We start from the raw sequence: 144,179 nt of genomic DNA, 5'->3' as shown, positions 1-144,179 counted from the left end.
TGGTGGTCAAAGTCTTGACTTTGGCAATGGTTGTTAACTTGATATCATCTTTCTCTACTTATTCCAACTTATAAAATAAAATAAAAATCTTATCTCAAATTCTTCATGTTTATTTCATAGGTGGACAAGCTTATCGTTGTGCTTGTGCTGCTGATAGAACTGGTCATGCTTTGTTGCATACATTATATGGTCAAGCAATGAAACATAACACACAGTTCTTCGTGGAATATTTTGCTTTGGATCTAATCATGGGTAGTGATGGTATGTTGCCTTTTTCTTTTTCCCTTGAATTAATTATATTTATAATTATATGTCAAAAAAGTGATTTCATTCATATTGTTTATAACTTCATATGATAAATTTCTTCCAGGAAGCTGCCAAGGTGTCATTGCACTGAACATGGAGGATGGGACACTACATAGATTCCGTTCTTCTTCAACAATCTTGGCAACTGGGGTGATTATTTGTTAATGGAGATTAATTTTGTGTCTATGTGGATTGTGGAAAATGAAAATCTACTAATTATTTAATCCCATTTTATTTTGTTTTTCAGGGTTATGGTAGAGCATATTTCTCAGCAACCTCTGCTCATACATGCACAGGAGATGGAAATGCTATGGTTGCACGTGCAGGCCTTCCTCTTGAGGTATTAATATTATAACAAAACTTTATTTCATCATTTTCATATTGATTTATCCATGGATGTGAATTGTCATTTTGTTGTGATTAATTGTTTCAGGATCTTGAGTTTGTGCAATTTCATCCCACTGGTATATATGGTGCTGGGTGTCTTATTACTGAAGGTTAGTGTATATTTCTTTTTGTTCAACTGAAAAGACTGTTATAACCTCGTTCATCTCAATGCAGGGTCTCGTGGTGAAGGGGGTATTTTAAGGAATAGTGAAGGTGAGAGATTTATGGAGCGTTATGCTCCAACTGCAAAGGATCTTGCATCAAGGGATGTTGTTTCAAGATCCATGACAATGGAAATCAGAGAAGGTCGTGGTGTAGGTATGTTTTATGTTTCTTCACCAATTTAAATCTCAAATCAAGGAATGTTTTTTCAAGATCTAAACCCTAATTAATTATATGTTATAGGACCAATGAAGGATCACATTTATCTTCACTTGAATCACCTACCACCAGAGGTTCTCAAGGAGAGACTCCCTGGTATCTCTGAAACTGCTGCCATTTTTGCTGGTGTTGATGTTACAAAGGAGCCTATTCCAGTTTTGCCAACTGTCCATTACAACATGGGTGGAATCCCAACTAATTACCATGGCGAGGTATATATATATATATAATTAATTATATACTATCATTTCAAATTTTCAACCATTTTTTTTTTATTATTCATTATTTTCTATTTTACAGGTTGTAAACAAAAAAGGTGATAATCCTGATGCCATTGTTCCTGGACTTATGGCTGCTGGAGAAGCAGCATGTGCTTCTGTTCATGGTGCTAATCGTCTTGGAGCAAATTCTCTTCTTGACATTGTTGTTTTTGGTAGAGCTTGTGCTAATAGAGTTGCAGAGATCCATAAGCCAGGTGAAGGTTTTTTTTTTTTCCTAAGTTTTACATGTATAAGTAATAGAAAATATGCATGTCATATTGACTCAAGTTGCTTTGATATATACAGGTGAAAAACAAGCACCATTGTCAACGGATGCTGGAGAGAAGACAATTGCATGGTTAGACAAAATCAGGAATTCAAATGGTTCACTTCATACCTCTCAGATCCGATTGAACATGCAGCGAATCATGCAGAATAATGCTGCTGTCTTTCGCACACAGGAGACATTAGAAGAAGGTTTGTTTGTTTGTGTGTGTGTGTGTGTATATACATAATATGTATATTTATATTATTTACATATATATATTTTTCCTTGTTACCATATTGACCGACTATGTGAGTGTTGTAATACAGGTTGTGATCTGATTGACAAAGCATGGCAGAGTTATCATGATGTCAAATTGAAAGATAGAAGCTTGATTTGGTAAATTCAATTGGACTTTTAAGATTAAGTATTTTTTTTTTTAATTATGGTCAGATGTATTTATGTGAAGACATATTTCAGGAACTCTGACTTGCTAGAGACGATAGAGTTGGAGAACCTTTTGATTAATGCATGCATCACCATGCATTCAGCTGAAGCCAGGAAAGAGAGTAGAGGAGCTCATGCTCGTGAAGATTTCACGGTTTGCTCACTTTCATATCTTCTTTTTCAATTTCATTCTTCTCTTCGATTCATCTTTTCTCATAAATATTCGATTTGATGCTTTTTCAGAAAAGAGATGATGAGAAATGGATGAAACACACACTCGGGTAAATATCTCTATTTCTCTCTTAAATTCAAGAGATAACATCTTACTTTTTTTGATCATGACATTATATGATGATCTTAAAATATGTGCAGATACTGGGAGAATGAGAAGGTGCGACTAGACTACAGGCCGGTTCACATGAACACTCTTGATGATGATGTGCAGACTTTCCCACCAAAGGCTCGCGTGTATTAATAAAATCCTCTCACATGGATTGAATATGCTGGTTATCATTATCAAGAATTATTTTATTATATGCAAAATTTTGATAATAAATTGTTGTTGCATTCGTCGTTTGATGCAAAACCCTGAAAACCTGCACATAAGTTGTCTCTGGTAGATTGTGTTTGTAACTTTGTTTTTTTTAGACTTAGAGCGTAATGATTTATGCTTACTGCTTTGACTTGTCATGGATAAAGCCAAAGTGTGTCTCAGTTCACAATAAGATTGTAGTTTATAAAGTTAAAGATATCTCATATGCGTGTATGAAAATGGTTATATATTACATCTTATAATTGTGTTGAAACAAAGTATTTGCACCATTAGTATGTGTGAATGTCATGAAAAACTCAAGTTTATAACAAGAGAAAAGAAGTATTTGTACCATTAGTATTATTGATGCGAAAAAGGATCTTTGGTTTGGGATCTTGATTGATCGAAGGAGAAAGCAAAAGAATTGACTACAAAGAGGAGTAATTGATTCGTCTCTTGCTAGTTTAATTTATGGTTGTAAGAAATCACTAAATATGTGATCAAGATGGATTTGATGTTATACAAAAATACACCATAATCCAACAGTAACAGTAGCGTCCAAAGATTTGTGGATATGACATGGATTTAAATTCCTAAACTATAATCCTTCAAATCCAAATATGCCTTCAAAACCACAACAGATGTGGTCGCATCCCACACCACACTATCTCTTCATATAGACATGAAAACTTCAAGGGATTTCCAACAACTTCAATTATGTAAGTACCCTGAAAAATGCATTAAACCAAACATCTCCTTATCAATACTAATTACTCACTTCCAACGTACCCGAAAACCATAGCGTTCCAAGAACATAGTCTCTTTGAGGCGTTCTATCGAACACTTTAGGGGCATGCTCCATGTTTGAACACTTTATGTGCATCTAGATTAAACAATTCGTAATGAAAACAGTCGGTTCGATTCTTTTCCATGATAAGAGTCTTTTGATGTGAGCACTGTTGGTATATGTTGGAGAATGTTCATTTCACTGAAATGGTCAAGGATTTGGCAATCGTATGTATCTGGGTAGAGTATTGTTTGCGAAAAAACAGGATAACGACACTTGGAAAGCAGAAGTGAGAGATGTCTGACATGAACATCTGCACTCAGATTGTCCATGATGAAAATGGACCACCGAAAAGATCGTGGATTTCCACATTTGCAGAGCATCTGTGCACTTATCAAACTCCTCTGACGTTTTCTCTAAAACATGGATGATTTTAATAGAATTTTGAAGTTGTGCAAGATGATCGGTAGCAGCCGGTGGAAGAAGTGGAGGTCGCCCGAGTGGCAGAGTTTGCTAGTGGAAGTGGGAGAACCGGTGGGGTGGAAGAAATAAGAACGGGTGGGGTGGTATGGTGGGCCATATTTTATTTAATATACTTTTTTTTGAACGACATGTAATGTTTTTATTTATGGACATTTTTTTTAAGCAAAACCTAAAAGCATCTTAGCAAAATCCAAAAAACACTATTCCTAAATCCAAAACCCAAAAATTGGTACATTTTTAGCAAAATCCAAAAACATCCTATGCATTTTAGCACAGGGTATGCATTCAAATCTAAGTTAGTTGTGTAACACTCTAAAATTTTAAGCCAATTTAAACTTTTCAAAAACAACCCGGTTTCGTAAAGTTATTACAAAAAGGTTTTCAATACAATTATTATCAGAGTCTTCCCATGAACATATCATAAAACATAATCATGAGGAGCGGTATGATCACGCCTTTGCCTTGCCACGATCTCCTGAAGAACCTGAAAAACATTAAACCACAACTGTAAGCCCGAAAGCTTAGTGAGATACCCCCAAAATACCAACCACATATACCACGCATAACATAACATAACCAAACAGAACAACCATGCACTTCGGGTCTACTGTGTGACTGGTCTGCCGCACCGGGCCTTTAGTCCACGTGGTCCACCCTCCGAGTCTAGCCATATCCATCGAGTCTGCAGTGTGGTTGGTCCGCCCGCACCGGGCCTTCAACCCACCTGGTCCACTCTACAGTATGACTGGTCTGCCGCACCGGGCCTTCAGTCGGCCTGGTCCACTCTCCAAGCCTCGGCACGTCTGGTCCGCCCTCGTGGGGCCTACAGCCTATCCCAACCGCTCTCTGGGCCTTCGGATTATCCGGTCTGCCCTGGGTATGTTGGCCTACATCACAAAGCAGGACCCGCCTCAACCTAACCCCAGTCATAAAACCATGTGCACATAAACATACAATCACATACAATTCATATCCAATCAAACCGATCTAACAGATCACATAGCATGACATACTCTAAACAGGATACCGACCTAACCGGTCACTAGCATAGCATCATCCCATATACCAGGATACCGACCTTAACCAGGTCTCTAACATATCATCATCCTATATACCAGGATACCGACCTTAACCAGGTCTCTAACAAATACCCTCCTAACTACCAGGATGCAAACATAGCAAAACAATAACAACGATACCCGGATTACAATCCGATAAAGGGCCGGCCTTGGTGCCGTAGACCCTGTCGATATAGTGAGGATAACTCACCTCGTAACTGCCGACTGAAAAGATAAGACCGAGCTGCTCCGACCACTGAAACGATCTCCACCACTAGCCAACACCAACACTGAACTCAAAACAAATGCCAACAATTACCAAAATGCCCCTGGAAGTCAACTGGTCAACCCTTGGTCAAATTCAAAGTCAACCTCCTGACTAACTCGACTCGCCGAGTCAGCGTCCCTAACTCAGAAAACTCCCATAACGCGACCCAACTCTCCGAGTCGCCCCAAGACTTGCCGAGTTCCACCACTCTGAGTCCCCTCGCACTTAACTCACCGAGTCCTCCCTTGACCCACCGATTCATGGTTCAACCAGAAGAAGGTTAGGACCTCACGACCAGACTCGCCGAGTCCAAGAATAGACTCCCTGAGTCCAAGGCTATCTTTAACCAACTCGCCGAGTTCCTGCCCATCTTCAAGCAACTCGCCGAGTACCTCTAGATCTGAATCCATACAGAGGCTTCCCAAGTCATGCAGATGATCCAAACAATAGATCTTCCCTTCTACAAGCCATCCATCACGTAAAGTGGCAAACTTTACGAGAATCCAAGGAGATCTAAGCCTTTTACACTCTAGGGTTTGGGTTTGGGACAAAAAGGCATCACCAATCACTCAAGAATCGGGACTTTATGACATATAGGACCATCACAAGCTTAGATCTGAAGTAGCATCCTCAGATCCAAGCTTCTATCTCAATTTAGATGTCATATCAACCACCACACATGAACCCATGAAGAATTAGCTTAAGGAAATGGTTCCTTACCCCTGGAATGAGCCCAACCAACTGTAGATTCCTGATCTCCCCAAGCTTCCTGATACAAGCCTCCAATCTTCAAGCTTAAAGCACCAAAGATCCTTCTCCAAGCTCTAATTCACTCAACAATGGGGGTCTCCTCACGAATTTAGGGCTTATGGAACTCAAGGAATGGTAAAGAGGCTGGGGAGAGGACATTATGTTCTTTATATAGGGCTTAATCCTCGGGACTAGGGTTTTCTCCATACAGCACCAACTCGCCGAGTCCAACCATGCGACTCGCCGATTTGGTCACTTAACACGCGACCAGAGTCGCGACCCTACTCGCCGAGTCCACCCGTGGACTCGCCGAGTTGCCCTTTCACATTTTACACTTTGAACCCTGAACTTGCACTTCTGAACTCGGGATGTTACAAGTTATATTTGATTATAACACAAGGTATGCATTCCAATCTATGAGATTTTCGATTATATCTAGTTTATATTATTGTTTCATAAGTATGTTGCATGTAACTATAAAATATTTTGTATGATTTTTTTTGATGCGCAATTAATTGTTTTGTAACCTAGAAAACTCATGAACCCTGCACCCCAAAAAAGACATGCCGCGTCTAGGCTTAATTAAAATATTTTTTCGACTTACTCCAATAAGTCATTACTCAATTCTACATTTGAATCTCATTAGTATATTAATGGATAAAGTTTCCAACTTTATCTATCAAGGCACTCGAATCAAGAAAGATCTAAACTTTAAAACTCCAAAATGATCAAATGGACCATATTACTTGCATGACTTAATAGGAAAGCACAAGGTCTCAACTTTCCTAATCCAAAAGGTCCAATGAGCATTCCAAAGTGCTCACAAGGTGTTAGAGTTCTCTCAACTCGAAGAACACAAGCAAAATGGACCAAAAAGTGAAAAATGAAACAACTAACAAGATCTAATGAATCATAGAGCAAGTTATGAACTTTATACTCACAAAGGTTCATAATAGAGTGAATTTGTTCGATCTAAACATTGAACCGCCTTTTATGCAACAAGGGAGCCTTCTTTATCTTCAAGCTTCACTCAAAAAGGAAGAAATAAGCTCTTAAACCATCCAAATACTCAATAATAAGAGAGAGGAGGCTAGAGTTTCTCAAGAAACATTGTAAGGGTGTTGGAGGTTGAGAATATTCAAACCTTAAGGGTTAATGACCCTTAAAGAGCCACAAAACCCTAAATAAAACGTTCAACCCATGAGCCTTGACGCCTAGTGCCCATAAAGATGCGCCCCACATCCCTTCCGATAAATTCCAGTTTTTAGTTTTTCTGATTTTTGTGATTAATTTCTTCAAGTTTCGGTCTTTGCTTCTACCATTCCTTGGACTTTAAAACTGTAACATCCTAAAAATCAAGGAAAAATTTTCATTTTTCAAAAACAACCAAAAAGTCCATAATTGTTTACAAGCATAATTTCCAAAATGTCAAAGTCACAAATCAGAGTATTCCAAAATCAAATCTCATAAAAACTGAAGGATGTGTGCGATCAAACCTTCGCCTTACCCCGATCATCTGAAGTATCTGAAACATATAACTTAAATTGTAAGCCAAAGTTTAGTGAGTTCCCCAATGTAATACACACAACCAAAAAAATATACATAATGCATGTTGGGTCCACAACCTATCGATGATTACCCTGGCCTACAACCTCCTGGTTGGATTGCCATACATATTTGCATATCGGGTCCATAATTTCCCAATTAGATTACCCTGGACCATAACCCCTGGTTGGATTGCCACTCTGGCTCACAATCTCCCGATTGGATTGCTCCGGGTTTGCTGGCTTACAACACAAAGCATTACAACCTCAACCCAACCACACTATTTCGACATATGTAACAGATAAACATATAACTAGAAAGTACTAGTAATCATGCCGATCTACCAATCTAACATATAATCAACATAGCATCATCCTATATCCTATGATACATAACCTAATGAGCCGACATTGGTGCCTTCGACCCACGAGCGCAGTGAGGAAAAACTCACCTCACAGTCTGAAATGATAACAGAAAAGAATGTTGCTCCAAATGCCAACTCTAACAAACAATGACCTAGTCTCGAACCACTGCTCAAAATACCCAGAATACCCTTAGGTCAAACTTGTTTAAAAGTCAAAAGTTCAACTCCAGACTGAGTATGTGCTGCGTACCCAGAATCTACGCATGGCGTACTTATTCATCTAAAAATGAGACCTCTATGGAGTACGCATTGCGTACTCAGAAGTACGCCTAATGTACTCGGCCAGATTTCAATCCTTCATGTTAATTGCTTAATCCCTAAAGTCCTTTCGTCGAAAACTCAGTTCTAGTCCCAAATAACATTCTAAGTCATAAAGTTTCCAAATTTATGATTTTGCATGGCTATAAATTGTCCAAATCTTAAACCCTAACATCTAACAATGTTAAAGCCACATAATACATGCATAGAGGAAAATGAAGGGTCAAGATCCCATTTTTATAACTCCAAACATCCCAATACATTCAAAAGGACAACTCATTTGGTCTAGAGTATTCCATACTCACCTAGACCAAGAATATGGGACTAAAAGCACATAACTTCTAAAACTAGAATGATCTGAAGAGATAATCATAAAGTTAAGGACTTTATACCTTCTGGGGGTTGCTTAAGAAGTGTAAAACTCATATCTATAAATTTTGGATCTCTTTCCTTTCTTCCCAATGACTTCCTTCTTTTAAAAGTGCACACCAAACACCAAAATGAGCTCAAGACACCAAAATGGAGATTAGGGTTTGTTGGGGATGAAAAGAAGGATGGAGGCTGATGAATGAAGGGATATTAATGAGATAATGATGCTTAAATAGGGTCCAGACCCTAAAAATTAGGGTTTGGGCATCAGCCTTGTACGCCCAGCATACCCATAAAAGGTGTGTTTTCCACTTAAGTGACCAAGGGACCGATTTGCAACAAATTTCATATATAAGGGGCAAAAATGGAAAAATACCTTGATCAAAGGTGTTACAATTCTCCCCCACTTGAATCAGAATTCATCTTCGAAGTCAGGTGTTGCGAATATCTCAGGGTAGTGGTCTCGTATCTCTGCCTCGGGTTCCCAAGTCCATTAGGAACCCTTCTGATTCTGCCACTGGACCTTGACCAAAGATACCACCTTGTTGCGCAAGGCCTTCATCTTCCTATCTGATATGGGCATATTTAGTCATATAATTCATGCATTATCTTAATACTTTATGTTGATTTTATCTTATTTAATGAAAAAAAGGTGCTTGATTAGTTTATAAGTTCATTTTTCAGCAACAATGACATGGTCGGATGGAAAAGGAAGCAGAACTAGCGATTGGAGGCTTGGATCTTGGATTTTGAAGAAAGATGGATGTTGCTGGACAGCTTGACTCCTCGTCAGTTTTTTGGCCACATCTCATGAACCGTAACTCCGATTGACGAGATTCAAAATGTTCTGAAAACTAGACACAATTTCGGACGACTTTCGTGTTTTGAGAAAATGCTGATTCCAAACGTACTCGATGAGTTGGGCCTCAACTCGACGAGTCACTTCGAACTTTCGTGATTTTGAAGTCGCTGACTTGCTGTACACGGGTTTTAAGTGATTAGAAGAAACCCTTGGGGGTCACCTCTGTTTTGTGAAAATCTATATAAAGGGACTTTCAGATCGATGCCCTGGCATGTAGAGAAACCCTTGGGGGTAAAGTTGCGATTAGAAGACCTGCTAAGGTGCTGGAAGCCAGAGAATCAACCCTCGATCCAATTTTGAGAAGAATCAAGGCAAATTCAAGTCCATTCTTATTTATTCTTTAAGTTGAACTATGTTTTTACTAATTGATTTCATTTTTGAGCTTGTTTCTGCTGTAATCATGAGCTAAAACTATTATCTTCTGTTTAGGATGGATGACTTTATGATTATGGTATGATTTTATGGTTAGGATTAATTTTATTTGGTAATATTGTTTTGTTAAGCTTGTTAAAGAACCTTATATGTTAATAATACTTATTTTCTGTTAATAAATTAGTAATTAAGTTGTATGAACATCTCTTAATTGCTAATCTCATATGATTTATGTGAACAAATAGTTATATGCCTAGGAATAACGAACGTGAAACTAGGGTTAACTAGAAAATGGGTAAGTTAATGTGTGAGCTTATGTGACGAACTATCAACAAGGAGTTAATTGAATTAGCATATTTGATTAGCTTATTACAAGTCTTACTTAATCCGAATTAATAAACTAGGAAATCTATTAGTTTAATCACTTGATCACTGCTTGAATTGATATGTTTTCTAAGGATTAGTAATAGCGAACGTGAACCTAATCACACTTATCGGTAGCCAATGCCAATTAATCCATTGCACTCATCATAAAATCAACCATAGGAATAAATGATTCAAACCTAAACATAAGTCTCTTCTATTATTGGATTTAGTTGATTTTTGTTTGCTTAGCTGTTAGTTGCTTAGTTCGAGTATTATTTAATTGTTTAAGTTTCTAGTCTTGCAAAACTAGAGAAAACCCCCTTTCTATTACTTGTTTCATTTAGATAATACTAACATTTATTTTAATTGTTTACCGTTCCCTGTGTTCGATACCCTACTTACCTGAACTAAACTGCTAATCGATAGGTACACTGCCTTTCGTGTGTTTGTCTTTGTGATTAAGTTAGTAGGATTAAAACTAGTGCGTTTTACACACATTAAGTTTTTGGCGCCGTTGCCGGATAATGGTTCAAACAGTTAATTTTATTTGCTAATTGTTATCATTTTTATTTTATTGATTATTTTTTTATTTTAATTCTAATTTTTATTTATTATGTATTTTCCAAATCTCGATGCTTTTGATGCTTTTCTTGAGGAAGTAGTGCAGGAAATTGAGCAAGAAGATGAGGAGTATGACTCAGATGATGATTTGAAGAAATCTGGAAGATGGTTAGATAACTTATTGTCTAACGAAAAAGATCAATCTGAGTCACAAGAGCTAAATTTACAAGATGAAGATTTTAATCTAGAAAGAGATTTGGAGGAGCTGGAAAGGTTGCTAGTAGAGAGGTCAGATGAAGAACAAGAACAAACTGAATTGCAGGAACCAAGCTGTGGTTTGACCATTACCACGACATACCCCTCTGTAGTTCCGGTTTGTGTTTCGAAGCATGGGGTGACGATTCCAACTTTGGAGTAAGTTCTGAAGCGCGATCCATTTCTGATTAGTACCCGACCGGTCCTAACCCTTATCAAGATTCTTGGGTTTTACAAATTCAAGTTTGTTTGGCCAATTTTTGAAGAAAAGAGCCAAACTTTACAAATTGGTGCACAAAATAAAGTACTTAATGTAATGGATGGAATGGCATTGATTTTATTAGAAGTTTATTAATTTGGGAGTCCAGCTCAAGACTCGCACAAAAAGTAGCGCTTGCGGGAGGCAATCCGTCATTAGAGTTTGCTTTTCGTTTTCTTTCTAAACTTCTAGTATTTAGGGATAATTTAGGATTTTTATTTAGATTTATTTTTATTATTACTTGGTATTTGTTTTTGATCTTTTCAGAATATAGGGTGAGGGATAGAATGAACGAATAAAGCGTGAGGAAATAAAGTGAGGGGTCGAGTCGTAGACGAGAAGATTAGAAGATTTGAGTGATTTTATAAGTCTGATGGTTTTAACGGTTAAAAAGGAGTTTTGTCATTGAAGAATATAAGGATGTGTATTACCTTAATACCCTCTTTGACCTCAAAAACAGACCTAAGGCAGAAAGAAGAATTTGCACGATCAGAGCCGAAAATTCGTCGAGTGCACCCTTATAACTCGACGAGTTCCGATGAAAATTCATGATTTCTTCCCATATGACGATTCAACTCGGCGAGTCTCCACATAAAACTCGACGAGTTGCTCATTCGTTTATCTTTGAGTCGACGATTTGATTCAATTCAAGGTGGCAATTGACTATATTTTTGAAGACCATTTCTAGGCGATTCCAAGATGCTTTTTCCCACATATTTAGAGTTGTCAACCACACGAGATTTGACACCCAAGGCATGGATGTGTTGTTCCCATGCTAAAGTCAGCTCAAGATGGAGCTCAAATGAAAAAGATCAACCTTGCAACTACTATCCTAGGGGATTTTGTTCCAATTCCCTATTTATTTTGTTGTTTTTTTATCATGCGTAATATGCAATGGGGACATTGCATAAATTAAGTGTGGAGTAGGGGGTTGGTTGCATTAGTTAAAATTTTAGTTAAATTTTGAAAATTTTGAAATTTTGGCATTAAAATTGCTAGGGCTAAATTAGAAATTTTTGGTAAAAGCAATTAGGAATCATGCTGGTATTATGTTTGATGATTCTTTGAAGATCCAAATGTTTAGTTGAGCCTATATACGTTATAATGCATTTGTGGCCTCCCTTATTCTAGTGAAATCATGAGACAAAAACACAACCTCGCTTAGTTTGAGGGACACAATATGTTTAGCATCGTGTACTTGAAATGTATCCAGGAAGACTAATATCTTTAACTAATAAAGGTTGAAGTTGAGTGCCCTTGCTTAAGCATATAGGTTTTGAGTGAAAAAAGTGAGGTACATGTAAAAAAAAGAGAGAATTACAAGAAAAGTTGTAAGAATTTTGGAGCAGTTAAAGTAAAGCTCAAAAGATCAAATTTCTGAAGATTCAAAAAGTTGAAGATACCAAAAAAATCAAACAAAGAAGGTGGTGAATTCAAAGAAATCAAAGACAAATTATCAAAGAAGTTAAGAATTCCAAAGAGCTCCATAGTAGTATCGAAAAAAGTTGTAATTTTTTCTAGATTATGTATGCTTGGGTTGCTTGACCAAAAATACCTTGAGATTAGGAAGTTTTCTACGGATGGATTCGGAGGGATGCATAAAATGAGCGTTGTTCAAAAGAAGTGGGCGAGTGTTTATGAGGATTGTAAGTCTTTAGAATTGAGGGGGGTCCTTAGGAAAAATTTTAGACACAAATGCATGTGTTGTGGTCTTGGCATAGTGGTTGGGTTTGATTGGAATTATTTTATGTAATGCTAGTATGCTAAATTTCAGTTATGCTTGGGGGCAAGCAAAAGTCTAGTGTGGAATTATTTAGAGTTGAGTGCCCGGACGGATCGGTCGTCCGTGATCTTGACCTCTAATGGAAAATCCAATGTGCTTGAAGACTCAACAAACCTCTTGCTGAGTGCAAGGGATACAAATGATCAGGTAGCTCCCGAATCAAATAACACCAATACTGGAATACCGTTCACATGGAATGATCCTAACAGAATACATGAAACATGAAACATAAATATATATAAATAAAGATAGGGAGAACTGTTGGATTAGGTGTCTAAGCCCATAACTATAATTGGTATGTACTTGAACTGAAAGTAGCATGGTCCATTTGGGTTGTGTGACAACCCAAATTTATTTCCGTTACATAATCCCGTTTTCACTAACGGAATTCGTCGTTATATATAAATTTTCGTAATATTTGGAGTCGTCAATAAATAAATATCTAATCATTTTTATTTCTTGACATTATCATTTTAGTATAAGTAAATATAACTTGTAAGTGTTAACCCCGTTTAACAAAATAAAGTTATATTACTTTTCAACCACTTCACCCGGGTAAAAAGTTTTAACCCCGTTAAACTTGAGCATCGGGTAGTCGGGTACCGGGTGCAATACCCGAGGCATACTTAAGGGAATTGGATGCCACTCTACACCCTTTTACCACCCCAAACATACACTCTCTCACTACTTTCTCTCTCTAGACCCGATTCCGACTCCAAAACCACGAATTCCGGCTTCCAAACGTAAGAGTTTCTTCCCTAGCTTGTTCTAAACATAGTACATTGTATTTAGAACACAAAAATCATATGAATTAGAGGAAAAGAAGGAGTTTACGGCCTAAGAAGCTCCTTAGGCCGTAAACACCCCAAATCATGGCCAAAGTCCCATTTTTCCCTCCTTTAAGCTTGTATGCTAATTAAGGAAACTACCTATATGAGTTTGGACATCAAAACATAAGTTTTTAGAGCCTAAAAGAGGGTTTACGGCCCAAGCTTGTGCTTAGGGCATAAACACCCAATTTCCATGTTAAATTTGCCCCAAAAACTCATCTAAGGCATGCTAGAATTTAGTTATGAGTTTAGGAAGTGCTTAGGGCCATTTAACAGCACATTTTGAGGGAAAAAATGGAGTTTATGGCCCAAGCATAAGCTAGGACCGTAAACTCCCCCAAACATAACCAAATGAAGCTTTTAAACCCCCAAATTGACCCTAGACATTCACTAGAATTATAGAGGATTGATTTAAGGCCTTAACATCCATTTTTGGGAGGAGAACAAGAGTTCACGGCCAAGCCTAGGGGCTTACGGCCATAAAATCCCAAGGAGTGGCCTTTGGGCCGTAAACTCCAAGGGAGTAAACTCTTGGACTCCCCCGTAAACCCTTCTTGGCCTTGTACAATTCCCGAGAACCACTTCTAAGCCCTAAGACCCCGAATCAATACTAGAATGTCTAAATGTTTTCATAAAAGGCATAAAATGATTAATTATTTGTAAAACACATATTCCACATGATAATAGGGTCTTAAAAGGTGTACAAGTCCTTATTTGGCACCAAACGCTCAACCGACACTTTCACCCGATTTACCCGATTTACTCGGTTTCAGGTGAGTTCATACCCCTTTAATGAACCTTTCAAGTGTTTTTATATGTTTTAGGGGGGATACAAGTCAAATATACATGTTTATGAAAATTAATCACATGTGATTCACTATTCGTAGTTCAAATCACATGTGATTTACCACTATGCCTTATAAAGGAATTTTGCGTCTTCAAAACTATTTTGGATAAATAAACAATTTTCTAAATGTTTCCCTTTGGACAAGATTTTTATTAAATAAATTTTCTTATAAAATGTAACCACATTAATATATTTATATAAGTAAGACTTGAAGGACTTAGGACCGATGGCTCGCCTTATTTCCTGTTCTTGTTTAATTGTGGGCTTAGGGTAGTTGTTATCCGTCCGACTGTCGTTGATTTCTTAGTTATATATCATGTATATTAGTGTTGGATACGAGTATTTTCATTCCATTTGATGCCTAAACCACTAAATTGACAAGAACCATACACACTAAGTTAACTATAATAGGTATAGTTAAGGTCGCTACTACTTATCACCGCTACTACTGTACATACTATAGTTCATACTATTACAAAACGATACGCTAATAAGAGAACACACTATGAACTACATAAAAGACTACCACACTATATTACAAGAGAAAACACTAATCCGGAAGATAACACACTAACTCTCTACAAGATACTCTACGCGCTACATAATGTGACCAGAGCTTTCCGGAAGGAGGGCGACGCTACATGTATAGATCTATACGGAGCAGACACTATTAGATCCCGACTGTTAACTTCAGTCCGAGCCAAGAAGACCCAGGGATGGCACTACTTCACTACACTGTGCATGACCGGGAAGGTCATGGGATTCCTCTATTACTCACACTATTGGTCACAGGAAAAGGAATACACTACATCCACACTAAAATACTAAGACTAGAAGTCTCAGTTAATATCCCGAAGTAAAATAAGTATCTATTACTAATGGAAGTTCGCACCACTATTTCTGTCAACAGGCATAACTTTTCTTTTACTTACACTATATAATGGAAGATTTAGTACCTCACTTTTACAGTAAACTGTTTTCAAGGATAAAACTTACATTCAACTTAGAGTTTTCACTTACGATGTATTTTCTGGAAAATATAGGATTTTCTAGAGTTTTCTATTACTATTAAATGTAAATTGCAGTTTTTCACACTATATGTTCTAATACATTTTATACAAAATTTACACTAAATTCTTATGAACTCACCAGCTTTATGCTGATACTCGTTTTCAAAATAACTTGTATCCTCAGGTCAAAGATAGACAGGTAGAGGTGCAAGTATTTTGGAGAAGATGGAGCATACAAGATCCATCTCTTATTTTTGTATTACTTTTGGTGTCTATTGAAACTTTACAGAACACACTTGTAATTAAACTCACTATGTAATGAAATGGTGGTATGTTTCTTGTTTTTACTATTATGCAATTGTGATGATACTGTACATGTCGTCCTCCACCCCGAAACGTATTCCGCCGTTATCAGTTTTGGGGTGTGACAGATTGGTATCAGAGCATTGTTTATAGTGAATCAAGTATATCAACCTATAAAAGATATACGAACTATAAACGCTTCGGGACTAAAACACTCTGACCAGAATATATACTGATAAGTACTAAAATATTTAACTAGGTATATACATACACCTCTATAAAACACAGAAGTCAGTATCGCACTAGAACAGAACAAAAGTATTAAGATTGTTGGACAGCACAATTGGGCTTAGAGACATATAGTCATATCTGGGGGGATGTAGCCTGATCAGCTAAATTTTTTATGGGAGTGACTAGCATGTGCCTAAGTTTGGTTGTGGTGTTGCAACAAGTCTAAAACTTACCAACACTACCACAACAACGTTAGAACAAGAATACTATAGGAGTATTCTGTATACCACTAACTACATATGTGAACACAAAAAGGGTCGTTACTGGTAGGACAATAGTTGCTAAGTGGATACACCACAGTTACATGTGACTAGGGCGCTATAGACTAAGAATCTGTGGCCTTTGCTTCATTTCCTGTTCTTGTTTGATTGGGGATTTGAAGTTAGGGTTGCTTATTCGAAGGACTATCTTGCTTCGATTGCATGTAACTGGTATGCACTACGCAAGTATTGGGTCGACTAATAACGATTCATCTTATAAGTATCTTAGAGTAGTACGTCTATTAACCTTTCCTTTCCCCTTTCTCGCGTAGATAGCATGGCTGGCTTCCACCATCCCGGTGATCCGTACTATCCAAACCAGGGCAATGGAGGATGGCTCGATGAGGAGTCAGACGATGATCACCCAATCCCTTTGGATGATCATCATGCTGAAGGCTTCTCGGATAGCTCGAACTCCGAACCAGAAGTTAACAACCAACCTCCTGAAGCTCCGAACCCCAACCTCCGTCCGACATTTCGTGGTCCCACTCCTATGTGGGCCATATCCTTGCACCGATGGAGCGAGGAGTAGGGCCAACCCTTACCTTATAATGGAGACCGAAGCTTCTACAACCTAAGCGAAGGAGGATCAGCAGATCGGGTTCTGCCCATCATGATCCGAAGGATTGCCAGGAATATCGAGCAGGGTCAAGCGACCATTGGTCGAGTTGTAGAAGTAGATGCCAACTCGAATCTCAACACTGTTTGCATCCGCCAACTTGAAGAAGCCATGGACAGGACAAGGAGGACCAACGAGGCTCTGCAGCATCAGCTAGCTGCATCCCGAGTCGAAGTTGGGGAACTCCGAGCATGCCAAAGGACTCATGAACGACACCTTCAAGAAGTTATGCGTCAGCTAGCGGATCTGAGGGTTCGCCCGACAAGTAACTGTCGCCAGTAGAAGACGTCTAGTTACCTCACTCTTTTGTTTAAAGGACTAGCCTTCCCTCTCTATGTTTCGTAAATCACTTGTCTGTAAACATTCCTAGCTTAAAAGTACCCTAATTAGGCCTCTAGACTGCTAACATTTTCCCTATGGTTTGATGTAAGACCTACTGTTAGGTCATTTTTCATGAACTTGTATTACATCATTAATACCAGTAAATTGGTAGTTAACTACTCTATTACTATGACTCTCATTCTAATCCTTGGATTATGTTGATTTAATCCATGAAACACTCTATTCATATACGCAATAGACTCTTACTATTGCTATCATTTTTATGATCTTCCAGTGAAAGATGCCTCCACGAAAGCGTCCGAACAGAGGAAGACCAGCAACTCAAACCCCTCCTCCACCTCCTCCTCCTCCACAGTTCGATCCTGTGCTGTTCCAAACGGCTGTGACCGTAGCTGTGACAGCAGCCATGGCTCAAATGAACTCAGGTGATGCGAGCGGTGGAAATTCTAGATTTGGTGAAGCCCATCCAAGAGTGCAGGGATACACTTATAAGGACTTCATGAACTGCAAACACTACTAGAAAAAATCCCTTTAATGACGCACAAACAATGACACGCGTTGATAGACGATACGCATTTGTTCGTGCCCTAAAAAACTAATGTCAGTTTTGCAAAATATGAAGGATAGAGGGCACCGCATTTGTGCGTGCCCTAAAATTAGTGTCAGAAAAGAAAAAAAAAGAAAAAGCGGAGGGCACCTTTCATAAAACGTGTGTCATCTAAGAGTGTCGCTTTATAATTTTTTTAATGAAACACGCGTTTTAAGCGGGATTTCACCCGCCTATACTGGATCCCAAAAATTAAACCCCCCGCCTCTTCCGATTAGCAAGAAAAAGCCCTAGGGCGTTGGTCTTCATAGCAGCATCGCACCACCACCCAACCTCCGATCTCGCACCGCCAACTGTCTCCGACCATCTTCTCCAACCATCTGGGAGAAGTTGTTTCCAAACGTTTCAAGATTTCATTACATTTGACCAGCTTCTAAACCAATTTTCCCTTCCATCTTACGAAGACATCCTATTTTTCTTCTTGAGCGATTCCCCCCTTCTCCTCTAATTACTTTCTCAGCTTCTCCCCTGACTTACAACGAGAAAACCCTAGTTCTTTCCTTTAACTCGTCTTTGCAAAATCAAGCGCATACAACCATCATCTATGAGAGTACGTCTGTCTTCTTCCTCTTACAATCACTAAGCCCTAACACCGAAAATTGAAAGTCAATTGACCCTCCGTTCGAAGAAAAAGGTAATAATTTTCCTTTATTTATTCCATTTTGTTACTTTGACCTCATATTCTTCTGTTCTTCATCTTTTTTCTTCCAAATTATCAATTCTAGCCCTATGCTGTGTTTTCTTTAAATGGAGAACTATTCAATTTAGGGCTTGATTGCAATTTTCTCCACGAAGCCCTTCTTCAGTAGTCAGCTTTTTCATCTTTTTTCTGAAGGACAAATGCCCTTCTTTAGTGATTTCAGGATCCATGTAAGTATCAATGTTGAATTCATCTTTTTCCGATTGCTTTTCCATCTCAGAACACAAACTAGTGATTTTGGTTTTCTTGCTGCTTTAGTTCTCTAAATATTCCTTGTGCAAGGGAAGAAACTCTCTCCAGACATTCTATTTTGGGCCCGAATGGACTTCGTGGACAACACCCAGCTCCTACCTTCAATGTTGCGGTAACTTCATTTTCTTTTTGGATTCGTCTAAATGCATAGCATTAGCATCTTACTTTCATTTTTTTCTTCCTATTATTGCATGAAAAATATACTCAATCATAGCAGTAAATATCATGTCTTTGCATGACATTACTATAATTGGGTGCTACGATGTTATAATAGGAAAAGGAAAGTAACAAATAAATTTAAAAGTACGTTGTTATTTGTTCATGTAACCTTTTTTGATTCAGTAACATGGAGTGCTTATACTCTTATATGTATCTGAGGTTCGTTATCCAAGCAATATAGATTTGTCACCATCAGAGAGTTCCATGAATTCTTCTCTCAAACTTGGAAGTGGTTCTACTTCTACCAGACAGAATTATGCAGGTAAGCAAGGTGATTGTTTTCAGTTTACATTAAGGTTATCCTTATTGAATCAATATGTTTTCTTGTAGGAAAACATCCCTATTTACAGAATCACATGCCTACCCAAGGTCCTGGGGGTGGTCTGCTTTCACAAAACCAGAGGACAGCAGTTCCTCAAGTATCTTGGGTTAGTAGTGGTCAAGGTGTAACAGATCTCCCATTCCCAAAAAGGCTGGGAGTTGAGTTTAATGGGAGAGATAGCCCTCAATCTGCTGAGAGACAAATAAGCTTGCAGACAACTAGTGCAGGTATCATGGGTGGCATAAGACTGTTTTTATACAGTTATAGACAACAAGTTAAGTCTTACTTATCATGTCAGATTAATTTTTTATTTTCAGGTCAAAGTCAAACACGTCAGTATCCAGATAATGTTGTTCGACCTTCTATTGGTATGACTACTTGCTCTCTTTTTAATTTCTTGAGATCGTTTTTATGACAATCAAATCGAATTGATGCAGCACCTGTCAGTTATCCGATGAATCCTCAAGGTCCCCTTTTCAGTCATGGTAAATAAAAACCTAAGAAGTGTATGTATACAGTTGGATATATTGCATACATATTTGATATTTTTTTTGTTTGGTCTTATGTAGGCCAACCTCAAATGGTTCAGCTTCCTAACAATACTAGAGGACAAGCTCCTACAACTTTTGTTGATGGTCTCTCTAATAATTCTGATTATTATGCGAGACCATATCACAAGAGAAGTGCAGTGGCCCCACCTTCAGGCGCCCATTGGGTTCAACGCCAGAAGATGTCACATCCAACAACTACTCATCATTCAATGCTAATCTGATTCCCCACAAAACCAGCTGCTTCTGTAACAGCCAATCTTGCTCATCCTTCCATACCAATCTACCAATCACAATCACAGACTCAACAACGTGTTCGTGCTCTTATGAATCCATTTATACCTTACACATCAAATTTTAGACCTCGTGTTCCTGTGACAGCTGCTCCTAGTCCTACAGTCTCTCATATTACATGGAAAGGTACACTATCGTTTCTTACTCTTACTATTTCTTCATATATATATATGACATGGTAACTACTAACTAATGTAATGTGTTTGATTATATGCCAGATCCTGAGACAAGTCCTCCTGAATTGACAAAATATAAATGCTTGCTATGCAAGAGGGATCTTTCATTAACATCAGAAGGTGCAGTATACCAGCCTACAGCACCACCAGCAGTTGCTGTTCTTCCTTGTGGCCATACTTTTCATGATCAATGTTTGCAAAAAATCACTCCTCAAGACCAAGCAAAAGATCCGCCTTGCATTCCTTGCGCCATTGATGAAAATTAGGTCCCATCTCTATTCTCTAACCCTACTTTTTATGGGTCCTTATATAAATATATACATACTAAACGTATAGATAGATGATTATATTTGAGATCAATTGGATGATTTTTGTTCTAATCACATAACTCAAAACTCTGCTAAACTGGTAGAGAACTGAAAAGATTTGATTTAGACCAGGTATTTTGGGTTTGGAACGTGATTCTCATTTCAATTGAGTACATATTTAGAGTTCTTTGGTCTCATTTGAATTATATTGGATGATTTATTTAACAAAATGTACATAAAGTTATGAATCTAACTTGGCAATTTTTGGTAGTCCACTTTTGAATTTTGCATATCGTATCAAGAAAACACGAGTTTTTTCTTATGCGACTACTACAAGTTATTTTATGGAAGATTTAAAGGAAACCATTTAAATATAGGGCTAATGACGTAAAAACCCTTAAGTTTGTAAGTTTTTGTCGGTTTTACCCTCTTGTAGATTTTAGGTTCATTAAATTCGGATATTTGCAACTTTTTTTTTAATTTTAATTTTACCCTTTGGTTTATTAAAGCCTTTAAGTTTGATAGAAATGTTCGATTTTACTCTTTCTTTTTGGTTCATAAAAGCCCTTAAGTTTGGTTTCTAGTTCATTGTTTACCGTGAGACTAACCAACCTAGCAAGCTACAGGTGATTAGGGGTCCTTCGTGTGTGTGTGTATTTCTTTCATTATACAATTTTTATCTATTTATTATAGTGATATTTTCCTTACATATTGTTTATCTAATAGATCCGTGATGAAGGCACAAAATGGTCATTTACTGTTCAAATTGAGAAGGAAGACACCATATTTCTTGTTTTGAAGGAGGAAGATGGCACTCCGGAAATTTGAAGGACTGGAATTCGAGGTTATGAAGAGGCATCATGTTTCATTGTTGTACTCCGTCGTGGACCAAGATATGGCCCCATTAGGTACACACACATCATATAACTTTGTATATTTATCAAAATGAAGGATAATTCAAGAAGCCCACTTTTATTTATTTCCATGCTTCTGCCTTACTTGTGAAAAAATTGTGCTTGACAGGATTGAAAACAGAACAGTTGGAGAAGTTGTTAGAATTTGGCAGTCTGGTTTGAATAATTGTGTGCATAACAGTAATGAGGTTCTACCATTCAGTATTTCCTTATTCTCCTTTGACATTTTTTTTCTTTATATCTTCAAACATATAGCTGTAAAAGAACTAACTTTAATAAGGAAATAAATTAATTGTTGAAGTTTTTGATTGATTAAGTGTCTTGATTGAAACCGGTTGTACATGTTTTGACAAGGAGTTGTTGTATCTATTCAGAGTAGGCTTAGAGCAATGGTTGCAAGAGATGAGTTCAGAAGAAGAAGAAGAAACAAGGCTGCAACTAACATGTTGACTCTTTGTTGACTTATTGTTGTTTTTTGTGCAGAAAGGTGCTTTATGTTCTGATACTAGTACTGGTCAAGGGGGTACTATTACATGGAAGGTGCTTCAATACACACATGCTTACTCCATTGTACACAAGCTAAGGAAATAGGAAAACACACAACGGAAATTGGAAAGCGAATGAAAATGACAAGTGATTTTGTGCTGTGTTTACAGGGTTGATGAAAGCGAATAGCTGTCGAGTTAGAAGTGGAAAAGAAAGCTCAAGCCGAAAGAGATAAGATGCTGAAAATGCAAGTGTTGTATTCTTCATTTCAATTGTTAGTATGAAACATAGAGTAGATTAGATGAATGCAAATTTATATATTGTAAGAATTAGAATTGTATGACATTAAAGTTTATTCAATGGATTGTATTTTTTTGTATATGGTATTTTATTTCTATTATGCAAATTTAATAAATATATAAATATATATTTTTTTAAATATTTAAATTTACGATACGCAAAAATGTGTGTCATCTTCATTTATTACATGGCCTTTCTTGATAGGGGCTTTCTTGATACGCATTGCGTGTCATTAACACGCGCGTCGTAAGGTTACGGAACGCGAATGCGTGTCGTCTTCCTTTATGACAGAGCCTTCCTTGATACACATTGCGTGTCGTAAACGCGCGTCGTAATGGCGCGTCGTAAATGAGCGTCGTAAATGCGCGTCGTCTCTCTTTATGACAGGGCCTTCCTTGACGCGCATTTGCGCGTCGTCTGAGCCTTTTACGACGCGCAATGAGCGTCGTAAAAGGCTGTTTTTTCTAGTAGTGAAACCTACCTTTTTCGATGGCACCGGAGGAATTCTAGCATTGTCTCAGTGGTTCGAAAGGACCGAAGCTGTCTTTGAAATGTGCTCTTGTCCCGATGAGAGCAAAATCAAGTTCGCTACTACCACCCTCACTAACAGGGCCTTGACATGGTGGAACGGCCATGTCAGTGCACTCTCCTTGGTTACAGCCAATGCCATGGGCTAGGACACTCCAAAAGATCTCATGAGAGGGGAGTACTGCCCTAGGGGCGAAGTTCAGAAACTTGAGGAGGAACTCTGGAACCTCAAGATGAAAGGGACTGACATAACAGCTTACACGGCCAGGTTCTGCGACTTGGCGGCTATGTGTCCCAACATGATCCCATCCGAAAGCAAAAAGATCGAACGATACATCTGGGGTCTAATGCCCTCGTATCGAGGAAACGTACTAGCCTCACGCCCTACCACCTTCGACAATGCCAAGGAATTGGCCCATAGCCTGATCAACCATGAAGTCTCTTCCACTCCAGCAACAGTAACCCCAACTACCACTGCACCACCCGATTCATCTGACAAAAAGAGGAAGCGATGGGATAAGAAGAAAGGCAAGAAAACTCAAACCTCCTCCAAGGACCAGCAAATTGTGGCGGTCCATGCAGTCACTACACCAGCCACTCTTGGACCACCAAAAGCTTATAGTGGGAGTCTACCCAAGTGTCCCAAGTGCCCTTTCCACCACAACGGCCCTTACCGTGAATTGCAGTGTTCCAACTGCGGTAGGAAGGGCCATACGGTGCGATTCTGCAAGGCCCCTCCCAAACCTATTTCGCAAGTTCCCGGTTCGGGAGTGACCCCGACGTGTTACGGCTGCGGTGAAGCTGGTCACTTCAAGAAAAACTGTCCGAAGGCTGCGGATGTTGGGGGAACCGGAAGACTACTCGCTATTGGTCACAATGAAGCGGTGGCGGATCCCACAGTAGTCACGGGTACGTTTCTTCTCAACAACTCTTATGCCTGTGTCTTATTCGATAGTGGTGCAGAAAGAAGCTTCATAAACCAAAACTTTAAACACCTACTTAAACAATCCCCACAACCACTAAAAGAAACATTCGTCGTAGAAATGGGTAACGGGAAGACCGAAAGCTCTAACGAAATCTACATAGGTTGTACCCTCACGTTAGACGATCACTTATTTCCAATCGATCTTATACCAGTCTCAATCAAGAATTTCGATGTCATTGTTGGTATGGACTGGTTGAGTCTTCATTGCGCCGATATCCTATGCTTCGACAAAGCCATTCGCCTGAATCTTCCAAATCACGAAACCCTATTGATCTATGGAGATAAACCCGGTACGGGCCTTCGTATCATCTCCAATATTCAGGCCCAGAAATATTTGCGTAAGTAATTTCGTGCCTTTCTGGCTCACGTCGTCGACACAAGTCAGAAAGTGAAAGATCCAAAAGACATTCCCATTGTATGCGAATTCCCTGATGTCTTCCCGGAGGATCTTCCAGGTCTACCTCCCAAACGCCAGGTTGAGTTCAGAATCGACCTAGTCCCAGGAGCTACCCCAGTAGCTAAGTCGCCCTATCGTTTAGCGCCTGCCGAGATGCAAGAACTATCCGGTCAACTCAACGAGCTGCTTAACAAGGGTGATAGGATTAAAAAAAACAACTTTTAATCTATGAAGATCGATTAGATCTTGAACAAGTATATCAATATGAAACAGCAAGAACACAATATTAATAACAAGGCAGAACGCAAGAATAAGAACAAACAGCTTGAATCAAACGTGTCGAATGATTAAATAAAATCCTTAGAAGAGCTCGATTAAGAACATCAACTGTAAAGGATTGGAAGATTACAAGAATGATTACTGGAAAATATTGTTCTCTTGATAAATCGCTATGTCGATAATCTCTAGAATCTTAACCTAATATGCATGCAAGCATTAACTTAAATACTATACATAAAAGACTCTCGGTTGGACAGGCCCAAACCGGAGAATAAAAAGGCTAATCTAACGAGCCCAAAAGACGCAACATCAAAACTCTTTTCAGCCCAACAATCTCCCCCTTTGCGTCAATTTGGAGCGAGACCTTCACTTCCTACTTGGGCCGGCGGCTGAAGCTGGTACCTTTTTCTTCACGGTACTAAACAGACACTTGGTTATGGAAAGGATGGTCTGCCTAAACCGGATGTACCAGTTGATCATATCATCGAAGTATTTGATATCATCAGCCGAATTATCTTTACACCGCTTGACAATTGATAGGACGTGCTCCAAGCAAGTTGTGGTGTAAAGATGTTTGTCAGCTAAAGCGAAGAGACATTTCTGTCATTCGGCTCTAGTGAACATCACAGAGTTTCGCCTCGAATCTATCTTGCCCATTTGCATTTGATTCAGATCACTGGCCGATCCCACAGGTTTGACTTTCGGTTTCTTCTTAAAAACTGTGGCAACCTCCTGATCCATTAGGGCCACCTCCATGATATAGCATGCCAGCATCCTTTTGACATGGTCTAAGAGTGGACCATATTCGGCTTCGTTTGTCAGCAGGATATTGTACAAGACTATCCAATCATGAGGGTTCAGATTGGGCAGATCCGCCAGAGAGATCATGTGAGCAGTTCTTGCAGATCCACGGATAAGCTTGAACTTTACGTTTGTGAATCTACCCACGGCAAAAGGCTTCATCACCCGAACATTGACAATCTTCTGGGCGCTCCATGTAAGGTATTGAGGGCGAGCGGCCTCCAGGTAGAAGTCAATGAGCTCCCTGTCAAGCTCATCGTTCGGATGCGGGACTTCAAAGATGTTGGAGAAGGCGTGGAAGATGAACGCCTTTCGAGTCAGTGGCATATCGAACTGCGAATCGATGGTGTTGTTGCAGTCGAACGATATCACCGGCTCGAGCCATAGTATGCTTGGAGTCTCTATGGCCTCTTTTATCAACCGATCCCTGGTCCAGACAGGGAAGACCAGCTTTCGGCTCTCAAGGAGATCGTTGGCTTCTTTTTGTTTACGTTCGGCTTCTTCAGCTTCACGTGCCACACGACTGACATCGTCATCAGTATTGCGACTGTTCTTTCTCTTTAACATGTCCGCAATAGTCTCCTTGTCTTCATCTTCATCTTCATCTTCATCCTCTGCTATGTGTTTACCCTTGTTCTTCACACCCGAACCCGAGGCATGACCAGTTGGGGTTGGTTCGGTGGTGTGAGTAGCTTTAGAGGACAGAGGTGGTTTCGATCCTTTCTTCTCTTCTCCCCCTTGTTTCGGAATGGACACGAAACTCGGCAGGCCTTCAATCTTGCTTAGAAGGTCCATGGCCGGGGAGAGCTTTTCAGCGAGGGTGCGCCTCACCGAATGATTAAGGATGGGGTCGTGTGCTTCCAGGATGTTGGAGAGAGCGGCGTGGACATCCGAAACACACGTCTTTATGACTTCCCTCTCGGATCGAAGAGCTTCCAATTGTTCTTGAGAGTTGAAAAGCTGTGTGCTCTTGACCCTTAGGGCAGTTGTTTTACTTGCCAGCACGTCCATCAGAGAGTTCTCTGCCGCAAGATCCTCTTGTAGCTTTGCCAAGCGGGCATCGATGGAGGCACGGAGTGCCGAGTTGTCGTCGCTGAGGTTTTGTCGGAGGGTAGCGAACGAAGTCAACTCCGTCGAGACGAACTTGGCCAATTGTTGAACAATCGGTTCCAGAGTTGTCTTTGTGGCATTGGCGCTTTCCTGCAGAGACTTTAGCAGGTCAGAAGCGTCGGAGAATAGTTTTTCGACTTTTTCGGTCGCTGCTTCACAGGCTCGGGTGGAGGCGTCTATCGCAGCAGTTGCGGAGGCCACAGAGTCATGTTGAGCCCTGGAGAAGGCATCAACAATCCTCTGAAGGGCAGCTTCAGATAAGGATGACTGCTGGTTGGAAGAGGAGGCGAGAAGTTGATCAACCTTCTCGTTCAGCTCGCGGAGATGCTTCTTTGTGACCGGAGCATCATCCTCCTCATCACTTTGAACTTGAAACGGACTATAGTAGACCGAATCAAAGTTCAGGTGATCACCACCAAGGTATTGATCATCGCCATCGGAGGCGTCTTCTGGAGATTGAGGTGGTGGTGAAGCTGGGGGTGTTATGGGTTTGGTTGGTTCAGGTTGAGTGGGTGGGGGGTTAGTTTCGGGTGGTGGTTGTGTATGGGTTTCGGTTTGTGGAGGTTCGGTTACGGGAGGGGTTTCGGTTACAGGTGGTGTTTCGGTTGATGTGGTGAATATGGGTGGAGGGATAGGAATAGAGGTTGGGGGAATTGTGGGGTTTATGGTGGGAATGGAAATAGGGATGGTGGGTGGAGGGGAAGGAACTGGGGATTGGTGAAGTTCCATCTCCGGGGTTGGTGAGCGAGGGGGTGTGTAACCTCGCTGAGGAGATTCGTCTCCTTGGGATCCCTCAGAGTCCGAACTCCCACCTACGGATTCGGTAGAGGAGGAGGGAAGGACGAGCTTTCGCTTTGGTTGGGTCTTCCTCCTTTTCGGTTGTGGGGAAGAAGCAGCCTTCGGTTGTTTGCGCTTCTTGGGAGTAGGTTTTGGGGCTTTGGATGGTTTCTTCCCCTTGTCTGCCTTCTTACCCCTGGCCACCGGTTTGTCGGCATCATGAATCGATCGCAACATTTCCGGTGTCAGTTCCCTCGGACCAGATGGCCCTAACTCCTCTATCGTCTTGATCATACTGCTGTCTGAAGGCACACTTCCATACATAGTCTCCGGGATGGAGCCAATGAAGGAGAATTTTGATGCATCCGAGACGATGATCTTCTTGGTATGGAACGTACCAATAGAAGACATCGGTGCACCGTCAGCAGTTGGGACATCGAACCTGTCCATAGCCCATCTTGTGATCAAGATCCAGAACCGGGCTAGTGACACTTCGGAGTGTCGGGAAGAGGAAGAGAGGCTCTGAATCAGTTGTTGCCAAAGGACAAAGCCATAGTCCAGATTGATACCGTTGTACACCGCATACATAATCGACAGGAAAAGACGACTGGCCCCGTCCGATCCTGAGCTCCGTTCTGACAGTCCTTTGAAGAGAACTGTAAATAACCCATTCCACTGGGGCGGTAGGCATGACTTCTTGAACTTGGCGACGGAGGTCAGAACTTCCGTGTAGCCCATGTTGTAGAACATGTTGTAGAGCATACCAACCGGAATCGTCTCCGGGTGAACACGCGATGGGTCAGCAGCAAACCCAAGCATCGTACAGAAGCGGGCACGAGAAATCGACGTTTTGTGTTCCGCCACTTCGAAAAAGACCCTGTCGACGGCCTTGTCGTAATAAGCCGTTGCGTAGACTTGAGATAGGGCCACCATTGGCACTGTTTCAATCCGTGACAGTGCCGGAGCAAGCTGGGAGTATTTGAGACACTCGATGACCGGCGACATGTAGGGATCATAGGCCAGTGGGTTCAGATCAATCACGAGGCATTGCTGAGGACGGATTGGAAGAATCTGAGAAGTAGCATGGACGGAAGAGGATTCAGCCATTGTTGCAGGTTGGAGAAGAAGATAACCGGGAGAGAGTTTGGAAGTATTTTTGCTTTGGAAATTATGGGGCAGTAAAGAGGTAAAAGGTGGTGTTGATGGGTTTTTATAGTAGGTGATAGGAGAGAGAAAGATCGATTCAAATCTCTTGTGGAAATACGGAAGGGTTTTTGAGTGACTGATTGGTGACAGTTGGGACGTGCGATGATCACGTAGGAGAGAGAGTGTCAGATTCCTAGGATCATGCCGCCCAATAAGCGCCGGTTCAGAGAGAGGAACCGTTTCCATTTCCACACGCGCCATTAATGCCAGATGGATGACGCTTCAATACTGCACACGCGTCCAAAGGTGTCAGAAAAAGCGCGGCCGCTTCAAATTCACGCGCCCTCCTTTTGTACCGTCGCTTGAATTTCTATCCTTTGAACTTCCGCCGTGTCAGCAACGTTTTGTCTTTTCCCCTTTTTAATCAGCTGTATTCAATTTAGGACCCACGTGGCTAATTTTTGGCCACAACTTCATTAGTAATCCCGCAGTAATAAACCAGCCTGTAAAACAATTAGTAACGGAATTTTTTGAAAATCTAGGATTTTCGTGCAAAGAGTGTAAAAGATAAAGAAATAAAGCAACTCTTTTTAGGATTATCTGTGATGTCAATTATGACACGAAACTGATGATCCCGGGCACGAATCTCTTCCTTCAAGATCAAGAGAGACCTCAAAGTGTTAGTGTGGAATCCCGTTGAATTACGATGAAACATTGATTAATAAATGTTGAAAGGCTTCTTTTAATAAGGCTAATTGAGGGTGGTTTCGTTTTGAGTCAACAATTCAATTCTTGATATAAGAACGAATGTGAACAAAGTACTTGTGAGACCGGTGTAGTCTGTTGAACAAGTAGGTTAGAGTTGATTTTTAAGTGGCTTGGATAAATATAAAATCTCAGATAAAAAAATAGAACTGGATCCCATGGGAAGAAATGTTATGGTGTGTAACAATTTCATTGGGATCACGCAAAAGAAAATTTGAGATTTCATGAAGGTACATTCGTCAATTCATTGGTGAAAACTTGATCAAGTTAATTGGTCACCGTCAATTCGTTGGTGTTGAATGTTGGGTTTCACTTAGCTCGTAGTGGCACGAAACTAAGATCATAAACACAGATGATGTGTAACCGTAAACCTCAGTGGTAGATTCTGAGAGTCTCAGGGGTTACAGGGATGAAACGAATGTAATGGAGAAGTGTAGTGGGGATGGTGAAAGAAAACATAGTACCTCTGCTGCGAAAGAAAGGACCAAGCAGGAGACTCTTAACTCATGTGAGAAGAGTGTGAGGTAGCTCACGATTAGAATAAATAAGTTGGCCTTATTGGGAAGACAAGGTTTGTGTATACCAGGTCGTGAAGGCAATTATTCAAAATCTTATGAGGCTTGGGACACATACAGCAACATGCTTCTAGGGACACTTAAGTAATTTATCAAATATATCCCCATGAACAAACGAACACAAAAAGAAAAATGAAAGAAAATATTTTTGGAGTTTTTGAAATTTATATAAAAATAATAAAAATAAATAATAAAAAAAAATTAAAAATAAGACCTAAAAAAAAATTATAAAAGAGTAAAAAAAAATAAAAAAAAACTTGGAAAAAGATTGAAAAACCGAACCCGAGCGTTCGGTTGGTTTCGGTTCAGGAAAATTTTGAAAAACCGAACCCGAACCTTCGATTGGTTTCGGTTCTACAAAATGTTGAAAAACCGAACCCGAACCTTCGGTTGGTTTCGGTTCCATAAAATTTTGAAAAACCGAACCCGAACCTTCGGTTGGTTTCGGTTCCACAAAATTTTGGAAAACCAAGAAAGTTAGATACAAAAGAAATAAATACTTTAAATATAGAGAAAACCAAAATGGTACAAGAAATATACAACATAGAAAGACTACCTTTGAGGTGATGAGCGAGTCAGATGATTGAACCGAACCCGAACGTTCGGTTGGTTTCGCTTCTTACGGTTGAGTTTGAGAGGTAGTGTGAGGTACTGACTCTGATTCCATCATACCTAGCCCTTGCAAAATTTTATTGAATGATGCTTCAGGAAGGGCTTTGGTGAAGACATCAGCTAGTTGATCAGTGGTTCTTACGAAGTGAACTTCGACATTTCCATCTTCCACATGATCTTTGATGAAGTGATACCTCAGTGCTATGTGTTTGGTTTTAGAGTGTTGCACTGGGTTATGACAGATCCTAATTGCACTTTCAGAGTCACAATATAGTGGGATCTTCTTCATATTGAGTCCATAGTCCCGAAGTTGACTCTGGATCCAAATCACTTGTGATGTGCAGGACGCAGCGGCAATGTATTCCGCTTCAGCAGTAGACAGCGACACACATGTTTGTTTCTTGGATTGCCAGCTGACCAACTTCCCATCAAGAAATTGACAGCCACCAGTTGTGCTTTTGCGGTCGAGTCCACATCCTCCAAGGTCAGCATCAGAATAGGCTTGAACGAAGAAGCCTGAATTGGATGGATACCATAGACCTAAGGAGGCGGTTCGCTTGAGATAGCGTAGGATGTTCTTCACTGCCAGCATGTGAGGTTCGCGTGGGTTAGCCTGAAATCGAGCACAATAACACACAGAAAACATGATATCAGGCCTGCTAGCAGTTAGATACATCAATGAGCCTATCATTTGACGATAGAGCGTGATGTCAACAGCAGGTTTATCTAGTGAAGGGGTCAGCTTGGTGCCGAATGCCATTGGGACTTTGACTTTTGAGTCTCCCATCATTCCAAACTTCGCTAGGAGAGTCTTTGTGTAAGCTTCCTGATTGATAAAGATGCCTTCGGGTCCCTGTCTTATGTTTAAACCAAGGAAAAAGTTAATAGGACCCATTGAGCTCATTTCAAACTTAGTCTCCATCAACTTTCTGAATTCTGCTGTTAAGCTGGGATTCATGGAGCCAAAGATGATGTCATCGACATAAATTTGAACTATCATAAGGTGGTTACCTTCCTTTTTGCGAAAGAAGGTTGGGTCAACCGAACCTTGTTTAAATTTGGACATCTTTAAAAATTTTGTAAGCGTTTCATACCAGGCTCTCGGAGCTTGTTTGAGGCCGTACACAGCTTTATCCAGAATGTAGCAATGATTTGGATGCTTTTCATTTACGAACCCAGGAGGTTGCTCCACATACACAGTTTCTTCAAGTTCTCCATTGAGAAACGCACACTTGACATCCATTTGGAAAACCTCAAAGTTTTTGTGAGCAGCATAGGCCAGAAATATTCTCACCGATTCTAGCCTAGCTACTGGAGCGAACGTCTCTTCGTAATCTATTCCTTCCTCCTGACAGTATCCCTTGACCACCAGACGAGCCTTGTTCCTTATGACATTACCTTCCTTGTCCATTTTATATCTGAAAACCCATTTAAGACCAACAACCGAAGCATCTGGAGGCGTTGGAATGAGGCGCCAGACTTTGTTCCTTTCAAACTCGTTCAGTTCGTCTTGCATTGCTTGAACCCAATCAGAGTGATCGAGGGCAGTATTCACTGTCTTCGGTTCAACTTTTGATACGAATGAGTTAAACATACAAAACTCTACCTTTGAGAATAAAGATGTCTGTTTTGCCTTCAGTTGAGATCGGGTCAGAACCTTTTCAGATACATCACCAACTACTTGAGAGATGGGATGATCTCTGGTCCATTTGGTAAGAGGAGGGTAATTTGGATCGAAGGTTGGATCTAGTTCAGCGTTGATCATCTCTTCTGGATCAGATTGGCTCTCATAATCAAGCATCATATCATCATGCTCCCCCTCAATTGATGAGTCTTGAGAAACATGAGGTTCAGGGGATTCTTGTGGTGCTGGATTTTCAGGCGTTGAAGCACCTTTGCTTGGAGAGGGATCTTCGGTAGGAGAGGTACCTTCGGTTGTTGAAGGACCTTCGGTTGAAGTATTAGAGCTTGGCTCCCCCTGGACTTGTGAGCTTGACTCCCCCTCGACTTGAGTACTTGGCTCCCCCTCGACTGAAGCATTGTTGGTTGGAGATTCATCAGTGGGCGATTCTCCTTCATGCATTCGTCTTGCAGCATCTTCGACTATCTGCTTCATATGATCTATTTTGTTGTCGGCTGCACCTGCTTCTGAGAGAGAAGCTTTTTCCGGTTCGTCAAAGAGATCCAGAAAATTCTCGTACATATTGGCGATTGAGACTGTGACTTGACCAGTTTGAGGAAAGATTTCCCTGGCAGTGTCATCTATGGCCTGTAGCTTCTTGACATAGCTATCGTCGAAGGTCACATAGTATGTCTCTTCAATCCTTCTTGATCGTTTGTTTAGGACCCTGTACGCCTTTGAAGCGAGTGAGTAACCCAGAAAGATTCCCTCGTCAGCTTTGACATCAAACTTGTTGCGATGTTCTTTAGAGTTAAAGATGAAACACCTTGAGCCAAACACATGGAAAAATTTCACGTTGGGTTTTCTGTTATTTATTATCTCATATGGTGTGAGCGTGAATCGCTTATTGAGATAGGACCTGTTCTGTGTATAACAAGCAGCAGAAATAGCATCAGCCCAAAAATAAAGAGGTAAGGAAGCGAAACTTAACATAGTTCGGGCAGCTTCACACAAGGATCGGTTTCGTCTTTCGACTATTCCATTCTGTTGTGGTGTGTAGGGAGCTGAGAAATTATGACTGATTCCCTTTTCTGTAAGAAACTCTTCAAACTCTTTGTTCTTGAATTCGAGACCGTTGTCGCTCCTGATGTTTCGAACGACCTTTTTGAGCTGGACTTCAATTTGCTTGATAAACACCTTCAGCTTTTGAGTCGCTTCAGATTTGAGCTTCAGAAAGAACACCCATGTAAATCGTGAGAAGTCATCAACGATAGCAAGAATATACTTGCTACCACCGATGCTTTCGATAGATGAAGGACCACACAAATCGATATGAAGCAATTCGAGTGATTCAACAACTTTTGTGTTAATTATAGATGGATGACTTTGACGACTCTGCTTTCCCATTTCGCATGCAGCACACAAATGCTCTCTGTCAAAATTTAGCAGTGGAAGGCCCCTAACATGACCTCCAGTGACAAGTCGGTTGATATCCTTGAAATTGAGATGAGAGAGTCTTCGGTGCCACAACCAGCTTTCGTCGGATTGAGCTTTTGATAGCAGACATATGGCTGGGTTTCCTTTGATGGGTTTCATGTTCAGAGGAAACGTTTCACCCTTTCGCTCTGACTTCAGAATCACTTTCTTTGTCTTTTTCTCTATGATTTCAGAACCTTCATCATCGAATGAAACTTTGAGACCTGTACCTCCAACAAGCTGAGATACACTGATGAGGTTGTGTTGAAGTCCTTCCACATAGGCCACCTTCCTTATGGTAAAATCACCATTCGTTATCATCCCATATCCCTTTATGGTGCCGAAAGAGTTATTTCCAAATTTAACATTGCCACCATTTGCAAGAGATCTGTATTCCCTAAGCTCCTCTTTCCTCCCAGTCATGTGAAGCGAGCAGCCACTGTCGATGTACCATTCTTCGTCAAACTGCTCGTCACTTATAACCTGCAAAAATTAAGCAGATTTAGGAACCCAAAGTTTCTTGGGTCCATGTGAGTTTTTCATGGGAACAGGAATAGTAAGAGAGATGTCAACTAGATATGTTCGTTTTATTAGAGTTGTTTCATTTTTCTTTTTAATGGTGAAGACTTTTATTTTGTTAGGATTGGTTTTGTTTGCTTTGGACTCAGGTTTGGATTCATCGACCTTCTGCTTTCCCTTCTGTTCAGCAGATGGACGAGGTTTTTGAGAACCCACGAAATTAGCGTTAGAGCAAGATGGAGATGAACGAGAAGAATTAGGAAGAGAGGATTTGGATCTGGATGGAGATGTCTTCCTTGCTGATGACTTTAGGTGACCCTTTTGCTTTTGATCGTTGGTGGGGTTAACCTTTGAGTCTTGTTCTCGTCTGACTTCAGAGCCGAACCTCTGAGTTCGGTTTGAGTTGTTCTTGGAACCGAACCTTTGGTTTCGGTTGAAATCCTTTTCAGAACCGAACCTTTGCTTTCGGTTGGTATTTTCATGCGAACCGAACCTTAGCTTTCGGTTGTTGTTTTCTTGCGAACCGAACCTTGGCTTTCGGTTGTTGTTTTCTTGCGAACCGAACCTTGGCTTTTGGTTGTTGGAATTATCAGGCTTTCTTACGGGATTATTTTCATACTTCAGATTCTTGTCCTTGTGTGAATAGTATGCATTCTGGGAGTGCCAGAATTGTTTCCTTTCAGAAAGGTTTTTCCTGTATCTTAGGTTCCTTTCTATCTTTTTATCCCTCATCTGTTTAGGTTGATGATGAACGTTCGCTTTCGCTTTTGATGTTACCTTGGCTGGTTCCTTTTGAACTTTAGGAGTTTTTCTTTGAGCCGAGGGAGCAGAGGGAATATCTGAAGAAGATTCAGTTTCCCCTGAGGAAGTGGAAGGAGTATCTGATGAAGTTTCACTTTGAGCTGTTGGCGTTGAAGGAATATCTTCTTTTACTGAACAATCAACCTCTTGAGGAGTATCTTTTGTACCACTTGTGCTTGGTTCACTGAAATTATCAGGCTTGTTCAAGGGTTCAGGTATGTATCTTCCTTTCTTCATCCAGGAGGTTCTTTCAGACAGGCCGACGGTTTCGTTTCCATTGTCAATGGGAGCTTCCCAGAAGTACTCATCACAGCCATCAGCATTGTCTTCGTTAACAATAGCTGTGAGTTCAGCTGTTTGATGTTCGGTTACTCCAGTGACTTTGTATACCTGATTTGGAGTGGTCCTGACCTTTTGATATACGACAGCTTTTTCTATTAATTTCGGGGACTTTTGTTGGGACAATCTAGCGAATTCCACAGAATTTTCAGAAATAAGATTTTTGTGGTTTTCAGTTTCGCTTTTAACAAATTCTGAGCAGTCAACCGTATCCTCTACACAAATTTCACTCATGTTTTCGTCCTCGTTAAGCTCAGATGCATTTTCAACATCGATTTTATTTTCTGAGCTTACTTTGGCGTTAAGAGAGTCAAACTTTTGTATGGTTTCGGTTCTCAGTTTAAGTCTGTCGTTCTCATCCAAAAGATTTTTGAGCATGTCCTTGTGGTCTTTGGACTTAATGAAGGACTCAATTTTGTCCAGTCCAATTTTATAAGTTGGGTTGACATCATCAGACGATATCACACTTTCACAATTGTAAGCTTCGGCATCGATTTCATCCTCCTTAAATTCTAGGAAGGGAAAAATCATGCGATGGATCTTTTGGCCTATCTCACAATCCAAGTGAAGTTGAGTAATATTGGAATATAAACGTTTAGCTATTAAACAAAAAACATTTCGTTGTTTTAACAATTTCAAATTGTCTCTCTGCAAATAAATGTTTTCGTCTTTAACTTTAATTAATTCCGACTCTTTTAACTCAATCCACATTCGCCGCTCCTCACTCTTCGACGCCACCCTGCTTAATTGATCAGTCAGGTTAGAATTGGTGACTCGAGTTTGAGTTAAGCTACTATCTAAATGAGAAATTCTTGTATTAACATTTTTTAGTTCTTTCTCATATGAGGATGATGGTACTTTAGATGAAATAAAAACAGATTGTACCTTCTTTATCAGTTCATCGAGCTCATTGAACTGTTGGCTGAGTGGTTTGGCCGTAAAGCACATATCTTCCTGCACCTTCGGTCCATTGCTTCCTCCATCGGTGTTGTATCCCCTCATTTGAGACACTTCAGTCACCATGAAGCATTTTCCACCACTGCTTTCCTCCTTAGCCACATATGCCTTTCCATGAGTAGGCTTCCTCACTTCTTCGTCTTCTGAGTCAGTAGACCAAACTTCAGTGCTACCGAACTCATCGTCATTGACCGAACCCTGCACAATAAGAGCATTAATAGAAGGGTTAGCGGTAGACTTCTTCTTTCTCAACTCATCCAATCTCCTCTGCAGCACAGCTTCCTCATCATTTCCATTGTCCTTTTCAGCCATCTTCTTAAGAACACCGTCCTTAGCGTAGTGGTTCTTGCCACCACAATAGAAACAGCTTACTCCGGAATCGCCATCTGCTTTCGGTTCCTTTTTGGGCTCCTCAGCTTTCGGTTCATTGTTTGCTTTTTCTGAGCTGTAACTCCCCTGCCAGTTTCTGTTTTTGTTGCTGGGGAATCTCTTCTTTATGAACCTCTTAGGATTGGATACCATCATGGCATAATCCTCAGTTGTGAGGTCATATTCTTCCAAGTTGAGCTCTTCATCCTCCACCACAGCTTTACTTTTAGATAGGAGGGCCAACGAACCAAGACTGGAGACAACATTCTTCTCTTGAACCACAATCTTCTCTTGGGACTTTAGAATACCCACCAGTTTCGCCAAAGAATATGATTTAAACTGTTCATGGGCTTTGACTGTGGAAACAACTGCTCTCCATTCAGATCGCAGTCCATTCAAGAAAGTAACCTTTTGTTCGATGAGCTTCCTTTCAATGTCGTGTTTGATCATCTTGCTGAGAAGATGATTGAAGCGATCAAACGTCTGGGTCACAGTTTCTTCGGCCCCTTGCCTGAATTCACCAAATTCAGATAGAAGCAAGGTTTGGATGGAATGTTCAAGATCTTCGTCTGTGGAATACAATTCGCGAAGCCTATCCCATACTTCCTTCGCCGTAGTGCATGAGCTGACCAGTCTGAATGTGTCGGACTGAAGGGCGAATCTGATCAACCTTAGTGCCTTAATATTGCACTGGAATTTGTCTTTTTCATCTTGCGCAATATTCGTCACGTCCTTAAGCAAATCGTTGTACTCTTTTTGCGTCTTAATAACTCTGGATGTCGCGGAATGAGAAAACGGTCCGTTGATGATAGCTTCCCAAATGAGAAAACCATTGTCTTCCGATCCAATCACATAGTCTTCAAAATGATGTGCCCATACTTCATAGTCATGGGTGTACAAGATTGGAATCTTTGTCGTCGAACCGATGCTGTTGGAAATATTAATAGGGTTTGATTGCGTTGCGTCCATAATGATCGTAATAACCTGTTCAAAGATCAGACTTGTAATAAAGCAGATTAGGGCAAAACAATAAATACTACGATACGTCAATTAAGATGACGGCTTAATAAATATCGATGATTGCGGAAAACCCTAATGGAAATCTTTTTCACAGAAAAGATGTGTATCGATTACACAGCCTCCTGCTCTGATACCAATTGATAGGATTAAAAAAAACAACTTTTAATCTATGAAGATCGATTAGATCTTGAACAAGTATATCAATATGAAATAGCAAGAACACAATATTAATAACAAGGCAGAACGCAAGAATAAGAACAAACAGCTTGAATCAAACGTGTCGAATGATTAAATAAAATCCTTAGAAGAGCTCGATTAAGAACATCAACTGTAAAGGATTGGAAGATTACAAGAATGATTACTGGAAAATATTGTTCTCTTGATAAATCGCTATGTAGATAATCTCTAGAATCTTAACCTAATATGCATGCAAGCATTAACTTAAATACTATACATAAAAGACTCTCGGTTGGACAGGCCCAAACCGGAGAATAAAAAGGCTAATCTAACGAGCCCAAAAGACGCAACATCAAAACTCCTTTCAGCCCAACAAAGGGCTTTATAAGACCAAGCTTCTCACCTTGGGGAGCTCCGGTCTTGTTCGTGAAGAAGAAGGATGGATCATTTCGGATGTGCATCAATTATAGGGAACTCAACAAACTCACGGTCAAAAATCGCTACCCTCTTCCGCGTATCGACGACCTATTCGATCAACTACAAGGAGTGAGTTACTTTTCCAAAATTGATCTTTGGTCTGGGTATCACCAGTTATGGGTACTAGAGGAAGATGTTCCGAAGACAACTTTCCGAACCCGTTATGGGCACTTCGAGTTCGTAGTGATGCCCTTTGGACTGACTAACGCCCCCGCAGTATTCATGGACTTGATGAATAGTGTGTGTCGTCCATATCTAGATCAGTTCGTCATCGTCTTTATTGATGACATACTCGTTTACTCTTGAAGCGAGGAAGAACACAGGGATCATTTACGACGAGTCCTGGAAACCCTACGGTTAGAGAAGTTATATGCAAAGTTCTCTAAGTGCGAATTTTGGATCCGAAGAGTTGAATTCTTAGGACACGTGGTCAGTGAAGAAGGAATCCACGTGGATCCCTCCAAAATTAAAGCTATTGAGAACTGGTCGGCACCGAAGACGCCTACAGAAATTCGTCAATTTCTAGGCCTTGCTGGCTACTACCGCAGATTCATCCAAAACTTCTCTTGGATTGCGAGGCCTCTCACCATGTTGACACAGAAGGGCGTATCATTCGACTGGGAAGAGAAACAGGAGAAGGCATTCCAGACCCTGAAGCGAGCCCTATGCACCACACCAGTATTATCCCTACCCGAAGGGATAGAAGATTTTGTCGTATACTACGATGCATCAAATCAAGGGCTCGACTGTGTCTTGATGCAACGAGGTAAAGTCATCGCCTATGCTTCAAGACAGCTAAAGACACATGAGGTGAACTACACTACTCACGACCTCGAGTTAGGAGCGGTCGTCTTCGCGCTAAAAATCTGGAGACACCACTTGTATGGAACGAAGAGCATAGTGCACACTGATCATAAAAGCCTTCAGCACATATTGAACCAGAAGGAGCTCAACATGAGACAGTGACAATGGGTTGAACTGCTCAGTGATTACGACTGCGAAATTCGTTATCACCCGTGGAAGGCCAATGTAGTAGCGGACGCCCTGAGCAGAAAAGAGTATTCCGGTCGAAGAATCAAGTCATTAACAATGACTATCCATTCACACCTATTCGCACAGATTAAAGAGGCTCAGCTCGAAGCCTTAAAGCCCGAGAATGTGGCGGGAGAGTCCTTGCGTGGAATGGATAAGAACTTGGAGGTCAAGGGTGACGGAGCCTATTATCTCATGGACCGAATCTGGACTCCTCACCATGGAGGTTTCAGAGACTTGGTCATGAAGGAAGCACACAACACTCGCTACTCTGTCCACCCAGGTTCAGATAAGATGTATCTGGATCTCAAAAAGCTATATTGGTGGCCTAACATGAAAGCGGAGATCGCTACCTTTGTGAATAAGTGCCTTACTTGCGCGAAGGTCAAGGTCGAATATCAAAAGCCATCAGGACTCCTCCAGCAACCAGAGATACCAGAATGGAAGTGGGAGCGGATTACAATGGACTTTATAACCAAGTTGCCCAAGACTTCGGGTTGGATACCATTTGGGTCATCGTCGACCGATTGACCAAGTCTGCACACTTCCTACCCATCAAGGAAACGGACAAGATGGAGAAGCTCACAAGAACATACCTTAAGGAAATAGTACGGCTGCATGGCGTCCCTATATCTATTATCTTAGATAGAGATAGTAGGTTTACCTCGAGATTTTGGCAATCACTACAAAAGGCGCTAGGGACGGGATTGGACATGAGTACAGCCTACCATCCGTAGACTGACGGACAAAGTGAGAGGACAATCCAAACCTTAGAAGATATGCTGCGTGCTTGTGTGATTGACTTCGGCAAATCGTGGGATATACACCTACCTCTAGTGGAGTTTTCCTACAACAATAGTTACCATACGAGCATCAAAGCAGCTCCATTCGAAGCCCTCTACGGCCGGAAGTGCAGATCCCCTCTGTGCTGGGATGAGGTGGGTGACACTCAGTTAGCTAAAGGACGAGTTCCTGATAGCTCTCTCACTGGTCCGGAGATTATTCGAGAAACAACCGAAAAGATTGTACAGATTCGCGAACGATTAAAAGCCGCTAGGGATCGACAGAAAAGCTACGCAGACAAACGAATAAAACCCTTGGAATTCCAGGTGGGAGACCGAGTCCTTTTGAAGGTCCCGCCCTGCAAGGGCACGATACGCTTCGGAAAGCGTGGAAAGCTGAACCCAAGGTACGTAGGGCCTTTCGAGATTCTCGCTAGAATCGGACCTGTAGCTTACAAACTCAACTTACCCCACGAGCTAAGTAACATACATCCTACCTTCCATGTCTCAAACCTAAAGAAATGCCTGTCCAACGAGACTCTAGTGATTCCGCTTGATGAGACCGAGGTCAACGAGAGCCTCAACTTCGTGGAAGAGCCTGCGGAGATTATGGATCGGGAAGTAAAACGAACGAAACAAAGCCGCATCCCAATTGTGAAGGTTCGGTGGAATGCCAAGCGGGGACCGGAATTCACTTGGGAGCGCGAGGATCAGATGAAACTCAAATATCCCCATCTTTTCGCATAGTAGTTCTGTAATGACTCTCTGTATGAATTTTAAATTTCGGGACGAAATTCCCCTAACGGGGGGATAATGTGACAACCCAAATTTATTTCCGTTACATAATCCCGTTTTCACTAACGGAATTCGTCGTTATATATAAATTTCCGTAATATTTGGAGTCGTCAATAAATAAATATCTAATCATTTTTATTTCTTGACATTATCATTTTAGTATAAGTAAATACAACTTGTAAGTGTTAACCCCGTTTAACAAAATAAAGTTATATTACTTTTCAACCACTTCACCCGGGTAAAAAGTTTTAACCCCGTTAAACTTGAGCATCGGGTAGTCGGGTACCGGGTGCAATACCCGAGGCATACTTAAGGGAATTGGATGCCACTCTACACCCTTTTACCACCCCAAACATACACTCTCTCTCACTACTTTCTCTCTCTAGACCCGATTCCGACTCCAAAACCGTGAATTCCAGCTTCCAAACGTAAGAGTTTCTTCCCTAGCTTGTTCTAAACATAGTCCATTGTATTTAGAACACAAAAATCATATGAATTAGAGGAAAACAAGGAGTTTACGGCCTAAGAAGCTCCTTAGGCCGTAAACACCCCAAATCATGGCCAAAGTCCCATTTTTCCCTCCTTTAAGCTTGTATGCTAATTAAGGAAACTACCTAGATGAGTTTGGACATCAAAACATAAGTTTTTAGAGCCTAAAAGAGGGTTTACGGCCCAAGCTTGTGCTTAGGGCGTAAACACCCAATTTCCATGTTAAATTTGCCCCAAAAACTCATCTAAGGCATGCTAGAATTTAGTTATGAGTTTAGGAAGTGCTTAGGGCAATTTAACAACACATTTTGAGGGACAAAATGGAGTTTACGGCCCAAGCATAAGCTAGGACCGTAAACTCCCCCAAACATAACCAAATGAAGGTTTTAAACCCCCAAATTGACCCTAGACATTCACTAGAATTATAGAGGATTGATTTAAGGCCTTAACATCCATTTTTAGGAGGAGAACAAGAGTTCACGGCCAATCCTAGGGGCATACGGCCGTAAACTCCCAAGGAGTGGCCTTTGGGCCGTAAACTCCAAGGGAGTAAACTCTTGGACTCCCCCGTAAACCCTTCTTGGCCTTGTACAATTCCCGAGAACCACTTCTAAGCCCTAAGACCCCGAATCGATGCTAGAATGTCTAAATGTTTTCATAAAAGGCATAAAATGATTAATTATTTGTAAAACACATATTCCACATGTTAATAGGGTCTTAAAAGGTGTACAAGTCCTTATTTGGCACCAAACGCTCAACCGACACTTTCACCCGATTTACCCGATTTACTCGGTTTTAGGTGAGTTCATACCCCTTTAATGAACCTTTCAAGTGTTTTTATATGTTTTAAGGGGGGGGGGATACAAGTCAAATATACATGTTTATGAAAATTAATCACATGTGATTCACTATTCGTAGTTCAAATCACATGTGATTTACCACTATGCCTTATAAAGGAATTTTGCGTCTTCAAAACTATTTTGGATAAATAAACAATTTTCTAAATGTTTCCCTTTGGACAAGATTTTTATTAAATAAATTTTCTTATAAAATGTAACCACACATATATATTTATATAAGTAAGACTTGAAGGACTTAGGACCGATGGCTCGCCTTATTTCCTGTTCTTGTTTGATTGTGGGCTTAGGGTAGTTGTTATCTGTCCGACTGTCGTTGATTTCTTAGTTATATATCATGTATATTAGTGTTGGATACGAGTATTTTCATTCCATTTGATGCCTAAACCACTAAATTGACAAGAACCATACACACTAAGTTAACTATAATAGGTATAGTTAAGGTCGCTACTACTTATCACCGCTACTACTGTACATACTATAGTTCATACTATTACAAAACGATACGCTAATAAGAGAACACACTATGAACTACATAAAAGACTACCACACTATATTACAAGAGAAAACACTAATCCGGAAGATAACACACTAACTCTCTACAAGATACTCTACGCGCTACATAATGTGACCAGAGCTTTCCGGAAGGAAGGCGACGCTACATGTATAGATCTATATGGAGCAGACACTATTAGATCCCGACTGTTAACTTCAGTCCGAGCCAAGCAGGCCCAGGGATGGCACTACTTCACTACACTGTGCATGACCGGGAAGGTCATGGGATTCCTCTATTACTCACACTATTGGTCACAGGAAAAGGAATACACTACATCCACACTAAAATACTAAGACTAGAAGTCTCAGTTAATATCCCGAAGTAAAATAAGTATCTATTACTAATGGAAGTTTGCACCACTATTTCTGTCAACAGGCATAACTTTTCTTTTACCTACACTATATACTGGAAGATTTAGTACCTCACTTTTACAGTAAACTGTTTTCAACGATAAAACTTACATTCAACTTAGAGTTTTCACTTACGATGTATTTTCTGGAAAATATAGGATTTTCAAGAGTTTTCTATTACTATTAAATGTAAATTGCAGTTTTTCACACTATATGTTCTAATACATTTTATACAAAATTTACACTAAATTCTTATGAACACACTAGCTTTATGCTGATACTCGTTTTCAAAATAACTTGTATCCTCAGGTCAAAGATAGACAGGTACAAGTGTAGTATTTTGGAGAAGATGGAGCATACAAGATCCATCTCTTATTTTTGTATTACTTTTGGTGTCTATTGAAACTTTACAGAACACACTTGTAATTAAACTCACTATGTAATGAAATGGTGGTATGTTTCTTGTTTTTACTATTATGCAATTGTGATGATACTGTACATGATGTCCTCCACCCCGAAACGTATTCCGCCGTTATCGGTTTTGGGGTGTGACAGGTTGCAATTCACTAGAATAATTTGATAGGATGGATATTTGAGAAAGAGGTTATTTGTGATTTATTAATATATTATAAGTATAATATGTTAATTGAGAAATCACAATATTTAATTAGTATTGATCAAGAATTAATATGGAATTAATTTAGTGATCAAAAGAGACTGATTAAATTTACGGGGACTGATTAGGTAAATCAATAATACTTATAGTTTGGAACAATGATCCATGTTAATTAGGGTTGGATCAAACCTACATGAGAGTCCATAAAGGTTTAGCCCAAAAGGCCTATAAAATGTGAAGAGTCATGGTAAATTAGGGTTTGCATGGATGAAACCCTAGGCTATAAAAGTAACCCCTAACCACCTAAAATCGATTGATGCATTCTAAAGAAGAATACTAGTCGACTTGTGCTTCCTAGCCTCTCTCTCTCTCTCTCACATGCCTCATTTTGTGCTTTGTGTGTTGTAAAACATTTGAGGCATCACATTTGGGGTGCTAAGCTCTTAAAGGCCAAATACAAACAAGCTACAACAAGAGGTAATCTTCTAACTAGTTTTTATGATTCATATATCATGTTGTATTCTAGTTTAGACTTCATGCTTTGGAAAAACAATATTGCATGTATAATTAGAGAAAACTCAGATCCAAAGCATTAGGGTTGTATGTGCACCATAGGGATGTTAGAGTACATAAAACCTATCAGTGGTATCAGAGCCATGGGTGTTTTCTATTATATTGATGCAATTGTTTGATTTTCAAAGCTAAAAAAATGACATTTCTGGCCACTTCCTGATGGACTCGACGAGTCCTAAGAGGGAATCGACGAGTTGGATGAATTTGGCCATGAACTCGACGAGTCCATTGCCTGGCTCGACGAGTTGAGTCATCTATTGGCAGAATTTTCAAGTTTTTGGGTTGTTTTAGATTAGGATCATTACCATAAATTGTTTTGGTTCATAAAATTTGATTTTAATAATATGGTAATGATTATCCCCATCCAGTAACATGATGATTGACAAATTTTAAGATAATTACTTGATTTTGTGAAAAAACTAATTATTTGTAGAATTAGAAATTGTCATGATACATGAACTAAGTTAGTTCAAATTGGTAAATGATATATTATTTGATAATTGTATTAGTTTAAATTTAATCTAAATGTTTCTTGAAGAGTCTCATAACTTGTCATCAAGTTATGGGATATGAAAAGTCTCATTCATGAAAACATTAAACCCATAAGTTATGAAATTCAAAAGGTCTTGAAGAGTTTCATAACTTGCCCTCAAGTTATGGAATTTGAAAAGTCTCATTCATGAAACAATAAATCCATAAGTTATGGAAATCAAAAGTTTTGAAGAGTTACAAAACTTGCCTTCAAGTTTTGGAACTTGAAGAGTCTCATTTATGAAACTTTAATTCCAAACCCTAGTATTTTAGAAGTTTAAAATTCAACCCTTATACTATTATAATATTAAAAGATTAATACTTATATGTATGTATAAGACAGGTCAGTCTTACCGTTAGTAGGCCTCATTCACGAAGCTGGTCTATAAGGGGTGTTTAAGGAAGCGGCCTATAATATGACCGCAATTGGGTATCCACTCTTACCCATCGCACCCTTGACTAGTGGAGGGTCGTTGGCCAAACGGGTAGGATAAGACATTAATTATCATTAATAAGTATAATGATATTATAAAGTAACTAAACTTTAATAAATTCCCAATCCTAGTTACTTTAGGAAAAATGTGAAATGGTGCTATTCCATGAAATTGCACTTTGCACCTTGCTAAGTCGTTAGTGGAGTGTTTGTGATTAACCAGCACACTAATTTGGGACTAGAAAGGGTGGCAAAGAGTAGCTCTATGTTTATCATAAATCAATGGAGAGTATGTGGTTAACCGACACATTGATTAGGTAATAAATTGTTGGAATAGTGTCTAAGGCTGCAACTATATTAAGCAAGTATTTGACCCGATTGTGCATGGTCCTTTTGGGTTGCCTTCACCATAGCAACTTGATAGGATGATTTATTATGAGAGAATAGATATTATTAATATATTATGAGAATAATATAAGGAATAATAATATTGTTATTTGATTAATATAAGTCATAGATTAATTAGTATTAATTTGGTGACTTAAAGAGATTAATTAAATAAGAGGGTATAAACTGTCAATTGTTTGATAGTTACACTTTGGGCTGTAAATCCTTCTTGGATAGAGGATGGACGAATTCTAGGGCTTGGGATAGCCTCAAATTCGTCCAAGGCTTATCTTAGGTAAGGATTTGGATTGCTTTAAGGAAAGATTATCCAACTAGGGTTTAAGGGTGAAACCCTAGGAGCCTACAAGTATAAATAGACCCCTAGAGCAAGGGGATTCGACATCTCTTCAAAAGAAAAGAAACCCTGGCCGAATCTTCCCTCTACCCTCTCTCTCAAATCATCCTCTTTGCTAGTTGGTGTTTGTAAGCCATTAGGGGAGTGACAATTGTGACTCTAGAGCTCCAAGACAACAAGATCAAACAAGAGATTCAAAGGTAAACTTCTAGATCTGATTTTGTATTGTTTTTATACCTAATTAGTCATTAGAAGTCTTGGATTCAAAGAATGTTTAATTAGAGAAACCTAGATCCAAGCATTAGGGTTTTGCATGTGCACATAGGAAAGTTCTTATGGCTAAAACCCATCATAAATGACATCGAGAGTACCAAGCACATTTGCATGGTTATTCACACCTTTTTTGTGATACTCGGTATCCCAGTCACAAACTTGAAGGGCATAATCGATATTTAAACATGCCATTAAAAAGTTCAATGATTCTCAAAAGAATCTAGGAATTTCAATTCATTTAAAAATTAATAATCAATTTCGTTTTTCATGGTGGAAATTGGTAAATCGTCATTTACCTACCTTCAAATATTTTTCAATTGGATTACGACATTCCTCTTCCGAATTGTAGAATATTGTGTTGGGTCCTAGACTTAATATTTCATTTGGTTGTTATATTAAGGATCCTTATCTAATCTAAACTTGGTCTTTCTTTTTAGATGTCTACTTCAAACACTGCTTCAAACCCAAACTCTTCCAGCTCTTTCTCCCTCATGAACTTATGTGGGAGGGTCATCTTTGATGGATCGAACTTCAATGACTGGATTCGAAACATTCGAATGGCCATTTGCTACGAGAAAAAAAGAATATGTTCTCGATAAAGAGTTGGAGGAGATTGATGAAAACACTGCTACTCCTGAACAGATTGATGAATATAAGACTCATGAGAGGGACGCGACAAAGTTTTCGTGTATCATGATTGCTACCATGACTGCTGAGCATTAAAAGTCCTATGAGGACTTTTGTCCCTATGAGATGCACCAAGACTTGATGGAAGGGTACCATCAAAGTGCTAGGCAGGAAAGGTATGAAATCATTGCCTCTATGATCACAACAAAAATGAAGGATGGAGAGTCCATCACGACCCACTTACAGAAGATGCAAAGGTTTGTGGATCACTTTCTGAAGTTGAATGTCAACTTCGATGAAGAGTTGTCCATTGACATTATCCTACACACTTTGACTTTTTGTTATGATCAGTTTCGTATGACTTATCATATGAACAAGGAGGAGGTCACTCTAATCCAGCTTCAAGGCCTTTTGAGAACTGTTGAAAGTAGTTTCAGAGGCAAGTCTATTGTACCCACTCCTACTACTGCCCCTGCCTTGGAAATCGGACATGGGAATGGAAAGAAGAGGAAGGATCCTTCTAAGAGCCACAAGGGAAAGTCACATGATGGATCCTCTTCCAGTGGGACCAAAGTTGGTTATGCTAAACCCCCTTCCAATCCAAAGGAAGTAGAGTGCTTACATCGTCATGAAAAAGGGCACTGGAAACGAAGCTGCACCAAATACTTGCAGGACAGAAAGGATGGGAAGATCAAGCCTACCTTCACAGGTATTTACACTATTCTGTCTAATAACTCATCACATGCTAATTCTTGGGTCCTTGATATAGGATGTGGTTTTCACATTTGTTCTGATTTGCAGGGTCTAAAAAGAAGTAAGGGTGTGGAGCACGAGAATATGAACTTGATCATGGGAAATAGGAAAGCGTCGCCAGTCACCAAGATTAGAGTTTATTCTTTATTGCTTAGTAGCAGGTTAAATTTAGATTTGAATAAAAATTGTTACTCGTTAGATTTGGCAAGAAACATTATTTCTTTTCATGGTTTGTATAAACAAGGCTTTAGATTTTCGTTTAATAATGAAATTGGTTCTATAAATGCTTTTTATAATGGTACATTTTATTTTGAAGCATTGCCTTGTAATGGTATATAAGAAACTGTGATGGTCGGACATGCTGAATATCTGACATGTTTCCGAATGTCAGCTCTCAACATGTCATGGTACCGGGTCTTCCTCATCTCCTCGTCACTCATATACCGAGGCCCTAGTAAGGTCCTCTCCTTGAACCTGGCGGTAATATCCGCCACTGACTCTGTCGTCTGTCTCATATCAAGAAACTCCCTGACCAGCTGCTGAATCTCCACAGCTGGCGCAAACTCAACCCTAAACCTGGTCACAAATTCCGACCAGGTCATAGCCTCAATGGCTGGGGCTCCCAACGAATCACTGACTGCCTCCCACCAATCTCTAACTATGTCTCTCAAACATCCCGCAACATACCAGACCTTCGACCCTCAGGGTAGAAGCTCGTCAACTGTGCAGACTTGATGTCTACCATCCATCTCCTGGCCACAATAGGGTCCTTCACCTCGTGAAAGTCTAGCGCACCATATCCCCTGAAGTCCTTGAAGGAGAGTGTGCGTGTCCCTGACTGGCTAGATTCCATGTCACTCTGGAATGCCCTGAGACGATCCTCCATCAGCTCAATGATCCCTTCCTTGATTGACCCAAAAATCACCGGGGTTGCCTCAAGGATGCCTCTCATAATCTCAGACGCGATGAACTTGCGAAATCCATCATCAACCGGCTCGGCACCTGAACCCGAACCTGAACCTGAACGTGATCCAGACCATGAACCTCCTACTTCGTGATGTGTCACCACTATTCTGAAACAAAACACATAATTGTCAGGGTCATACATAACCTCGAGAGGTCTCACACAATCTATAAGTTCCCTGGTTCTATCTCAGCCCTCTTTGACTCGAGTACGAATCCTCTGCTTTTAGTAGTACGGGCCCATACTACCTTCCACATTTATTCGTACTTTCCTCAAGGATTTCCTTGACTTCACCAAGTCCCTTTCACTACTACTGCTCGTTGCACTAACCTCATCCTAGGCTTACCCTAAGGTAACCTCCATATATTACCTACACATAAACATTTCCTTTAATTACCCTTTTTGTGACAACCCGAAATTTCCATTCTGTACAATCAATATCACTTCAATAGAAGTTATAACAGTCACAGTTAATTTTAAGACTTTTTTTCGTTTAAGTTTGAGTACTTCAGGGTTTACACTTCAGGAAATATCAGGAGAGTGGATGCACTAGGGTTTTGTGCAACACTGTTATTCCAACACTCTGTTATATTAGAAATCATTTCGGGAATAAAAATATTTTCTGCCAAAAATATCTCAGGACTATAAATAGAATTCTGAACCAAATTCATTCATTATTCGCATTTCCAACTAGAGAAAAGCCATTTTCTCTCTCACGGATCTTCGGGTTTTTATCCCAAATCGTGAGTACACTTCTCTAGTTTTCTTATACTGCTTATTATGTGCTTAATAACTTAGATTACATAGCAAATCTGTGAGATTCGGGAGTTTACCGCCCAAGAACGTTCTTGGAGAGTAAACTCCTATATGAGGCTTAAATGCTACCAAGTCTTTTCCCCATGATAAGTAACGAAATTAGGCTTATTTATAAATGTATTTAAGACTAGAAAACAATCAAAAACACCAAGATCTAGGTGTTCACGGCCCAAGAAGTTCTTGGACCGTGAACTCCAAAATCAAGGGCCAAAGAGTGTTTTAATCACTCCTAAAGCCTTGGACATTAATATTCTTGGGCCGTGAACATCAATTAAGGGCACCAAAGTGTGCCTAGGGCCCTCATTAGCCTTAAAACAAATGCCTAGAAACTATCCTACATGTGCTTGGGACTTGAAAGCATAAAAACACCCATTCCATGAGATTTTACGGCAGTAAACTACAAAGGAAATGGCCTTTGGGCCGAAAACTCCTAAAAGGAGTGTATTAATGCCCTAAACTACCCAAAGGATCAAACCACCAAGTAGAACTTATTCTAGAAATCAAGTAACACTTCAAAACAAATAATGTCAACATGTTTGAGAGCTTACAGCCGTAAACTCAAGGGTTTACGACCGTAAACTCCTTGTGTGGAGTTTATTGAGGAGTAAACACATATATAAGGTCCTTGGGAACTTTAAACCCCTTTAGCCTTGTCCCACATCAACTTAGATGCAACCCTTAAGACTTATAACACCTATACAAGGTGTTTACATGTTCAAGAGTGTCCCAACTTAATTTATTAGTTATTATTTGGCTAATGAGTTATATATATGTTCATTATATGATAACTAGGCTCGTGCGTGTGTACAAGTCTCCGTTTGCCACCTAAAACAGTATCCGACACTCCAATCCAATCCACTCACCACAAGTGAGTTTATACCCCTTTAATTAACCTTTGAAATACTTTTAAATGTTTTAAATTCTTTTATGGGGGGAATACAAGTTGAATACTTATAGTTATTATATCAATCACATGTGATTAATAACTATAAAACCTATGATTTTATTACTGTTCAAACTGTTTTACTTCAAACTGCTTTACAAACTCTTTTACTTATCAATACTTTTATTTAAAATTTATTATACTTCTTATAAATTGCATTCCCATATGTGTATAGATATATAAGCAATGTTTAAAAGGCTTAGGAAGGCCGTCCGCCCTATTTCCTTTTCCTCGATTTGGATGTGGTCTGGTGGGAGGCCGGGTAGCCGTCCGAGGGTCGTTTCAATATTAATTATATATCATGTGTGCATATATAGACATAAAAGTACTTCCATATTCATGCGTATTAGTTACATCATTAGTAACTTACCATCGGGGTAACACAGGATCATACTACTACAATTACTACATCAATGAGTCAGTTCATTCATGAGTCAATACTTACTACTATGAGAACATATACAACTATACTAGAAGAAGAACATATACAACTATACTAGGGAGAGAACATATACAACGATACTAGAACAAGTAACATTACATTACATATACATGAATACGTTAACAATTGTGATCCACTGTATCGGAGCATTCCTTAAATGTCATGGCCCGAGTTGTAGCCAGAATTCTCTTGGAGGGAGAGCGTGAGTTTGCGTATAGATTTGTATTGGATTGACTATCATACACCTTACTGCTAGCTACAGCCAGACCTGCAGGTCTGCGGGTGCCAAACGTCATTCTGCTTTACGACCATTCGTATGTCGTTGTTACCAGTCAATAGTATGGTGCAATTAATCACATGATACCTTAATATAAATCCGGTTTAAGGTGGTTAGTACATCAGTAGTTCCTGTAATACAACACTACATTACTACAATAGTTTATCCTTTATATACATTTAGTGATCATTTCACTTAAACATAAATGTACAAACTATATTTTGTTAATGATAGTTACATTTGGGAAAATTACACACTTTTACGATAATCGAACGTACAAAGCGGTTACGCCTTGGTAGAAGGCTACTTTTAAATAGAAAATATAGGATTTACTGAGAGGTTCAAACTTTTACAAACACGTACAAACATTTACATACTTTTATCACCAATACTTACAAACTCATGTTTAAAACTATGTTCAAACGTTTTGATACAAACACCGACACTAAAATTCTTATGAACTCACCGGCTTAATGCTGATAAACTCTTTCAAAATAACTTGTATTCTCAGGTCATCAGTAGACAGGTACCGAGGCCAGCTTTTGAGAAGATGGAGCGCATCCAAGACTCATCTTATTATTTTGATTCACATTATTTTTGGTGTCTATAACTGTATAGAACACGCTTGTACTAAAATTATATATTTAATGCAATGGATGATGTTGTTTGCTTGTTTACTTTTACTGTGTTGTGATACTTTACATGACGTCCTCCGCCCCAGAACGTTTCCGCCGTTCTTGGTTTTGGGGTGTGACAGATTGGTATCAGAGCATTGTTTATAGTGAATTAAGTATATCAACCCATAAAAGATATACTAACTATAAACCCATTTGGGATTAAAACACTCTGACCAAGAGTCTATACTTTAAATACTAAAATGTTTAATTAAGTATACTAGTCTGCATTCATACTAAAATCAGTGTCACAATGACAAGTACAAAAGTATTACGATTGTTAAATATCACAGGTAAGCTCGGGGATGTATGGTCAGTCCTGGGAATGGCATAGCCTGATCAACTATGCTGGTCCTAGGAGTGATTAGCATATGCCCTAGAATGGTTGTGATATATTAGCAAGTCTAAAAACTTACCAACAATACCACAAGAAGATCAGTAGAACCTAAACTTAAAATGCTATAGGAGTGTTTTGTGCTACTACAAGCTACTTATATACTACATTCTTATATCTCTTTTCTCGCATAGATATCGTAGCTGGAAAAGTCCAGTTGATTTGTCCATATGTTACTCTCACCCTACCTACAATTGATTCTTACCATTTTGTTCATCTTTCTAAACTTATAGCTGAAAGATGCCTCCTCGCAAATCTACCAGGAATAACCCTGCACCTCCTCCTCCTCCTCCTCTGGTTATCGATACTGCAGCCTTGAATGCTGCCGTAGCTGCAGCAGTGGCAACTATCATGGCTCAGTATCACTCTTCTGATGCCAGCAGAGGTGGAACCCTTATTGAATCAATTCCGGTTGAAACCCCTGTGCGCTCGAGAGAGTGCTCCTACAAGGATTTCACCAAGTGCAAGCCGAAGTCCTTTCATGGGAGCGACGGAGTCATTACCCTCTTGCAATGGTTCTAGAAGACTGAATCGGTCTTCGAAATTTGTTCATGCCCTGCTGCGAGCAAAGTCAAATATGCCGCATGCACCTTTGAAGAAAAGGCCCTAACGTGGTGGAACGGCCATGTTAAGGCACTAACTCTTGTGGTGGCGAATGACATGGGTTGGGAAACCATGAAGGACCTCATGATAGAGGAATACTCCCCAAGGGGCGAAATCCAGAAATTAGAGCAGGAGCTGTGGAACCTAACCATGAAGGGCTCCGACGTAGTCTCCTATACCACCAGGTTCAGTGAGCTGGTGGCCCTCTGCCCCAACATGGTTCCCACCGAGGGGAAAAAGATCGAGAGGTACATATGGGGGCTGGTGCCTCCGTATCAGGGGAATGTCCTATCATCAAACCCCGCTACCTTCGACAGTGCCAAGCGATTGGCACAACGACTCATCGACCACGGAGTCAAAACCCCTGCAACAACAACAACTCTAGCCGTCTCAGAACCCTCAAACCCTGCTGACACTAAGCGGAAGTTCTGGAAGGAGAAAAAGAAACAAAGGGCTGCCAAAAAGTAGCAAATTGTGGCAGTGCATGCCACAATAACCCCTGCTGCTACTGTTACTACTCCGGTGGGACAGTACGCTGGAAGTTTGCCCAAGTGCAACAAATGCAACTACCACCACAACGGCCCCTGCCGTGAAATGCAGTGCTCTAACTGCAACAAGAAAGGACACACAGTCCGTTTCTGTAAATCTCTGGCAAGGCCGATCGCCCAAGTCCCCGGCTCTGGCGTGAGCCCGACCTGCTATGGATGTGGTGAAGAACGCCACTACAAGAGGGACTGCCCCAAAGCGAAGAATGCTGGCGGAGCAGGGAAGGTACTGGCAATAGGCCATGGGGAAGCAGTTGTTGACCCGACGGTGGTAACTGGTACGTTCTTCCTCGATAACTCCTATGCATGCATTCTGTTCGATAGTGGAGCGGAGCGAAGCTTCGTGAACCATAAATTTGCTTGCATGCTTAAACAACAACCACACGCACTTAAAGAACAATTCACAGTAGAAATGGCTAATGGAAAAACAGAAAACACGAATAGCATATACTTAGGCTGTACCCTAACTCTAGATAACTATTCATTCCCAATCGACCTTATGCCGGTCTCGATTAAAAGCTTCGACGTTATCATCGGCATGGATTGGGTGAGTCTTCATCGCGCCGACATCATGTGCTTCGAGAAAGCAGTTCGTCTAAACCTCCCGTCTAACGAAACTCTTATCGTCTACGGTGACAAACCTGGTGCGAGTCTTTGTATTATATCAAGTATTCAAGCACATAAATATCTGCGCAAAGAATACCATGCATTTCTTGCTCACGTCGTCGACACGAGCCTCGAAACGAAAGAGCTAAAGAACATTCCAGTAGTGAGCGACTTCCCCGACATCTTCCCAGAAGAGCTACCAGGACTACCTCCGCAAAGACAGGTCGAGTTCATAATCGACTTAGTCCCAGGAGCTACCCCAGTAGCCAAGTCGCCCTACCGATTAGCACCAGCAGAGATGCAGGAACTATCTGGTCAACTTAACGAGCTGCTCAGCAAGAGCTTTATAAGACCAAGTTTCTAACCTTGGGGAGCACCGGTTTTGTTCGTTAAGAAGAAAGACGGATCATTCCGTATGTGCATCGACTACAGAGAACTCAATAAGCTAACGGTCAAGAATCGTTACCCTCTGCCTCGCATAGACGATCTATTTGACTAACTGCAAGGGGCGAGCTACTTCTCCAAAATTGATCTAAGATCCGGATATCACCAGTTACGAGTACTAGAGGAGGATGTTCCAAAGACAGCCTTCCGAACTCGTTACGGACACTACGAGTTCATGGTGATGCCATTCGGATTGATCAATGCGCCCGCAGTTTTCATGGATCTGATGAATCGGGTATGCCGACCTTACTTGGATCAGTTCGTTATTGTCTTCATCGATGACATTCTGATCTACTCCCGAAGTAAGGAAGAACATGGCGATCACCTGCGACAAGTTCTAAGAACTTTATGAACGAAGAAGCTCTATGCGAAGTTCTCGAAATGAGAATTTTGGATCTGAAGAGTCGAATTCTTAGGACACGTGGTAAGCGAAGAAGGAATCCACGTGGACCTATCCAAAATTAAGGCCATTGAGAACTAGTCAGCATCGAAGACGCCTACAGAAATTCGTCAAATTCTAGGCCTCGCTGGCTACTACCGCAGGTTCATACAGAACTTCTCCAGAATTGTGAAACCTCTTACAACACTGACCCAGAAAGGCGTGGCCTTCGACTGGGAAGAGAAACAGGAGAGAGCGTTCCAAACGCTCAAGCGAGCCTTGTGCACCGCACCAATACTATCCCTCCCTGAAGGGATAGAAGACTTCGTAGTCTATTGCGATGCATCAAATCAAGGACTCGGGTGTGTTCTGATGCAGTGAGGTAAGGTCATCGCCTACGCCTCGAGACAATTGAATACGCACGAAGTTAACTACACGACCCACGATCTTGAACTAGGAGCAGTTGTATTTGCTCTGAAGATCTGGAGACATTACTTGTACGGAACGAAAAGTACTATCTTTACCGACCACAAGAGTTTACAACACATATTCGATCAGAAGGAGCTCAACATGAGACAACGATGGTGGGTCGAGCTACTCAGTGACTACGAATGCGAAATTCGTTATCATCCGGGTAAAGCCAACGTAGTAGCAGACGCCCTAAGTCGGAAAAAATATTCTAGTCGAAGAGTCAAGTCATTGACAATGACTATCCATTCGCACTTGTCTAAGCAAATTCAGATGGCCCAGCTTGAAGTTATGCAACCTGAAAACGTGACGAGTGAATCCCTTAGAGGAATGGATAAAAACCTAGAAGCCAAGGGTGGCGGAGCCTTATATTTCATGAACCGGATCTGGACACTGAAACACGGTGGCCTCCGAGACTTGGTCATGACCGAGGCGTACAACATTCAGTATTCCGTCCACCCGGGTTCAGATAAGATGTATCTGGATCTTAAAAAGCTATACTGGTGGCCTAATATGAAAGCAGAGATTGCTACCTTCGTAAGTAAGTGCCTTACTTGCGCAAAGGTTAAGGTCGAATACTAGAAGCCCTCCGGTCTACTACAACAACCAGAGATTCCAGAATGGAAGTGGGAGCGGATCACTATGGATTTCATAACCAAGTTACCCAAGACAACGGGTGGACTTGATACCATATGGGTCATCGTCGATAGATTGACCAAGTCTGCACACTTCAAAGAAACTGACAAGATGGAGAAGCTTACGAGAACATACATTAGGGAGATCGTACGACTACATGGTGTACCTATATCCATTATCTCCGATAGAGATAGTAGGTTCACCTCAAGATTCTGGCAATCGCTACAACACTCCCTGGGAACATGGCTGGACATGAGCACAACCTACCATCCACAAACCGACGGACAAAGTGAGAGGACCATCCAAACAATGGAAGATATGCTGAGAGCCTGTGTGATCGACTTTGGAAAGGCATGGGATACTCACTTACCCCTCGTCGAGTTTTCCTATAATAACAGTTATCACATGAGCATCAAGGCTGCTCCATTTGAAGCCCTCTACGGTCGAAAGTGCAGATCCCCTCTGTGCTGGGCTGAAGTGGGTGATACCCAATTAGCTAGGGGGCAAGCTTCTGACAGTACTCTCACCGGTCCGGAGATCATTCGGGAAACGACAGAGAAAATCGTTCAGATCCCTGAACGATTGAAAGCCTCTAGAGACCGACAGAAGAGCTACGCTGATAAGCGAAGGAAACCTTTGGAATTCCAGGTGGGAGACCGAGTCCTTCTTAAAGTCTCACCCTGGAAGGGCTTGATATGCTTCGGTAAGCATGGGAAGCTTAATCCAAGGTATATAGGACCCTTCGAGATTCTCATAAGAATCGGCCCCGTAGCTTACAAACTCAACCTACTCGACGAACTCCGTAACGTACATTCTACATTCCACGTATCTAACTTGAAAAAGTGTCTGTCTGACGAGACTCTTGTAATCCCACTCGACGAGATCGAGATCAATGAGAGCCTCAACTTCGTGGAAGAACCGGTAGAGATCATGGACCGTGAGGTCAAGCAGACGAAGCAAAGCCGTATCCCGATCGTGAAGGTTCGCTGGAACGCCAAGCGAGGACCAGAATTCACTTGGGAATGCGAGGATCAGATGGAACTGAAATACCCTCATCTTTTCGCTTAGTTATTTGTAACTTCTTATTTGCTTAAATTCTAATTTCGGGACGAAATTCCTTCTAACGGGGGATGATGTGACAACCTGAAATTTCCATTATGTACAATCAATATCACTTCAATAGAAGTCATAACAGTCACAGTTAATTTTCAGAATTTTTTTCGTTTAAGTTTGAGTACTTCAGGGTTTACACTTCAGGAAATATCAGGAGAGTGGATGCACTAGGGTTTTGTGCAACACTGTTATTCCAACACTCTGTTATATTAGAAATCATTTCGGGAATAAAAACATTTTCTGCCAAAAATATCTCAGGACTATAAATAGAATTCTGAACCAAATTCATTCATTATTCGCATTTACAACTAGAGAAAAGCCATTTTCTCTCTCACGGATCTTCGGGTTTTTATCCCAAATCGTGAGTACACTTCTCTAGTTGTCTTATAATGCTTATTATGTGCTTAATAACTTAGATTACATAGCAAATCTGTGAGATTCGGGAGTTTACCGCCCAAGAACGTTCTTGGAGAGTAAACTCCTATATGAGGCTTAAATGCTACCTAGTCTTTTCCTCATGATAAGTTACGAACTTAGGCTTATTTATAAATGTATTTAAGACTAGAAAAAAACCAAAAACACCAAGATCTAGGTGTTCACGGCCCAAGAAGTTCTTGGACCGTGAACTCCAAAATCAAGGGCCAAAGAGTGTTTTAATCACTCCTAAAGCCTTGGACATTAACCTCTATTTAATCCTAGCTAATTTGTGGAATTTAAAACATCAAAGACACCTCCCAAAGTGAGTTTACGACCATATTAATATTCTTGGGCCGTGAACATCAATCGAGGGCACCAAAGTGTGCCTAGGGCCCTCATTAGCCTTAAAACAAATGCCTAGAAACTATCCTACATGTGCTTGGGACTTGAAAGCATAAAAACACCCATTCCATGAGATTTTACGCCAGTAAACTCTAAAGGAAATAGCCTTTGGGCCGAAAACTCCTAAAAGGAGTGTATTAATGCCCTAAACTACCCAAAGGATTAAACCACCAAGTAGAACTTATTCTAGAAATCAAGTAACACTTCAAAACAAATAACGTCAACATGTTTGAGAGCTTACGGCTGTAAACTCAAGGGTTTACGACCGTAAACTCCTTGTGTGGATTTATTGAGGAGTAAACACATAAAGAAGGTTCTTGGGAACTTTAAACCCCTTTAGCCTTGTCCCACAACAACTTAGATGCAACCCTTAAGACTTATAACACCTATACAAGGTGTTTACATGTTCAAGAGTGTCCCAACTTAATTTATTAGTTATTATTTGGCTAATTAGTTATATATATGTTCATTATATGATAACTAGGCTTGTGCGTGTGTACAAGTCTCCGTTTGCCACCTAAAACAGTATCCGACACTCCAATCCAATCCACTCACCACAAGTGAGTTTATACCCCTTTAATTAACCTTTGAAATACTTTTAAATATTTTAAATTCTTTTATGGGGGGGAATACAAGTTGAATACTTATAGTTATTATATCAATCACATGTGATTAATAACTATAAAACCTATGATTTTATTACTGTTCAAACTGTTTTACTTCAAACTGCTTTACAAACTCTTTTACTTATCAATACTTTTATTTAAACTTTATTATACTTCTTATAAATTGCATTCCCATATGTGTATAGATATATAAGCAATGTTTAAAAGGCTTAGGAAGGCCGTCCGCCCTATTTCCTTTTCCTCGATTTGGATGTGGTCTGGTGGGAGGCCGGGTAGCCGTCCGAGGGTCGTTTCAATATTAATTATATATCATGTGTGCATATATAGACATAAAAGTACTTCCATATTCATGCGTATTAGTTACATTATTAGTAAGTTACCATCGGGGTAACACAGGATCATACTACTACAATTACTACATCAATGAGTCAGTTCATTCATGAGTCAATACTTACTACTATGAGAACATATACAACTATACTAGAAGAAGAACATATACAACTATACTAGGGAGAGAACATATACAACGATACTTGAACAAGTAACATTACATTACATATACATGAATACGTTAACAATTGTGATCCACTGTATCGGAGCATGCCTTAAATGTCATGGCCCGAGTTGTATCCAAAAATCTCTTGGAGGGAGAGCGTGAGTTTGCGTATATATCTATACTGGATTGACTATCCTACACCTTGCTGCTAGCTACAGCCGGACCTGCAGGTCTGCGAGTGCCAAATGTCATTCCGTTTTACGACCATTCGTATGTCGTTGTTACCAGTCAATAGTATGGTGCAATTAATCACATGATACCTTAATATAAATTCGGTTTAAGGTAGTTAGTACAACAGTAGTTCCTATAATACAACACTACAGTACTATAATAGTTTATCCTTTATATACATTTAGTGATCATTTCACTTAAACATAAATGTACAAACTATATTTTGTTAATGATAGTTACATTTGGGAAAATTACACACTTTTACGATAATCGAACGTACAAAGCGGTTACGCCTTGGTAGAAGGCTACTTTTAAATAGAAAATATAGGATTTTCTGAGAGGTTCAAACTTTTACAAACACGTACAAACATTTACATACTTTTATCACCAATACTTACAAACTCATGTTTAAAACTATGTTCAAACGTTTTGATACAAACACCGACACTAAAATACTTATGAACTCACCGGCTTAATGCTGATAAACTCTTTCAAAATAACTTGTATTCTCAGGTCATCAGTAGACAGGTACCGAGGCCAACTTTTGAGAAGATGGAGCGCATCCAAGACTCATATTATTATTTTGATTCACATTATGTTTGGTGTCTATAACTGTACAGAACACGCTTGTATTAAAATTATATATTTAATGCAATGGATGATGTTGTTTGCTTGTTTACTTTTACTGTGTTGTGATACTTTACATGACGTCCTCCGCCCAGAACGTTTCCGCCATTCTTGGTTTTGGGGTGTGACACTTTTCACACTCATAACCCCTTTAAGGGTCAACTTTGGTCAAGGTCCAAGTCAAAGTCAACATCCTGGTCAAAGTCAACTCGCCGAGTTCCATCGATCATAAACCTTGAAATCGCAACCCAACTCATCGAGTTCTTTCATGAACTCATCAAGTTTCTTCTTATAATAGAATTGGGACATTTCGCTACAACTCGTCGAGTCCTTCCCTAAACTCGTCGAGTTCTTTAATCTTAAAAACTCGAAAAACCTTAACCAACTTGCTGAGTCGTCTCCTAGACTCACCGAGTTTGATCAGGAATCAGAAAAGGTTGGGGATCACGATCCAACTCGCCGAGTTGTATGAACAACGCGTCGATTTCTCTTAGTCTACACCCATTCAGTCATTTCCAATCGAGTCCAAAGCTTCCAAACCATATATTTGGTCCCTTAGGACTAACTTACCACGTAAAGTTGCTAACATTACGCTCATGCATGGTGTGATGAAGCTAGAAACACCAAAACTAAGCTATATAAGAGATCTAGGGCATAGGGAAGGGCCAAGGCTTGATAAAGTTGGCAACTTTAAGCCTCATAAGCTCATGAGTGCCTAGATCTGAAGTCACAACTTCATGATATACTCAAATCCCGGAAATGACTTCAATATGGCCCAAAATTGACAACATACTACCCTAAATGAAGATCTAAGTAATAGAAAGCCAAGGTATCAACTTTATACCTCAAATGAGTCAGAAATACAGCTCAAACTCTGGATCTACTAGCTTCCTCTTGAATCCCTAAGCTTCTCCTTCCTTCATAAGCTTTAAAATCACAAAGATTGCACAAAAATGGCTCAAAACTCTCCAAAAGTGGATTAGGGTTTCTTGGCTAGGGTTTGGGACTATATATATATATATATATATATATATATATATAGAGAGAGAGAGAGAGAGAGAGAGTCATGTTCTTTTGAGAGCCCAAAGATTTGTGAGAACTTGCGAACTCATAATCAACTCATCATTTTTCAACACAAATCTTCTCCAAATGGTGCATCTAAGTCATATCTATGCTAAAAAAAAGATTTGACGATTTTTTTTTTGGTTTTTTTGTATGACTATTGATGAGCACAATCAGCAGATGTACAGACTGTTGATGTGCCGTCAGCAGTCCATATGGCTGCTGATTGGGCTCATCATGTAATGGACCAAAAACAGTAATAAATTTTTTCATTTAAAACTAATAATTTCATTCATTGATTGTGCTCATCAAAGTATAAAACATCAGAGTACAAATATATCAAGTGCGGAAATCATAAGTGGAGGATGCTATGCCATCACGTCAGGCCCTTCCCTTTTAAACTGGAAGTGTCTAAAACCACAAACATAAATTGTAAGCATAAAACTTAGTGAGTTCCCCCAAAGTACCACATACTATACATAAAAGAAATTAAATGCTATGGGCCAAATCATAGTCATATAATCATTTCTTGTCATGGGCCAAACCATGGTCTTTCCTTTCAATGTTGAGGGTCAAATCCCGGTCTTGCATACAAGTGTCAGGGGTCAGATGCAAGTCTTTCATATAACTATCAGGGGTCAGATCCTAGTATTTCATACAATTTTTAGGGGCTATATCCTAGTCTTTCATATAATTATCACAAGGCATCAAGCATTCTACGCGATAAGCAATGGGTCGGCATTGGTGCCTTCGACCCATGGATCTAGTGAAGAAACTCACCTCAACTGCTGAAAAACTAGATAAATGTTCGGGCTGCTGGACCGGAAAAATCCCCGCTCTAACTGAACAAATAAACCCCTATTAATAATTGGTACGTAACCCTTAGCTGAAACTCTACTTTATTTGTCCAATATCTATGTAACACCCGGATCCAGGTATGTATTTAAAGTTATAAGTTATTCATTTTTGTATAGGAACTCAACGAGTTGAAGGCCCCAAACTCATCGAGTAGATTTGTGTTGAAAAATGATGAGTTGATTATGAGTTCGCAAGTTCTCACAAATCTTTGGGCTTTCAAAAGAACATGACTCTCTCTCTCTCTCTCTCTCTCTCTCTCTCTATATATATATATATATATATATATATATATATATATATATATATATATATATATATATATATATATATATATATACTAGTTTATAACCCGTGGAAATCACGATTATAAAATTAAATAATTTTTTATAATAAAAATTTATAATTATTAATCAATTATTTGAAATAAATTATTAATTAAGAGATATATTAAAATTTTAAAGTTATTATAACTTCAAATTTAACATATAATTAATAGAAAATGTAAATTTGAATTTTGAAATGAATTGACTAATATATCTACATGACATATGACATAATATTAATGAATAGTTATATTAGAGTGACACTTGTCAAAAGTAGATTAAAATTATTCATTTATTAGAATATATATATATATATATATATATATATATATATATATATATATATATATATATATATAGAGAGAGAGAGAGAGAGAGAGAGAGAGAGAGAGAGAGAGAGAAAGAGAGAGATTATGTATTTTGTTTTTTTATTTAAAATTGATTTAGTTAAAATTAATTATAAAAAAATGAAAATTATATAAATGTCTTTTTCTATGAGTATGAGACCAAATATGATAGAAATTAAAATCATTTGGATCTTTAATGAAACTGAAAAAATTAATGAACGAATATTTATAAGGACTATTTTTGATGATTTTCCTAATATTAATAATGCTTATAAAAAAAAAGAAAAAAAATATAATAAAAGGCAATAATCTTTTTATATGGACATAAGAAGTGAGATTGTAATTTTAAACCTATCAATGTTTAACTTAAGGACTAAAAATACGAATTTGACTAATCCATAGGACCAAATGTGTAATTTATTCTTTTAAAAATAATCCCCCTCTTTCGACCTCCAGCGCTCATTCCCAAGTCGTAGCCCTGCTCCATTTTCTCTCTCAATCGGAGAACAGTTTCCGTGTCGTCGCCTGTGCTTCCGCTTTCTCTCTCGCCGACAAACCCTCCTCTTCACTTTTCAACATTGCAACCCCCAACACTTTGACCGCGTCACTAATGGCAGACGACGGAGAAACCTTCACTATGTGTGTATCAGTGTGTTGAAAGCGGTGATTGGGAATCATCGGATTTGGAAAGCCCCCCTTCAGTGATGACAGACACAGACGACGGAGAAACCTAAACGGGAAATACAAAGAGTGGTAGACAAAATTGGAGGAAAGGTGATGCTTTGACGCTGACCCGGTTTCTATTATCCAGCCCAAACTTGAACGAGATGTTGCATCATAATGAAAGGCAATTGCAGGATTCATGTTGCTTCGTCTTCTTCACCTTTTGATTCCCTAATCGTCACAACTTGCTCCAGCGTCGTCGCCACTTGATTCGTTAGTCACCAGTAAGCTTGCTTCTTTTTCAAGGTATTTCTTCATTAGACTGAAATATACAGATGAAAAAAAATAAATGGGGTTTCTCATAAGCATCTGGATTCTTTATATTCCTTTTTTTTTTTTTTTTTTTTTTTTTTTTTTTTTTTTTTTTAGAATGCGTACTGCTGTGTCATAACCATATAGTATTTTTGGTTCTATTTCTATTGAAATGGTTTTGCTGGGTTCCATTTTGATCTTGTTTTTGGGTTCTATTCCGATTAAAGATGCGTTAATTGAATATGGTTTTGCTAGGTTCAATATGTGGTTTTATGTTTTTGCAAAATCAATTTGCATATTTTTTAACATGTTGAAGTGAGGGATGCCTGGTAGGGCTGACAATTCTCGACAGGACACGCGACACGACCCGCGATACGACACGAAATAAATGGGTTTGGGTTGAGTTTTTCAACCCGCTAACCTGCCAACCCGTTTATTAAATGGGTCGTATATGGGTTTCTAAAAAAATAAACGGATTGACCCGCCAACCCATTTATATTCTTAATAAAAAAATTATTATATTTTTAAATGTATTTATGTATCAAGTATTAATATTTAATAAGTATTATATAATATATACCATTTATTCATAGACCATTTGATTGTTTTGACATTATTACTTGTGGTGGATGTTCTAAGGTCATAAGTCGTAACCTATAAGGCTAAGTCTGTAACATGTTTCTATAAATGTTTTTAATTTTCATTTGGATGTTTAAGATTTAAATATCTAAAATTTGGACCCACGAACCCAGATCTGGCCCACGAACCCACCAACTTGTGAACCCGTATAAATAAATGGGTTGGTGGGTCATATATGGGTTTATGTTCCAAACCTGCCAACCCGTGACCTGTATATTTAAATGGGTCGTGTTTGGGTTGGCATATTTTAACCCGCCAACCCGTGACACGTCAACCCGAACACGACACGATTGCCAGGCCTAATGCTTGGTGGGTCCTATACATATAACAATTTAATTTAATTAGATTTTATGTTAAAAGATAATTTTTTATAAATAAAATATATAAAAAAGTTAAAATAAATTAGAAAAGGATATAAAACTTGTAAATTACATGGACGACTAAGCGACAAGAAGTCAAGAAATAGAAACACAAAGACCATTCACATAAAAAAAAAAGTTAAGGACTGAAGATGTGATTTTTGACAAAACACAGGGACCATTTATGTATAATTATGAATTTTTCAATATTTTTTGATCTGTTCAACTAAAAATACAGTCTTTATTTATTTATTTATTTATTTACCAAACGAGTGTCTATTCTGGTCCATCCGTTCCAAAGGTTTTCCAAACCAATCCATCACGATGATCACTTTACAAGATTCATCTTATTCAAGTTTTTTTTTGCAATCATTTTGCATAAATTTTCCCAACAAAGATTTAATTTTTTTGATCCTTTAATCATACCTTCAATGGCGTCTTCTTCAACGTCATCCGTTAACAAGAGCTTTAAGTATGATGTATTTTTGAGTTTCAGGGGCGAAGACACTCGTACGAACTTCGTTGATCATCTTTATCATGCTCTCCAGCAGAAAAGCATTCTTACTTACAAGGACGATGAGAGAATCAAAAAAGGTAAAAAGATTAGTGATGATCTCATCGGATCCATTGAAGATTCGAGATTTTACATCATTGTTTTCTCCAAGAACTATGCGTCTTCATCGTGGTGCTTGGATGAGCTTGTGAAGATATTGGAGTGCCACAGGACGACAGAGCATACTGCATACCCTGTCTTCTATGATGTGGAACCCTCCGAAGTCAGAAAACAAAGTGGGGCGGTTGGAGAAGCCTTTGCCAAGTACGAAATGGAAGAGTCTGCTGGGAAATGGAGAGTGGCTCTGAAAGAAGCAGCGGATCTTGCTGGGTGGGAGTTGAAGAAGACTGCTGATGGGTAATTCTTTGATCATTGTCTGCAATATTATTGTATTTTGAATCTTTTTAATCTAGTCGTACAACCTGGATATAAAAGGTTCGTACATGGTATCTTAGATTGTAAAATTTTAATTCAAGTTTTGAGTCTTGTCCAAAGTAACCATGGAATATGATTATATAACTACGTTATTTTTCATATGCGGTTGTTTGTTATAGATCTGAAAGTGAGCGGTCATATGGGATTTTTAGTAAGCTAATTGAATCCTATTTAAAACACAGGCATGAAGCTAAGTTCATCCAAAAAATTATTGAAGAGCTTTCATTAGAGCTACGTTGCTTCAGTTTCAACATTGATGAAAAGTTGGTAGGAATGGAGACCCAGATCAAAAATATTGTACTATCGTTAGGAACTGGTTGTGATGATGTCCGCATGATCGGGATCAAGGGGATGGGAGGTGCTGGAAAGACAACTTTAGCAAGAGCTCTCTTTGATCAAATATCCTTTCAGTTCGAAGGTAAAAGCTTCGTGGAGAATGTCAGGGAAGTTTCAAATGCTTCTTTGTCCGGTTTGAAGTCTTTGCAAAAACAAGTCCTTCGGGACGCCTTAAATGATAATAACATCAGAGTAAGTAGTGTTCATGAAGGGAAAAGCACCATGAAGAAGATGATGCCTAATAGGAAGGTTCTTATTGTTCTAGATGATGTGGATCGTATAGACCAGCTTGAGGTGTTAGCAGGTGAGCCTAACTGGTTTAAGGCAGGAAGTGTAATTATCATTACAACAAGAGATGAGCAAGTGCTGGTAGCACACCGAGTGAAGTTCATTCATGATGTCAATCTGCTATCAGATAAGGAGGCAATTTGCCTCTTCAGTAGGTTTGCATTTGGGAGAGATATACAAATTCAAGGGTATGAAGAGTTATCAAGAAAAGTTGTACGTTATGCGGCTGGTCTTCCCTTGACGATAAGGGTTTTGGGTTCGTTTCTTTGTGGAAAAGATGAGCCTGAATGGAGAGATGCTCTAGAAAGACTAAAAACGATTCCGGAAACAGAAACTTTGAAAAAATTGGAATTAAGCTATACATGTCTAGAGGAGGATTACAAGGAAATATTCCTAGATGTTGCATGCATCATGAAAGGTTGGCAGAAAGATAAAGCAATCAAAGCGCTTGAAAGCTGTGGATTTCGTGCTAGAAATGGTTTAAAAGTTCTTCAACAAAAATCTCTTATAACTATTTATAAGAACTTTGATGGTGATCACCTAGGTGTGCATGACCATATTGTAGAAATGGGCATGAATATTGTTCGTCGTGGGCACCCGGATGAGCCTCAAAACCATAGCCGATTGTGGAAAATCGATGAAATTGAAGAGATATTGGTTAATGATTTGGTAAGGATCAAGTTTACTTGTATGTTGGGAAAAGTTCAGACATTTGTAGTTATTATGACACAAGTTTCATGATGACTTCTTTTGGATTGCAGGGTACTGAAGCAACAAGATATATACAATTCCACACTATCAAATTCAATCCGCATATTTTTAGAAAAGGTTTGAGAAAGATGAAGGAACTTAGATTTCTTTCTGTTTGCGGATATTGTTCCAGTGATTTGGAGTTAAGTATAGTTAGTCCGGAGTTACCAAATGCTTTACGATATCTGCATTGGAAGGGTTACCCTTTTAGGTCTTTAGCTACAACATTTCAAGCAAATAACCTTGTTGCACTTAAGATGGATGGCAGCAAAAGAAAGGTAGAATTATGGTTGATTGATTGTTTTGCATGATTCATTATGATGTTATACATACATTGTATTGTTATTACACAAATATTCATTTTACTTTTTGCTTATTTTAGGTTCTTAACAATCTCAGATTCCTTAACCTCAGTTCTTCAAGGTTGAGTACCTTTGACCTTGAGCTTACTCCAAATCTCGAGAAGTTAGATCTTAAAATGTCTTATTGTTTGGAAGAACTTCACATGGGCAATGAATGTCAAAAGCTCACCGAACTCATAATTACTCATTCAAATTTGAGGAAACTTGACCTTGGGATGACTCCAAATCTCAAGAAGTTAATTCTCACAGAGTGTCGTAAATTGGTAGAACTTCACACTCCCATTGGATGTCTAAAAAAGCTTGTCCACGTAAACTTAAGTGGTTGTTTGAGGTTTAGATCTTTTAAGTTTAACATAGATGATTATACTTCTTCTGGTGGTGATAAGTCACTTGAGGTTGGTCCTTTAGCTGAGTTACATCTGTTTGTAGAGTCTCTAGAAAGATGCCAGCTTCACCCTGACAATAACTTGCCAACATTTCAGTTTGACTGTGTTTATACAGAAGATCGACCCTCATTGACTAGAAATCTTGAGATGCTTTTTTCTGTAGGTATGTGTGCTTGCACAAACCTTGAGACATTTTCACGAAGTATTTGTGGGTTGCAACGTTTAAGAAAGCTTGAACTCAAAGGCAGTTTTCTAGGGGTGATCAAGGACCTTGACCAGTTAGAATCTCTTGAGGAGCTAATATTGTTGTTTACAAAGATAAAACATCTTCCAAATAGCATTTTTAAGTTGAAACATCTGAAATCCCTCAATCTTACATCGGGCGGACTCCTTCCGAACTTACATGAGAAACATGGCCGATTAGAACATTTAGGGGAGCTAGATTTGTTATATTCAAAGATTATTAAACATCTTCCAGGTAACTTCTGTATTTTAAAAAGTCTGAAATCTCCCTATTTTCTATCTTGTTGTTTGCTTGAGAAGTTGCCTGAGGATCTTGGCCAATTAGAATGTTTAGAGAATCTAGATTTGTCATGTACAGAGATTAAACATCTTCCGGATAGCATCTGCATGTTGAAGCGCCTAAAATATCTTAATCTTAATGATTGTTCGCTGCTTGAGAAGTTACCGGAGGATCTTGACCAATTAGAATGTTTAGAGGAGCTAAGCCTTGGGAAGTGTGAATTGTTAAGAAATATCCCAAATAGCATCTGTGAGATGAAATGCCTAGAATATTTCTATCTCCATGATTGTATTCGAGTTGAGAAATTGCCTGAGGAACTTGGACGTTTGGAATGTTTAAAAGAGTTAGATATAGATGGTACAAGCATAAGTCATCTACCGCAGAGCATTCTTTTGTTGAAAGGTCTGCTTGTTATTGGGTCGATACAGCTTCTTGAGTCGCATTCGTTTACACCCATAATACAGGCACCCACAAAAAGGCAAAAACACAGATATATAATGTATTATTGTGCACGGGTGCCCATAATGCAGGCATCCACAGCAGGAGTCTCCTCTACAGCGCTCCAGGGATGATTTTGGGAAGCTCACCCGGAAAAAAAAAGTCAAATAGAACTTTTGTAAAATGTACTTTCTTTGTTTTTTTCATTCATCATGTTACATTTATTTCAATTTTGAAATTATTATGATGATAATTATTTTTTCAGCCAAAATCAACAATTATAACTAAAAAGATTTAACTACTGTACATACAGACAATGTTTGTGTTACATGTAGATATGTTTTGATCTCTTTATATATGTGGAAGATCGAAGGAAATATCAAGCTATTTTTATTTTGTGCTCTGATATTGTAGTTTATGCATGTCAAAAAAGTGATTTGATCAACCTTCGTTTCTGTTCTTCATCAACCATCGTGATAACTGGTGTGACTATTTATTAATTGAGATTAATAACTTGGTATCTATGTAGGGAATCTACTTGTTATCTCAACCCATGTTACTTTCTTCTCAACAACCTCTACTCATAATTTAGTCTGTAGATAGGTCTTCATCAGTCTTGAGGTATAATTAAACTTTATCTCATCATTCCCATGGATTTCTGTTATTACTTGGATGTCATAATTGTTTCAGGGTCTTGAGCTTCTACAATTTTATCCAACTAATATGTATATATTGAGTTGAGTGCCTCATTACTGAAGTTCTGTGTATTTTTCTTCATTTGAGTCGAAGATAATTTGAAAAGACTGTTATAACCATGTTCATCCTAATCTCATTCTCTTCTCTTGATTTTTCCCATAAAAAATTAAATTACTTAGTTTTGGAATGAAGAAATTTTGAGACATGGATGAAACACACTCTCTGTTACAACATGACATGTATGTATGAGGTTATAATTTATATGCATCCCACTTTCATTTCTTCCAACATTGTACTACAAAATATCTATAGTTGGGTAGATTATCTATGTATAATACTGTAATAAGGAAAAACATGAATGTAAAATGTTATAATTGGGTAGATTTTTCAAAGTTTAATGTTTTAATAAGAAAATAATAAATGTACATTGCTATAATTGGACAGTATAATGTTCTAATAAGAAAAACATTGAAAGGACAATGTTATAATTAGGTAGATTTTTCAAAGCATAATGTCTTAATAAGAAAAAAAGAATGAAAGTGCAATGCTATATTTGGGTAGATCTTTCAAAGTATAATGTTCTAATAAGAGCAAGTTTTGAATGTACAATGCTTTAATAAGAAAAAACAGAAACATTGTTGTAATCTAAAGAAATGAGGAAAATAGGATGCTATACTAATCTATGTGTTCACTTTAAAAAAGTTTTGAAAGTACAATGCTTTAATTAGTTTGTATTTATATTTGTATAAATGTATGTATCTGCATTATTTTCTGCATTATATTAGAATATGGAAATGATTGATATTTTATCATCCACAATATAATCTGCGTTCGCTTTACCTTTGATGACCAGGTCAAAAATTTCTAATTATCAGGAATTATTTGAACTGTAAAATTTTGATAATAAATTCAAACCCTAAAATTGTGCACATAAGTTGTCTTTGCAAAAAGTCATTGTAGGTCTTTATAATTTTGCTTTTAGACTTAGAGCTTAATGCTTTGTAATTTGAAATATAACTTTAATTTATTGCTCTGATTTTTCATGGATCAACCCAAAGCGTATCCCGATTAACAATCTTATTGGACCCTTTGAGATTCTTTTGCGAAAGCCCTTGGAGTTTCAAGTCGGGGATCAGGTTTGTTAAAGGTCTCTCCCTGGAAAGGGGTTATTCGTTTTGGAAAATGGGGAAAGTTGAACCCACGTTATATTGGACCCTTCGAGATTCTTGCCCGAATCGGTCCAGTGGCTTATAGACTGCAGCTACCCGCTGAGCTCAGCAGTGTACACCCCGTGTTCCATGTTTCCAATTTGAGAAAGTGTTTATCCGACGAAACCCTCGTCATTCCACTTGAAGAAATAGAAATCAACGAGAATCTCTTGTTCGTCGAAGAACTAGTCGAAATCATAGACATGGAGGTGAAGCGTACTAAGCAAAGTCACATTCCGATTATGAAAGTTCGATGGAGTGCGAGACGTGGACCATAATTCACATGGGAATGCAAAGACCAGATGAAGCAAAAATACCCTCACCTATTCTTGCATTCTTGAATCTAGCTTTAAAAAGAATTTCGGGACGAAATTCCCTCTAACGGGGGGATGATGTTACAACTAGGAATTCTACACCATGTAACAACAACAATGATAACATTTGTGAACCAAAAATGTGAAAGCATGTATGATGCTTATTCAATAACAACAAATTTTCCATCAAACACTCTATGCAAGCATTTCAAATAGCCAACAAAGAATTGGAAACCCTAGAAATCCCGATTTAAGTCCATTATGGACTAGGATTTCCTTATTGGGCCTAATGGACCAATAAGCTTCCAATTTGACTATTTTGGGCTTAGAACTCTTAAATGGACTTTAATTGGACCAACTTCCATTTATTTTAACATTTTGGGCTATATTGGGCCTAGAATGAAATAAAATACCCTAATAGGCCTTATTGGGCCATAACTAACCTAATTAACTTTAATGGAATATGAAGCCCATTATTCTAACAAAATTGGGCCGTAAACCATCATGGGAGCCCAATGGGCTGAAAAATCATTTAATTGGGCCATGTTATGGACTCAAGCACAAAAAAAAGCCCAATTTCTCTTCTTCTTTCTACAACTCTCGGCCCAACTACAAGGCATAGGAAGGGAAGAGTTGACTTTTGCTTGCCACCTCACAACTATACATGGGATATCCATGCACTCTCCCCATATTTCCATGCATGTCAACTCAATTATCTCTCTTCTTCCTCTCCTTTCTACTCTCGGCCGAAGACACCCACACACACACCCATTTCATTCATCTTTTGCAAACAAAACTCTCACTAGAAAAGTTCTTTCTTCTTCATAAAAAATTTTGAGATTTAGGAGCTTTCAAGTAGGATTTTCCCTAAGAGTCATCATCTAAGGTAAGTTGATGCTAAATCCATGATCTAACTACTTCATTTCATCAAAAATCTCCTCTTAATCTATTCAAATTCGTGATCTTGTCTCTTAGAACTCATCTAAGCCAAAGATCCTCCAAGAAGATTACTAGGCCGAGAATAACATCAAACTTCTTCCATTTTCTTCAAAACCGTGATCAACTAGAAAAGGTGAGTTCATACCCCTCTCTTTTCGGTTTTTACAAGTTTTATGGGGGGGGGGGGGGAATACAAGTAAAATGTGTAGATCTATGTGTATGTGTATGCTATGTATGATTTCATGTATGTATGTGTGAATTTATATGCTTATGTGTTGAATATGTAAACAAAAAGGAGAGAAATCTCGAGATCTATGACATAAGAAGGAAAACAAACATGATCTAATGTATACTACACTAAACAAGTCAAGAAAAGTACCCTCTAAGACTTAATCAACATATTGTAACATAAAACAAATGTTTGGGCTTAAATTGTCAAATAAACAAAAGTTGGGTTAAAATTGCCATTCACGGTTTTTTGTAAGGATCAAAAGAGTCAAAACAGTTACAATAAATGTTTTTATAAATATTATGCTCTTAAAAGGACTTGAAATGTATGTAGCTTAATGGGGCAATTTTTGGGCTTTTCGGCCCACTAAGCCCAAAATTGCGAAAAACATGATTTTCAAGGGGCTGAAATGTTAAATTCCTCAAAACAGGGGATGAAAAGTTAAACAAAACTATTTCAAGGGTTAAAATGCTTTTCCTTTCCAAAGAGGATAAAAAATGTAAACTTTTTGGATTTTGAGCCAAAATTGTAAAAGTTGCAAAAGTTTGGGCTTTAACCGAAAAACACTTTTCTGGAAGGGCTGAAACTGCCAAAGAATAAGTTTTGAGCTAAAAATATCAATTGAATAAGTCTATAGGTCAATTGTGTCAAGAAAATGATTTAAGGGCTTAAAATGTCTTTTTTTGTATAAAGGACTAAAATTGTTATTTTTATTAAAGAAGGGCTGAAAAGGGGTCAAACCAACATTTTGAATCAATTATTTTATTTTTAAGATACTTGAGTCAAAAATACCAAAAGTTATAACTCATGAAAATAGAGAGATGAATATGCGTATAATCCAAATATCGTTATAAACAAATCGATCGGTCTCGCGTCGATACAAAAATAACAAACCGTTCAATCAAACCTTCCAACAATTATACAATTCCTAAAACAAGTAAACATTCAAAACTTTGGGCCTGAAAGTCCAGTCATGCTAGTTGGGCCTTTGTGACCTATTAACATGATTTTTGGGCCCAAGGGATAATAAATAATGTTATTGGGCCTTCTATGACCCAATTTCATATTTAAGGGGACCCTCAATGGCTTCTAAGTGCTATTGGGCATTAGTGGCCCATTAGCATTGTTAGTAAGGTCCAAGTAAATCAAATGCGAAATGGGCCAGTATGTCCTTTGTATAACTAATAGCCGTAGATAATACGCGGGGATAGTAGGATCTTGTAACCCTCTTCTCCTCGTTTGTTAGGCCGATCGTCAATCCAAGTAAACAAATACGAGTCGATAATCAATAGTAATCAAAGTAAATTGGGATTTTGTGAGTAATAACGGGTGGCACCAACGTGTGTCAGTCGTAGTCTGTAGTTATAATCAAAGTTTCATGGAAGGAGAGCGAGAGTTTGTGTATAGATCTATACGGGGGTGACTCCCCCACACCTCAGCTATTCGCTACAGTTAGACTCGGCCAGTCTAGGGTGACAAAATCTTAAGATCAATTCCGGCGTTCACCAGAGTGCCAAGACAGACCAACTAGTCATTATCATGCATGATTATAACGACTTACATAAATAAATCCAATATCAATCAATTAATCAAGGTAAATCAAAATCATTCACGGGATGGGATAACAATTCGAACAGTTATATGATATTTTTATTTTCGGAAAACATCGTGTTTTCCGGGGAAGTTCAACATTTTTCACTGGTACTTTTAATACAAAGTTTTTTCAACTATACACGTCTAGAAATCATCATGCATATATTTACGGATCTTCACACTTTTATATAAACAATGGTCTTTTCAGAAAATATCGGATTTTCTGGGTTGATTTTCTTTCAAACTATATAAAACATTTTTCATATCAAACCTGCTTATGAACTCACCAACATTCCATATGTTGACCGTTTTCAAAATAACTTGTATTCTCAGGTAATAGGTAAGCTGAGGAGTAGAACCATGTATGTAGTGTGTTGTGTTTTTGAAAAACTATCAAACACTTTATGTTATGGAATTGTAATGTTAAAACAATGTACTTGGTGCGAACAATGTCAGTTGTAATATATTAATGCATGGTGATGTTTATGTTATGATTCATGTATATTCATTGTGATGATAATCAAATTTAGTCACGTGAGCCCTCGGATGCTTCCGCCGTCTGGTTCGGAGGTGTGACACGTGTCGTGTCATCAATTGTCACCCCTAACTGGAACATGTCTAAATCTAAGACGCTTACGACTCACCAATTCAAAGTTGAGAACCCTTGACATCATGCTGGTTCCGAATCTTGAGAAGTTAGATCTTCAACAGTCTTATTGTTTGGAAGAACTTCATACGGCCAATGAATGTCAAAAGCTGGCCAAGCTCATAATTAGTCATTCAAATTTGAGGACCCTTGACCTTGGGATGACTCCAAATCTCAAGAAGTTAGATCTCACAGAGTGTCGTAAATTGGTAGAATTTCAAACTCCCATTGGATGTCTAAAAAGCATGTCCACGTAGACATGAGTGGAATTGTTTGAGGTTTCGATCTTTCATGTTTCAAATAAAGAGGTGTATTTCTCGGAGTGTGGATGGATCACTTGAGGTTGGTCTTGTAGCTGAGTTACATCTGTTTGTAGAATCCTTAAAATGATGCCTACTCACCCTGATAGTAACTTGCCAACATTTCAGTTTGACTGTGTTTATGAAGAAGATCAACCCTCATTGACTAGAAATCTTGAGATGCTTTTATCTCTAGGTATGTGTGCCTGCATAAACCTTGAGACGTTTTCACAAAGCATTTGTGGGTTACTACGTAGAAGAAAGCTTGAACTCAAAGGCAGTTTTGTAGAGGCGATAAACCATCTACCAGATAGAATTTGTAAGTTGAAACATCTGAAATCTCTTAACTTGATGATTTACGGCTTCTTGAGAGGTTAACTGAGGATCTTGGCCGATTAGAACATTTAGAGGAGCTAGATTGGACACATACAAAGATTAAACATCTTCTGGGTAGCATTTGTATGTTGAAAAGTCTAAAATCTCTCAATCTTCAACCTTGTTCGTTGCTTGAGAAGTTATCTGAGGATCTTGGGCGGTTAGGATGTTTAGAGAAGCTAAACCTTATAAACTGGGAATTGTTCCAAGATATCCCGAATAGCATCTATGAGATGAAATGTCTAAAATATTTCTATCTCCATGATTGTATTCGAGTTGAGAAATTGCCTGAGGAACTTGGACGTTTGGAATGTTCAAAAGAGTTAGATATAGAAGCTACAAGCATAGTTTATCTTCCACAGAAGCATTCTTTTGTTGAAAGGTCTGCATATTACTGGGCCAAGACAGTTTCTGTAGGCGGGTGGGTTTACATCCATAATAAAGGAAATGATGTTGTGAAGCTCCAAAGGCACTGAACTATTGTAAGGGGTATTTCCTCTACTTTCTATTGATCATCTTACTTTGATATGATAAGGTGGTTTGCTAATCAGGTGACTTATTATATAAAACATAACACACATTTATTTGTGGAATATTTTGCTTTTGATCTAATCATGGGTAGTGATGGTATCTTAACTCTGTCTTCCCTTGTAATTAGTATGGTTTATGGCTTATATATATATATATATATATATATATATATATATATATATATATATATATATATATATATATATATATATATATATATATCCAAAAGTGATTTGGTCATATAATTTATTTCTATCAGGCAGCTGCCAAGTTGTTATTGCACTTAACATGGATGATGCCAGTATGGGACACTACATAGATTCCATGGCAATTGGGGTGAGTATTTGTTAATTGGGATTAATTAATTTGGTGTCTATATAGGCAATATAATGCACTTGATGCTTATTATCTAATCCCATTTTATTTTGTTTTCCAGGGTTATGGTAGAGCTATTTCTCAGAAACCTCTGCTCATGCATGCACAAGAGATGGGAATGCTATGGCTGCACGTGCAGGCCTTCCTCTTGAGGTATTAATATTATAACTAAACTTAATTTCATTATTCTCATATTGATTGATATATTTGGTTGTGATTAATTGTTTCAGGATCTTGAGTTTGTGCAATTTCATCCAACCGGTATATCTGTTGCTGGGTGCCTTATTACTGAAGGTTAGTGTATATTTCTTTCTGTTCATGAGAGATAAACTGAAAAGACTGTTATAACCAGGGTCATCTCAATGTAGGATCTCATGGTGAAGGGGCTATTTTAAGGAACAGTGAAGGTGAGAGATTTATGGAACGTTATGCACCAACTACAAAGGATCTTGCATCAAGGGATGTTATTTTACTATGCAAAATTTTGATAATAAATTGTTGTTGCATTCGTCATTTGATGCAAAACCCTAAATACCTGCACATAAGTTGTCTGTGGTAGATCATGTTTGTAACTTTGTTATTAGACTTGGAGTGTAATGATTTATGCTTATTGCTTTGTCTTGTCTTGGATAAAGCCAAAGTGTGTCTCAGTTAACAATAAGAGTCTAGTTTATGAAGTCAAAGATAATCTCATATGTATCATGCAAAAAACATAATTTTCCAACAAGAGGAGTTTCCATTGTTTCTTGATCACTGTATTTGGGTGTTGCTACAGAAAAGGATCTCTGGTTTGAGATCTCGATTCATCCAAGGAGAAAGCAAAGGAATCGACTACAAAGAGAGGTAATTGATTAATCTCTTGCCAATTTAATTTATGGTTGCAAGAAATTACTGAATATGAGATCATGATGGATTTGATGTAATATAAAAATACACCATAATCCAATAGTAGCGTCCAAAGATTTGTGGATATGACATGGATTTAAATTCCTAAACTATAATCCTTTTCAAATCTAAATATGCCTTCAAAACCACAACAAATGTAGTCGCATCCCACACCACACTATCTCTTCATATAGACATGAAAACTTCAAGGGATTTCCAACAACTTCAATTATGTAAGTACCCTGAAAAATGCATTAAAACAAACATCTCCTGAGCAATACTCAATAACTCACTTCCAACGTACCCAAAAACCATAGTGTTCCAAGAACATAGTCTCTTTGAGGCATTCTATCGAACACTTTATGGGCATGCTCATGTTCGAACACTTTATGTGCATCTAGATTAAACAATTTGTAATCAAAATAGTGGGTTCGATTCTTTTCCATTTTTGATGTGAACATTGTTGGTATTTGTCGAAGAATGTTCATTTCACTGAAGTGGTCAAGGGTTTGGCAATCGTATGTATCTGGGTAGAGTATTGTTTGGGACAAAAAAAACAGGACAACGACACTTGGAAAGCAGAAGTGAGAGATGTTGTTGACATTGACATGAACATCCGAACCCAGATTGTCCATGGTGAAAATGGACCACCGAAAAGATCACGGATTTCCACATTTGCAGAGCATCTGTGCACTCATCAAACTCCTCTGACGTTTTCTCTTAAATATGGATGATTTTGATGGAATTTTGAAGTTGTGCAAGATGATCAGTAGTTGCCGGTAGAAGAAGAGGAGGTCGCCCGGGTGGCAGAGTTTGCTAGTGTAAGTGGGAGAACCGATGGGGTGGAAGAAATAAGAACGGTGGGGTGGTAATGTGGTATGACGGGCTATATTCTATCAAAAATTTCGTTTTAGCCCATTTTTTTCATATAAACTTGAAATGCTGATTTTACCCTTTTATTTATTTTTTGTATTTTTTTTTTCATATTATTGTAAACCCTTTATTAAAACAAAATAAAAAATAAAGACATTGTGTCTATTTACTCCATCCCACCTATAACCTCTCTCTCTCAAATACTCTATTATCGGTACCATCCTCTCCATCAACAACACCAAACCAACCCTACTCTCTTTAAGAAATCAACTCCATCTTCCTTTCATCTCTCACTCATCGTCATCAAGCACATATATATTTGTTAATCGATGACACTATCGGAGAAGACGAAGCAACAATGGCCGCCACAGGAACTAGGGTTTTCAAAGTCGCCACTACTAGGGTCTCGTTTGAAGAGGGTGGTGTTGGGTAAGGGGTTTGATCGACGTTTGAGACGTCGGTGGCTGACCGTCCATCCTCATCAGATAATTCAACAACTATGAGTGTTTCACGGTCGAACCTATAATTGTTTGTAAGCCTCAACACCAGAATCAAGGTGCAATTGTTTGTAAGTCTCAACTGTAATGTGTATGTTGAATCTGAAATCAAGGTGCACTAACTTTATGAGATAATCTCCTCCTTCTTCAACACATAAACAAATATACACACTCAAACAATTGTTGATTTCGTAAGTGTGTGGGGAAGAGAGACAAATTGAGATTGATTAAACATTATAGATGTTTTCTATTGATGATTTGTTATCGTTACGAAGTTTTTTTATGTTTATCTTTCTAACGAACAATTCACTGGTGGTTTGATTTTGAAACTGAATCAAAATGTCAATTTGATTTGTTGGCAAAATGAAATGGAAGATTGAAGATTTCTTGTTTTTGTATGATTCTTTATCAGATGTGGATATGCAACATTGAAGATTTATAGCGATTATTTTGTCAATGAGTTTTATTAAATATTGATTTGTATTTTGATCAAGTTTATCAATCAAATGAATACGTCACCATGAAACTGAATCGAAAGTGTGTATGTGTGAGAGTGTGTGTTTATTGTGGTAGCCAGAGAGAGATGGATGGGTTTCATTATTTTTTTTTAATTTTTAATTAATTAAAGATTATAATAAATATGAAAAAAATACAAAAAAGAAGTTAAAAGGGCAAAACGGTCATTTCAAGTATTCTGGACCTAAACCACATGAAATTCTTGATTTTGAACATTTCATAGTAAGTCAAAAACTTTTTGGAACCTATCCTTTTTTTGCATACCACAAGGACCAGTTTTGCAATTTTCTCTTCTATTTAGTATATACTTTTTTTTAAACTGACATTTAATATTTTTATTTATGGACAAAATTATGTAGTTAGTTCATATGGTTTTTTAAAATAAACTAGGTGATAAGCCCGACACGAAGCCCCTACAATTGTTTTTATTTATTTATTTATTTTAGCAAAACCTAAAAGCATCTATGTATCTTAGCAAAATCCAAAGAACGTTATTCTTATATCCAAAACCCAAAAATCGGTGCATTTTGTAATACTCAGAAAAATCATGATAAATTTAAACTTTTTTAAAACCAACAAATTTCACAATTTGTTTACAAACATAGTTTTCAAAACATGTTCAACATCAAAGTCTCCCAAAATTATAAGTCAAACCATGAAGATGTGTACAGTCACGCCTTCGCCTTCCTGCGATCATTCAAATTACCTGAAACATAACCAAAAACTGTAAGCTAACGCTTAGTGAGATCCCCCAAAGTACCAACCCAGAAACAAAAAACATGCCGGGTCCAATCAACCATCGGGTTAGAATGTCAATACACAACGGGCCCTGTCATCCTCGGTATGGAATACCCTCGGTCCCACTCAACTGTAACACCCCGATTCTCAGGTATTATTTAAGTAAGATTTATTGGGTTAAGCTCTACTCGACGAGTTGGTTGACCTACTCGTTGAGTAGCAGCGGGGTGGGATCGCGTGTTAAGCGACCTACTCGTCGAGTCCATATTGGGACTCGGTGAGTAGGAGCTGGCAGATGAAACCTTAAATTTCGGGGTTTGCACTATTTAAAGGAACCTTAGCCTCCTTTGGCCTCTTTGCAGTCTTTGAGAGCCCCTTAAAACCCTAATACGCGTGTGTGTGCCCATTGTGTGTTTGAAGCTTGAAAAGAGGATCTTTGGAGGGAGAAGGCTTGGAGGAGAAGGAGATTGGAGCAAGTAGAGTGTGGGAATCAACTTTTATCTCAGTTATCATATTTTGGAGGTAACCACATCACCTTTTCCTTGTGAATCTCTTCTATTGGTTGAGTTTTAGGGTTTTTGGTGAGATAATAAGTTGGAAAGATGAGCTATGGGCTAGATCTGAGGTTGTAACTTCAGATCTGGACCCTCCTTGGATTCTAGAAGCATAAAGTTTTAGTGTTGGTCATGATTAAGGTCCCTCTTGAGCATGAAGTTCCATTAAGAACTTAAAATAGGCATTTAGAGCCTTTATAGCCATGCATGCACGTAAAGTTTGCAACTTTACGTGATAAGCATACCCTAGAAGCTTGGATCTGTGATTTGGAGCCGCTGCATGGCTCAAAACAAGTCTGTATGGAAAGTGGACTGAATGGACTCGGCGAGTCGCAAGGTTGACTCGGCGAGTCACATGAAGATGGCCGTGAACTCGACGAGTTGGATGAACAACTCGGCGAGTCCGATGAAGATTACCATAAACTTGACGAATTGAAGAACAAATCGGCGAGTCGGATGAGTTTTCCCTAGAATATGTATGCATGTGTATCCGTCGGGTTGCAAGGAGGGAACTCGACGGGTGGCCTCAAAGTTTGAACGAGAATCGAAGGAATTCGACGAGTCACCCCGATGACTCGGCGAGTTGGGGTCAACATGGACTGTTGACCTTGACTGAGGGCTTTGACTTTGACCAGGGGTTGACTAGTGGGTTATGGAGTACCTTATAAGGTTAAGGACTTATGAGTATGTGGTACTATGATAATAGGTGGTGGAGCCTGTGTCAAGTGATCCAAGAGTTGGAGTTTACCTTTCGAGTCGACATCTGAGAAGTGAGTTATCCTCACTATATCGATAGGGTCTACGACACCAAAGCCGACCCTTTAGTTGCTATTGTTATGGTATGCTACATGTGGTTATGATTTGTTAGATCGGAATCAGGGTAGACAGTATGTTATGTTTTATGATCCGTAGGGATTGGTATGTTAGTGACCTGCTAGGTCGGTACTCTAGTTACAGGAGAATTCTATGATTGATGATCAGTGAGATAGTCATGTTTGATGTTTGTATATGCATGTATATGATAGTTATGCACACATAGTAGTTGCTTGTTGGTTGGGTTGAGGCGGTGCTGCTTTGTGCGGTAGGCCAACACACCCTATGAGCGGTCCGGGGAGACTGTAGGCCTACATGGCGGACCAGTCATGCCGAAGGCGCGGGATAGATCCAGATAGACTGTAAGCCCTGTAGGGTGGTCCAGTTAGGCCGATGGCCCAATATGCATGTTGATTGATTGATTATTACTGATACGGTATTGTCAGTGTGGTATTGGTATTTTAGGGTAGCTCACTAAGCCCTCGGGCTTACAGTTTTCAATTTATTGTTTCAGGTACTTCATGAGATCATGGAAAGGCGAAGGCGTGACCGTACCGCTCCTCATCCTTATGTTATGATTTTGGGACACTCTGATGGATATTGATTTGAAACATTTTTGTAAACAAACGCTGTTTGATTTTATTTATGATTGAAAAAGTTTAAATTTGGTGTAAAATTTATGGATGTTACAAGTTGGTATCAGAGCCTTGGTTTGAGTGAATTGGAGGAACACTCGTGTGAATCCAGTCTCAAATCAAGGAGATTTTTGCAAAAGTAATTTTTTTAAATGGTTTTCAAAATAAAGGATGGAAGGTGCAGAGGGTATGATCAGCCGGAGCCTGTAAGTAAACCCCAAAATACCATACAGTTATTTGATATTCTGATATTAGAACAGCATGCTAGTGCTAGGCTAGGGATCTTCGGGAATCACATGATAGATTTTCCTGATTATATGATGCCTATTAGCCTAGGGTTTCTTGTATGTGGAATTGACATCATAATTGTAGGTGTTTAGTGTATGCATCACGACTGTGCATAATAAAGACCTTATAGCCTGAGAATGTTGATTCGGCCTTCGGGTAGGATTGGATATTCGCAAGTCTATTGGGTCCAGCGTTATGTGCAGCTATCATGCACTGGCGCTGCAGGGGATGATGGAAGTTTCATGGATGTGTGAGTCGTGATAAGTGGTGAGACTAGATGCGAGATATTTGGTATTCCCCTAGAAGTGAGGGTTGAGCACATTTCCTATGTTGATGATATTGTTAGGGTGTTGTGGTGATACTTGAGACAAATATAAGTAGGTGTGGAAGGTAGTATGGGCCCGTACTACTGAAAGCACAGGACCCATACGCGTAGCAAGGAAATCATAACCCTTAGGATTTGTGGGTTTTGGTCTCCCGACATTATGTTATTTATCTGATGACTTGTATATATATTTCAGTATGGTGGTGATGATACGTATTGCTTCTGGATCCGGATCAGGATCAGGATCAGGATCGGGGTCGGGAGATGGAGGGTTGGAGGTGCCGGTAGCACCGGAGCCCGTGGTACAGATATGGACCAAGGAGTTGGATGCCAGAATCTGGGAGATTATGCACGACGAGATTGCTGCTGCGTTCCGAGCGTAGCTGCCAGAGATGTTTTGGTCGATTAAGACCACGATGGTTAAGTACTTTGATGAGCGATATGCAGCTCTAGCAGAGACAGCTGCCGCTGCAACCACTTTGGTTGTAACTGCGGCAGGGGTTGGAGGAGGAGTCGGCAGGGCTTTCCAGTATCGGGACTTCGATAATACGAAGCCCCCGACGTTTGATGGTACACAGGATGCGATTAGGGCTATGAGGTGGTTATATGACGTGGAGAGCTGTTTCTTCACGTGCTCATGTCCGGCTGGCCAGAAGGTCAGGTGTGCCCTAAACCTGCTGAGGCTTGGGGAAAAGGACTGGTGGAGGCTGACGACTGGGTTGTATACTGATAATCAGCGGGCTGCTGTTACTTGGGAGCAGTTCAGAGATATGTTACGCACCCTCTACGTTCCACGCGTTGAGTGGGAGCGGCTTGCGCATGAGTTTTTGACATTGAGACAGGATGGGGAGTCTGTGATGGAGATAACCCGTATGTTCACGTAGAGGGCTATGTTTTGCCCGGAGTTTTCTTCAGAGCAGTCTCAGATGACTCATTATCTGAGTATGCTCAAGACTGATATTCGACAGTTTGTGTCTACACAGCGATGTGATACCCTCCTGGATCTTCAGGAAGCAGCGAGGCAGCGTGAGTTAGAGATAGAGTTGCAGCTAAAGGAGCAGCGTCAGGCACCGACACAGTCTTAGCCGGCACCTAAGCGGTCTAAGACCGCTGATACATGGTCTGGGGGTCATCAGAGCCGCACTTGTGGAAAGTGTGGCAAGGCTCATTCGGGGGTTTGTCGAGCAAGAGGTGGGTGCCACAAATGTGGCAAGGAAGGGAACTATGCCAGGGACTGCCGTCAGTCCGCCCCTCCAGCAGATATGAGGATTTGTTACCATTGTCATCAGGTTGGTCATGTGAAGACCAACTGTCCGCAACTCTCCGCCAAGTCGGCGCAGGGTTTCGCGCACGCTACTGTGAGGATTGGAGATGGGAGGCCAGTCAAGGTGGAGCCTCCGAAGGCTCAGGGTCGCGCCTTTCGGCTCACGGTCGAGGAGGCCAAGGCAGCACCGGATGTGGTTGTTGGTACGTTTCTATTCTCTATCTCAGTTATTGTATTTATGTTATGCTTATTGATTGTATCTGTGATTAGGTACGTTTTTACTGAATTCTTTGCCCGCTTTGGTATTATTTGACTCAGGGGCGAGTCGGTCGTTTGTATCTCAGACCTTCTCTAAAGGGTTCAGTGTGCCGATAGATGATCTTGAGTGTCCGTTGCAAGTTTTGATCGCCAACGAGCACGGGGTTTCTGCTTCATCGATCTACCGGGGATGCGAGTTGGAGATTTTCAGGGTGTCCTTCCCGATAGATTTGATCCCTATCCCCATGGGGGAAGTGTGCGTGATTGTAGGGATGGATTGGCTTAGCCGTTTTGGCACCATGATCGACTGTGAAGGACAGCGGGTGGTGGTTCGAACCCCAAGTGGGGGAGAACTTGTAGTATATGGTGAGGACACCAGGTTGGGATCAGGGTTTTGTTCGGCAGCCAGGGCTCAACAGTATATTCAGCATGGGTGTGCCGGTTATTTGGCGTATGTGGTAGATACGCGGGTTAGAGATCAGTTCTCAGTTTCTGAGGTCCCGATGGTGAGGGAGTTTGCTTATGTGTTTCCGGAGGAGTTACCAGAAGTGCCTACGGAGAGGCAGGTTGAGTTCAGGATTGATCTAATGCTGGGTGCGACTCCTATCGCTAAGGCGTCGTACCGACTGGCACTGCCAGAGATGCAGGAGTTATTATCTCAGTTGCAGGAGCTACTTGGTAAGCAGTTTATTCGTCCGAGTAGTTCACCCTGGGGAGCACCGATCCTTTCCCCAGGAAGAAGGACGGTTTGCACAGGATGTGCATTGACTATAGGGAGCTGAATAAATTAACGGTGAATAAGCGTTATCCGCTCCCAAGGATAGACGATCTTTTCGATCAGCTGCAGGGTGCATCTTGGTTTTCCAAGATTGACTTGAGATCAGGATACCACCAGGTAAGGGTGAGGGAGGAAGATGTAAAGAAGACCGCGTTTCGGACTCGTTATGGTCATTACGAGTTCGTGGTGATGCCGTTTGGGCTCACCAATGCACCTGCAGTGTTCATGGATCTGACGAACCGAGTCTGCAGACCAATGCTCGATCGTTCGGTCATTATGTTCATAGATGATATATTGGTGTATTCCAAGACCCGAGAGCAGCATGAGGAGCATCTCAGGGAGCTGCTGGAGGTTCTGCGACGAGAACGACTGTATGCCAAGTTCTCGAAGTGTGACTTTTGGTTGTGAGAGGTCCAGTTCCTCGGACATCTCGTTAACCAGGAGGGTATTTTGGTCAATCCGGCCAAGGTGGAGGCAGTTATGCAGTGGAAGACTCCGAAATCTCCCTCAGACATCAGGAGTTTCTTGGGTTTAGCAGGGTATTATCGGAGATTCATTCGTGACTTCTCCAAGATTTTCGTACCCCTCACTCGTCTAACAAGGAAGGCGGTAGATTTCCGGTGGGGCCTTAAGTAGCAGAGGGCATTTGAGACCCTTCGGCGATGTTTATGCGAGGCGCCGGTGTTGACACTCCCCGAGGGAGTTGAGGATTTTGTGGTATTTTGTGATGCATCCATCACAGGCCTGGGGGCAGTCCTCATGCAGAGGGGACAAGTGATTGCCTACGCATCGCGACAACTGAAGCCACATGAGACGAGATACCCTACGCACGATCTTGAGTTGAGAGCGGTGGTTTTCACTCTCAAGATTTGGATCCCTTGGGCTTCTTCCCCAAATCCCCCATCGTCAGCCCCTCCGCTGCCTTCCTCTTCCGGATGTGCTCCAGATCAACTCCCTTTCCCTAGCCCTGACAATCATGGAATCCAGGGTAGGGAAAGCTGAGAAACTGACATGCTCTAAGATATCAGCTCGTAACATGTCATGGTAGCGGGTCCTCTTCATGTCCTCATCACCCGCATACTGGAGCACCAACAATGCCTTATCCCGAAACTTGGCGGTGATCTCCGCCATAGTCTCCATAGTCTGTCTCATGTCCAAGAACTCCCTGGCCAGCTGCTGAATCTCCACAGCTGGCGCAAACTCCGCCCTAAATCTGGTCACAAAGTTTGACTAGGTCATAGCCTCAACAGCCGAGGCTCCCAGAGAGTCACCAGTCGACTCCCACCAATCTCTGGCCTTGTCTCTCAAACACCCGACAGCGAAACGGACCTTCGACCCTTCCAGGAAGAAGCTCGTCAGCTGCGCAGACTCGATGTCTACGATCCATCTCCTAGCAGCAATGGGGTCCTTCACCCCATGGAAATCTGGCACACCACTCCCTTTGAAGTCCTTAAAGGACAGTGTGCGTGGCCGTGACTGGTTGGTCGCCATGTCACTCCTGAACGCCCTGAGGAGATCCTCCATCAGCTCAATGATCCCTTCCTTGATCGACCCGAAGATAACCTTCGTCGCATCAAGGATACCCCTCGTGATATTGGACACGATGAACTCGCGTAACCCATCATCTACATGCTCGGATCCTGCGCCTGAGCTCGATCCTAACCCGGACCCTGAACCTCCTGCTCCATGTCGCATGACCACCATTCTGAAAATAAACATACGATTGTCAGGATCACATAGACCTCTTAGAGGTCTCACACACTTTCCAAGTTTCCAGGTTCCATCTAGGCCCTTCTTGATTCGAGTACAGGTCCTCTGCTTTCAGTAGTACAGGCTCATACTACCTTCCACATCTACCCGTACTTTCCTCAAGGATTGCTTTGACTTCGCCAAGTCCCTTTTTCTGATACTCTTTCCACTGACCTTATCCTAGGCTTCCCTAGGGCACTCTCCGACCTATTCTCCACCATCAACTGCACTAGGAGTCCCCACCACCTCCCCCTAACTAGCTTGCGGATACTGTAACATACTCGCTCTTTAGTCAGTTGGAGCTGGCCCGAACCCCCCCCCCCCCCCCCCCCCATAGCACAAAGCAAGCAACATTCGTGCATCGAGTAACCAAACCAGGCATAATCTACACAAGTCATCCTACTGTTGACTAAACAGTCCTAGCATATAGCTCATACAACAGGCACATAAGGCATCCTTTCTAGATCCTTAGTCCTATTCTAGCATGCAGTTTTCAGAATCATATATCAGGCACACAAGGCATCTCTATAGATCCTTAGTCTTATTCTAGCATGCAGTTCTATGAATCAAACCATATAACATAACATAATAAGTATGGGTATCTTGGGGAAAACTTACTTGAGCCCGGACGGTCGCATGCATCACACACTTCGTCTTTCTTAGAATTTCTCAATTTAGATTTTAGAAAACCATTTTCTTGTAAAAATCTTTCAGTCTCTCAGTTTGAGTCCAGACACCCCCGAGGGTGTGTCTAAATCCCTCAAACCAGGGCTCTGATACCAACTTGTAACATCCCAAAATTCAAGCCCAAAAATTTCATTTTTAAATTAACAATTCCATAAACATTTTACCAAAAAATTGTCAAATAAACAACACGTCACAAAATCATATTGTTATGTCCCAAACCATAACGTCAAAAGTAATAAAAATCAGAGTACAGTCCCAAAAACTCCTTGCGGAAACCATGAGTGTGTGTGTGTGATGCGATGCTACACCGCCGGCTCCTTCCCCTTCGATGAAGAGGTACCTGAAACCAAAACCAAAACTGTAAGCACAAAGCTTAGTGAGTTCCCCCATCATACCACATACCATACAATATCGTCGGTATCTTTCAACCGGTAACCTTCATCGGTATCTTTCAACCGGTAACCTCCATCGGTATCTTTCAACCAGTAACCATCATCGGTATCTTTCAACCGGTAATCAACATCGGTATCTTTCAACCGGTATCCGTCGTCAATATCTTTCAACCGGTAACTGGGGACTATTTCATCCCTACCACTAGCATACAATCAACAGATATAAACATACAGTCAGGCATATCTGGGTACTGACCTACCCTTGGGTCCTAAGGACCACTGTTAGGGAAACTAATCCCTACTATACATATAACATATCATCCAGATAAATCTCATAACCAACACATAACCAGACCAAGATAATTATCACAAAGACCATTATCTTCTAAATACTCCTTTTTGGTGGGCCGGTATTGTGGCCTTAGACCCACCCCTACTGGAAGGTAACTCACCTCAATGTCGTGCAATATTTGAATTATCCTCGGTGCAGAAGTCGACTCCCTTCGACTCCCCGATCCCTACATGACAACCTTCAAGTCAACACACAGCAAGTGCAACCCTAAACAGGGTCAGTCAAAGTCAACTTCAAATTGACCCGACTCGCCGAGTTGGGCCGTCAACTCGCCGAGTCCCTCACCCTTTACTCGTCCTCAACCATGACCCGACTCGTCGAGTTGGGCCGTCAACTCGATGAGTTCCTCTCTCATATGAACATCGCATTAAACTCATCCGACTCGCCGAGTTGATGAACAACTCGTCAAGTTCACCTTCATCTGATGAACAAGTTCTGTCCTTGACTCGCCGAGTTGATGAACAACTCGTCGAGTTCATCTTCATCCTAAGAAGATTTCCTTGGACTCGCCGAGTCTGTTCTAGCACTCACCGAGTCCCATGAACTCCAGGTCTAAAATCACGTCCAATGCATTGGGTAACTCTTTCTGCCCGGTTACAACCCTTCTAACACTCAACTGGGTTCCTTTGACCCTCAACAGATATGGGGCTCAAAGCCTCGGACTCGTCGAGTCCAAGAACGGACTCACCGAGTCGGTCACGTCCACACTCTAAATCCTCGAGTTCTGATGTACAACCTTTGATCAAAAGATAGATCCAAGCTTCTATAATCGATCTAGCACGTAAAGTTACAAACTTTACGTGCTTGCATGGGACTTTGAGCTCAAAAGACATAAAACAAGCTCCTATGGTGCATGGGACCTTTCATGGGTGCAAAAGCAACCCAAATCTGTCTAGTGACTCCTTTAATGATGTGATTCATAAGATTTAACCCCCAACCATGTTTGTAAACATGGTTGGCCACCAAAAATGGCTTAGAAAAGCCCTAAATCTCCTCAAAGAGGGATCTAACAAATGAATGAGCAAGGTTACAACTTTTTACCTTCAATGAGCTGTAGAAAGTGAAGAAATTCGGTTTCCCTTGGCCTCTACTTGCTTCCTCAAGCTTTTCTCCTTCCTTCTTAAGACCACAAGCACCAAAATCCACCAATAAGGCTTAGATTGCTTTAATAACGACTAGTGTTTCAATGAGAGGTGCTTTTGGGAGCATAAGGGACGTTTTGGTCGACATAACATTGTTTAAATAAGGTGCAAACCCTTGGATTAAGGTTTTTGTCCAGACAACGTCTACTCGTCGAGTCCGGGACCCGACTCGCCGAGTCCATCGCTTAAATCCCGCATCCCATATCACTTCTACTCGGCGAGTTGGTCCTTCAACTCGCCGAGTCCAAGGCCAAAAATGCAAAATACTTAGATAAAAATAAAAGAAATGCGTACCAAGAACCAGGTGCTACAACTTAGGAAATCCGGGACGATCCATGTGGAAAGTATGAGTAGATGTGGCAGATAGTATGGGCCTGTACTACTGAAAGCAGAGGACCCGTACTCGGAACAGAGAGAATTCCAGAGGTTCTAAGTAGCAGATTGAGAGGAGATGACATGGTTTGGGTACCATGATTTGTAGCAGATTGAGGGGAGATGATATGGTTCGGGTACCATGATTTTTAGCAGATTGAGAGGAGATGACATGGTTCAAGTACCATGATTTGTAGTAGACTAAGAGGAAATGACATGGTTCGGGTACCATGATTTGTAGCAGATTGAGAGGAGATAACATGGTTCGGGTACCATGAATTGTAGCAGATTGAGAGGAGATAACATGGTCAAGTACCATGATTCGTGGTGGTTAGTGCTTCTAGTTTTACCACTTATCCCATTGTGATTGATTAGACTGAGATCAGATGTAATAGAGTGTGGGGCCAGAGGGCCATGTTGAACGAGTCTCACTGGAGCATGCTGTGAGGGGAAATCGAGTTAGTTTCCGAGAGATTTTTGGTGAGATGACAGTTGGAGTTGCAAGACTCAGGGATGAGTAGAGATGATCCTTATTGGAGGATCGCAGTCTAAGTTGAGCAATCGAATGAAAGATGAGGTGTCATCTTCTGTGGCAAGAGTTGCGCTGTCTTCATTTCCTGGGAGAAGCAAAAAGAGATGACAAGCTTCCGGTTTTTAGAGTATGGGGGGTAAACCCCATGGGGTTGCATAGGGTTGCAACCTTTTCACCAGAGTATTTTGTGCAGTATGTTTGCTGCAAGGTATTTCTTATACCATGAGAGAGTCAACTGTGGGGCTATGATGGAAGAGATCAGGGAGGTGCCTTTTGAGGGAGGCACACCTTTAGCGGTAGTTTCAGGTGGTTAAGAAGAGTATATCGAAGCGGTGGACCTTAATGTCTTCATTATGTATCGAATGAGAGAGTGGGGTCTCTTGCTTTTATGATGATTCCCGTGATGGTAGGCTGGTCGAGGAGTCAGAGACGAGGTGTGTGATAGTGCATTATTTCTGGACCAGGAGTCAGGACTAATTCAGAACAGGTAGGGTGTCCGGCGGTATATCGGTATGAGGCTTGAGATGACTAGAGGCAGTCACGTTTGGAGGATTTTGAGATTCTTGTCTGAGTTACGGGATAGTTGGAGTTGCTTGGTTCCATTGGGAAGATCATTGAAGTAATTATGTGGTACATTCCAAGAGTCAAGTGTGATATACCTGGTGAAGCAGCCTATGGAGTAGATTGTTGGTATGCCAATTGGTAATGGTTAGAACCTTGAGTGGGGGAGAATCGAGTATTCTATTAAGATGATTAGAGATTTGTTCAAGTACGGCTAGAGAATGGGGTATGGAGACCTGCGGTACTAATGCATGAGACCAGGGTTATTGGGGGTAGAGGCGAGGTGCAGAGCGAGGTAATGCATGATGTATGTGTTCAGGAAAGGATGAGTGTTTCCGCGGCGATCGGCCGCAGGTTAGGGACATTATGATGGTTAGGGACTCTTTGAGGGTATAATGGCGAATTCGAGATGGTTGGCTCGTAAGGGTAGATTCAATGGTTAAGAATTTCTAGTTAGATGTACGGATTGTTATATGCATTTTGGGAAGGGTAGAAGTTGATTGGGCAACCAACTTTAGAGTCGGTATGACTATTCTTGCATGGGTTTCGAGCAATAAGAGGAGGGAGTTTCAGATTGTCGTCAACGTGTTCTAAGTTTTTGACGATGCCTCCTTGTTTCAAATTGAGAAATGGAATATTCCGAAGTTACAAGTTGTGTGAGAGGAAGACTGGTTGTGAGATTCTGAGAGGGTACTTTGCGGTATCTGAGTATGCTGCCGTGAGTATGAGATCAGTGGTCGAGGAAAGACATCGTGAGGTTCTGTGATGGTGTACCTAGGTATCCGAGTATGATGTCCTAAATTTCGGAGTATTTTGAGTCTTGAGTTAAGAGATGGCAAGTGGTGTATCAAGTATCTACGATTCCAGTGGGAGCCCTTCGGCTAATTGACATCAAGAGATATTATCTAAGAATGTGAATTGCAGCGGGAAAAGGGGATTTTGTCATGGCAGTTTCCGTTAGGAGTGGTGATGCTTATTTTGGATGGGTGTGTACAAATATCTATGTTGGGCCGTGGAGCATGAGTTAGTGAATGCTCCCCTGTTGCTTCAAACGACAACTATAGATATTATGTCATATTTGTTGATTACCACTCTCACTTTACTTGGTTGTACCCACTAAAGGCAAAATCTGAATTTTCACGTGTATTAGTGGGTTTCATCAAAATGGTACAAACGCAATTTTCCAGGAAAGTAAATTTTTTTCAAAGTGATGGGGGCACTGAATTTTTTAATAACCAAGTCAACTCAATCTTTGAAGAAAATGGCATTCATAACTTGAAGCAAAAAGGGTAACAAACATAACAATTTGTTCAATTATTAAAGATAAATTGCGAGGATTTGATAGTGAAATTGTCGTGTGACAAGTGGATATTAATAATGGGAGAATAACGGCCGCTGAGTAGCCATTAGGAATTTTTATTTGAAGTAATTTACATTCTCATTTCTGGCAAAACATAAATCAATTTAGGGTTGTACTTATCTAATTCTAGTTTCAAACCATAGGAATGTCGATTTCTTATGAAGAACAAATAAAGATCGAATTTGCTATTATGTACACGAGATTATAGAGATGGAAGAAATTGATACCTGGGTTGGAGTTCTCTCAATGTTAAGTTGAGATAGAGCCTACAATTAACAACTTATTTATTATTCATTCAAAAGAAAGCAATTGTAATTGACTTAGACATTTCATCAAAAAATTCACCTACAAACTTAAAAACTAAAAGTTTCATGACGCAAATTTAATATATTCATGTAAATTGGAAGAAGATGAATGATAATTATACGAACCTCAATTTTTGAAATAGAGCCTGCAATTAACAACTTATTTATTAGGCATTCAAAAGAAAGCAATTGTAACTGACTTAGACATTTCATCAAAAAATTAACCTACAAACTTAAAAACTAAAAGTTTCATGAAGAAAATTTAATATATTCATGTAAATTGGAAGAAGATGAATTATAATTATATGAACCTCAATTTTTGAAATTGACGATGGTTTCCAGAATTCATGGATAATAGTTTTCATTACCATGTAATCTCTTCTTTGCATCCTTTCGGGCTCTACTCAACAAAAAGCTTTAATCACAACATAATACCAAAAGAGCAACATAAAAAGTAATTAAACCGCATTTTTGTAGAAACGATAAAATGAAAGGAAGAAATAGAGATTAAAGGTGCATAAATACAGTTGCTTACTTCCCAATAAATTTGAACTTCTCTTCTTCTCTTGTGGTAATTCTTTTAGATTTATCGCCAACAAGAGCATCTCAACAAAAGCAAATGCCTTCGCACCTGCAATATAAAAACCACCTTGTTATTTGTAAAAGCACAGGATGATTCAAATACACAAAGAATACACAATTATATACAAATACTTATACTTACTACTGTTATTGGTTCTATGCTCGGAATTACACGAGATCAAATCCAACGGAGCCTCATTCTTGAATCAGGAAAACGCATGTGGGTAAATGAATTAGGAATTAAACTTGGTGTGGATGTTCGGGCTTTTCTTTGATCCTTAGAATTTTGGTATGCTCATCATCGAAAACTATGCGTACGAATATGGCTCTTTGTCTTCTTCGTCATCTTGAGGAATCAATTGTGGAGTTAAAGGAGTATCACCTCCTCCTCCTTTATCCTTGTTTACTTCTTTCGTAATCGTGGTCAGAACAATGCCATTCGGCTCCTGCTGAGGATTTATATTCATGTCTCAAATGCAACTCCGCTGTTATGCATAAAGTCACTATACAACTTTTGTATATGTGACGCTTGAGCTCGTCGGAACATTCCATTGAAGCTAGTGTTATCGCCTCATCATCGATTCCCCAAACATCCAGTCCTAAAGTCAATAAAGTCATCCTTATCATGCTATTGAATCGACCAAAAGAAAACGATGAGAATCTACCTTCAAGAATTAGTGATTAAGTTTAGATATGATAATGATTCTTGATTTCTTTCTATGGAATTCCTGATTTTTTGCTATCGCATTCGGAATTGATTGCCGATAATTTGGTATATCAATTGAAACGTCAATGCATAACTATTAAAGTTATTAAAGTGCAGAAGGGCATTTGGGGAAATTCATTTTGGTATTTCGAGCGGGAAAAATCGATTTGGGGGGCCTTGGAGTATGCCACATGGAAAAAATCCTTTTATTTATTAGATTAGGGGATATATATATATATATATATATATATATATATATATATATATATATATATATATATATATATATATATAGAGTAAATTACATGAATGGTCCCTATGGTTTAGGGTAATTTGCGCGTTTGGTCCCTAACTTATTTTTTTAACTCGGAAGGTCCCTACTGTTTGTTTTTGTTACGCGCTTGGTCCCCGTCTTACATAAAAAGTCTATTTTTCCCTATATGTTTTAATTTATTTAAATAAACACAGCCCTAAACTCACCTTCTCATCTTACCTTACGTACCCCATCATTTTTTCCTATTTAAATAATAGTCTTTTTAGGTATGACAGGGACCAAACGCGTAACAAAAACAAACAATAGAGACCAAACACGTAATAAAAACAATCAGTAGGGACCTTCCGAGTTAAAAAAATAAGTTAGGGACCAAACGCGCAAATTACCCCAAACCATAAGGACCATTCGTGTAATTTACTCATATATATATATATATATATATATATATATATATATATATATATATATATATATATATATATATATATATATATATATATATATATATATATATATATATATATATATATATATATATATATATATAGGGATAGGAATTTGGCCCGAAAACCCGAACCGAACGAAACCCAAATAAGAGCTTATTCGGTTCTAAATACCCGACCCGGATAAGCATTCCTCCTCCCCTTTTTCTGATCGATAGAAATCAAAATCATGATTCACATTTTTGTCCTTATCGTTCATAACAAAAAAAATACCCTACACTCGTTCTCATCATTTCAAAATCAACCAATCTTCTCATCTATTTCCAAACTCGAAACCACTTTTGTCAATCCTTCCTCTTGTTTCAAACTCTCAAAATTGACCATTCCTATTGTCTCTAAGGATTCACAAATTCCTACTTTGTCTAGTCATGGAAAATTAGGCTCCAACTCAAGAAACTCAAGTAAGAAATTAATTTTCATTATGTTAATCTATTATATAAATGTTATTTTTTCACTGTGTTATTGTGTTATGTTAGTCTTTGAATGTTTTATGTTGATGTATAAAATTACATTATTATTCTATTATTCGGGTTATAAAATCCTAATACGGTTTATTTAGTTTTTTTCGGTTAAATTAGGTCCTTAATCATCTTGTATAAATTATTCTGGTAATAATCGAACCGAACCGATTAATACCTGAACCGAACCAAACCCGTATTGGTTATTTCGTTATTGCCGTTACCCTTATCTGGTTTTCGGGTTATTCGGGTTCGGGTCGGTTTAGTTCGGTTCCGACCTGAATAACATATATATATATATATATATATATATATATATATATATATATATATATATATATATATATATATATATATATATATATATATATATATAGGCTATAACCCGTGGAACCACAGTTACGAAATTAATTAAACTTTTATAGTAAAATTCAAAATTATTAATCAATTATTTTAAATAAATTATTAATTAAAAGATATTTTTTAGTTATATAAAATTATAATCTTTGATTTAAATAAATACGTGATCTTATAATTTGTATTAATTTTATTTTAACTTTTATTTTATTCTAAGGTTATCCTCCCTAATAAATGAAAATTTCTTTTGTTACATCTCACACTCTTATTCATTTTGTCAAATGTTATTTTGTGGTTATTTTGAATTAATTTTTTTTCACATGTCATTTTATGAGTTTTCCTATTTATTAGTATCCATATAATATTTTAATGTAATAATTGCAATAAATATAGTAATAAATAGATATTAATTTCTTTAATGATCTTACTTGATAATTTCAAATTTCTCAAACTAAAGTTCATTAGTTTTTTTTTTTTTTTATTTATTTAAATTATTTGATTAAATTTATAAAATAAAAAAATATTTCAATTTTAAAAAATTATTATTTTTCTTATTTTTTTATAAATTTGAACTTCTCAACTATTTATACATTCATTTTTTAACTTTTTTTAAAAGTAACCTATATAATATATATGAGTTTTATAACTGGTTAATTTGATATAATCAAAGTAGAAAATTAAAAATAAAGAATCAATAAATAGGCATGATCTTAATTAAGAGAAGCTGACATACACGACAAAAGAAGCCTTTCAACCAAAACTAGTAATTTGGGTTAGATTCAGATTTTGGTTGATAGGTTTGGTCAAAATTTGGAGGTCCTACCAAAAATGCTTCCCCATGATCCACTATTCTGCATCTCACTTTCATCGATCATCACACGGCCGGTCGTCTCCGACTTTCACCCAAACGCAACTGGTCAACAGTTCTGTCTCGTCTCTAATCTCTATCTCCATCAACGATTCTCTTCTCTCGTGTCTCCTCTCTTCTATCCAACTCCTCAAGTACCGTTTATACCACCTGCCACCGGTACGTACTAGCTTAATCTCTATCTTAATTTCTATACTTTGCTTGATTTCCTTCTGATTGTAGAGGATATTCAAACATAAAAAGTTGTAATCTTGCAAAATAGACCATTAGTCTTGATGTATAGAGACCAGTTCAAGAAGAGCTTCTCTATAAGAGATTTATGCATGACTGTTTTCCTTGAAACGGCCTAATTTGCCCGGACGATTTTGAAAACTCACTCAGTCTCCGTTCTTTTCAAATTCAAAATTAATATCGGTATCTTTACAATTCCAGATCAAATATTTTCAGTCGTCAAACATTCCTGTAGATCAATGTACATATCGGTTATTCGAAACAATTTGTACCGATTTTGTAATTGAAAACGAGTCGGGTTTGATTTTCAAAAGTCAAAGATGTCGAAATCTTCATTCTTTATCCGATCAGAGCAACATCGGTTTGCTGTGCTGTTTACAGCTTAAAACTTTAATCAAGTCTCTCACTTTTTTGTTGAACTTAGTACGTCTCCTGATGATATGCTGTTAGTTCTTTTGTTTCCAGAATTTTCATATTGTGGAGTTTTACTTCTTTATCATGAGATTGCAGTTTTCTTGAACAAATCTGAACGCTTTAAAATTGTTTAGATGAAAATTATTCTTCCATCATGTTGTCATCAAATTATTCAAGCAAATTGTTGATTCTTGTTCTACTTTAACTGGTTGTTGATCTTTTTGACCTGCAACAATGGGGAGACAGTATGAGTGTTCTTGAGTAGAGGATATTAATATTGAGATTTAGAATGTTTTATCTGTTAAGTAATTTCATAGAAATTTAATTAAAATTATGGATGTTTAGACAATTGGGTTAACAACTTTGTTGTTTTGAAGTTATATTGATTATTTGGTCTTTGAATTTATTTGAAATTATGGATTTGATGAATAAGTTGTGTGGAAAACTTAGTTAATAAAATTTTTGTACAATGGAAATCTGGTATTTTTAACTTCTTGTTTTGCTCTGCTCCAGCCTTATAAATGCGTTCACACAAGTAATTTTGATCAATTAGGAGGTTTCTTTTCCACCAAATTTTAAAGGTTTCCCAAACACACATCATGTACTCCTTATCAGTGCTAGATCCATTCTTTTCATAATATACACTCTTGAGGCAATTCATTTGAGACAATTCATCTCATTCTAGCTTGTTTGCAAGTGTTTCACATAAATTTTCCCTAATGAAGATTTGATTTTACAGGATACACCAAGTATATATTCAATGGCATCTTCTTCAACTTCATCAATTCACAAGAGCTTTAAGTATGATGTGTTTTTGAGTTTTAGAGGTGAAGACACTCGCACGAAGTTTGTGGATCATCTGTATCATGCGCTTCAGCAGAAAAGCATTCGCACTTACAAGGACAACGAAAAAATCAAAAAAGGAAAAAAGATTAGTGAAGAGCTCATTGAATCCATTGAAGACTCAAAATTCTACGTCATTGTTTTCTCCAAGAACTATGCCTCTTCATCCTGGTGCTTGGATGAACTCATGAAGATAATGGAATGTCATAGAACAACTGAGCATACTGCGTACCCCGTCTTCTATGATGTGGAACCTTCCGAAGTCTGCAAACAAAGTGGGGCAGTTGAAGAAGCCTTTGCCAAACATGAAAAGGAAGAGGCTGCTGGGAAATGGAGAGAGGCTCTGAAAGAAGCAGCAGATCTGGCTGGGTGGGAGTTGAAGAATACTGCTAATGGGTAATTCTTTCATCACATCTATGCAATAATTTTATGTTTTCCCTGGATCTAAAAAGCTTGTAAATGACCTCTTAGATTGCCAAATTTTTACTCAAACTTTGCGTCTTGTTGAAAAATTAACCATGAGATATGATTATACAACTATGTTATGTTGCATATTGAGTTCTATGTTATAGACTTCAAAGTAACAGGTCATGTGGGATTACAAGTATGTTAATCGAATCTTCTTGACAATACAGGCATGAAGCTAAGTTCATTCAAAAAATCGTTGAAGAGCTTTCACAAGAGCTACATTCCATCAGTTTCAACATTGATAAAAAGTTGGTAGGAATGGAGTCCAGGATGAAGGAAGTTGTTTCATCTTTAAGAATTGGTTTTGATGATGTTTGCATGATGGGCATTAAGGGGATGGGAGGTGGTGGGAAGACTACTTTGGCTAGAGCTGTTTTCGATCAAATATCCTTTCAGTTCGAAGGTAAAAGCTTTGTTGAAAATGTCAGGGAAGTTTCAACCGCTTCTTTTTCCGGTTTGAAGTCGTTGCAAAATCAAATCCTTTCAGATGTCTTAAATGATAAAGGCATCAATGTAAATAGTGTTTATGATGGGAAACACGTGATAAAGAAGATGATGCCTAATAGGAAGGTTCTTATTGTTCTAGATGATGTGGACCATATAGACCAACTTGAGGCATTAGCGGGCGAGCCCAATTGGTTTAAGCCGGGAAGTAGAATTATTATTACAACAAGAGATGAGCAAGTGCTATTAGCACACCGAGTGAATGTGATTCGTGATGTCAATCTCTTATCGTTTAATGAAGCAATTTGCCTCTTCAATAGGTATGCATTTGGTAAAGAGATCCCGGTTCATGGTTACAATGAGCTATCTCGACAAGTTGTATGCTATGCTGCTGGTCTTCCCTTAACGATTAGAGTTTTGGGTTCTTTTCTCTGTGGTAAAAATGAGTTTGAATGGATAGATGCCCTAGAAAGACTAAAAACGATTCCGGAAAAAGAAACTTTGAAAAAATTGGAAATAAGTTATATTGCTCTAGAGGAAGATTACAAGGAAATATTTCTAGATGTTGCATGCATCTTGAAAGGTTGGCAGAAAGACTTGGCAATCAAAGTGCTTGAGAGCTGTGGATTTCATGCTAGAAATGGTTTAAGAGTTCTTGAGCAAAAATCTCTCATATTTTTCGATGATAAACGTGTGCAAATGCATGACCATATTGTAGAAATGGGCAGGAATATTGTTCGTCGTAGGCACCCGAATAAGCCTCACAAACATAGCCGTTTGTGGATTGAAGACGAAATTCAAGAGATATTGGCTAATGATTTGGTAAGTATCAAGTGTATTTGTAAGTTTGGGAAAGCAAACACATTTTCATTCGTTACGACTTAAGTTTCATGGTGACTTGTTTTATTTTATTTTATTACAGGGTACTAAAGCAACAAGATGTATACTAATCCACCATATGAAGCTCGATCCGCATATTCTTATTAAAGGTCTTAGAAAGATGAAGGAACTTAGATTTCTTTATTATGTAGTTGGAAATCATTTCCGGGATTTGGAATTTAATAATAAAGCTATCCCGGACCTTCCAAATGCATTGCGATGTCTATGTGTGAACTATTATCCTTTTAGGTCTTTACCCACAACATTTCAAGCAAATAATCTTGTGGCACTTGAGATGGTAGACAGCAGAATTGTACAACTTTGGGAAGGGTGAGAAAACAAGGTAGAAATTGATTGTTTTGCATGATTCATCAAAATGTTGTACATCCATTGTTTAGTAATTACACCGATATTCATCTTATTATTATTATTATTTTTTTTTTTGCTTCTGTTAGGTTCTTAACAAGTTGAGATTCCTTGACCTCAGTTATTCGCAACGACTGAATACCCTTGACATAGGGCTTACTCCAAATCTCGAGACCTTGAATCTTCGACACTGTTATGATTTGGTAGAAATTCAGATGTCCGGTGGATGTTTAAATCTCATATCCATCGACCTTAGTTATTCATCAAGGTTGAGGACTCTTGACCTTGGGCTCGCTCCGAATCTCGAGACATTAATTCTTACTGAATGCCGTGATTTAGTAGAACTTCACATGCCAAGTCGATGTCTATATCTCAGATCCCTACAACTCACTAATTCAAAGTTGAGGACCCTTGACATTGGGTCAACTCCAAATCTCGAGAATTTAAAACTTGGATATTGTTATTATTTGGAAGAACTTCACATGGCTGATGAATGCCAAAAGCTGGAAAACCTCGACATTAGTTATTCAAAGTTAAGGAGCCTTAACCTTGGGCTTAGTCCAAATCTCAGGAATTTAGATCTTAACGGATGCTATAATTTGGTAGAACTTCATACTCCCATTGGATGTCTAGAAAAGCTTGCCCACTTGCACCTAAGTGGTTGTTTGGGTTTTAGATCCTTTCAGTTTAATTTAAAGCATTATACTTCTAGTAGAGTGGATGAGTCACTTGAAGTTGGTCCTTTAGCCGAGTTAGACTTGATCGTGGAGTCCGTAGAAAGATGCCCACTTCACCCTGACAATAGCTTGCCAAAGTTTCTCTTTGGTTTAGTTTATAAGGAAGATCGGCTCTCATTGACTAGAAATCTTGAGATTCTTATTTCTGTAGGTATGTGTGCTTGCACAAACCTTGAAACGTTTTCAGGAAGGATTTGTGGGTTACGGCGTTTAAGAAATCTTAAACTGGAAGGTAGTATTCTAGAGGTGCCCAAAGACCTGGGTCAGTTAGAATGTCTTGAGGAGCTAACTTTGTGGCGTACAGATATTAAGCATCTTCCAAATAGCATTTGTATGTTGAAACATTTGAAATCTCTCAAACTTATATCCTGTTTGCTTCTTGAGAAGTTACCCAAGGATCTCGGCCGGTTAGAATGTTTAGAGGACCTAACTTTGTTTTCTTTAGGGATTACGCATCTTTCTGAAAGCATTTGTATGCTGAAAGCTCTGAAGTCTCTCAAAATTACGCATTGTAGGCTTCTTGAGAAGTTACCCGAGGATCTTGGCCGGTTAGAATGTTTAGAGAAGTTAGATTTGTCATATACAACGATTAAACAACTTCCGGGTAGCATTTGTATGTTAAAACATCTGAAATTTCTCGAACTTATGTATTGTTGGTTGCTTGAGAAGTTACCTGATGATCTTGGTCGATTAGAATGTTTAGAGAAGCTTAGCCTCAGAGGGTGTAAACTTTTACAAGATATCCCGAATAACATCTGTATGATGAAATGTTTAAAAGTGTTAAATATAAAAGGTACAAGCATAAGTCATCTTCCACAGAGCATTCTTTTGTTAAAAGGTCTCTGTATTTTTGCACCAAGATGGCTTCTTCAGTCATGTGGGTTTACATCCGAGATACAAGGCAGAGTATACGAAACAGATGTCTACGCAATGGTGGGATGATTTTGAGAAGCTGGGAAGACCTGGAAAAGCCAATTCACAAAAAACTATTGTAACATGTATATACTCTCTCTGTTTTCTATATAGGTAATCTTATTTTGATTTGAATTGTAAAATTGATATGACAATAATTTTGATATTTCAGTGAAAATTCAACAATTATATTATAAGCCGTGTCAAAGTATCGGTTTGTTTTGTTTCAATGTTTTTCTTTGCATGTATCCTTGAGCATTTTTTCAACGATCTTTATGTTAGAATAATAACTATTTGATACAAAAAAGTCGATAAGCAATATTGCTCGAGTTGATTGCTTATAAGTTACTTCAATGAAGTTTCAACTACTTGTGCATAACATGCTAATTAGACTATGTTCGCCGGGAGAACTTAATCACCTAGTAGAATCTTAAATGTCACCTCACTAACCTTAGTATGCAATTATGCACAAGTATGCTTTTTTTTTTTTCATGGATAAAATGTTGTATGAAGGAATAATTTGACCTATGGAAGTATTGTATGAACGCAAGTTGTTTCTTTCATCTTATTATGAACATACAAGGAAATGATTATTCCCTCAAAATATTATAATGAATTTGATAGGAATTAGATAGTTAAATACTATAAGGGGTAAAACAGGAAATTCATCTAGGTTTGATACTCCGTATCGGCTCTAGCTTTGGCTATGGGAGAGGGGTTTCCCCTGGAACAATTTCAGATTGTGTAATCGTTCAACATATCAGTTCTATTTCATCATCATCTTCTTTCTTTCAATCTTTCTCTGTTTGATCCTATTTCATCAAACCCTAATTTCTATTCTTCATCAGAATTGTTGCACTAAGCACTACCGCCTCTTGAGCAAATTTTTGTCTTTGTTGATGTGTATTGTTGTGGTAAGATAATAAAAAGTTTGAATTATTGGCTGTAGTTCAGCATCAAGAACTTCACAAGTATATATAGGAGTCTTGCATCAAAATTTTCCCTTGTTCCCAATCTTGGCGACTAGGGGGAATATGCGTTAATTGAACTTAATTTGGTCTCTAATAGGGATATCTACTTATGATCTCATCACATTTTTGTTTTGTTTCCAGGGTTATGGTAGAGCATATTTCTCAAAAACCTCTGCTCATACTTGCACAGGGGATGGGAATGCTATGTGTGCAGGCGTTCCTCTGGAGGTATTAATATTATAACTAAACTTTATTTCATCGTTCCCATGGATTTCTATTAATACCTAATTGTTTCAGGATCTTGAGTTTGTGCCTCATTACTGAAGGTTAGTGTATATTTTCTTCTTGTTAATGAGAGATAAACTGAAAAGACTGTTATAACCAGGGTCATCTCAATGTAGGATCTCGTGGTGAAGGGGGTATTTTAAGGAATAGTGAAGGTGAGAGATTTATGGAACGTTATGCTCCAACTGCAAAGGATCTTGCATCAAGGGATGTTGTTTCAACTGCAAAGTTTAATGCTTTTGCCGAAAAGTGATGATGAGAAATGGATGAAACACACGTTTGGGTAAATTTCTCTTTTATACAAACATATGTATATGCATGGGTAGTAGCATACTTTTCTTGGTTTGTTTATTATGGCATCCTACTTTCGTGTCGACCTAATATACTTTGAAAAATCTACCCAATTATCAACAACAATAACAAAAAAGGGGCAAAAGTAAGAGGGTAAATACAGAGTAGCAGACCTAAGTGTCTCCCTTTAAAAATTCCCCTTTAGTTTCAACAGGACCTTGTTACATAAAACTCCTCGTCCCCCCTTCTTTATATGGATCATAGACCCAATTACTTTATACTCTCTTTTGGGTTTAGTATGCTGTCTAAATTTGTAAAAACCTTGTCCATTCATCCTCTACGTGTCCTTTCTAAAATTCAGCTTGGTCCTAGTCTATACAACCAACACAATGCTTTTGGTAAAAAATAGGGATGGCAGTGGGTTATGTTGGGTCATTTTTGGGTTGACATGTTTGGTTACTTAAACACTAAATAGGTTGAAAATCTCAACCCAACCCAACCTATTTAACTATACCGGGCTATAGCTATCACGTTCAAATATAAAATCAATGTTCACTACTATTATTGGGTTGATTTTTTTAAAGTATCTTCACGTTTTGATTAGAAATGAATAGGAAAATACAAAACGTCAAAGTGTAATGTTCTAATAAGAAATGAAATTGAAAATTTAATGTTATAATTGGGTAGAGGTTTCAAAATATAATTTTTTAATAAGAAATGATATTACGAATACAGTTCTAGAGTTTAGTAGATTTTTGTTGTAGTAGAAAGAAATGAAATATGACTTTATAATACTCAAATGAATGAAAGTACAATGTTATTTCCTGCATTTAGCATTTATGCATTATTTTGCAGATATTATTACAATTTGAAAATAATTAATCTCTTATAATTAGCTATATGATGTTGTGTTGATCTTAAAATGTGCAGATATGGGGAGAACGAGAAGGTACGACTAGACTACATGTGAGTTCACATGAACACTCTTGATGATGAGGTGGAGACTTTCCCACACAAGGCTGAGCGTATATTAATAACATCCTCTCACAAGGATCAAACCTACTGTTTTCCTAGAAAGGTTACCATTATCAAGCCAAAGTTACAAAGTTAAGGATCATTTCATATCATATGTGTGTGTTGATTGCTACCCTTCATTGTATTGTGAAAATGATTCTGGTAATAATTACATCTTATATGCTTTTGGTACGTCATATGCGATATGATTGGTGATTTATCATTATAAGTGTATAAAGTTGTACTATGTGACTAAAGTTGCATGTGAAAGTTGTATAAACAGGACTTGCCTGTAATATGAAACCAATTACACCCGATGACTTTTGTTTTTAAGAAGACAAATGCAAAGATTAAAAGTTTTTATAGAAACAATTAAATGATGATTTTTAACAATTTTAGAACAATCTCATCCCAAGTAAATTGAAATTTTTATCCTGGAAGGTGAGCCATTGGAGACTATTTACCATGGTTAATTTCAATAAAGCAGGAATCAATTCCATCCCTACTTGCTGTATCTATAGTCAGAAACAAAGGACGAAGCTCATGTATTTTTGAGTTGTGCAATAGTTAAGGAGGTAGGGGTAATTTGGTTGAAGTATATGTGGCTATAGCATTCGTATTATTGTGGGTTATGTGGGAGTTTAGAAACCATAAAGTGCATTCAAATATCCCTAAATTAAACATGGCGTTGGCAAGTTAGGTACAGTTTATCTCACACTTATGAATCAATTCAAGGATGAAAACTAATTGTTCAGGTGGGAAGGATGGTGTCAAAACCCGATAGTTGAATGTAACTCTTGTTTCTCTGATACTTATTTTGTTTAATTTTCCTTGTAACTCCTACCTAGCTTCTTGCTAGTACTTTCGTAATTATTATATGCTTGATGTCCAAAAAAAAGATAGATTATAAATAAATAGAGTAACATAATGCACTCCAAAGTAAAAGAATTACATAAATATAAGCATGTAGTCAGATAGTACAATATCTTTTTCAAAAGGGAAAATATACAGACAATAAACATTGCCTTTAATCTTAATTTGTTCAAATAAAGCTACTTAGCTACCCTCTTCTTTTGACCAAATAAGTGCCTTACTTTAATTTCCACCCATTCCAGCTTTTCCAAACAAACACATTGCGTTCACATTTCCTTACAAGTAATTTACACTTACGGGTTGCTCATTCATCTCCTCCAAGTTTTTTACTGTCATTTCGCATAAACTTCAATCCCCCAACAAAGATTTGATTTTTATCAGGCTCCTTCTATCATACCTTCAATGGCATCTTCTTCAACTTCATTCGTTCACAAGAGCTTTAAGTATGATGTGTTTTTGAGTTTTAGGGGTGAAGACACCCGTACGAACTTCGTTGATCATCTTTATCAAGCTCTTAAACAAAAAAGCATTCATACTTACAAGGACGACCATAGAATCAAAAAAGGGAAAAACATTAGTGATGAGCTTATCAGATCCATTGAAGACTCAAAATTCTACATCATTGTTTTCTCCAAGAACTATGCCTCTTCATTTTGGTGTTTGGATGAACTTGTTAAGATAATGAAGTGTCACAGGAGTATGGAGCATACTGCTTATCCCCTCTTCTATGATGTGGAACCTTAGGAAGTCCGCAAACAAAGCGGGTCAGTGGCAGAAGCCTTTGCAAAACATGAAAAGAAAGAGGCTGCCAGGAAATGGAGGGAGGCTCTGAAAGAAGCAGCAGATCTGGCTGGATGGGAGTGTTGAAGGTCATCACTGGCCCGATAGAATCTTGTTGCTTCCCACATAAAGAGTCATATTCAACAATCTGGTATCAGAGCGAGGTTTCTTGATAGTGAGAACAAGTGATTCTCGTTGTATCGTGAGTAGTTTGTGACTCTGCAAGTTTAGTGTCGAAACTAGCTTGTTTGGTATTACCGAGGTACTGCCAACACGATGGGTGATCTCCAAGTCTTCGGAGGAATCAAGAAACTCAACAACAACAACTACAAAACGTGGGAAACATGTATGAAGTCCTACTTACAAGGACAAGATCTGTGGGAGGTCGTTGGTGGAAGCGAAACTACGCCACCAGAGGAAGACGTTAATGGTGCTTTGCGCAAATGGAAAATCAAAGCAGGCAAAGCAATGTTTGCCTTGAAGACCACAATTGAAGAAGAGATGTTGGAGCATATTCGAGATGAGAACACCCCGAAAGAAGCTTGGGACACGTTTGTGACGCTTTTCTCAAAGAAGAATGATACGAGATTACAACTTTTGGAGAACGAGCTATTATCAATCTCACAACGTGACATTACGATTGCTCAATATTTCCACAAGGTCAAGTCAATATGTCAGGAGATTACTGAACTAGATCCGCAATCCGTCATTGCAGAAGCTTGAATGAAGAGGATCATTATCTATGGACTGAGGTTGGAATATAGAAGCTTTGTTACTGCTGTACAAGGATGGCCCGTTCAGCCATCATTTGTAGAGTTTGAGAATTTGTTGGCCAGCCAAGAAGCTATGGCTAAGCAAATGGGAGGTATCACACTGAAAAGTGAAGAAGAAGCAGTCTATACAAGTAAAAGTCGAAGGAATTTCAAGCCACCTTCTAAAGAAGGATACAAAAATGCTGACAAAGGGAAGAGTCAGCAAGGAACCTCACAACCATGGAGATCTCAAAAGACCGACAATAAGAGTTCTCGGGGGAGGAGGTTCAAAGGCAACTGCAATAATTGTGGAAAGTGGGGCCACATGTCCAAGGATTGTTGGTCAAAGAAAAAGTCTGTGGAAAGCAATGCAGTAACTTCCAAAAAGGAAGTAGAGGATGAATGGGATGCTGAGGCACTATGTGCTATAGAAGAGAAGAAGACTAAAAGAGGAAGGCTAATGTTCGTGGATGCCAGGGTAAATGGAGGATACACCAAGGCATTGGTAGATACAGGTGCATCCCATAATTTCCTTGCTGAAGATGAAGCTAAGAAGTTGGGCATCAAATACACCAAAATGCCAGGCCGGTTGAAAGTCGTCAACTCTTTATCCAAGCCTATCATTGGTGTTGCATATGGAGTACCTCTTAAGATAGCAGAATGGGAAGGCACCATAGACTTGACAGTGGTGCATATGGATGACTATCGTATGGTATTGGGAATGGATTTCCTAGACAACGTACGACCCTGGTCATTTGAGAGAGATGATACCATGCGTATCACTAAGGGTTCAATAATTCACATTGTACCCTTGAAGAGAAATATGATTGGATCCCGAATGCTATCAACTATGAAACTCGACAAAGGTATCAAGAAGAGCGAGACAAAGTTTATGACAACCTTGAAGGAGGAAGATGTTCATTCGAAGATAGATGCTCCAAAGGAGAATAATAACATGACATCACCAGAGTTGCATAAAAAGTCTCATCTTAGACGAAAAATGGAACATGTGATGGAGAAACTGGATAAGGCGAAAAAGAAGAAAAACACATTAATTCGTAAGAGCAAAGTAGAATTTCTCAACAGAGCAACATCTAAACGAGATGAGCAGATCAATAAGGGATTATGTCATAACATGTTAATATTGTGGGAATTTTCCAAGGCTTGTAAAAGGGACAACTCACATGCTTACAAGTTTCTCAAAGGGAGGCATAAGAAACTACACAAGATAGTTCAACAAAGTCAGGAACAATATTATGCTGCTAGAAAATGCAACCACGAATGTTGTTGTCAACTACGAAAACAATACACAAAGCAACAACTGCAAAAACTAAGAAAAAACCAAGCATGTGGAAGAGAAAAAGTTCTCAAGGAAGAAGTCAATATGCGACAGATCAAGACTGATAAACAAATAACGGAATTATTCACCGAAGGGCTGAGTAAAAGAAAAAGTGAAGATTTAGATGTCAGCTCAACATGATACGAAGAATGGGGGCTAGTGCTGAGGGGGAGTGTTGAAGGTCATCACTGGCCCGATAGAATCTTGTTGCTTCCCACATAAAGAGTCGTATTCAACAGGGAGTTGAAGAATACTGCTGTTGGGTAATTCCTTCATTAGATCTCTGCAATATTCTTGTATTTTGTTTCTTTCTGATCTATATTTACCCTGGATGTAAAAGGCTCTTACATTGCATCGTAGATTATCAAATTTTAACTCTAATTGCTAGGTCTTGTCCAAAGATTAAAAATGAAATATTATTATACGAACTATGTTATTTTTCATATAGAGCTGTATGTTATAGATATAAAGTAACCAGTCATGTGGTACGTACTGTGAGTATAGTTACTTACTCTTCTTGAATATACAGGCATGAAGCTCAATTCATCCAAAAGATTGTAGAAGAGCTTTCACTGGAGCTACATTCCACCCATTTCAGCATTGACAAGAAATTAGTAGGAATGGAAACCCGGATCAATGATGTTGTATCTTATTTAGGAATTGGTTGTGATGATGTCCGAATGATCGGTATCAAGGGGATGGGAGGTGGTGGGAAGACAACTTTGGCCAGAGCTGTTTTTGATCAAATATCCTTTCGGTTCGAAGGTAAAAGCTTCGTCGAGAATGTGAGGGAAATTTCAAATGCTTCGTTATCCGGTTTCAAGTTGTTGCAAAATCAAGTCCTCTCTGACGTATTAAATGATAAAGACATCAATATAAGTAGTGTTTATGATGGTAAACACATGATGAAGAGGATGATGCCCAATAGGAAGGTTCTTGTTGTTCTAGATGATGTGGATCATATAGACCAACTTGAGGCGTTAGCTGGTGAGCCTAATTGGTTTAAGCCGGGAAGTAGAATTATTGTTACAACAATAGACGAGCAAGTGCTCATAGCACACAGAGTGAAGTTGATTCATGATGTCAATTTGTTATCCGATATGGAAGCAATTTGCCTCTTCAATAAGTATGCATTTGGTGGCGATATTTCTATTCAACAATATGAAAAGCTATCCAAACAAGTTGTAGGTTATGCTGCTGGTCTTCCTTTAATGGTCAGAGTTTTAGGATCATTTCTTTGTGGTAAAAATGAGCTTGAATGGGTAGATTATTTAAAAAGACTAGAAATGGTTCCATAAGCGGAAACACTAAAAAGGTTGGAATTAAGTTATACTGGTCTAGAGCAGGATTACAAGGAAATATTCCTAGATATTGCATGCATCATGAAAGGCTGGCGGAAAGACAATGCAATAAAAGCATTTGAAAGTTGCGGATTACATGCTAGAAATGGTTTAAGAGTTCTTGAGCAGAGATCTCTCATAACTATTTCTAATTATAATAGTAAAGGTTACAAGTGTATTGGAATGCATGACCATATTCAAGAAATGGGCAGGAATATTGTTCGTCGCTCTCACCTGGATAAGCCTCACAAACATAGCCGATTGTGGATTGCCGATGAAATTGAAGAGATATTGGCTAATGATTTGGTAAGGGTCAAGTTCTTTTTCTAAGTTAATTGGGGAAAACTAATACATGTTCATTTGTTAGAACTTCGTTTTCATGTTGATTGTCTTTTGATTATAGGTTACTAAAGCAACAAGATGTATCCTAGTCCATGCCGAGAAACTCAATCCGCATATTGTTCTAAAAGGTCTTGGAAAGATGAAAAAACTTAGACTTCTTGCCGTGGATATTGGATATCGTTCCCGTACTTCAGAATTTAATAATATAGACAACCCGGACTTTCCTAATGCTTTACAATATCTACGTGTGGATTATTACCCTTTTTGGTCTTTACCCAAAGCATTTCAAGCAAATAATCTTGTTTCACTTGAGATGGCTAACAGTCAAATCGTACAACTTTGGGAAGCGGGAGAAAACAAGGTAGAAATATGATTGATTGTTTGTTTTTTCATGATTCATTGTAATGTTCTACATCCATTCTATTGTTATTACACCAATATTCATCTTGTCTTGTATTTTTTTTTTCTTATGTTAGGTTCTTAACAAGCTTAGATTCCTTAACCTGAGTTGGTCAAAGTTGAGTACCCTTGACCTTAGGTTTAATCCAAATCTTGAGACGTTGAATCTTGGAGGATGCTCTAATTTGGTAGAACTTCACATGCCTGTTGGATGTTTGAAGCTCATATCTGCCGACATCTCACATTCAAGGTTGAGGACTCTTGACCTTGGGCTAGCTCCGAATCTCACAAAGTTGATTCTTGCTCGATGCCGTAATTTGGTAGAACTTCACATGCCCCGTAGATGTCCAGATCTCAAGTCCCTACAACTCACTCATTCAAAATTGAGGACCCTTGACATTGGGCGGACTCCGGTTCTCGAGAATTTAGATCTTGAAGATTGTTATTATTTGGAAGAACTTCACATGGCTGATCAATGTCAAAATCTCAGAAACCTCAACATTTGTCATTCAAAGTTGAGGACTCTTAACCTTGGGCTGAGTCCAAATCTTAGGACATTATATCTTCAAGAATGTTGTAATTTGGTGGAACTTCACATGCTTGATAGATGTCTATATCTCACGTCCCTACAACTTGCTAATTTAAAGGTGAGGACTCTTGACATTGGCCTTACTCCAAATCTCAAGACATTAGATCTTAGAAACTGTTATGATTTGGAAGAACTTCACATGTCCGTTGGATGTTTAAAGCTCACATCCGTCGACCTCACACATTCAAGGTTGAGGACTCTTGACCTTGGGTTGGCTCTGAATCTTGAGATATTGATTATTGATCAATGTCCTGATTTGGTAGAACTTCAAATGCCTAATAGATGTCTAAATCTCGTATCCCTACAAATCACCAATTCAAAATTGAGGACCCTTGACATTGGGCTGACTCCCAATCTCAAGAATTTAGATCTTGAAAATTCTTATTATTTGGAAGAATTTCACATGGTCGATGAATGTCAAAAGTTGGCAAACCTCAACCTTAGTCATTCAAAGTTGAGAACCCTTAACCTTGGGTTGACTCCAAATCTCAAGAACTTATATCTTGCACAATGTTGTAATTTGGTAGAACTGACCACCCCTCTTGGATGTCTAAAAGAGATTTCGCACTTGTATGTAAGCGGTGGTTTGGGCTTTAGAGCTCTTACGTTTCAGGCAAAGGGTTATGAATCTTTTAGTGTAAAAGAATCACTAAGGGTTGTTCCTTTAGCTGAGTTACATCTGATTGAGGTTTCCTTAGAAAGCTGCCCACTTCATCCCGACAATAGCTTGGCACTTACTAGAAATTTTGAGATGCTTATTTCTTTTTATAGAGAAGATCAGCTCTCACTGACTAGAAATTTTGAGATGCTTATTTCTCTATTCAAGTGCGCTTGCACAAGCCTTGAGAAGATTTCAGGAAGCATTTGTGGATTACGACGTTTAAGAAAGCTTAAAATGGAAGGAAGTTTTGTGGAGGTGCCCAAGGACCTTGACGGGTTGGAATGTCTCGAGGAGTTAATATTGTTGTCTACAAAGATAAACCATCTTCCAGACACCATTTGTAAGTTGAAACATCTGAAATCTCTCGAACTCAACTTGTGTTCTCTTCTTGAGACGTTACCTGAGGATCTTGGCTGGTTAGAATGTTTAGAAAAGCTCACTTTGTATTTTACAATCATTAAACATCTTCCAGATAGCATTTGTATGCTGAAACATCTGAAGTCTCTCGAACTTAACGCTTGCTTTCTTCTTGAGAAGTTACCGGAGGATCTTGGCAGATTAGAATGTTTAGAGAAGTTCACTTTGTATTCTACAACCATTAAACATCTTCCAGATAGCATTTGTATGTTGAAACATCTAAAGTCTCTTGCACTTAACTCATGTTTTCTTCTTGAGAAGTTACCTGAGGATCTTGGCCTATTAGAATGTTTAGAGAAGTTCACTTTGTATTATGCAACCATTAAACTTCTTCCGGATAGTATTTGTATGTTGAAACATCTAAAGTCTCTTGAACTTAACTCCTGGTTTTTTCTTGAGAAGTTACCCAAGGATCTTGGCCAATTAGAATATTTAGAGAAGTTAAAAGTAATGAAGTGTGAACGTTTACAAGAAATCCCGAATAGCATTGGTGAGATGAAATATCTAAAACATATCAATCTTGCCAATTGTATTCGAATTGAGAAGTTGCCAGAGGGACTTGGATGTATAGAGTGCTTAAAAGAGTTGGATATAGAAGGTACAAGCATAAGTCATATTCCGCAGAGCATTCTCTTGTTGAAAGGTCTACTTATTATTGGGTCCAAAGGGGTTCTTGAGTCACGTGGCTTTACATCCGAGATGCAAACCCCAGGAAATGGAACATCGTAGTGCTACGTAATGGTATGATGAGTTGAAGAAGCTTGGAAGGACAGGAAAAGCTAATACACAAAGAACTATTGTAACAGGTATACTCTTGCTGTTTTCTATTGATCATCTTAGTTTAATTTGATCTTGAGAATTATTTCATCACTATTTTGTTTTCAGGGATATGGTAGAGCATGTTACTCAGCAATCTCTGCTCATACTTGCAAAGGAGATGGGAAGGCTATGTTAGCACTTGCAGGCCTTTCTTTTGAGGTATTACTTAAGCTTTATTTCATCATTCCCATGGATTTCTGTTGGTTGTGACTAATTGTTTTTAGATCAATTCCAAAATCGTGCATTAGTTATATGTGATTAATATTACTTTCTTCAAATAGTACCAATGAAGGACCACATGTATCTTCACTTGAGTCACCTACCACCAGAGGTTTGGTATCTCTGAAACCGATGCCATCTTTGGTGGTGTTGATGTTACAAAGGAGGCAATTCCAGTTTTACCTACTGTACATCATAACATGGGTGGAATCCCAAATTCCCAACAAAATTATACCATGGGGAGGTATACCCTGATATGCAACTGTTAGGGCTAAATGCAGGAAATAGCAAAGTACTTTCATTTGTTTGTGTATTATAGCATCCTACTTACATTTCTTTCTATTATAACATTGTACTTGAAAAATATACAGAATTATAATATTGTGTTTTAGGACATTATACTTCAAAATGTACCTAATTATGCTTTTTTTTTTATTCGATTAATCACCATCTTCCTGTTTATTTCTATATAGCAAGTCTCAACGCCACAATCATGGGTCGAGCTTTTAAAGTGGTTGTATACTGTATGTTTGTATCATACAATGCTTCTCAATCAGTTGTGTCTGTTGCAGGTATATATGCTCTTAAATTTATACAACACTTCATATTAATTTACCATATTAATCCAATTATTCATTGTTATGTATCTTACACAAGAGGCATTGAGGAAGGGAAAAGGATCGATATATAAGTCTTGATTATGTCAAAGAATATAGAAGAGGAAGATGTGGATTGTGGAGTTGAAAAGGATAGGAAAGCATGGTGATTGGATTATCGCCACTTCGTTCCATCATTTAAACATTAAACTCAAGCGTGTACAAAATTTTCCAAGCAATAAATTTGCATATCGACACCCCACTGTACAAAACTTTCAGAAAACAAAACTGAACAATTTTGGCAACTCACTGTAGTTCATAAAGACAATCAATGTGCAAAGACAATGTCACAATAATCCTAATCAATCAATAAAAAGTAGCAAAATATTAATCTAATGCACATAAAAGTCTTGAATCAAAGGGTAATGATGCCTATTTGAACTGCCTGCGACTCTGCACAAAATGAATCATACACCCAGGATCAATCTTGAAGCCCAAAATACAAGTCTTGAAAGAATGAAGAATGAATGACGAACCTGATTACCCTGAGACACAGAATCAAACTTGAGGAATCATAACTGAATTGCAAAAGAGAAAGTGGAAGGCGGTAGTCGAACGACGGTGCGGTGGTTGGGAGTTCGATGTTGTTTCCTGCTGTGGTGTGCGAGAGGTACGGGAGAGAAGATGGAAACAGGAAAACCGAAGAGAGGCGTGGAAGGCGATGCCTCACGGTGGTGCTCTGGTAGGACGACTGTGGTTGCGGTGGGTGTCGCCGACGGATGGGAGGTGCAGTGGCAAGTGGCAGGGGTAAATTTGGGGTTGGGGTTATTTGTTGGGACGATCTTTATCTTTCTACTGCTCAAGGAAAATGAATGGGTCGGGTGTGTAATTGGGTCTGGTGGGTTAGGGAATCCGAAAAGTGGGTCATGTTTTGGTCAGATAGAAATAGACGGGTGGGGCAAGAAAATGCTAATTTTCTTTCTATTTTGAAGGAATTTGTTTTTTTTTTTTTTCTTCTTTTTATCTTTTTGTATTTTGTGGTTTTTGCTTTTTTTTTAATAATCTATTACTTTTTTTAAATGTATGTTCTTGAATTTTTTGTAATGCATAGTCTTCAACAAAAACCAATAATAACCAATACCTACAGGTTACTAAAATGCATTAACCAATTAGAATGGTTATGGTTCGATTCTATCGAATCCAAGAAACCAATAACTGAACCAAACTGTGTAGGGCTATAAACCAACAGAATGAACACGAACAAGGGTTTGTTTATGTTCGTTCGTTTAAGTTAGTCGAACAAACGAATGAACACAAACAGATAAACAAACGAGTTTTTTTATTTATGTTCGTTCATTTAATAAATTACCTTGTTCATGTTCGTTTATTATGTTCGTGAACATTGTAAATGAACATAAATGAATAAAGATAAACAAACATATATAAACATATATGAACATATACCATAGTAATATAATAAAAAAAACAATTGAACATAAATATACTTAAACAAACGAACATAAACGAATGGAAATGAACAACATAAATGAATATTCACAAACATAAATGAATGAACGAGACTATTGTTCATGTTCGTTCATTTAACTAAACAAACAATAATTTGTATTCATGTTCGTTCATTTATTAAATAAGCGAACATAAACAATAGGCCTATTGATCAGTACACGAACAGTTCGTTGAACGTTCGGTTCGTTTACATCCTTAAAATTGTCCCATACACAAGCCTAGATATCTTAATGTTTATCTAAAAATTCATGTCCTGATATCAAACCATATGTGATGTCGATTTTTTAAAACCACTTGTAACAAACAAGGTTTAGCCTTTAAAATTACTATTTAGCAGCCCTTATTTTTCATGTACAAAAGTATCCAAAGTTGATTGCTGTACCTTGTCTTTTTAGGTTTTTATAACCAGTATGATCTCTCCATTTGACTTAGTATTTATTTATTTTTTATTTTTTGATTCACATGCTTTATGCTAATTGATTGGGTTATTTTGTGATGTTTATTTGTGATATTTATTTATTTATTTATTTTTGTATAAGATTGTACTTATCGGTTTTGATTATGACTTATATCGCATCCATCAACTTCATTTGTTCGAAGATGGTAAATATGTTGCTATATCCCTCCATAAAAATATTAGACTTCAATTCTAAAATTGTTGGGTGATTACTTTTCTTGTTTATTTCTATCGTTACATTTAGGGGTGAGCAAAAACCGAACCGCAAACCGAAAAAACCGTATAAACTGAAACCAAAAAACCGAAACCGAAATGAAAACCGACAGTGCGGTTTTTAGTTTTGCAAAAACCGAAAATATTTGGTGCGGTGCGGTTTCTAGTCTTGCAAAAATCGCAAAAAGTCGGACCGTACCGAATATATATATATATATATATATATATATATATATATATTAAGTGTTGATATCTGTAAGAACGAAGAACTCATGATGATTAAAAGTTTTATAAATATAGATATTTATCTTATTAGAGGATGATTGTATTTTTTTAAGCATACATATTACAAAAACAAATAATGTTTATTACATTTTTTAACATTTAAATATGAAGAGTATCGGTGATAATTAGGGATGAGCTTTAGAATCTGACCGGTTCGGAACTGGAACCGGTTTTCCTATATTATAAGAATCAGGAACCGGATCGCTAGTGTAACATCCATAAATTTTACGCTAAATTAAAATTTTTTCAATCGTAAATAAAATCAAACAAAGTTTGTTTTCAAATCCAAATCCATCAGAGTGTCCCAAAATCATAACATAAGAATGATGAGCGGTACGGTCATGCCTTCGCCTTTCCATGATCTCCTGAAGTACCTGAAACAATAAACTGAAAACTGTAAGCCCGAGAGTTTAGTGAGCTACCCCCAAAATACCAATACCACACTGACAATACCATATCAGTAATAATCAATCAATCAACATGCATACTGGGCCATCGGCCTGACTGGACCGCCCTACCGGGCCTACAGTCTGTCTAAATCTATCCCGAGCCTTTGGCATGACTGGTCCGTGATGTGGGCCTACAGTCTCCCCGGACTGCTCATAGGGTATATTGGCCTTCTACACAAAGCAGGACCGCCTCAACCCAACCACAAGCAAATAACCATGTGCGCATACTATCATATACATGCATATACAAACATCAAACATATATTTCACACTGATCATCAATCATAGAATTTTCCTGTAACTAGAGTACCGACCTAGCAGGTCACTAACATACCAATCCCTACGGATCATAAGAGCATAACATATTTTCTACCCCGATTCCGATCCAACAGATCATAACCACATGTAGCATACCATAACAATAACAACTAAAGGGTCGGCCTTGGTGCCGTAGACCCTATCGATATAGTGAGGATAACTCACCTCGCAGATGTCGACACGAAAGGTAAACTCCAACTCTCGGATCAGTTGCCACAGGCTCCACCACCTATTATCATAGTACAACATACTCATATGTCCTTAACCTTATAAGGTACTCCATAACCCACTAGTCAACCCCTGGTCAAAGTCAAAGTCCTCAGTCAAGGTCAACAGTCCATGTTGACCTTAACTCGCCGAGTACCCTTGGCTACTCGCCGAGTTCCCTGAAGTACATTCCAACTCGCCGAGTCATCGGAGTGACTCGTCGAGTTCCTTTGATTCTCGATCAAACTTTAAGGCCACCCGTCGAGTTCCCTCCTTGCAACTCGACGGATACACACTCATACATATTCAAGAGAAAACCCATCCGACTCGCCGAGTTGTTCTTCAACTCGTTGAGTCTTATGACGATCTTCATCGGACTCGTCGAGTTGATCATCTAACTCGTCGAGTTCACGGCCATCTTCATGTGACTCGCCGAGTCAACCTTGCGACTCGTCGAGCCCATTCAGTCCTCTTTCCATGCAAAGTTGTTTTGAGCCATGCAGCGGCTCCAAATCACAAATCCAAGCTTCTAGGGCATGCTTATCACGTAAAGTTTGTTGCAAACTTTATGTGCATGCATGGCCTTAAAGGCTCCAAATGCCAAATCTAAGTTCTTAATGGGGATTCATGCTCAAGAGGGACCTCAATCACAACAAAAACTGTGACTTTATGCTTCTAAAATCCAAGGAGGGTCCAGATCTGAAGTTACGACTTCAGATCTAGCCCATAACTCATCATACCAACTTGAAAATCCATAAAAAAAACCCCTAGAAACTCAACAAAAGGGAAAAAGGGAAGTAAGGATGGCACTTTGATACCTCCAAAGGATGCTAGCTGAGGTAAATCCTACTTCCCACTCCTTCCTTGCTTCAATTCCTTTACACTCCTAGCTTTCTTCCTCCAAGATTCTCTTTCTAAGCTTCAAACACCACACAAAGGCACTCACACACGTATAAGGACTCTCAGGACTCTCTAGATCTGTAAAGAGACCCAAGGGAGGCTAAGGTCCCTTTAAATAGGAGTGCAAATGTAACATCCATAAATTTTACGCCAAATTTAAACTTTTTTAATCATAAATAAAAACCAAATAGCATTGTTTACAAAATGTTTTCAAATCATTTTCCATCAGAGTGTCCCAAAAATCATAACACAAGGATGAGGAGCGGTACAGTCACGCCTTCGCCTTTCCATGATCTCCCAAGGTACCTGAAACAATAAACTAAAAACTGTAAGCCCGAGGGCTTAGTGAGCTACCCCCAAAACACCAATACCACACTGACAATACCATATCAGTACTAATCAATCAACATGCATACTGAGCCATCAGCCTGACTGGACCGCTCTACCGAGCCTACAGTCTGTCTGAATCTATCCCGAGCCTTCGGCATAATTGGTCTGCCACGTGGGTCTACAGTCTCCCCGGACCGCTCATTGGGTATATTGGCCTTCAGCACAAAACAGGACCGCCTCAACCCAACCACAAGCAAATAACCATGTGCGCATACTATCATATACTGGCATATAAAAACATCAAATATATCTATCTCACTGATCATCAATCATAGAATTCTCCTGTAACTAGAGTACCGACCTAGCAGGTCACTAACATACCAATCCCTACGGATCATAAGAGCATAACATACTATCTACCTCGATTCTGATTTAACAGATCATAACTACATGTAGCATACCATAACAATAACAACTAAATGGCCGGACTTGGTGTCGTAGACCCTATCGATATAGTGAGGATAACTCACCTCGCAGATGTCGACTCGAAAGGTAAACTCCAACTCTCGGATCACTTGGCACAGGCTCCACCACCTATTATCATAGTGCAACATACTCATAAGTCCTTAACCTTAGAAAGTACTCCATAACCCACTAGTCAACCCCTGGTCAAAGTCAAAGTCCTCAGTCAAGGTCAACAGTCCATGTTGACCCCAACTCGCCGAGTACCCTTGGTTACTCGCCGAGTTCCTTGAAGGACAATCCAACTCGCCGAGTCATCGGGGTGACTTGTCGAGTTCCTTTGATTCTTGTTCAAACTTTAAGGCCACCCGTCGAGTTTTCCTCCTTGCAACTCGACGGATACACACGCATACATATCCTGGAGAAAACTCATATGTCTCGCTGAGTTATTCATCCAACTCGTCAACTTTATGACAATCTTCATCGGACTCGCCGAGTTGTTCATCCAACTCGTCGAGTTCACAGCCATCTTCATGTGACTCGCCGAGTCAACCTTGCGACTCGTCGATCCCATTCAGTCTCTTTCCATACAGACTTGTTTTGAGCCAAGCAACGGATCGAAATCACAGATCCAAGCTTTTTGGGTAAGCTTATCTCGTAAAGTTGCAAACATTACGTGTATGCATGGCCTTAAAGGCTCCAAATGCCAAATCTAAGTTCTTAATGGGGCTTCATGCCCAAGAGGGACCTAAAATCACAACCAAAACTATGGCTTTATGCTTCTAAAATCCAAGGAGGGTCCAAATATGAAGTTACAAATTCAGATCTTGCCCATAGCTCATCATACCAACTTGAAAATCCATAAAAAGCCCTAGAAACTCAACAAAAAGGAAAAAGGGAAGTAAGGATGGCACTTTGATACCTCCAAAGGATGCTAGCTGAGGTAAATCTTACTTCCCACGCCTTCCTTGCTTCAATTCCTTTGCAGTTCCTAGCTTTCTTCCTCCAAGATTCTCTTTCTAAGCTTCAAACACCACACAAAGGCACTCACACACGTATAAGGACTCTCAGGACTCTCTAGATCTGTAAAGAGACCCAAGGGAGGCTGATTTCCCTTTAAATAAGGGTGCAAACCCTAGGATTTAGGGTTTCCTCTGCTAGATCCTACTCGTCGAGTCCCAGTATGGACTCGTCGAGTAGTTCACTTAACACGCAATCTCATCCGGCTGCTACTCGATGAGTAGGTCAACCAACTCGTCGAGTAGAGCTTAACCCAATAAATCTTATTTAAGCAATACCTGAGAATCGGGGCATTACAACTCTCCCCCACTCGAACTAGACTTCGTCCTCGAAGTCCGCTGGAATAAACAATGACGGGTAATGCTCTTGCAAATCCGCCTCCGGCTCCCATGTCCACTCGGATCCCTTCCAATGTTCCCATTGTACCTTTACTAAAGGTATTTCCTTGTTCCGTAAAATCTTCTTCTTCCTTTCCAAAATAGCCACATACCTCTCTACATAGTTCAGGTGCTCATCGACCTGGATTTCATCCAGCGATACCACTGCCTCCTGGTCCATAATGAATTTTCGTAATTGCGAAACATGAAATGTGTTGTGGATCCAGCTAAGCTCCTCTGGAAGCTCTAGCCTATAAGCCACCCTGCCAACCCTGGCAACAATCCTGAACGGCCCAATATAACGAGGACCCAATTTTCCCCTCTTCCTGAAGCGGATCACACCCTTCCAGGGTGAGATCTTCAGGAGAACCATGTCACCCACTTGAAATTCCAGCTCAGATCGGCGCCGGTCGGCATAGCTTTTCTACCGACTCTGAGCAGTCTGCAGTCGCTGTCTAATATGTTGTATCATCTCGGTAGTTTGTAGAACTACCTCTTTCCGACCCATCACCCTGTGCTCAACCTCACCCCAGCATACTAGGGTCTTACACTTCCGCCCATATAACAACTCGAAAGGCGGGGCGCCAATACTGGAATGATAGTTGTTGTTGTAGGCGAATTCTGCAAGCAGTAGGTGGGAATCCCAACTCCCACCGAAATCAATGACGCTCGCCCTCAACATGTCCTCGAGGGTCTGAATGGTCCGCTCACTCTGCCCATCAGTCTATGGATGGAACGTCGTGCTAAAATACAGTCTCGTACCCAGTTCCTCGTTGAACTTTTGCCAAAAACAGGAAGTAAACCTGACATCTCAATCGGAAACGATAGAAACTGGAACCCCATGGCAAGAGACAATCTATCTGACGTATAGGTCGACCAACTTCTCTGCCGACGAACTCTCCCATATGGCTAGGAAATGGGCACTCTTGGTCAATCGATCCACGATGACCCATATAGCATCAAACCCCCTTGCCGTTTTCGGCAACTTCGTGATGAAATCCATCACTATCCGTTCCCATTTCCACATGGGAATCTCCAGAGGCTGTAGCTTACCATGCGGCCTCTGATGCTCGGCCTTGACCATCCTACAGGTCAAGCACTTCTTAACAAACCAAGCGATATCTCGCTTCATGCCAGGCCACCAATAACTCGAACTCAAATCACGATACATCTTGGTGGCTCCTAGGTGAATCAAAAAACAAGACTTATGAGCCTCCTCCATCACTGTCTGCCGGACCCCTCCAGACATCGGAACCCAAACCCGACCCTAACGGGTCAACAACCCGCAGCTATCCTGAACAAACCGGGCGCTTTCGCCCTTAATCCTCTCCAACTTGCAGTTCTCTGGTCTCATACCCTCAATCTGAGCATCCCTGACCAAACCCACCAGTGGGGAATCCATCACTATCCTCATACACCTGGATGGGGTTGAGGACCCAGCTGACTTGCGGCTCAGAGAATCCGCAACCACGTTCGCTTTACCAGGATGGTAAAGGATCTCACAATCATAGTCCTTGACCACATCCAGCCACCTGCGCTGCCTCATGTTCAGGTTCGGCTGATCCATGATGTATCTAAAACTATTATGATCTGTGTATATAGTGCAACGGACCCCGTACAGATAGTGCCTCCAAATCTTGAGAGCGAAAACCATAGCTCCCAACTCAAGATCGTGCGTAGGGTATCTCATCTCATGCGGCTTCAGCTGCCGCGATGCATAGGCTATCACTCGTCCCCTCTGCATGAGGACTGACCCCAAGCCTGTGATGGATGCATCACAAAATACCACAAAATCCCCCACTCCCTTGGGGAGTGTCAACACCGGCACCTCCGCATAAACACTGCCGGAGGATCTCAAATTCCCTCTGCTACTTAGGGCCCCACCGGAAATCCGCCCCCTTCCTCATTAGACGAGTGAGGGGTACGACAATCTTGGAGAAATCACGAATGAATCTCCGATAATACCCTGCTAAACCCAAGAAACTCCTGATGTCTGAGGGAGATTTCAGAGTCTCCCACTACATTACCGCCTCCACCTTTACCGGATCTACCAAAATCCCCTCCTGGTTAACGAGATGTCCTAGGAACTGGACCTCTCGTAACCAAAACTCGCATTTCGAGAACTTGGCATACAGCCGTTCTCGCCTCAGAACCTCCAACAACTCCCTAAGATGTTCCTCATGTTGCTCTCGAGTCTTGGAATACAACAAGATATCATCTATGAACATAATAACCGAACGATCGAGCATCGGTCTGCAGACTCGGTTCATCAGATCCATAAACACTGCCGGTGCGTTGGTGAGCCCAAACGGCATAACCACGAAATTGTAATGACCAGAACGAGTCCGAAACGCGGTCTTCTCCACGTCCTCCTCCCTCACCCTGACCTAGTGATATCCTGATCTCAAATCAATCTTGGAAAACCAAGATGCACCCTGCAGCTGATCGAAAAGATCATCTATCCTCGGGAGCGGATAACGGTTCTTCACCGTTAATTTGTTCAGCTCCCTGTAGTCAATGCACATCCTGTGCGAACCGTCCTTCTTCCTGATGAAAAGGATCGATGCTCCCCAAGGTGAACTACTCGGAAGAATAAACTACTTACCCAGCAGCTCCTGCAACTGAGATGATAGCTCCTGCATCTCATGCGGTACCAGTCGGTACGGCGCCTTGGCGATAGGGGCGGCACCTAGCACTAGGTCAATCCTGAACTCAACCTGCCTCTCCGGAGGCACTCCGGGTAACTCCTCCGGAAACACATCAACAAACTCCCTCACCACCGGGACCTCGAAAACTGAGAGCTACTCTTTGACCCGCATATCTACCACATACCCCAAATAACCGGCACACCCGTGTTGAATATATTGTCGAGCCTTGGCTACCGAACAAAACCCTGATCCCATCCTGGTGCCCTCACCATATACTACAAGTTCTCCCCCACTTGGGGTTCGAACCACCACCCGCTGTCACTCACAGTCGATCATGACGCCAAAACGGCTAAGCTAATCCATCCCTACAATCACACACACTTCCCCCATGGGGATAGGAATCAAATCTATCGGGGAGGACACCCCAAAAATCTCCAACTCGCATCCCCGGTAGACCGAAGAAGCAGAAACCCCGTGCTCGTTGGCGATCGAAACTCGTAACGGACACTCAAGATCATCTATCGGCACACTGAACCCTCTAGAGAAGGTCTGAGATACAAACGACTGACTCGCCTCCGAATCAAATAATACCAAAGCGGGGCAAAGAATTCACTAAAAACGTACCTAATCACAGGTACTGTCAATAAGCATAACACAAATACAATAACTGAGACAGAGAATAGAAATGTACCAGCAACCACATCTGGTGCTGACTTGGCCTCCTCGGTCGTGAGCTGGAAGGTGCGACCCTGGGCCTTCGGAGGCTCCACCTTGACTGGCCTCCCATCTCCAATCCTCACAGTAGCGGGTGCGAAACCATGCGTCGGCTTGGCGGCGAGCTGCAGAAAGTTGGTCTTCACATGACCAACCTGATGATAATGGTAACAAATCCTCATATTGGCTAGAGGGGCAGACTGACGGCAGTCCCTGGCATAGTGCCCCTCCTTGCCACATTTGTGGCACCCACCTCCTGCTCCACAAACCCCCGAATGAGCCTTGCCACACTTTCCACAAGTGCGGCTCTGATGACCTCCAGATCGTGTATCAGCGATCTTAGACCACTTAGGAGCCGGCTGAAACTGTGCCGGTGCCTGACGCTGTTCCTTCACCTGCAGCTCTAACTCCAACTCACGCCGCCTTGCGGCTTCCTGAAGGTCCAAGAGGGTATCACATCGCTGTGTAGACACAAACTGTCAAATATCATTCTTTAGCATACTCAGATAACGCGTCATCTAAGACTGCTCTGAAGCAAACTCCGGGAAAAACATAGCCCTCTCTGTGAACATGCGGGTAATCTCCATCACTGACTCCCCATCCTGTCTCATTGTCAAAAACTCCTACGCAAGCCGCTCCCGCTCAACGTGTGGAACGTAGCGGGTGCAGAACATATCTATGAACTGCTCCCAAGTAACAGCAACCCACTGATCATCAGTATACGACCCAATTGTCAGCCTCCACCAGTCCTTTGCCCCAAGCCTCAGTAGGTTCAGGGCACACCTGACCTTTTGGTCAGCAGGACATGAGTACGTGAAGAAACAACCCTCCACATCAGATAACCACCTCATAGCCCTAATCGCATCCTGTGTACCATCAAATGTTGGGGATTCGTATTATCGAAGTCCCAGTACTGGAAAGCCTTGTCGGCTCCTCCTCCAACCCCTGCCGCAGTTACAGCCGAAGTGGCTGCAGCGGAAGCTGTCTCTGCTAGAGCTGCATATCACTCATCAAAGTACTCAACCATCGCGGTATTAATCAACCCAAACATCTCTGGCAGCTGCACTCGGAATGCAGCAACAATCTCGTCGTCCATGATCTCCCGGATCCTAGCATCCAACTCCTCGGTCCCTATCTGAACCACGGGCTTAGGTGCTACTGGCACCTCCAACCCTCCAACCCTCCGTCTCCCGACCCGATCCTGATCCTGATCCCGAAGCAACACGTCTCGTCACCGCCATACTGAAATATATATAGAATTCATCAGATACATAACATAATGTCGGGAGACCAAAACCCAAAAACCCTAGGGGTTGTGATTTCCTTACTACGCGTATGGGTCTTGTGCTTTCAGTAGTACGGGCCCATACTACCTTCCACACCTACCCATATTTGTCTCAAGTATAACTACAACACCCTAACAATATCATCAACATAGAAATGTGCCCAACCCTCATTTCTAGAGGAATATCAACTATCTCGCATCTAGTCTCACCACTTCTCATGACTCATACATCCATGAAACCTCCATCATCCCCTGCAGCGCTAGTGCATGCTAGCTGCACAAAACGCTGTACCCAATAGGCTTTTGAATATCCAATCCTACCTGAAGGCCGAATCAACATTCTAAGGCTATAAGGTCTTTATTATGCACAGCCGTGATGCTTACACTAAACATCTACAGTTATGATGTCAATTCCACATACAAGAAACCCTAGGCTAATAGGTATCATATAATCAGACAAATCTATCACGCGATTCCTGAAGATCCCTAGCCTAGCACTAGCATGTTGTTCTAACATATCAGAATATCAAATAACTGCATGGTATTTTGGGGTTTACTTACAGGCTCCGGCTGATCGTACCCTCTGCATCCTCCATCCTTTATTTTGAAAACCATTTTAAAAACTTACTTTTCAAAAACCTCCTTGATTTGAGACTGGATTCACACGAGTGTTCCTCCAATTCGCTCAAACCAAGGTACTGATACCAACTTGTAACATCCATAAATTTTACACCAAATTTAAACTTTTTCAATCGTAAATAAAATCAAACAAAGTTTGTTTACAAAAATATTTTCAAATCCAAATCCATCAGAGTGTCCCAAAATCATAACATAAGGATGAGGAGCAGTACGGTCACGCCTTCGCCTTTTCATGATCTCCTGAAGTACCTGAAACAATAAACTGAAAACTATAAACCCGAGGGATTAGAGAGCTACCCCCAAAATACCAATACCACACTGACAATACCAACTTTGTAGAGAATTGTTATCGAGATTATGAATGCAATTATGACTTGAATGATTAAGAAATAAGAACACGAAGAGTAAATATTAATCATATCTTGTATTAAGAAAGACTGATTACACAAATTAAGCAGAAGAATATTCGAGTTGAAAAAATTTATACTCTACTTCTAACCTCAGTCCCTATTTATAGGGAACCTGAGTGTACAAAAAATATACTAAGTCTAAACATTAAGGTTTCGCATAAAATGACTTAGTAAAATAACTCAAATGCGAATATTACAAAGACTTGACCACTTCGACTTTTACAACAAGATGACTCTACAATCTCCCCCTTTGTAAACAGTCGAAGCTATTCAGATAGTAAGCCTTTGAACAGCTGAGTGGATAGCCTTTCGCACTTCGGAATACCAGTTGATCACCTTCTTCAGCTCCTTCTTGTCTCCTTCATTGTTTCTCTTGCAATTGTTCATACGAACAATAAAGTTCGTATATTGCGCAGAGGTATATCTTTCTATCTCAGAGACCTTGAATAAAAACCTCTTAGGTTTGCCCTTTGTATCCCTTCCTGAGTACACCATGCCAAAAGGTTTAAGGCATATTTCCCCATCAACATATTTTGATAATACTGACTGGGTCAATGTGGTTTCCCAAGGAACTGTCACCTTTCTCCCCAAGCTCGTGGCTAATTCTTCATCAGTCAATGCTAAGCAATCGTAATAGCTATCAATGAAGACTTTGATATGTGCGAAGCCGACTCTAAACACTTCTGTCTCTCAGCCGTTGAGCTTGTGATCCTCCATATGCTTCAAAATCAGTGCTACTTGAATTAGATCGTAGCAATTCATCAGAGGAAAATCAGCAATGGTGAAGTCGTATTGTTTGTCATCAGCTCGCATAACAAAATATCGAAAATTTTGTAGCATATCTTCGAACATTGCGTCTTTCTTGATGGTTAGCACTTTCTTTATTTTCATCAAAGACCACACTTCCTCCGGATTCTTCGCCAATACAGCATGAAATCTGATTTTCATGTGTATATAATCATCAACATTGTCAAACTTCTCATTGATCTTGTATTGAGCAGTTATGAAGAGCATCTCATTTATCGGAAAATCCAGTTGGCATTTGTCCGAATTAGCAATATCATAGCTCACCTTAGGCTTCTTCTCGAATTCGTACATCTCTACTCCTACAACCTTTGATTCGATTGTTTCATATGAATAAAGCTTTTCAGGATCACATTTGTTCATTGTGGGGGGATCACTAGCCCTGAGCCTCATCATGCTCTGTACCTTCCTCATTCGCTCAATCTCCGCTTCAGCTTCGTCTTTCTTCTCCTCCTTAGACTTTTCATATGCAATGCCCTTCCCTTTTCCCACATCATCAGTTGGAGGTTTCACACTTGAACTCCCTCCTTCTTTTGACCCAATGGATATACCTTTGACTATTGGTCTCGTGGTCATAATTGTTGAGGAAACAGGCATTGTGAATGTAGGAAGAGTTGTCTTGATTTCGGTCGAAATGACTTTCTCAACTGTCTTCGCATCCTCTTTACCCTTCTCTCCCCCTTGCACCCCTGTGAAAGCAGGTGGGGCATTTTTTGGGAGTAAAGAGGTGAAATTTGCGATTGGTGCTAAAGCTTTCTGAATTGCTTGCTCTAAAGTATTAACCTTCAGAGACAAGAACTCAGGGGTAAGGATTTGTTGTGGTGAAGATTGCAAAACCACCTGTTTGAGATCAGTTACCATCTTGATTAACTGTTCAAATTTATCCTTGGTCTCTTTGTGGTTAGCTTCAAGGAGTGGGCCAGTAACAACGTTGTTGAGTTCAGTAGCCACCACATCAACCCGCTTCTGGACTTCAAGATGTTAGGAATTAATATCCTTAAGCTCCTTCGCAATCTCATTCTTTAATTCTTCAATCTTGAAATTTACATCCTCTCTTACCTTCTTCACATCCTGTACAAATAGAACATGTCGTTCTTTTGTGACAGCTTTTAATTCCTTTACCACACTCGAAAATGTACTCCCCTGAGCTTGAATGCGAAGCTCTATATTTTTGTCCACTTGATCAACTTTTTCAAGAATATGCTTTTCAGCCTCTTTGATCAAGTATTCCACCTCTACCCCGGACATAGAAGATTTAGACCCTGAGTCTGCTTGTGATTGAATAATCGCATTCAACTTGTGATTCAAAATCTTGAACTGTTTACCGGACATGAGCATGTGATCCGGTATTTCCTCCTCTTCAGAGTCAAATTGTAACGCCTCAAAGGTTCCTCCGAAACCTCCTCCTTCCATTTCATCATCGGACATATTCTATGTAGGCTGAGGAGTTTCAGGTGATTGCGAAGGGAATAGAGTGGTGAAAGGATGTTTCAATGCATGGTCAAATATCGAAGATGAGGTAAGGGTAGGTGTTGGGAGTGAAAAAGGTGGTAATGAGGTAGAAACGGTGATAGTGGAAATGGGAAATGTAATTGGTAGGCTGATGGGCATTGTTGTATCAACACTTGTGATAGGTGCCCCCATATCAGTACGTTGACAACCGTATCAGAAATAGGTACCTCCTCAGAAATTGATTCGGTAGTGACTATTTCAAGTGGTTCTGTAAGTGGAGTTGTGGTAGATATTTACGAAGTAGGTTGAACTGAAATGATGGGTAAGGAAACATTTACCGTAGTAGTGATCGGTGGAGTCTCAGGAACTACCTCTTCATCAGATGATTCATTACGAACCACTAGCTTTCGTCTTTTCAATAAAGTACGTTGCATGTTCTTCACAATGTCTTCAGCTCTTTGTCGTTTCTTTGTTGGAGAGATCGGAGCTGGACCACTTCGCATCATTTCCCCCTGACTACTAGCATCAGGTTTGCGAACTAGTGAGGGTTTGCGAATCTTTTTCAATACCCCCGACTTGGACGGTATTGTTTCTTTCTTTGATTTGGATGAAGTCTCTTCGACATGTACATCTTCATCCTGAACTTTTTGGTAAGAGGAACCTTTCGCATCCTTCTTTGTGGGCTTTTTCTTCTTCGACGGTGCTGCCACATCTAATAATACTCCGGTAGATACCGATTGATCAACTATTTTCAAATATCTCACCAAAACCTTGTGAGTTTAAGAAACCTTGCGAAGCATCGCATCTGGAATGCGAGCAACATGAGAAAAGATTTTTTTATTATCGTCCACTATCTTTGGAAATTGATATAAAGAGAATTCAGCAACTTCAACATCCTCTGGGACAGGAATCCCTTCTTTTTCATACACCTTTTCAAGAATCAAACTCCAATACCTCGCACACGAAATTCCTTTTTAAGAATTTGTGTTTTCTAGACTCTTGACAAATTCCTTCCACAACTGGGTTGCATAATCTACACTAATATCGTAGTACAAGCCCATAACCATGGCTTATACTTCCATTCGCCCTCTATCCAGACCAACTGTTCTTCCTGTTAGGAATTAGAGAAAAATTCCAAATAAGAAATTCCATATGCACGGTAACCCAGACTTTCTAAAGTCACTTAACTTCTCAAGCTCTGGTTGATGGCCCATTTCATTAAACATATGGATGATTTGAGAATTAACAGGTTTGAAAAATGGAGGGTTGTTAGGAATTTCCAAAAACTCAACAAACATCTTCTTCGTGAGTTTCACCCATTTGTTGTTGATGAGGTTGAAGGTTATGACATCGGTGGTGAAGTTGTGTGAAGCAGAAGATGCAGCCAATGACAACCAAGTCATTGGAACTGAGAAAGATTTGAACATTGCAGTGGCCAGAGAGGATCTTTTCAGAGCAACAATAAGCATCTTCAGTCCTTCGGGATACGAAGAGACATTTGGATCAACCTGATAGTTTGTGCTTTGAATTTTAATCAGGGATTGGGAAAGAACTTCTTCAGTGTTTGATTGTGTTCCGGCCATTTCTAGGGTTCGAAAGAAAGGATGAAGATGAAGAAGTTTTGAAGAAATCTAGGATTTTGAGAGTTTGTTTGCGTAACCGTATACAATGATATTGAACCCTCTTTTATAGGTTACTCGAAACGATTTGAATTTGAAGCGGGATGCATTTAATGAGATCCGACGTGGCACCTTGAAAACCGGACTTTTCTGCAAAAGGTAGCCATGCGTGCAAAAAGCAACAATCACTTCTCCTTGAAAATCGGAAAGAATACCGTACGTCATGAATACACAGCCTGTCTAATCTGCTTTATCAAATTGTAACCGTTATGACCCTTCGCATGGAGGCTAGGCTCTTTCGCTTTTGGGATCATAAGCGAAGTCATATGCCAGATGTTTGAAATCATCAGTCTAAGTTAGTATTACTTAGAACCTCAAGGATTTCGTGTGTGCAAGTGTGTCAAAGAAATAAGATAAGAATCAAGATAAAATTTTTTTGGATTTTTATGATGTTAAAAATAAATTTTGACACAAAAGCAAATGAACCCCAGGCAAAGGTTGCTTCGTTAAAAATCAAGAGAGACATTTAACTGCTTGTATAGTTTCCGTGAAATACAATCGAATACTTGTTGATAAGTATCGAAGGGCTTCTTTTTGAAAGATAAATTTTGGGGTTGGGTTTCAAATTCCATTACATATCAACCTTAACATAAGGTGAGAAATTGTAACTGAGATTACTTGTATGACCAGTGTAGTCAGTGACAAGTTGGCTATTGAAAAATGTATCATGACTAGGAAATGCGAATGAAACTCTCACATAAATCATAAAAAAATTTATTGTACTGGATCTTGCTAGGTAACAAATATCCTGGGTTGCGAATGTTTAATCAAGAACACGCATGCGAAATGAATTATGATTTTGAGTTTCGAATTGTGAGACAGAAACAAAAGTTTCATCAATCTCTGGAACAATGTTCCCCGTCAATTCCTTAAAGGGTAAGATTATTGGATTTTACTTTCATCACGGACTCATGATTTCAGATCATAAACACAGAGGTTTTGTATGTCTAGATTTCGATTGGTTTGATCAGAAACCTCTTGGACATACGTCTTTGTGTGTGAATTGTGTAAAGAATTTTAGGATGAAAAAGATTGGTTTACAGATCGAATGTACATCTGTTATTTGTGGACCAAACATAAAACTCTTAACTCATATGAGAAGAGTAAGGTAGCTTTGTTCACTAATGCGAATACAAGCCTTGTTGGGAAGAAATTTTCATGAGATAATTTCATCAAAGCTTTCCTTTCTCACACATTGAGTCAAATGAAGCTTGAGTCAACATGCAGCAGCATGCTTCTAGGGACATCCTAATTATTACAAAGTTTATAGAAATCATACCTTCCCATAGAAGACACAAGCATGAGCACTTCGCATTTAACTCTGGACTAATCTCACAACACACCATGTTTCTAAAAACAAATAGAACAAAAATATTTTTGTGATTTTTGAATTTTTCAAAAAGAATAAAAACAGAACAAAACAAAATCTTTTTGGATTTTTAATTTTTCAAAAATGAAAACTAAACAAAATAAAATCTTTTTGGATTTTTCATTTTTCAAAAATGAAAACTAAACAAAATAAAATCTTTTTAGATTTTTCAGGTTTTTCGGAAGAATTTTTTTTTTAAAAACCTAAAAAAACAGAAATCTAACCTTAGTTGAGATGTGTGTGAATGCGAAGAAAAGTGGATGCGAAGCCATGCGAAGCCACTTAAATGAACAGTAACTTCTTTGTTGTCTTGAGTGCGACTGCAAGGAAAAGTGGATGCAAAGCCGTTAAATGAACAGTAACTTCTGAACAATTTTGATTCATAGCGTCTGAACAAACATTTCATCATTGACTGATAGATTTCGATACTGAATTCACATCAATCATACCCCAACCTGCCAAAATTCTGACAAATGATTTTTCATCAAGAGGTTTAGTAAAAATATCAGCAAGTTGTTCAGTGGTTTTAAGAAAATGAATTTCAATATTTCCATATTCCACATGATCTTTGATAAAATGATACCGAAGAGCTATGTGTTTCGTCTTTGAGTGTTGTACTGGATTATGACAAATGCGAATTGCACTTTGAGAATCACAATACAAAGGAATCTTTTTCATATTGATTGCATAATCACGAAGTTGACTCTAAATCCAACTGATTTGCGAAGTGCAAGCAACAGCAGCAATGTATTCAGCCTCAGTAGTTGAAATTGCAACACAAGTTTGTTTCTTTGATTGCCAACTTACCAACTTTCCATCCAACAATTGACATCCACCACTTGTACTTTTCCTATCCAAAGTACATCCTCCTAGATCAGAATCTGAAAAAGCTTGAATGAAAAATCCAGATTTCAAAGGATACCAAAGTCCTAACGAAATTGTACCCTTAAGATAGCGAAAAATATTTTTCACTGCAGTCAAATGAGGTTCTCTGGGATTAGCTTGATATCTAGCACAATTACAAACCGAAAACGTAATATCAGGTCTACTTGCAGTTAAGTACAATAAAGACCCTATCATGCTTCGATATAATGTTAAATCAACAGCAGGAGCATCTAACGAAGGAGTTAATCTTGTTCCTACTGCCATTGGTACTCTTAGTTTTGTGCTATTTGTGATTCCAAACTTTTCAAGCAAGTTCTTCGTATATTTTTCTTGATTGATTAAGATTCCATCCCTGTTCTGTCTTATATTCAATCCAAGAAAATTATTAATCTTTCCCATCATGCTTATTTCAAATTGACTTTTCATTAGATTTTCAAATTCAATTGACAGTGCTGGGTCAGTTGAGCCAAAAATAATATCATCAACATAAATTTGAACAAGCATAAGATGATTCCCAATTTTCTTGCGAAACAAAGTAGGGTCAACTGATCATTGTTTAAATTTAGATTGTTTCAAGAAATTTGTAAGAGTTGCATACCAGGCTCTTGGTGCTTGTTTTAACCCATAAACAGCTTTGTCAAGAATGTAGACATGATTAGGATGTTCCTCGTTTATGAATCCTGGTGGTTGTTCAACATACACTGTTTCTTCAAGTTCTCCATTTAAGAAAGCACACTTAACATCCATTTAATAAACATCAAAGTCTTTGTGTGCTGCATATGCTAAAAATTATGTGAACTGCTTCGAGTCTTGCAACAGGAACAAATGTTTCTTCATAGTCTATTCCTTCTTGTTGCGAATAACCTTTAACCACTAGTCTAGCTTTATTTCGAATAATATTGCTATCTTTGTTGGTTTTATTTTTAAAAATCCATTTTAATCCGACAATCGAAACATCAGAAGGTTTAGGAATTTATCTCCAAACCTTGTTTCGTTCAAATTCAGCCAGTTCGGATTGCATAGCAACAACCCAATCTGAGTGTTCCATAGCATCCTTTATTGTCTTTGGCTCTATTTTCGAAATAAAGACATTAAACATACATAGTTCTTGGTTCGCATTCAGTATTTCATTTTTCGCACGTATCTGAGCTCTTGTCAACACACCATCTTGTGGATTTCCAATTACATGTTCTTTGGGATGATTCTTTGTCCATTTCTCAAGTGGTGGAAAATCTGGATCAAATTCCAATGGTGCATCTTCATACATATCTTCATTTTCAGATCCTGCAACAGAAAAATTATCATTAATTTCATGAAATTCATCATTTTCACCAAGATTGTTTTTCTCTGTTGTATCATTCTCTTCCTCAACATGCATTTCATCTTGATGCTCCCCCTCAAAATGATGTTCCTATTGATTTTGTGAATGCTCCCCCTCAACTTGATATTCTTGTTGATTTTGCAAATGCTCCCCCTCAACTTGATATTCTTGTTGATTTTGCGAATGCTCCCCCTCAACTTGATGATTCCTATTTTCATTCTCCCCCTCGAAAGTTGGCTGATTGTCTGCATTGTTGATCGTATGCTCCCCCTCCATACGAACATCAGGCACACTTTCGCAAGATGTTGACGTTGTAGTAATTGTCGAATCATCAGTATGTTTTGAAGATTCTGATGTTTGATTATCAGGAGCATTATTTTCCGCATCAATTGCCCTGTCAGGAATTCCGAAAATTAAGTCATAATCAAAATCATTTATTTCAGAATTATCAATTTGAGTATTTGAATCAACAAGTATTGATTTATTTTCAAATTTACTATCCGTTTGTTTAAGATAGTAATCATCAAATGTTAAATTGAAAGTTTCTTCAATTTTTCTTGTTCTTTTGTTGAGCACTCTATATGCCATTGAATTGTGCGAATATCCTAAGAATATGTCTTCATCAGCTTTAGCTTGAAACTTGGACAAATTGTCTTTGAGATTCATTATAAAACACCTACAACCAAAAACATGAAAGAATTTGACATTAGGTTTCCTATTGTTGATTATTTCGTATGGAGTAACATTGAATCTTCGATGAATGAATGATCGATTCTGTGTAAAACATGCAGTAGAAACTGCTTCAGCCCAAAGATATTGAGGTAGATTCGCATATGTTAACATGGTTCTGGCTGCTTCGCATAATGATCGATTTCTTTGTTCAGCAACACCGTTTTGTTGAGGAGTGTATGGTGATGAGAAATTATGCGAAATTCCTTTGCTTGTGAGAAAAGAATCAAGAGTTTGATTTTTAAATTCAGAACCATTATCACTCTTAATTTTGCGAACTCTCTTTTTCAGGCTAAGCTCAATCTTTTTGATAAAATCAATCATTGTTTAAGCAACTTTAGATTTTAACCTGAGAAAATATACCCATGTGAATCGAGAAAAATCATCAACAATAACTAAAATGTACCGCCTTTTATTGATTGTAGCAACAGTCGACGGTCCACATAAGTCAATGTGAAGAAGTTCCAATGATTCCACAATTTTTGAATCTATGACAATTGGACGACCTTTCCTATGTTGTTTTCCTTGTTCGCAAGTTGCACACAAAGTATCATTGTCAAATTTTAATATAGGTAAACCTCGAACTAAATCTTCAGTGACAAGTTTGTTAATGTTGCGAAAGTTCAAATGTGACAATCTTCGATGCCAAAGCCAGCTAACATCATTAGAAGCTTTTGATAGTAAACACACAGCCGGTTTGCCCATGATTGGTTTGATGTCTAATGTAAACATATCACCATATCTTTTTGATTTGAGAAGTACTTCATTTGTCTTTGCATTTGAAATGATACTTCCTTCTTCATTGAACAAAACTTGATTACTAGTTCCCACAACAAGTTGCGAAACACTAATCAAGTTATGTTGAAGACCTTCAACATAAGCAACTCTGTTGACCGTGAATTGTCCATTTGTGACTTTCCCATAACCTTTCACTTGACATTTGTGGTTATTTCCAAATTTGACTACGCCTGCATTTTCCAAGCTTCTATAATCTCGCAAGTTCTCATTTCTTCCAGTCATATGACGAGAGCAACCACTATCAATATACCATTTCGCATCGTATTGCTCGTCACACATCACCTGCATTTATTGAAAAAATTTAGGAACCCAAGACTTTTTGGGTCCATCATTAGTAGAATGAAACAAATTCTTTGAATTTGAAAACCATGTTTTCACTTTGTTTGTGACAGAATCCATTATATCAACATCCTCAGATCTAGATATTGAAATATAGTCATTCAATAGTTTTGGATTTCCATTGATTATAATCTCATCCTTCACAACATTCGTAGCTTTGTTAACAAGTTTCCATTTTTGAACCGGAATTTGCGAATTATGAGATGGTGAACTAGCAGTAGATGAGTTATTTGCGAGCTTGTCAAATGTAGTTTTTATTTGTTGTTTTGAAAACTTCCCACTTTGATATTGTCTACCTTTCCCTTCAATCCAACGATTTATTGTACTTACATCATATTTTCCTTTTGAATACGAAACTTTGGTTGGTTGTGAATTTGAAGGATTTGGAAAATTTGGTTGTTTTGGTGAAAATTCCACTTTAGCTTTGTTGGAATTGTTCAAAGGTGATGAAGTATTCGTGAATTTGCCAACGTTTCGAAACTTTTGATTATTCACAAATTTTTGCGAAGTCTCAAATGCTCGATTGTTGTCATATTTGCGAACAAATGGAATTTTATCAACATAATTTATTTGTTTGTGAAAACTTGTATCTGTTTGTTTGTTTTCGCTTTGAAAGTTTGATGATTTTGGTTTCAAAATTTGTTCTTTTGTAACTTTTGGCTTATCATTAGACACAACTTGCCAAAAAATTGCTTTTCTTGCTTTTCTTTTTGAAACATTATTTTCTGTTGAATAATTTCCAACCATCAATTTAAATTCGTGAGAATTTAATTTCCCTTCAGCCTTTGATTTCTCAACTTTTTCAAAAACTTTGTTTGTATTTTCACCTTTAACCACCCATTTTTGTGATGACTTTTTCTCTTGAAAAGCATAAGAATTTTTCGTTAAATTGTTTTTTTTGGTATTTTGATTTGAAAAGAACCCTATGGTTGATGACTTTTGATTATCATTTTCAACTATTTTGATGAATTCAGGTTTAATGTTCTCAACATTTCCAGTTGTGACAAAAACGTGATTTGGAAAAATGATGTCATCTGTACATTTAAAATTTGGATAGACCACTGTGTTGATTTCCAAATAATGTGCACCTTTTTAATTTAGAATTTTGTCAAATTCTTTTGTATTATCAAACACTTTATTCACAACAACTCTTGGAGGTGTTTTAGGTGAATTCTTCACACCTTCATTATTTTCATAATTTTCATCAGTTTTCCAGCTTTCAACCTCCACATTATCAAAGCTACAATGTTGCGAAGTTGAAGGTTTATCAGTTTCATCCTTAACTATCGAATCAACTATTATTTCTTTACCTTTGATCTTAGATGTGATATTAATTATTGACAATTTAGAACAATCAACCTATTCTTCTTCTTCAATTTCACTGATCTCACTCACATTATCTGAATTGTCATTGACATCAACATAATTGAGTTGAGAATCAAGAGTTGAATTTTCAGTTTTCTTTAGGATTTTCACTTGTTCACTCTTTGTCAAACTTTCATTGACAATATCAACCAACTCATCAGCATTCAAGAATTCATTAATTTTGACAATACCATATGCATATCTTGATGGGTTTTGGTCATAAGACATCCTATGTGCTCATACAAACCCCAATGCTTGGATCTAGGTTTCTCTAATGTACATGCTTTGAATCCAAGACTATAAACCCTAATTCTAGCATATGGAAATCAATATAAACATATAATTAGGTTTATGATATTACCTTGATTGTTATGTAGCAATAACAATCCCAATTCCTCCTTTGAATTGACTTTGGAAGGCTTAGAGTCACAAGTGTCACTCCTCTAATGGCTTACAAACACCATAAGCAAGAGGATGAAGAGGAGAGAGGTTAGAGGCTGCCCAAAACATGTGAAACCCTAGAAGGTTGCTAGTCCACGTTTTTGAGGCATAAGGGGTCTTTATATAGTGAGGCTATTAGGGTTATCTAACAAGGAAACCCTAATTTGGTTGCTTAAGCCCTAAGCAACCCATGGAGCCCTTTTCTTAAAGCCTTGGACGATTTCATATGGGCTTCCCCCATAGAATTCGTCCACCTTATAATTAAAGGCAATCCATGGCCCTAATTGCAATTATCTTATAATTACAACTCCAGTCCCTTAAGTTTAATTAATCTCTTTTAGTCACAAAACTAATTACCAATTAATTATTGACTAATATTAATTAAACAATATGATTTCTCCTTTAATATATTATTCTCATAATATATTAATAAATCATATTTAATCCTTTCTCTCCATAATTCATCCTATCAAGTTGCTTTGGTGAAGGCAACCCAAAAGGACCATGCACCATCGGGTCAAGTACATACCAAAATAGTTATGGACTTAGACACTAATGCAACAGTCTCCCACTTGGATAAGTCTAACAACTATTCTGCGTATGACTTCGGATCCCGATCTGCAATCGTAGCTTTCCAAAGCTGCTGTCAACTCTGATCCTATCAGATACGCGTGTCCTTAGATAAGGGATCATATATTCCTCCATTCTAGATATCATATGAGATATGATTTCAAATCATTCTCTTTGTACTATATCTCAATTCCGATTTATGACGACTGACTAACTGAACAAATCAAATTAGCCCTAGCCCGGCCGAGCATTTACGTTTGTCATCACTAAACCATCGAGGGGCCCAAAGATATCGCTTTTATCCTACTTTGGATAAAAGGAACGGATAAACTTTGATTCAATGCTCGCTTACACTCACTAACCAAATCACACACAACAATATGTTTTATAACACCAAGTTACTAGTGTGTTTACATATTATCAATGTGCAACCGTTTCGCAAGATACAACTCACACATCTCGGTTTTAAGAATATAAGATGTTATCGTCTCACCAATCACTCACGATACAATTCATGGAGTGATCCAAGTGAGCGTGGGTTTAATCCAATGCTCAAATCATATTCATAAGCACTCATGAACGTTGCAGCAAACATTTGCTTATGTCTAATGCTCTTTAGACAATCCACACACCAATTCACGACAGTCTTCATTCATATCTACTTCCAACATATGAACGACTGTGGCTCGTTCGAATAATTCGATTATTCTTAATAAACTCAATTATTCTGGAAGTCAAAACATGCAAAGTGAAACACAAGAATAATACTAATCCCATATGGCCTCAAACCTTTGAGTATAAATAAAACACCTTTTATTTATCACCATATCGATTACTCATTATTTGTCGTTTCGGTTAATCAACTTCTTACTTGAATTCCAACACTTGTCCCATGCTCCTAGCATGCACACAATGTTTACCTATGGTTCTTACTTTGTGAAATAGATCACATTGAACACATTTCGAATCCTTCTCATTTCACAACTCCAAATCCGTTTTTCATAAGTCAAAGAATATCAAATTCTTGCTACTTATAGAATATGCTAGATTCTAACATTCTATGCAACTATCCTTTCGTAATGTCACTGCACGAAAGTCACAAAGACTATTGCCAATGATATTACAAAGTCCTCTATCGGAGATTGTTACAAGACAATTCCATAGACGTGATGTCTCTCACTCAAAGTACATTCTTTGAACATCCTCTAGTCATAGATTTCTCAATATTCATTTCCCAATATGGACACACTTCCATATTTTCCATGTGACAACTCATTCTTAATAGTATCTTATCTATTCGTAATGATGTCGATATGGTCCATCCAATATGGAAACATTTCCATATTTTCCAATACTATACTTCCAACTACTCACAAGCGACCAATCCTCGTCGAACTTTGGATTGTCCTTTGATAGTTGTTTAATTGTTTTAGACAAAATCAATTCTTGTCCTTTTTCCCTATAAATGCGCTGGACATTTGGAAAATTTTAGAATGGTCAAACATTAAATCATTTGCAATTGATCCTATACCCGAAGCGTATGGGACACGACGCATAATGTTTTATTTGTTATGTTCTCAAAATTCGAATTGTGAAGAGGGATGCCGTAATCATAATTGAAATCTTAAGAACACACTATGTACCTTTGACTAAATTTTATTAACATTCCACAACCTAAGTCTTTAGATTTGAAATGAAGCATAATATTCTCTCCCTTAATTATAGCAAAACAATTCTTCAACTATTGCGACTTTGCAAAGTATGACTCTTGTTTTCTATAATTAATATTGCTAACCTTGCAATACTTTCCTTAATAATCATACAATCATAGCTTTTATGCTCCCACTTTCTTGATGATTATTATAAAACATAACACTTATGCTCCTACTAGCTTCGACATGTATTCTTAAACTTCTTAACTTACAGAAAGACAATACCTATTGAATTTCTTAAGTCCATGTTTCTAATACATAGTGCTTTGATAATCTTTTATCAAGGCTTCTTGAACTTATACACCTTTGCCTTCGATAGTTCATATGTGTGTCTAAACAATTAAGACTAATTGCCAAACCTCTCAATTCAAATTATGGAAAGGGATACCGTAACCATAATTGAATTCGAGAATGCAATTTTACAATTACTATCTTCTTAAAATCTTTCTTAGTGAAAGCATTTCCTCACAATCATTTTCATGAAGGAGAAAATCTTATAACACTTAGATTTAAAGCGGTGTATTTGTTCCTATCCATGTGAATTTGTTAAAACCAAGGTTTACGACAAATTCAAACTCATATGGACCGAACTTTCTTAATCTTGATTTCTTGCCTTATGGTACCACAGCTGCCCACCATGTCTTCCAAGTGGTTAAGCAGCTCACCCTTTCCTATCAATGTACCTTTCATTGATTAAGGTGCTTTGCCTTTTTATGCGTTCAAAATGAGAACTCATAGAACTCTCATGCATAATTAACTCGATTGGATTGGCACAGAATCAAAATAATGTCAACACGATAGGTTGTAAACCTCAACTCGTGTGCTAGTGATGATCGATAAGGTTTATTTGATTTGTTCTTGAAACCTTTCAAGACCATTAAGACTCCCACTGACTCCTTGACATATAAGATTCTCTTGTCAAAAACCATTTCTTGACAAACAAATATTCAAGAGTTAGTGTAGCTTTTATCAAAACACTTCATAAATTGGTCCTAGTTGGTCTTTGTCTTATCCAAGACATCACAACTTTCCAAACCTTCTTAATACCTTTCACTCAATGTCACAATCTTAACTTTAAGACTTGTTATTGGAACGAAGTATGATTGACTTATTGATTTAACCATTTCTTCAATTCTCGATTCCTCTTCTTAGACATACAATTGTACTAAGACTCTCTTAGAGGCTCAATTGAGATATGGTTCTTAATCATTAAGACCTATCATAAAGCATAAAAGGTACTCTCCCATCTTCTTAGACTGGAGAAACTTTTATCTTTCTGCCTACTTGATTCTTCTTATTCGTTCTGCTATTGATCTAAACCCTTTAATCAATTCAGAGTTACACTTAATCTTGTAAGTATAATCATATTTACTAAACCTTTAGTAAATCATGACGAATATCATTGTTACTCTTATGGTGGACTTTGATCAACACACAAATTTGTGTATTCGATCTCCTAGTCCTTCACTTGACACTTTGTCAATGAATTAGTCTAATTTCCAAATACGAAATTTCTCATTCATCGTGCATCCACGTTGCATGATTCCAAGTTTCTGTCCAATTGAAACTTGGGCGATGAGAAACTCTCCCTATTTGGTAAATTCTCGACTTTCCATAAATAACATAATAAGAACCAAATCCATTATTGCTAATAATAGAAACATTTTAACATCAATTTTTCATACACGCCATTGTAAGGATAAATAAATAAAATTTAAAGTCAAAATTTATTTTATTGCGAAAAAATTTGTCCTTACAATGCAACTCATTGAAAAACTTATGCTAATACATCTTTCTTAGCAATCTAATTCTAACTCTAAGTAGTAGCTCAAGAATCTAATCTTCGAGAATTGCGATCGAAATCCATTCCTTCACGGTTAGATTCTGCTCACTTCTTCCCTTAAGCTTCCTTTCTTTTCTTCGATCCTACAAAACATCAATTGTAATCTTATCACATTATGTATTGAGAATCTAGAATAGGAGCTTAAAAGAGTTTGTCAATGGATTTTACCTAAATTAGAGCCATACGTTTCGAATCTCCATCTCTTAGATCTTTTAGGTAAATAGGGTAGCTTCGTCTCCAATGCCCCTTCTTTTGGCAATAAAAGCAAATTGACTCTTTTGGAACATGACATGGAACTACTGCAGACATTGCCTTTCTCTTATGATCGAACTTTTCGATCATAGCATGTCTTTCGTTGCCATTGTCTATATCCATAGAGGTCTCGAAGGCAGATTCACCAATCAACTTTGCTTTTTCTATTGCGCCAAACCATTGCAAATTCAGCAGCAATAAGCATATAGGTGAGATCTATAAGGGTCACGTCGTAGTTCATCATATATTACTCTCTTACGAACTCGCTATACGAGTTAGGAAGTGACTGAAGAACCCAATCAACAACCATTTCCTCACAGACAACAGATCCCAACATTCTTAACCTATCAATGTATGACTTCATCCCTAGGACGTGTGCACACACGGACTTTCCTTCTTTATGTTTACTTGCCAAAAGGGCTTGAGTGATCTTGAACTTTTCAAGCCTTTGAACTTGTGGGTTAGGGAGAATAATTGGAGGAGGAGGAGGAAGTGAAGCATGATCTCTTGTTCCTCGATCGAATCGTGGAATATCATCTTCATGTGGAATGCTTGTTCCACGGGATTTGGGAAGAACATAGTTGTCTAACTTTGACATCTACAATACGGGAGAAAACGAATTCAAGTTAGTTGATTTATTGAGTCCTCTGTAAATCACCCAAATGAAATACTAAGGCTAGGACCCAACACAATATTCTACAACTCGGGAGAGGGATGCCGTAACCCTAATTGCAGAATATTTGAAGGTAAGTGAATGACGATTCACTAATTTCCACCACAAAAAAAAATTTAAGTTTTAAATCTATGAAAACTCCTAGATCCTTAGAGATTCATTGAACTTTCAATGGCATGTTTAAATCTCGATATGCCCCTCTTGTTTGTGACTGGGATGCCGAGGATCACAAAGCGGGTGTGAATAACCATGCAAACTTACATGGTGCCCTCACATGTTACGGTTACCTATTCGATGTGCCAGTAAACCACACACGCTCCACCGAACTATGACAAACATTGAGTCACCCTTTGCTACCTTTGCTTAGACCCATTTAGTGTGCCGGTTAACCACACACGCTCCACTAACTTCTTCGCAAGGGCACAAAGTGTAATTTCATGGAATTGCATCAATTCACTTTTGCCGAAGTAACTAAGATTGGGAATTTGTAAAACATTTAGTTACTTTTGTATATCATTATACTTATAATGGAAGGTTTCGTCCTATCCTACCCGTTCGGCTAACGACCCTCCACTAGTCAAGAGTGCGGTGGGTAAGAGTGGATACTCATTCAATCGCCATTTTATAGGCAATTTCCTTAAACACCCCTTATAGACTAGCTTCGTGAATGAGGCCTACTAACGGTAAGACTGACTTTTACTCATACATATATATAATGTTAGACTTTTAATGTTATATATATAGTATAGGGTGTATTTTATACTTTTAAAATATTAGGTGGTCTAATTTAACAATTATACTTTTAATTCAATTGAATTGTAAACCTAAACTTTTATGGATTTATTAAATCTCTTTTAATTATACACCTTAATTAATTAATAAAACCATAAGGGTGTGATTTGAACTTTTTCAAAACTATACTAGAGTTTTAGAATTTAACATTCCTAATTAAACTTTTAATCAACTTTTAAATTCCAAAACTTGAGGGCAAGTTTTGAAACATTTCAACACATTAGGGTTTAGAATTTAAATATACATCAAAATTAAACCATTTAATCAAAATTTAAATTCCAAAACTTGAGGGCAAGTTTTGAAACCTTTTTCAAAACATTAATGTTTTAACTATTTAAATTTCAAAACTATAAAACTTTTGGGTTCAAATTTAAACTATAAAACCTAAAGGGCAAAATATGAAACTTTTCATAACAACAAGGATAAAATAACAAATAATATAAACTAACATTTAATTACATAATTATCCATATTTGATTTGTTTAATGATTTCTTGCAAAACAATTTATCAATTTACTCAAAATAATTAATCAATTATCTTATAAGGAAACAATTATCTTATTAATTGATAAATATCCTAAATTAGATCAAAAATATAGTCAAATATATCATATAATCGGATTAATATTGATCTAACATGATAAGGTAACTATCCATAAGCAAAAACAGCAAGAAATCCCGAAGTACCCTCCATCTGACGAGCTGACTCGTCGAGTCAGGCTTGGACTCGTCGAGTCACCTTGGACTCGGCGAGTTCAGCTATGGACTCGGCGAGTCCAGCCTCCAGAATGCAAAAAATCGAATTTTTCAATTACAACAAGCATCAATACAATAGAAACCAATCTAGGCTCTGATACCACTGATGGGTTTTGGTCATAAGACATCCTATGTGCTCATACAAACTCTAATGCTTGGATCTAGGTTTCTCTATTGTACATGCTTTGAATCCAAGACTATAAACCCTAATTCTAGCATATGGAAATCAATATAAACATATAATTAGGTTTATGATATTACCTTGATTGTTATGTAGCAATAACAATCCCAATTCCTCCTTTGAATTGACTTTGGAAGGCTTAGAGTCACAAGTGTCACTCCTCTAATGGCTTACAAACACCATAAGCAAGAGGATGAAGAGGAGAGAGGTTAGAGGCTGCCCAAAAACGTGTGAAACCCTAGAAGGTTGCTAGTCCACGTTTTTGAGGCATAAGGGGTCTTTATATAGTGAGGCTATTAGGGTTATCTAACAAGGAAATCCTAATTTGGTTGCTTAAGCCCTAAGCAACCCATGGACCCCTTTTCTTAAAGCCTTGGACGATTTCATATGGGCTTCCCCCATAGAATTCGTCCACCTTATAATAAAAGGCAATCCATGGCCCTAATTGCAATTATCTTATAATTACAACTCCAGTCTCTTAAGTTTAATTAATCTCTTTTAGTCACAAAACTAATTACCAATTAATTATTGACTAATATTAATTAAACAATATGATTTCTCCTTTAATATATTATTCTCATAATATATTAATAAATCATATTTAATCCTTTCTCTCTATAATTCATCCTATCAAGTTGCTTTGGTGAAGGCAACCCAAAAGGACCATGCACCATCGGGTCAAGTACATACCAAAATAGTTATGGACTTAGACACTAATCCAACATATCTATCATCAGGTATTTTGTCAAATTGAGCAATTGTACTTTCGCAATCATAAGAAACAACATCAACTTTTTCACGTTCATATTCAAGAAAAGGTAAAAGTTTCCTATGTTGTTCTTTGCTAATATCCGAAGAATGATGTAAAACAGTTAATTTTGCATACAATCTTTTGGCAGAATTACAATATATGTTCCTTTGTGCAAGAAATAACCTAACATCATTTGTAAGATTATCCCTATCACAAATTTACATTTTTGATCTGTATTTCAAGTTTTTCTACTTTGCTCCTTTTTATTTCTAACTCTCTTTGTGTCTCACCTAGTTGCAAATTTAAGTTTTGTGCTTCAGTACTAGCAGACACAATTACAGAATCAAAATAAGCCACAGTATCATCAAATGAAGTGAGTTCAGCATCATAAGCAGATAAAGGAATATTAAATGATTCAAGTATAAGACGTACCTTGGTTGTCATGGGTGATTTGTCCGTGGATTTGGATACGAAGCACCTCCTTGAAATTCCTCTTCGCAATCTTCAAAACTTGCGAACATGGCTCCATGTGTGGGATGCCTCATTTCTTCGTCATCAGATCCTGAAGACCAGATCTGATACGTTCCACTCTCTTCATCATCAGTTTCACCCTTCGCAACCAAAGACACTCATTTTGTCTTAGCACGTAACTCTTCTATCTTTTCAGAATAGTATGCTTCATCTTTAACTTTTTCCTTTTTCTCTTCTTTCTTTCGCAACATGCAATCGGCTGCGAAGTGATTCGCACCATTGCAGTAGTGACAGTAAATTCCTGAGTCACCTTTCAGCTTCTTCACTTCTTTCACATCTTTTTGTTTTTCCTCAGCTTTCTCCATTTTCTTCCTCTCCTCTCCTCCAGTTTTTGTGACTCCACTCTTCGCATCAGTAGCCTTTCCTTTTGGATTAAAAGGCTTCTTGAAAAATTTCTTAACT

The 144,179-nt window shown here is 38.8% G+C and overlaps 7 protein-coding genes and 1 long non-coding RNA gene across 10 annotated transcripts in view; 7 read left to right on the top strand and 1 right to left on the bottom strand.

Moving 5' to 3' along the window:
- LOC111901866 (succinate dehydrogenase [ubiquinone] flavoprotein subunit 1, mitochondrial) overlaps positions 1-2,802 on the top strand; it is a 4,276-nt gene extending 1,474 nt beyond the window's left edge. The window contains exons 4-16 of the mRNA XM_023897729.3: positions 1-29; positions 121-261; positions 371-456; positions 554-646; positions 740-803; positions 868-1,011; positions 1,099-1,286; positions 1,375-1,549; positions 1,641-1,811; positions 1,929-1,998; positions 2,080-2,200; positions 2,290-2,327; positions 2,419-2,802. The exon at positions 1-29 is cut by the window's left edge and continues 118 nt beyond it. Coding sequence (XP_023753497.1) covers positions 1-29; positions 121-261; positions 371-456; positions 554-646; positions 740-803; positions 868-1,011; positions 1,099-1,286; positions 1,375-1,549; positions 1,641-1,811; positions 1,929-1,998; positions 2,080-2,200; positions 2,290-2,327; positions 2,419-2,521 — 1,423 coding nt within the window. The 3' untranslated portion in view covers positions 2,522-2,802. The remainder of the gene's footprint in view (positions 30-120; positions 262-370; positions 457-553; positions 647-739; positions 804-867; positions 1,012-1,098; positions 1,287-1,374; positions 1,550-1,640; positions 1,812-1,928; positions 1,999-2,079; positions 2,201-2,289; positions 2,328-2,418) is intronic.
- A 16,660-nt stretch (positions 2,803-19,462) lies between these two features.
- On the top strand, positions 19,463-20,864 carry LOC111901898 (uncharacterized). The gene is made up of 7 exons (XM_023897753.3): positions 19,463-19,520; positions 19,589-19,807; positions 19,898-19,948; positions 20,018-20,065; positions 20,150-20,215; positions 20,369-20,548; positions 20,641-20,864. The coding sequence occupies exons 1-7, from the start codon at positions 19,463-19,465 to the stop codon at positions 20,862-20,864; spliced, it is 846 nt and encodes a 281-aa protein (XP_023753521.2).
- Positions 20,865-64,696: 43,832 nt separating this feature from the next.
- LOC111901863 (disease resistance protein RUN1) lies at positions 64,697-68,774 on the top strand. 2 transcript variants are annotated; one of them, XM_042901452.2, is made up of 5 exons: positions 64,697-65,322; positions 65,583-66,693; positions 66,786-67,052; positions 67,157-68,000; positions 68,124-68,774. In XM_042901452.2, exons 1-5 carry the CDS (start codon positions 64,844-64,846, stop codon positions 68,615-68,617), a joined length of 3,195 nt encoding a protein of 1,064 aa, XP_042757386.1. In that variant the 5' UTR covers positions 64,697-64,843; the 3' UTR covers positions 68,618-68,774. The 2 variants fall into 2 exon arrangements, with proteins under 2 accessions (XP_042757386.1, XP_023753495.1); XM_023897727.3 differs by having other exon boundaries at positions 67,157-68,774.
- Positions 68,775-75,762: 6,988 nt separating this feature from the next.
- Positions 75,763-103,390, top strand: LOC111901868 (succinate dehydrogenase [ubiquinone] flavoprotein subunit, mitochondrial-like). Of its 2 annotated transcripts, XR_002853619.3 has the most exons (5): positions 101,152-101,520; positions 101,719-101,805; positions 101,875-101,903; positions 101,979-102,145; positions 103,084-103,390. XR_002853619.3 is itself a non-coding variant. In XM_052770626.1 (4 exons), exons 1-3 carry the CDS (start codon positions 75,812-75,814, stop codon positions 102,113-102,115), a joined length of 231 nt encoding a protein of 76 aa, XP_052626586.1. In that variant the 5' UTR covers positions 75,763-75,811; the 3' UTR covers positions 102,116-102,145; positions 103,084-103,390. The 2 variants fall into 2 exon arrangements, 1 of the variants encoding a protein (XP_052626586.1); XM_052770626.1 differs by lacking the exons at positions 101,152-101,520; positions 101,719-101,805; positions 101,875-101,903 and adding exons at positions 75,763-75,841; positions 75,919-75,982.
- LOC111901865 (TMV resistance protein N) lies at positions 95,268-99,183 on the top strand. Its single transcript, XM_023897728.3, has 5 exons — positions 95,268-95,471; positions 96,697-97,196; positions 97,436-98,534; positions 98,635-98,934; positions 99,047-99,183. The coding sequence occupies exons 1-4, from the start codon at positions 95,283-95,285 to the stop codon at positions 98,923-98,925; spliced, it is 2,079 nt and encodes a 692-aa protein (XP_023753496.1). The 5' UTR covers positions 95,268-95,282; the 3' UTR covers positions 98,926-98,934; positions 99,047-99,183.
- A 1,052-nt stretch (positions 103,391-104,442) lies between the features above and the next one.
- On the top strand, positions 104,443-104,784 carry LOC111901900 (disease resistance protein Roq1-like). The gene has a single exon (XM_023897756.1). It carries the CDS (start codon positions 104,443-104,445, stop codon positions 104,782-104,784), a length of 342 nt encoding a protein of 113 aa, XP_023753524.1.
- Positions 104,785-107,445: 2,661 nt separating this feature from the next.
- On the top strand, positions 107,446-111,388 carry LOC111901901 (disease resistance protein RPV1). Its single transcript, XM_023897757.2, has 4 exons — positions 107,446-108,173; positions 108,258-108,557; positions 108,655-108,954; positions 109,070-111,388. The coding sequence occupies exons 1-4, from the start codon at positions 107,532-107,534 to the stop codon at positions 111,386-111,388; spliced, it is 3,561 nt and encodes a 1,186-aa protein (XP_023753525.2). The 5' UTR covers positions 107,446-107,531.
- A 1,080-nt stretch (positions 111,389-112,468) lies between these two features.
- On the bottom strand, positions 112,469-113,174 carry LOC111901884 (uncharacterized). Its single transcript, XR_002853631.2, has 2 exons — positions 112,830-113,174; positions 112,469-112,746 (listed from the first exon to the last, which is right to left on the bottom strand). It is a non-coding gene; the product is annotated as an uncharacterized LOC111901884 (long non-coding RNA).
- Positions 113,175-144,179: the final 31,005 nt, after the last annotated feature.

The sequence above is a fragment of the Lactuca sativa genome, chromosome 4 (assembly GCF_002870075.4).
Source record: "Lactuca sativa cultivar Salinas chromosome 4, Lsat_Salinas_v11, whole genome shotgun sequence".
Taxonomy (NCBI): Eukaryota; Viridiplantae; Streptophyta; class Magnoliopsida; order Asterales; family Asteraceae; genus Lactuca; species Lactuca sativa.
This window is presented reverse-complemented; position numbering and strand designations above follow the sequence as displayed.

Bases quoted from the DNA above. Each gene is read 5' to 3' on its own strand.
- LOC111901898 (XM_023897753.3), top strand. From the start codon at position 19,463: ATGAATTCTTCTCTCAAACTTGGAAGTGGTTCTACTTCTACCAGACAG. The intron at 19,949-20,017 runs GTATGACTACTT...GAATTGATGCAG, and splicing joins TGTTGTTCGACCTTCTATTG to CACCTGTCAGTTATCCGATG. The intron at 20,216-20,368 runs GTCTCTCTAATA...CCACAAAACCAG, and splicing joins TCCTACAACTTTTGTTGATG to CTGCTTCTGTAACAGCCAAT.
- LOC111901863 (XM_023897727.3), top strand. From the start codon at position 64,844: ATGGCGTCTTCTTCAACGTCATCCGTTAACAAGAGCTTTAAGTATGAT. The intron at 65,323-65,582 runs GTAATTCTTTGA...TTTAAAACACAG, and splicing joins TTGAAGAAGACTGCTGATGG to GCATGAAGCTAAGTTCATCC. The intron at 66,694-66,785 runs GTAAGGATCAAG...TTTGGATTGCAG, and splicing joins AGATATTGGTTAATGATTTG to GGTACTGAAGCAACAAGATA.
- LOC111901868 (XM_052770626.1), top strand. From the start codon at position 75,812: ATGGCTGCACGTGCAGGCCTTCCTCTTGAG. The intron at 75,842-75,918 runs GTATTAATATTA...TAATTGTTTCAG, and splicing joins GTGCAGGCCTTCCTCTTGAG to GATCTTGAGTTTGTGCAATT. The intron at 75,983-101,978 runs GTTAGTGTATAT...ATCTCAATGTAG, and splicing joins TGGGTGCCTTATTACTGAAG to GATCTCGTGGTGAAGGGGGT.
- LOC111901865 (XM_023897728.3), top strand. From the start codon at position 95,283: ATGATCCACTATTCTGCATCTCACTTTCATCGATCATCACACGGCCGG. The intron at 95,472-96,696 runs GTACGTACTAGC...TTGATTTTACAG, and splicing joins GTTTATACCACCTGCCACCG to GATACACCAAGTATATATTC. The intron at 97,197-97,435 runs GTAATTCTTTCA...TTGACAATACAG, and splicing joins TTGAAGAATACTGCTAATGG to GCATGAAGCTAAGTTCATTC.
- LOC111901900 (XM_023897756.1), top strand. From the start codon at position 104,443: ATGGCATCTTCTTCAACTTCATTCGTTCACAAGAGCTTTAAGTATGAT.
- LOC111901901 (XM_023897757.2), top strand. From the start codon at position 107,532: ATGGAAACCCGGATCAATGATGTTGTATCTTATTTAGGAATTGGTTGT. The intron at 108,174-108,257 runs GTAGATTATTTA...GGTCTAGAGCAG, and splicing joins GTAAAAATGAGCTTGAATGG to GATTACAAGGAAATATTCCT. The intron at 108,955-109,069 runs GTAGAAATATGA...TTCTTATGTTAG, and splicing joins GGGAAGCGGGAGAAAACAAG to GTTCTTAACAAGCTTAGATT.